Source organism: Ceratotherium simum, chromosome 23, assembly GCF_057802395.1.
Source record: "Ceratotherium simum simum isolate JZ-2026a chromosome 23, ASM5780239v1, whole genome shotgun sequence".
NCBI lineage: Eukaryota > Metazoa > Chordata > Mammalia > Perissodactyla > Rhinocerotidae > Ceratotherium > Ceratotherium simum.
In genome coordinates this window covers 31,111,797-31,233,692 of record NC_141922.1, presented here as the reverse complement: position 1 = coordinate 31,233,692, position 121,896 = coordinate 31,111,797, and the positions used below count along the sequence as shown (strand labels likewise).

Genomic DNA, 121,896 nt, shown 5'->3' with positions numbered 1-121,896 from the left:
AAATGTCTTTTTTTTCTTTATTTTTAAAGGAATGGAAAGTGGAATAAAAATAATCCATTGAAATCAATGGTCTCTAGTTCAATTCTGAGATGATTAAATAACTTAAGCACATTACCTATGACCATATAAGGTGATATAATACCTCTGCTGTGGGAAACCATATATAAAATTCTATTACATTACAATGTTTCTTTTTTCTTTATAAACTAAGATGGACTCTGTCTTTCTTTACTAGTTAAAAAGGGCACTGTTGGTGACAAGGTGGTTGCACAGAGTGACAGGATCAATGCAGTGGTTCACTGATGTCTGAGCGATATTGTTTCTAATTCTCTACCTCTTACCTTAGTGACAGTCTGAAAGAATACAAACATCATGAAAAGATTTACTGAGCTTAGGACACAGGCAATTTATTATTCATTTCCAGCATTGAGAGAAGGCAGTTTTGATTCAAGCCTGATTTCTCAGTCATTTGGAAATTTTAAGCACTGGAATGTATCTTTTGAGGGAGATTTTGAAAATTAGGCTTTTGAAGAGCAAGAAAAGCAGTAATTCATTCCTCTGGATAAGTTGTAACCTGCTCGGTTCTCTCTGCTTGTAGCAAGGTCACAGGTTCTAGGTCAGCGAGGTATGGCTTTGATTCTGGGCTCCACCATAGCTATATGGCTTTGAGTATGCTTCTTTTCCTTATCTGTAAAGTAAGATAGGATGATAGTGAAGATTAAATGAGAAGATACATAGAAAAAGTTTAGCACAGGGCCTGGAACACAGCAGCCTTTCAATAAATCGTAGCTTCTGTTGTTGTAAAGATCCTGCTGATGCTGCCGATGGTGATGAGTCTGCTAAGGCAAGAGGAGAAAGAGCTTCCTTCCTGTTTTTGTCATATTCACTCATAATTGATTCTGCAAATATTCATGAAGCATCTACCATGTGTCTGACTCTGGGCTAGATACTTGGTGTAAAGAAATAAACAAAATAGATGTGACTCCTGTGTTCATTGTGCTTACAGACTAGTCATGAGGCAGATATTAAACAGAGAATCAGAAACATAAATATAGAAATGCAAATAAAGATAAGCTTTCTAAAGGAAAATTCCCTGTGCTATGGGAGAATATGAAAGGGAATGAAGACTGAGGGGTGAAGAAGGACTTCTTTGAGGAAACATGGCTGAGACCTGAAGAAATAGAATGTGATAACAGGCAAATAGCTTGGTGACGAGCACTCCAGGTGGAGGGATGTCACGTGCAAAGGCCCTCAGGTAGGCAAGAAATACGTGCGCCTGAAGAACTGCAAGAAGACCAAGAGGCTGAAATTTCATTGGGGGTGGGGAGAAATGGTATGATGTGAAGAGGGAGAACTAGACAGGGGCTATGTTGCATTGCTAAAGACTAGAGATTTTCCTAAATGCAATGAAAACTCATTTTGAATAGAAGAGTGACGTGATCTAGTTTACATGTTGTAAAAAACACTTTGACCGCTTTGTGGATAATAGAGTAGAGAGATGCAGGGGTAGAACAGGATGATGACCAGCTAAAAGCTGTTCTATTATTCCAGAGAGGGTATAGTAGCAGCTTAAGGAAAGATCATGGCAGTGGAGAAGGAGATGAATGAATATTTTATATATAAATAGGCTGGCATATTATATTATCATTATCATAACTATTGTAAATTTAATATGCAGCTGAAAATGTATGTATATACATATATGAAGATGTATCTATACATCTTCAGCTGCATATTATATTTACAATAATTATGATGATGATAATATAATATGCCAGGCAATTTATTAAGCCCTTTCAGATGCATTATGCCACTTAATGCTTAGAACCTCTTTAAAAAATAGATATTACTTTATTAATCCTCCTGTTTTTAAATCGATAAAACTTTTAACAGAAAAGTTAAAATAACTTTCTCAAGACCACACAGGTAGAAAGTAGTCTTGCTGGGATCTTACCTTCTATCTGTCTTGATTCTAAAACCCTCATCCTTAAGCATTACCCTAGTCTGTGCTTGCCACCTGATGTAGAGAATATGTCTAGATTCCATCCCTCTGTGCTGGTACCAAGGATTCCTTTCAGCTTCCGAACCCTCAGGCTTTGGAGTGACTGCGGGACACTGGCAGCGCCAGAAGCATTTGTCTGAGGCACCTGCAGGCAATTTTAAATCTGCTCCAACCTCAGTACCACCAGTGGCTCTAGGAGCTCTCCTCCAGAGTGCTCTAGTGTTTCAGAAAAGTGGCTTCGATAGAAAGTGAGAAGCTTTACCCTGGTACATTAGGAAAAGTGGAATGGTAATTGCTTATACTGTGTGATGCTGCAGTTAATCAAGCAGAGGAATTGGAATAAGTGGTTTGAAAGGAATGTGGAAGATCACCAGACCAGGAGTGTTTTAATGAGAGGAGCAGGGTACAAAGTCTGAGCGGTATCAGGTGGTGAGCCAAGATTCAGAGCAGATTGCTAAGAGGGTATGCGTTTTGTGGGGGGGAAAGGGAGAGGAGAATAGACTAATAAATAAATAAAATATAAAGATCTTGACGTAATTGCAGAGAGGAAACATGGAAAAACGTCAGATATTAGAGAGTGGAAAGTACAACAACAATTGATACCACTATTACAAGGTTACTACATGCAATTAATTAATTAATTACTTAAGCTCATTTAATTCACTCTCACCATAATGCTTATTTACTCAAGTTCAAAGATATCAAGAAAACTGCCTTGCATTACACAGCTAATAAATGGTGGAGTCAGGATATTACATCTGTCTGCCTCCCATGTTGAACTTGAATACTATATTCTCCTGACACAAAGAGGAGGAGAGGGGCATGGATTTTGAATGAATCCTCTCTATGGTTCTTGTCTGTAATCCTAAAGGGGAAGAAAGCCCATAAAAGACAGTACAGAAGAAGAGAGGAAAATACATTACCTGTATAGGCTTTAGAATGACCTCTCTGTAGCAGACAACTACTCTGGCTGAGAGATTAAAGTGAAGGCTGCAAAGCTTGACAAACAGTGCAGGCAAATCCTCAAAGGCTGTATCTTTAGTGACAGAATGAGGTTTCTTGGGAGTTATTGCAGATACCATACAAACGATAGTGCATTCTGAATCATGCAAGGGGAATAATAAGAGTGATGAGATTTCTGTTCTTGCTGTCCCCTTTAGTTTGACATATTCTGTGGGGGGTGGGAGGGGATTTACACTAGAGCTTAGAAATATTAAAGTGTGCATGATGCCATCAGTCAGAATTTAACTGATTGCCATTTGGTCACGGGAGCCTATTTCTAGTGAGAGACTATATTATCCGGGACAGAGGGACTTTTAGATCAAAGGCCAATGCTGTTTAAGGAGGAAGATAGTGGGCTCCTGAGGTCTGTGACTTGCAATAGTCGCATAGTTAGTCGCTGGTTACAATGACAGCTGCCGTTTATTAAGCACTTCTTATGCTGGGCACTGTTCTAAGAGCCTCCCATACTTTAATATCATGTCATTCACTTCTCATAAAACACCATATACTAGGTGCTATAATCATAATAAGTCCCATTTTACAGATAAAACAGAAGCAGAGAAAGGTTAGGAAATTTGTTTAAGATTATACTGCTACTAGGTGTCACAGGTGGGATTGAGCCTAGGAGATTTGTCTCTCTTTCTTGTAAGTCCCACATCTGTTTTTCTACTTTTTCTTGGTGTCTGTTTGGTTTGGGGTATATACATCTCACTTGCTCTAACATTCTAGGATTCCTAAAGGGAGTATGTAGATTAGATCTTTTTTTGAGACCCTCCTCACTTTGCCTATATTAAAAAATCATTTTTAAGCAGCATTGAAAATTGGCTCCAAAAAAACTTCTTTACTATGGAGCATTCTACAAAAGTCTTGTTCTCTCATATATGTAAAACAGAACCCTAGATAGAAACTTAGGGATTGAAGTACTTATTGCAGAATTTAATACACAAAAACACGTATTAAACTTTGTTTGAAGAGAGTAGGTGGGAATTGCCATACTTGAACATGTCTAATTCTGTAAAAGTTTTTAACTTTTCCTTTTAAAAACTTTAGGCTTAACTTTCCCTCTATGAGTGGGTATGCTGGGGATTGGCTTGATTAAAAGTGTCTAAATGGACTGAGACTTAAAAGAGAGCCCCATCCCTCAAAGCCGTTGCCAATGATGACATGAGAAGATGAGACAGAGCCAAAGGTTAAGAGGGAGATTCATTCCACTAAGCCAGAGAAGGAAGGCCAAATGGGCCACTTTGGCTCTGCACTTTAGCCAGAGACCAAAAACTAGAATGGAAAGCTGGAGTCTAGAGTCACCATGATTAGGAAGAAACCAGAGTCAAGGTAAGGAAGAATTATTTGGACCGGTTGTTGTTGTCACCAGTGCTGTTACATGGAGGCTGCTGCTCAGAGTTGCTTGGGAGAGCTGACTCTATTTAAAGGCAACAATGGGTCAAGTTGAATGTGTCTGGCTCCATGTTGAAAATAAATAAATACAAGTGGAAGAAGAACATGGAGTAGAATGACAATACACTCTCCTTTAGTCAACTGTGACAGTTTTTCCTTCAAAAATTCACTTTCGTCACTGTACAATTTCTTGCTCTCTCTTCTCTCATCACAGTCACTCTCAGTCAAGTCATCTGAATCTTCCTCCCCTACACCACACATGGCAGAAATGAAATATCTGTCTTTCCACTCTCAGAGGCATTTCTATAGCACCCTGTAGAGCCAAGTGGGAGACGAGCTTTTCTAATTTCAGCCAAAAATATATTAAATCAAATGGGAGTCAAAAGAGGGTAGTCACTGTATTGGTTAAGAGCAAAGAATTGAGATCAGACAACCTGGGCTCCACCTATGCTCTACAACTTACTTGCTACATGCTCTGCTGCTCTGACCGTGTGCCCGTGGGCAAGGTTATCTGATCTGGAAAGTTATACTCATTCCAACTTCATAAAATTGATTGGATAATTGAGTTAGAGAATACAAGTGAGGTTTGAGCCTAGTAGGCACTTAATAGATGGTGGCTCTTATTTTTATTGATATTATTGTTATCATTAAAAATGGTCAACACTTGCAGGGTTCAGATGGTAGGAGAGAAAGAACTTATTTAAAGCACCTCGAGTCCCTTCTGGCACACAGCGAGCATCATTAAATGAGCATTATCAATATCTTATCATGATCAATAGATTATTATTGTTCTGAAATGCCGATATTTATAGGACAGCCTAAGAAGCAGCTTGGGATCTATTTAATAAGGTCACTTTCATCCTCACTGCACTGAAATTGTCTCTCACTCTTACATTTAACTACATTTCAAGCACAGACATTGACTGTCTCTACCTTGACGCAGGGCTATTTTCTAATTTAATGTGTTTGGTCCCTTAGTGGAGTAAAACAGAGAAAAAACATAATGTACAATGCTTGATTTAGGTATCATGCAACTCCGTTAATATTATTTCATCCCCCTCCTTTGGGATGTGAGGACTGGGTGCTGCATTCCTCCAGCCTCTGTTAAGGGGCATCTGGCTGATTTGAATTATGCACTATGCTTTGACAATGGAAAATATGAAGCTCATCTATCTCAGTGAGCTTAGAGAAACAGATTGATGAGCTTCAGGATTAGAACGGGGCAGTGGGAATATAAAGAAGAATGAATTTATGAGAAATAGTTTGGGAAATATAAAAATTATTATATTATAAAAATAGAACCAAGACTTTTATTAATCTAAATTTGAAAAATTCCAAATAGATGATTCAACCAATTTTCCCATTCAGTCATTTATTCATTCAACAGATATTTATTCAGTGAGTGCTTACTATGTCCTCGGTGCCTGAAATTTACCTCATCTTAATCTGCAGCAATGGATCATAGAATAGGGCTGAACAACAACAACAAAAGTCTAATGAAGTGAACAGTTTTACAGTTGCCTCGGGTTATACTCCATAAGTGATATTTTTATTTAGCAAGTTTATTTCTTCTTGCCTTGTACCCCAATCCCTGCCTCCTTGCCCCATTCAACTTCTGCCCAAGGTGATCAGTGGAGATTGGAGGGCAGGGGTAGAGAGGCCAAGGTGTTTCTACTCCCATCTTGCTTACCACTCTTCTTGCTCTCACCTGGCTGCAGGAGCACTATTTTCTCTTCTTGATCCTTCAGGCTTAGAGGTGGTAATGCCTTCCGCTTTTCGATAGTACATGAGTGCCTCTGCACCCTTAGCTAGTTTCCTTATCTCTGTCCACTCCTTTGTAGACCTTTCATTACGTTTTCTTACATTTCATTACATTTACTTCGAAATCCCATCTGTTTGAGCCTTCTCTTTCCTGCCTGGACTTTGATTGATAGATAAATAACTGCACCTATATAGCTGAGATAAGAATTTATTTGTTACCAACAATAAACAAAAAAAATCATCTAAAATAGTTTTAATATTTCAAAATAGATACCACTTTACCACTGAGTATCATGAGGTGAAACTACTTAGCTATTGTTGTAATTCACGTTAATATACACATATCTAGGGGTGTCTATAGGGCATTGGCCATCAGTGACTTCCAGACAATTTGTCTGCTCACTTTTATTGCCCTGAGATTTTTAATTAACCCACTCATTGCTTTGTATAGGTGAGCCCTACATGCCAAAATGTGTCCGGGCGAGTACATCAAGATTTTTCCATAAGAGATTGAGTTACTCCTACTCCTTGCCTCACAATTTCTCTTGATTGTAGAGAATAGTGACAATAAACCAGAAAGGAAACACCATGTTTTACAGTTTAGCAGGAAAATCAAAAGGAACAGACAGGCAATCTGCTGCTCCTCTCCCATATGGGTGACAACAATGCAATTGGAAGAATAAGTACTAATTAGCTAAATGAAAAGCTCAAACTGTGATTGTTGAAGAGTTTAATTTTAGGGCAAACTGAGATGCTTTCTCAAATCCTTGAGAGGTAGAAACAGAGAGAAACTCGAAATGTCTCGCCTACAAAATCTCGTCAATAAAACCCTGTATATCACAGAGGGAAGTTATTTAGAGGAAATTCTAAGAAAGATTCTGGTTGAGGACTGAGTAATTTGATTATTTATACATATCTTACTCTGAAAACCAAAGTAAAAATATTGTTCTGAAAATTATTCTTTAGTTATATTCATTAAGAGCAGGTTATCAAAGTATATATTAGAATTAGGTTTGTTGAGTAAATTATTTATTGAAAACTCTATAAAACCCACCGTACAAATATATTGTTATGAGTTGAACAGTGGGAGAGCTTATTTCTGCCTGGGTCAAATGGCCATATTGAAAACCAGTGGAAGAGTATCTACAGAATATTTATTGACATGTTCTGAATATTTATTCTCTCTCTGCCAGATTAGTAAACACAGCTAGAAGAAAAACAGTTATGTTTTCTCTTAGGATCATCATTTCTAATCTAATAATTTGTAGCCCATTCCTTTTCTGGAATTAGGTAAGTAAATCTCACACATGGTTCCCAGAATATTCTTTCAAGACATTCACATCACCTCCGGTCTCTTGATTTACTTTCATTCTTTGTTGTAACTCAAAGACTACCAGAAGAGAATAAATAATCTAATTTGCAGTTTTTCTTGGTACCCTAGGTTATAATTTGATTATGTCAGGAGACAAACTCAATTGAGACTATGTACTATCGCAAACAACTCACTTATCTTGGGATTCAATTCTCTTTTCGTCAGCATTAGATCCAGCTTTTTGTGATCTGAGGCTCTTTCTTACGGGCATTGAAAACACAATCAAGACAAAGAAAAACAAAAACAAAATCAGAGTTGAATAATTGAACGTTCCCTTTATCCTGGTGATTTTTATTCTCCTTGATTGTCTGCTTTAGGCTTCAATTAACTCCTATGAATACAAGAGACCTGACTTTTAGAAAATGAAATTTCAGCCTCCTTTCTTATTCTGCCTTCAAACAAAGTAATTTTGATAGGGACAATACTGGGCCAACCACATTTATCTTGGTAATTCCCAAATATCAGCTTTTGAGATAGTTTGTTCTTATACCAAAAACGTGTTACACCTGATATCAAGCTTACTGACTAGGCTGGCTGGTGTTTTTTAACACAGGCAATCCCTGATGCTAATGTGTGCACAGATCTGAACCAAATATAGTTTGTTAGTTGACATCACGATATTAGGAGATCCGCATGATAGAACTGGCAGTAATTCTGAAAAGGTTTATTACATTGAAAATCTCTTTTGAAAAAACTGCTTCCTACCGCTATTATAACAGGGATAACTACATTAATAAGAGATGGAAATTCTTGGTTACACTTTTGTATGATTATAATCTTCAAGTGCTAAATAGGCTTCTGGTTAAGCCTAAGTGGAATTTTACTTGCATTTCTGATTATGGAAGAAGTACACTTGATTATTTAATGATGAACACTTTTTTTTTCTCTTTCCCTAAAGAAGATATTTTGGATTCAGGTGAGAGTCATCATTTTCCACTTCACTTTACTCTGAACTTCAATATTGTACCTGATCTGGTAAAGCATATAACTGAAACAGTGAAAGCAAAATGAGACTCTAGAATTTCATAGTGACCTTAGGAAGTTAAAAAAGGCCCAATATTCTGCTCATGATTCTTCTGAAATTTTTCCCTCTAAATACTTAGCAATATATACAACCTACAGAATAGCCCAATATAGGCAACCAAGGGCTCAAAGGAGTAACAGAAAGAAAAGAAAAAAAAATACTAGTAAGTCTGTGAAATTAGACCTAAGAAATAATCTCAGATAAAATTAGAATTAATATCTTATTTAATACATGACTTCACTAGAAGTCAAAAGAAAATTTGTCTCCAATATAAAGATCAACACAAAATTAAGATTAGGCAATAGGGTTACCCCTGTATGACTTCTGTGAAAAAAACCGTAAAAGCACAAATCCCTTTTGATGACCACATAGGATATTTACCCAAATTTATTCTTCAATTCATAGATGGTTATGTTTTGTACATTAGGCACTAAGTAACTCTACTTATTTTTCAAGATAAAATCAGTTACCTAAAAGTTTAAAGGACCCACTAGTAGATTTATTATGTTAGGAATAGTTTGAAATTTATCCTTAGTGGTAGATGGAAATCCTTACTCTTTTTTGTGAGGAAGATCAGCCCTGAGCTAACATCCATGCTAATCCTCTTTTTTGCTGAGGAAGACCAGCTTTGAGCTAACATCTATTGCCAAGCCTCCTCCTTTTTTTCCCCAAAGCCCCAATAGATAGTTGTATGTCATAGTTGCACATCCTCCTAGTTGCCTTACTCTTTATCTTAATTAATACATTGAGCATAGTTCTATACAGACAGGTATGATGTCTACTCCATCTTTAATATATACTCAAGTTATAAATCTCTTAATCTACTCACCTTAACTCTAAAATTTAATACCATCTCCCAACACAACCTATGTTTGATTCTAGCAAAGACAAAATGAGTTGGTTTTATATATTGCCCCATTTTTTTAAATTAGGATATGAGGCCTGACGTTTAAGTAATTTTCTCAATGTCTTAACAAATTTTAAGACTTACTTTTAATTGTAATATTCCATGGAGACTAACTTCTTAGACTGTAAGCTTCATACAGGCAGAAGCTGTGTATGTTTGGTTCACTGGTAAATACACAGTACTAGCACTGTGCCTGTAGCTTGTAGGTATTTGTTGATTGTACATGTTAGTCACAGCTATCATGGAAGGACCCCTGTTTCATTTTCACCAAGAAAATAGCGTAGGATAACAAAAAAATTTTTTGCCGTATTCAATGACCTTTTCCAGCTCTTTGATTTCACAGAATAATAGAATTTTTTACCCTGAGAAAGCTTCAGATTATACACTTAGTTCCCTCATCACTGAATGTTTCCCATCTTATTTCCTACATATTTTGGTGTAGCTAATGGTTTTAGAGTTACACATCATCAGCTAGCAGGAGGAAAATCAAAGAAACTACCTTCATCAATGTCGATGACGTGAACTAGACATCTTTAACTAGTTATTGTCCCAAACCAGCTTAACGTTAATATAGTAACCACCAAGCAAGCACTTTCAATTGGTCAGAGTTTCTTGAAACACAACCAACCTTTCATACACACAATTTCTCAATTTTTACTGTCTGCCTAGCACCTGAACTATTTGTTTAAGGTGTTTATTAAATGGCCTCATTTTTAATTTCAAATATAAACTTTCTATTACTATTTATTTGGAAACCCGTATCATAGATTATAAAGAGAAAGCAATCATAAAATTAATATTCTGAAAACAAAACACTGTTATCAAATTTTAGCTACCTTCTGCTCTGGGCACTCCGGATAGGAATCCAGAGTCAAGTACTAACTATCTGGGTGGTATAAGACAAGTTCCTTAACTGATCTTTTCACCAGTTACCTCACTTATAAAATGAAGATAATAATCATTCCTGTCTCAGAGGATTTTAGTGAAAATTAAATGAGATAAAGGTGTCAGTTCTCCTCTAACTTATCTACAGATTCTACGTTTTTCTAGTCAAAATTTCTGCAGACTTTTTCTTTTGAGAAAATTGACAGCCTGATTTTAAAGTTTATATGAAATGCAAGGTAATTTATATGCCAAGGCAATTTTGAAGAAGCAGAACAAATTTGAAAGCTTTCCACCGATTATTATAGAGCTCTATTAGTCAAGACATTGGTGCACTGGAGAGTGATAGACAAACTGATCGATGGGACAAAGTACAGTGCCTGAAACAGACCTACGTAGATTCAGTGACCTGAAGTACAATGAAGATGGCAGTACAGTGAAGTGGGAAAGGGATGATTTTCTTATTAAATAGTGCTGCATCAGTTGTATATCTATGTGGAAAAATATGTATTGTGACCCCTACCTCCCACTATACAAAGAAAAATCAATTCCAGGTGAGTTGAAGAAGTAAATATAAAAGAGAAAACAAAGCTTATAGAAGGCCATCTTCATGACCTTGGCATAAGCAAAGATTTCTTAGGCAGAAAACAAAAAGCACTAACCATAATTTTAAAAAATTAAAATGGAATTATATTAAAATTAATAATTTTTGTCCATCAAAACACTGATAATAGTATCTAAAAGCAACCATGGATAGGAAGAAATATTTATAATTTTTTATCTGCCAAAGAACTTGAATCTGTAATGTATTAAAAAAAAACTCCCACAAATCAATAATCTCTTGCATATTTGACAAACCAATAGAAAACTGTACAAAAAGGCTTGAACTTTTCTCAAAACAGAATGTCCAAATGGCCAATAAACATGAAAAGATGTTGAACTTCATAAGCCATCAGGGAAACAAGAATTAAAATACCCACTATGGAAGATGATATATTTGTAATATAAATGCATGATGAAAGACTAGTATCCAGAATATATAAAATGTTCCTAAAAATCAAATCAATAAGACAGACCATCCAATAGAAAAATGGGCAAAAGATTTAAACAGGCCTTTCACAAAGGAGGAAATCCAAAAAGCCGATAAACTTGCAAATGTGTTTAAATTCTTCAATCACCAGAGATAGATCAGTTAAAAACCACAATGAGATATCACTACCTAATGACTACTTTGCATAAAGCCTAACAATAGCAAGTGTAGACAAGAATTTGGGACAACATCTACTCTTGTAAACTGCCAGTAGAAGTTTAAATTATTGCAACCACTTCTGAAAACATTTACGCGTTAGCTATTAAAGGTGAAGGTATGTGAACCCTATGACTATCTCCAGGTATGTATCATAAACCCATCCACATCTACAAAGAATGCATATGAATTCTTATAGCAGCATTGTTTAGGATGGGTAACAACTCGCAGCAACCCAAATGTCCTTTTATAGTAGAATGGATAATTTCTAGTATATTCACACAATGAGGTACCATAAAGCAGTGAAAATGAATGGACTACACTACATGCAACTTGTAAGAACCTCACAGAGAAGCATAAAAGAATAGATCAGCATGATTTTCTTCAAAAACAAAAAACTAACATGTTTACAAAGATGTGGTAGAGCTATTAAGAAAAACAAGGAAATTGTTACAGAACTATCATCACAAAAGTCAGAATAGCAATTACCTCTTGGATGTAGAAATTTGAGATCAGAAGGGACAGACAGGGTCTTCTAGGAGTTGAAGGCAATGTTTTCTTTCTTAACCTGAATGCTGCTGAATAATGTTCATTTTGTAGTTATTTATTAAACTGTTTACCTTTTCTATAAATATGTTAATTTTACACTTTTTAAACGTTTAAAAAAGAAAGAGAGAAAAGCTATCCATTCTGCTGGTATGGATCATAGCAAAGACACTGATCACTGGGCAATCCCTTTCTTCAGTACGGCTACATTCCTAGGAGCCAAGCCTAGCGTATGTTGTATGTTTCTCCAGCTCTTCTGGAATGGCTAAAATGAAAAAGCTGAAAAGTACCCAGTATTGAAGAGGAAATGGAATGCTCATAAACTCTGGGTGCAAAGGTAAATTGATATAACCACTTTGGAAAACTCTTCTAATGAAGCTGATTATATACATATCTATGACTCGACAATTCCACTCCTAAGCATATACACAATAGAAATGTGCTCATGTGTTTATCAAAACACATGTACTAGAATATTCATAGCAGCACTATTCTTAATAGCTCCAAATTGGAAACTGTACAAATGGACAACAATAGAGTGAATGATAATGGAATGGATAAATAAATGGTGTTATAGTTATATAATGGACTACTATTCAGCAATGAAAATGAATAATCTATAATTACACATAACAATATGGATGAATCTTGTAAACATAATGTTGAGCAAAAGAAGTACACACAGATGTGTCTATTTATATAGTGCCTTAATAGGCAAAATTAATGTGTGCTGTTAGAAGTCAGGCTATAATTATCCTTGAGCATGTAGAAATTGGAAGGGGTCACAGAGGGATGCTTGTAATATTCTGCTTCTTGATATGAGTGCTGGTTAAAAGCGTGGGTCAGTTTTTTAAAAATCATCACGGTAAACATGATTTATGGACTTTTCTGTATAGACCCATTAAACTTCTCTAAAATGTTTTTAAAATGAGATCACATATGTGAAGTTCTTAGAAGTGTACCTGGCATGTAGTAAACTCTAAAAATCATTGGCTATTATTATTGTGTTGTTATCATTGTTCTTGCCTACAAAAAGCAATAAGCCTAGGTCCTGCTCTTCATGTATTAAAGAAGGAAATTAGGAAATGTTAGAAAGACATGACAACAAGCACCAAACTGAGGCTATATCACTAACATAATTAGAAGAATTGAAAAATGCATAACTTTCTTCTGAAATGAGTCAATGTGTTGTAGTGCTGAGTCCATGGGCTACCTGTGGTACACATCCATCAATGTGGGAAACAGTTCAATTGACCAAATAATTTAGCTACTTTGAAGAGACTGTTGACATCTTACTTTCCCCGACATGCTCATCACAATGAGCTCCCCTCCTAACCAGTTGTTCTTTTATTTTCCCCAAGATTTATTTATGTCCACTTGATCTTAAAATTGGCCAAATAATGTTGACTTCTAGAATCTTCAATTCAATGGTTACCTGAGTACTTGAAGAGTTGCAAAGTTCAATTTTAGCTCACTCTATGACTTAATCCTATGTAGAAAGAGAATGACATTTTATCTGAAGAATATAAGGCATTCTCCTACATTTTCAGAGAAAATCGTCAGTTCTGCTGTCTGCATGCTTGGTATTTAGACAATAGAGTGTCCTTTTAAATCAACAATAGAAAATATCATTATCAATATCATATCAAAGAATATGATAAAGACATAGAATCATATCTGCTCCTTAACATTTATGGCAATATGGCTCTTCACCTAGAAACCAAAGAATTAGCTAGATCGAAAAGAAAGCTATGAAAAAATGCAATATGGCAGAGATTAGTACTAGTTTAGGACCCTATCCTCTATAAATGTGTGACTTTCCATTTGTTTAGCAACTTTTCTCAAACACTGATAGTTGCACAGGAGATGACCTCAACTACTTTGGGTTTAGTTTCAGTAATAATACAAATCAGTCTTTTTAAATAGCTTTCCAAGCTAAAAATGATGCATTTTTATGGACTCAGAAACTGAAGTTATCACACACAAATCACTGTGTATCAATTCTAAAGTGGATGAAGTGGAAATCTCTGGTCAATGAGTATTTACCTAATGGCTTTCAATTATCGAGATCAATCAATGTATTATTTTCCCTCTTCTTGGTTTCTGTGTTGTTAGAAAGTCACTGAAATCTAGTGGTTAGGAGAAAGCAAAAAACAAAGGATTTGGGGCTTGTAGCTCTGCTTTGAAGTGCGGCATTTCCAAACAGTTCCAGTCATTCTAGGACCTTCCTTCTTTGCTGCTCTGGACCAGACCCTTTGATAAATGCCAGGCGATACATAAAAATGAGCAAGACTAGATTACGGTATAAAGCCTCAGATATAACTGGGTTTGAAACCAAGCCTTTCAATGTAAGAGCAATATGCAACTTCTTAACCTCTCTAAACACCAGTTTCCTCAACTACGTAATGGGGATAATAGTGGAACCTATTTCATAAGAATGTTGTGAAGATCAAACAATATGTGTAAATGCTTTTCATAGTGTTTGGCATAGTATATGCTTATTAAATAATATCTATTATTATTTTCTCTGAAAATGAATACTCTGTCAAGAACTTAAGGTGAGGTACTGGCCTTATTCTCATGTATGTGTATATGTACTCGTGTGCTTGTGTCTGTATGTTTTGTTTTTCACCTGAAGGTAAAGATGTGTGAGGGAAATCTCACCAATTTACTCATTTGAGCTGGGTATTGCCGCAGCAATGAATGTTCACAGGTGTAACCTGACAGCATGATATAGCTGCCGTTTTTGACTTGCAGCAGCATGGAATGGATGTGAGCATTTATTAACACTCTAGGAGGCACATTTTGACTGATGGTGGAAGGAATCTGGTCCTTTCTCTCACTGAAATAGACATTCTGAGGCATATTCTCTATTCTGAGGCTTATTCAGGACACCTCAGAAGGTCTTGGCTGGATCGAGCTTCAGTTGCCCACTCCAGCGATCAACGTGGCATATTACCAAGGAACTGGCTCTCTCTCCCTTTCTGTTTCACTCTATCTGGTTCCTCATTCCTGTTCTCTCTTCTCATTTCCCTAATAAACTATCTGCATGAAAGCCCTTGTCTCAGTTTCTGCTTTCAAGAGGATTTTGGGCTAACACAAAAGTATAAATAGAAAAAAAATTAAAAGTTGGAAAAAAGAAAGGGTGTGAATAAGAGGAAAAAGGTATAGATATTTACCTTACCTTAAAATGTATCCAAAATAGGATTTGAGATAGTTTATGATAATGGAATAGCTGTAATAAACCAAAAACCATTAATACAATCAAAAAGGCAAAACTGCATTGTAAATGAGAAGACATATACATCAAGTCTCCAAGTTTGGATAAAATTGCAGCAATTGAATGAAATATTTATATCTAGGTTTTCTAGCAGCCAGGGCAAAAGTGGAAACATGTAGCTCTTAGTGCTTAGTGGTCGGGAGCAAACCAATTAGTCAGTAGATGTAAATGTGTTCCAGATGCTGGACTCCAGGAGAAATTGTATCAACATCTTTTTTTTATAGATGGGACATTGAATAATGTAATGAATGGTGTTCTTAATAGCAGAGTTATAATAAAAATTACAGAGGTATTCCACACTTCATATATCAGTTCTTCATCAATGCCAAAGATATAATATCTAAAATCCTAGAACTTTTCTAAAAAAGCAGTCCTGGGTTATTTAAAATGCACAAAAATGTGCTCAAATGCCAGCTGACTGGAGCAAGAAAGAAATAACCATTACTTGAAAAATAATTCAGAGATCAACACCCAAACTATATAGTAGAACCAGGATATAATCCCAGTAATGGTAAATTTTGAGCAAAACTGCAGCCTGATGAACTTTGAGCAAGATAAGATAGTTCAATACTACACTCTCAGATAACTAAATAAATTAACATGTTAAACAATATTTCTTAATCATGCAAATATAAGATTTCCTAGCTCAAAGTTTTCCAAACTACATTCTTTGGAGAATGGGCTCCTCAGATATGCCAGGGGTCTGCCCACACAGCTCCTCACCTCCACTTTGGCTACCCCAGTTATATTTTTTACTGCTTTATGTAGTGATATGACTTGTAAGGTTTCACTTGAAAAAAAGAATTCTGCTTCTCAAAATTGTCAGATTTTGGGTACAGTCACTGTACTCCCTCATTTTACCAATAATAATTGTAGAATTCCATGATATAAAGAGACTTCACCAAGAAGATGGCTGTTTTGGTAGTACAGCCAGATGCCAATGTCCTTTCTACTCAAGTGTGGCTCTTTTTCTCCACAAAATTTACAGAAACAGCTCCTGTTTGAAAATGTTTATAGTGTTTTTAAGTTTTAGAGCTAATAAAAGGGTGAAACTTCCAAGTTTAGGTCCAGTTTTTATGTAAGACTATTAGTTGTTTTAGAGAATAGAAATACTTGGCTATTTTGGTAAATTTGATAAGCCATCAAGTTTGAAAAGAAAAAAATGGCATAAAACAGAAAGTAAAAGAGAGAGAGAGTGATGAGGAGGAAGGGAGGAAAGGAAAGGAAGAAGAAAGGAAGGAAGCAAGAGAGAAGGAAATGAAAAAAAAGAAAAGAGAAAGCTAACTGTTTTGATCAATATGGCTATATTTGGGGCTGATGACCTCAAATCTATTTTTTACATCATTAAAATATGAAACTTATTTTACCTAACACTATATAAAAAATAAACATTTGATGACAACTTCTTTGAAATGGGCTCTGACTCTTTTACTTTTAAATTCTATGTACCTTTTCCTATGTGTGTAATGGCAAACTGAACTGCAAGTTGTCCTAAAAGAAAAAATATGAAAAGCTAATATAAACTCAAAGAAATACCCTAGATTGGACATTCTCAACAAAGAGAATGTATCTAAAGCAAAAGTAAAAAAAGAAAGTTGAAATAAAATTATCCAAGAATTTCAAGGACACTTGTTATATATTTATGACTTAAGATGTCCAGTTCCTTTGAATAGGAGAGAGGTGTTAACTTGTTCTGCAAATCAAATAACCTAATTTGTGCTTATTATAATGCGTTTTATGTTACATTGATGTAATTTCTTTACTTGTTCGTCTCTCCTCTAAAGCTGCAGGTTCTTTAAGGGCAAAGATTTTACCTCTTACTAATCTATTTTTGACACCTAATAACTCTCATAGGCACATGGTAGATGTGCTATTAATGTTTATTTAGTGAATGAATGCATGAATGAATAAATATGAATGACTTTACATACTGAGCTTCTGGGTTACTTGTACTTTCTGTTTTTTCTCTAAAAGTCTGCATTGTTTAGCATATTCTCAATTCAAAGTAACTAGTGGCAAAAGTAGAACTATAAATCCAGAGTTCTTCCTCACTGCTCTTCACAGCATGTTAGCGACTTCCAAACACTATTGAAAACCAAGTTCACATTTATTCTAAATCATCTCTAATGACACAGAAGGGTAGAATTCTAGCTCAGATGAGTATATTGGTGATTTCCCTTACACATCTTCACCTTTAGTTGAAAAAAAAAAAACATACAGATAAAAGCACACAAGTACACATACACCTCTTTAAGTTCTTGACAGATCACTCACTTTTAAAGGAAAGTTATAATAGATATTATTTAATAAGCATATACTATGCCAAACACTATGAAAAGCATTTATACATATTGCTTGATCACAACATTCTTATGAAATAGCTTCCACTATTATCCCCATTACGTAGTTGAGGAAACTGGTGTTTAGAGAGGTTAAGTTGCATATTGCTCTTACATTCAAAGGCTTGTTTTCAAACCCAGTTGTATTTGATGCATTATACCGGAATCTAGTCTTGCTCATTTTTATGTATCGCCTGGCGTTTATCAAAGGGTCTGGTCCAGAGCAGCAAAGAAGGAAGGTCCTAGAATGACTGGAACTGTTTGGAAATGCCTCACTTCAAAGCAGAGCTACAAGCCCCAAATCCTTTGTTTTTTGCTTTCTCCTAACTACTAGATTTCAGTGACTTTCTAACATATAGAAAAGAATATTTGTGTGCATTTTTAAAGTCCCCAATTGACATTTTAACCAAAGCCTGGATAAACTGGTGGTCTTCTTCCCACATATGCAGACTTTATATAGCAGCCTTCTTCTTTTTAGTAGGTAATTCAGTTTAGGTTCATTTGAAACAGAGTCATCTCTTTTGTTCGTTTACAAATTTAAAAGATCAGTGAAGTGTGAGAGCTAAATGGATATAAAAATACAAGAACATATGCAGAGGGTGTTGAAAAGAGTCAGACAATACAGTGTTTCTCAGCATGAGGGCTGCTCTGTCGCATTACTATTTGGGACATCTGTGCCTGCACCAAGCTGTCTCACAGAAAGGCTGCAAGCCAAACCATCGCACAGACCTCGTCCTCCACACAGAGTCGTGGCAATCCTGCTATTCAGAAGCACCTGCCCACAAATACAATTTGCTCACTGATGCTGCAAGGGGCATCAGAATTATGCACTGTCTCCATCTAATAACACCTTTGCAGTCTCTCCACAGCAGGGGCCCTACACGGCTCTTTTAATCTTCTTACCCTCTGTAGGAAATAAAAACTATGATTTCTCTTCCCCTCACAAATTAAATTGTATTACCAGGTAGCAATGGAGCAGTGCCAGCTGAATAAAATTGATGACAAAAGCAGGTAGAAGAATTCCAATGTCCTCAGCTGTGTTCAAGTGAGAGCGATTTTATTTCAAAAGCAATAACTCAATGAGGCATGAGCCCCAGTGCCATGCAAGCGCCCTGGTGTTGCTCACCAAATCTAAAGCCAGGAGTGGCACAGAGCAGACATCCCTTGCTAACAGCCGACTTATCTTAGTTGTGTCCATCAGCAACCAAGCCTTGCTTCCCTTGTCCCCTTGCGAATCTGTACCGTCACTATCCTCCTGCATCCTTAGATTTGCACCTATAGTTTAATAAATAACTGCCTAAAATCGAGTGTTGCATTTACCTATTTAAATATTCCTAAGCACAGCCAGTAGGGCTGGCTTTCAGGTTACTAAATTCAAGCACATCAGGCAGATACATAAATGACGTATAAACGAGGCATGTTGTGAGAAACGTTTTCAAACTGCAGGAATCCTGCTGCTTGTTTCTGACAATATGTAATAAAAGGTTGAATAATATCTTTGGGATTCATAAATTATGTGGTATGTATGTTGCTTACAGTCTTTCAATTGCCCATGACTAATGCACGTATTGCCAGCGTCATCACCACCATCTTAATTTACAATAGGCACTAAGATAGCTTTTCCCAAAGCGCATTCCTTGGAAGACTAATACTGCATAATAGGGTTCCATGGAGACACCCAACGGAGAAATATTCCTGCAAATCTGTAGGAACAAGATATTCCCTGTTGCATTTTTCAAAATTATTTGATTAGGAATCCCTCTTTCACAAAACATTTTGAAGGATAAATACCCCATTAGAATTGCCATTTGAGGGAAGAATAGACACAAATAGTAGCGTAGATTATCACCACCCAAATGTTCATGACGGGGTATGGGGGAGAAAGAAGCACAACTTTTTCCCTGTCTGAGCATCACCTTTCCCCCATGCTGGTTAAGACCCTGTACATTGATCTTCATCGTAGTTTCATTATATCATACATCAGGCATGTAGAAAAAATAGCTAAGGCTATATCTATGTTATCCACTCTTGTATTTCCAGTGTTAGGCACATAGTTGGTGCCCAGTAGGTAAATGATTGTTGAATGAATGAATGAATGGATGGATAGCTGAAAGAATGAATGAATCTGAATACGCTTCTTCATGAGTGTGGATACCTATAATAATGCACTGTCTATTTTTCAAAAGTAAGTAGGCAGAATTAAAACAGATGTTTCTAAGCCACCACACTGGCTCTGCTTTCCTCCCTATAACTTGTAAATAATGAAATCACATGTGCGTTTCAAAATGTCAGCCTCTGTTGCCGGCTGTGTTGTTGCCTTGGCAACATAGACTGTGACATTATAAGCTATGGTCTCTGCCATGGCAGCTATTTGAGAGTTACCCTGCAGAGTTCCACAAAGAGATATCATGACTATGGATCCCTAACCGCCCCCTGGTCTGAACCTTGATTGTGTGTGCCTCTGAGAATGAGGTTTACCTTATGCTAATTCCCCTTGTTATTCAGGGCCTAGTATTACAGCTGCTAAATAATCATTTTATCCTCCTCCTTCATTTGCTTCAATTATGGTCACAGTAGATGGCATATTGTTTAGAAAATATCCTCAAGAGCGCTGATGATCAGACTTTGACATTTTACAGACTAGAGGAACTCAAACATCAGAGAAACGAATATGTGCTTGCCCACTTTTATTATTGCCATGTAAAGACAAAAACTTAAAATAGTCACACATTTTCCTAGTTTTATTAAAGAATGGACATTTTGTCCCCCCAAAGTAGGAATGACAATTTTAAAATAAGGGACGTTCTTTAATTTGAAGAGCCCTATAAAATATCAATCGTGTTGTCTTTATTTTATTAGATTGTTGAACATTTCATCATGGACATACATTGTTCCATAAACACATATTTGAAAACCTCTTCTCAAGGGGACAGTAGGAAAATAAAAATGAGTATAAAATACAAGATTTATTCTAAAGGCCAATGGTCTATACAGCCTAAACTTCTATCCTGTCAATGGCACAAAGGAACTCAGAGCAAAACTTAGCTCGCCATGCCAATCTCCAGAGTGTATGTGTTGAACCTCACAGGCATTAACCTTCTCCACCCTCCTCCAGCTGCCACTCTCTGCACTCTCCCTCTTAGCATGCAGCCTCTCTTCCTCTCTCTTGAGAAAATTGAGGTCATAAGTCTCCTAATTCCATGTATACAAATTATTGAAATCCCCACCCATCTTCTCCAGGAGCTTAGGCCTTCTATTATGTCCACTTGTCTGAATTTTCAGACTCTACCCCTTCACTGCACCTTTGCTTTAGCCTGCATCTTCTCCTTGCTCACTCATCCCTGGTAGAGTACCAAATCTTATTTGTTTTGATCCATATTAACTGTGCATGTAATTACTGAGGCCCCAAAGAAGAAATCAATTCCATTGCATTTCTCACTGCAGTTCTCATGGATCTTTAAGGCCTGGGACTCTTCTCATTCCCTCTCTCATGGTGTAAGCAGATCAGGCAAGGTCTACCTCTGGTAGGCCCAGCCAGGTCTGCACCCTCACTGTGCCAGCTCCTCATTTACCACAGATAGAGTAAATCAGGCCAGACCAGTGCTTGTGGACCAGTGTTGTATGTGGAGGAGGTCAGAGACCCACTGTGTTTTCCAATCCAGCCATGTCCAGTGACCCCTGAATAAAGCTTCACTGTGATCTCCATCTTGCTGCCTGCTCTTTGTGTATGTACGGCACTGGCTAGCATCTTGGAGAGTCAGAGTTAAGTGGTAGGATTAGGACACCAGGCTCACTCCAAACTCCTAACAGTTTATACCCCTCAACTCCACCTCCTTATATATCACCCCCTGCAATCTGGTTTCCCCACCCACAGGACACCCTAACCAGTCTGGCAAAATTCACCAGTGTCTTTCTAATTGTCAAATTCAGTAACATATGTCAATCTTGAAATGTTTTTTACATCTTTAAAATCTTGAATGTTTTAAAAGTAAAATGTAAAGTTTTTTACATCTTGAAATCTTGAAGTATTTTAGCTCTTATTTTATTCTTCCTTGTTCTGATACTTCGGACCATTTTCTCTTTGAAATTTGACACTGAGTCTTGTCTTCCTTAGAAAACACTCTTTCTTAAGTTTACTTTTACTTCTCTAACCACTTCTTCCCAGATTCCTTCACTAAATCCCTTAAAGGTTAACATTCTTTTAGGTTCTGATCTTGACTCTCCTCTAACTCTGTTTCTCTTCTACTGTTACTTTTACCACTAGGTTGACTTTCAAATCTACATATCCCTCTTAGGTCTGTTCCTTGACTCCAGTTCCATATATCTTTCTGCCTGTTCAAAATCTCCATCTAGATAAATGATAAACATCCCAAACTCTACATATTAAAATTAAATCAATTGTTCCATCATGAAAGCATGAGGAGCTCCACTGATATGCTCCCAAATGAAACTGGTAAAAGTTATTCTTAAAAAGAAACCATTTAAAGCCTCTGGACTCCTGGTATATATCCAAAAGAAATTAAAACATACATCCACACACATACTTGTACACAAATGTTTGTAGCGGTTCATATTGTTATTCATATTATCCAAAAGGTGGAAACAACCCAATTGTCCATAGGTGAATAAACGGATAAACAAAATGTGGTATATCTATACAATGGACTATTATTCAAGCATAAAAAGGAATGAAGTACCAATATACACTACAACATGGATGAACCTTGAAAACATTATAAGTGAAAGAAGCTACTCATAAAAGACCATACACTATATGACTCCATTCATATGAAACTCTAGAGTCTATAGAGACAGAAAGTAGATTAGTTGTTGCTTAGCACCATAGAGGGAGGAAGAAGATATGGGGGATGATAGCTAAAGGATATGGGCTTTTAATTTTTGACAAAAATATCATAAAATTGACTGTAGTAATGGTTGCACACATCTTTGAATATACTAAAAACAGTTGAATTGTACACTTTAAATGGGTGAATTATATGGTATGTGAATTATATTTCAATAAAGCTGTTTTAAAAAATGAATCAATGATTTCCACTTGAGTCTGCTTATGCTTCTGTCTTTCCCCAAGACATCCTCTTAACCACCCAAGGCAGGAAGTTATTCTAGACTTCTCCCTTTACCTTTCCCCCAGTGTCCAATTCTTTATCAAGTCCTATCTAGTCTACTCCCTGACCAGTTCCATTCTCCCCATTCCACTGTCATCTCCTTAAATAAGGGTCTCATATGTATGATTTCTCTTGATATACATCCCTGTCTTAAAAGTTAAGTATGAAGGGCATAGTATTGGAATTGTGGGGTGGGGGGAGGATTAATTGAGGGATGCATTTACTTGTCTTCCAGTAAATTCTTTTTTTTTCTTTTGCTGTTTTACTTGAAATATTTTGTAACATGATAATAACGGCAGGGTCCTACTCCCACCTCTACACCTTTTCTCTGCTTTTGATCTCTCTCTCTCTTTGTATTTATGTTGGTTTTTTTTCATATTGATGCATTTTAAGCCAAATGGGGGAACCATAGAGATCATCTAGCCCAACTTGGTACTTTTGATCATATACCAGGGGATCATTTTATTTCCTCCTTTTCATTACTCACTTCCAAGCAACCAAAAATTCTTATTTATTTTACTTCTTTAATAGTGCAAGAATTAGCAAAATATGTATTTCTCTACACACATACATGTATAATTATTTGGAGTTACTATATATAATAGTTCTAATTACTTGCAGAAATTATAAATCATAAGACAGGGAAATCTTGGGAATAAATAAAGTAATTTGGGGAATGTGACTTATAATTAATTTTTGCTAAAGGGGAATATTGTGAAGGTAAAGAATTTTACTAATATACGGTAATATTGCCTATGGAAAAGGAATTGTGTTTGATGATCAGACCTAATGACAATGATTCATACATTAACTGTTAAAAGACAGCTATTTTATAATGAGTATTATTGTCGACTTGTTTGGAAAGAATGTACAATGTTCAGTAGGTTGGAAAAGATAATTTGGCAAAACAGAGAGTAGCTCCAGAAAGTTCAAAATCATTAAGTACTCATTAAACAGTTTTAGGAAGAATACTGGATTCACCACATCTGAGGAACTGGGGTCTTCAGTTTTGCAAATATAGTAACTAGATTTTTTTTTTCATTACCCAAACATTATACGCCACAAGAAAGACAGCTCATTCTAAATTGACAGGATTGTTCCTGTCTGCAAATATGTGCACCCTCACTGTCAATAAGCCATGTGGATAGGCAGGGTAAAATCAAAGTTTTGCCTGTTCAGTATAGAAACAGAAAAAAGGGATTTAGTGATCTTAAAAAGTCTCTCAGAGGTAAGATAACATGTTGCACTCCTTCCCACTATAGGGACAACTTGTCGAGGAGACACAGTGCCTCAGTTCATCAACCAAAGCTCTTTCCCTACATGGAGAATGGGTTTTGCTTCTTTTCAAGACTCTGTCTTCCCTATGTGGCAATATATAGCATCTATTCATATATAAAACAGCACGCAATTGAACTGATGTTGCTTCAACCTGAAAATAACAACTGATTGTGATTACTCTAGCATCATGTGTCCTGTGTCTGATTAGATTGCAGCTTGCTTTGGTTACAAAGCCAGACATGTGGGTCTGGTACCAAGAGACTTTCGTATTATCTATTTCCTCAACCTTTAACATGTCAAATCTCTTCCACTGTGCATATGCTTTACTGGTTAAACTTTCAGAGGACACATTTTTCTCTCAGTTTTGAAGGTGTTTCACTTTAGAGCCATTAATATTCCTTTACTGTTTTTCTCTCTTTATGCAAGAAAATGCACTTTACTATATATTCCAATATATAAGAAGCATAATTTGACCTGCACTCTTATCAAAACCTTAACACATTATTTTTCATAAAATAGGAAACTAATTTGTTTTATATAATAACTGTAGTTATGTATTTGCAAAGAAGATTTATATTTAAATCTATATTTAATTAATAGCCATCTCCATTAAAAAAAAACATTTTGTTAACGGCTTACCCAAGAATCTAATATCTCTGTATGATTTTTAATCATCTGTTCGTCCTTATCCATAATAGAACATTCTCAGTCTAAGGAAGCTATAACACCAATTGTCAGATCAATCAGTTATACCCAGGATGAACAATTCAGGCAATGAAAGCAATTGGCCAAACACTGCATGATTGAAATGGGTGGCTATTACAAGAGAAAGTACTCTCTAGTCCCTGCCCCCTCAAAAAAATTTTTTAGGCTAATATTGCAGGAGACAAGAAAGCTAGAGAAAACAAATCAATGTTTTGCCAAGATGTGACTGAATGTAACCAAAGGCAGCAAATGGACAAGATTGGAAGCAAAAAATACATTCAATCCAGTTAGAATTGATTTATCTTCAAAATAGAATCACAGCTAAAAGATAGAGACGCCACTTTTGTTATATTCCTCTGGCACTTAGGCAAGCCTGTATAACCCAGGATGCCTAGTTCAACAATACAAATGGAAAGAATTTGCTATTTTGTAACAAAAGATCTGTGGCCATGATCAGTATTGTGAGAAAGGCAAAGAGTATAAATTGATCCACTGTGTGTGCGCATGTGTGTGTGTATGTGTGTGTGTGTGTTTTACAGTAAGACATTGGCCCCAGATCTCTGTGTGGGATTTCTGGCCCTGGCATGTGTCTTGAGATCTCCTGTTGTCCTTTTAGTCTAACACCCAGACCAGAGTTTCCCAAACTTGGTGTCCCGTGGAATACTATTTAGCAAGAAAAAACATGAATAATAATGTTCTGTGCTCAAATAAGCTTGGGAAACTATTAAGCAAAGGTAAGGAGGCTTACTTGAGATTTTCCAAGGGCATTAAGGTGCTGTTGTACATTGTAAATACTCACAACTGATATGTTATGCTCTCCTTTATTTTAGACACCTTTAACTTGGGAATTTTCATTACTATGTAAGTAAAACATTCAGTGGAACACAGCTGGGAACATCTGACTTAGAGTAAACTGTGGGCTCTTAGAGCCTTTACCCAAATCTCACCCCCTGTCTTAGCCTTTGATATTGTGCCACTCAGGAGGCCAGAGGCACAGCATAACCAAATTCAGTTGCCCACCCTGAGGCTTTCCAGACCTACCAGGAAGAGGCAATCCCTGACCTATCTTACCATATGATGCATGGTAGGAAACCCTTCATAAGTGGAGCCAAGAGATCACGATCCCCAAATGAGAAAAGGGCTCTTCATATTGAATTTCTACCCCCCAAGTGTTGTGGTGCTTGACCTTGACCCATACTCCCATCCCCCACCCCCAATCCTCCACACCTCTACTGGGAGAGAGTATAGTCTGGTCTTTTTTACATCCCCTGTTGGTCATAAGACTGTTACTACAAATGTACTCCTTCAAAAATACTGGATTACAGCTATCCTTATGGTACTATTATAACCACAGTACAATGTAACCTTTGCAATTTACAGAGAGCTTTTAATGATACTTTATCTAATTAATATTTTCTTTTAAAAAGGGATCCAAAACTAAGGCGTGGAGAGGAGCTCAGGAAATGAGTGTAGTCTAGCTGGAACACAGAAGAATGTCCCACTGGCGTCAGGAATCATCTAAGGCCTCACATACAAAGAGCGCCTGCTGGCATGAGATGTTCAAACTTCCTACAGATTGGCAGAAAAAATAATTATTGTGACTCTGCTGTGCAAGATGTGCATGGAAGCAAGGGTTCTGGTCACAGAGAACTTCGTTTTCAATAAAGTCTCCTAAAGAGATAAAAGAGGGCAGCAACTGAACACTAAATTTTATTGTTTATTCAGCTTGGTGAGTCACAAGAAATGCTTCTTTCTGGATTACTTTTTCTTAGAAAATAATAAGACCCTCAATGTGAAGCAGACTGGAAGAGTAGGAAGTACACTCATTATGGAATCAAACAGACCAAGGATTGGATACTAGTTCTGCCACTTCCCAGCAGATTACCTTGAATAAGATTATTTATCTTTCTCAGCTTCAGCTTGCTCATCTATAACATGAGGATTAAAATATCTAACTCAAATGATTAATATGTGAATATTACCTTATAATGTTTCTGGCTCATAATCGGTATTCTATAAATTAGATGTCTTCCAGGCTAAAATGAAAACAAAGCAAATAAGCAAATACCAAAAGCAGAATAGCACTAACAAGAACTATCAATCTAGTGTCTATGACGGTTGTTACTCTACAGTAAAAGTCTTTTACCTAATTTGATCATGGGTCATATCATAACTCTCATCTGATGAAGTGTAGCATTTTTATGGTTTGAAATGAGCTATGTCTCTGACAGTCAGATCTAGCATTGGCAAGAGTAGAACTAACCACTGCAGTTGGCGGACAGGAGCCTTACTCAGGCCACCTTTAGGGAGCTTTTGTAAGACAAAGGATTCACCATCTGGGTAGTAAAGTTTGGATTTATTTTAGGTTTTATTTTAAAGCCAGTCTTGAAAACAAAGTCCTTTACTATTTGGCAAATAAGAAGAAACTGATGAGATGATATTGTAAAATATGATTGAAATGATACAATCAAACATCCAGTAGCTAGTTTAAATGCTAGCGTTAATTGTTCTTTGAAAACCTCCACTTGCAAGTTTAGGACAGAATCCACCCTAAGCTTGTTCTGGCCTAGACTGCACTTTTAGTGTGGCCCAACAGTCATTAACGTGGCACACCCAACACTCAACTTTTATGAAACATAATAGTGGAAACCTACATATTAAAAATGAAATACAACCAGGCTGCCCCAAAGCAGGTGTATTTCCATGGAGGTACTTGAAGAGAATTGGAATGTGGGTTACGGAGATCCTATGTCAAATAAGCATTTGTTAGAAAACATATTAGCCAGGAAGTATAACATTAGAGTAAATGCCGGGGTACTCTGCTATATCAGTCGGAGTTTGGGTAAAAGCATTGAACCGCTGTCAGTATCGCTGGAATAAGGACAATAATAGAGGAATTAAAGTTTACACAAATGTGGAGGGAGCTAGGGAGGTGATGGTTTGGCATACGGGAGGACTGGGAAACAGTCACTGATGACTTCAGCCTGAAGCGCTGGAGTAGGTGGAGATCTAGAGCTCACACAGGAGTCTGAGAAACCACTGCTTCTGGTCACCGTGACCCAGAAGAGGGCAGCACAGAGATATCTGTAGAAAGCCACCATGCCTCACTGACATGCTATTTGAGAATATGGCTTCCTCTTCATTTTTGTCTTCCAAGTCTCATCGTTCCTCTCGTTAGCGTCTCTAAGCTAAAATCACGCAGGAAAAGGGATTGGGGAAAAGTAGTTCCCAGCCTTGGAAGGGAGTGGGGATGGTGCTGAGTTGGTAAGAGACAACCTAGCTGACCTGGTTACGTTTTGTGCTGAGATGTCCTGGTTCTCCCTGGGGGCTGTGAGAGTTGCACAGAATGTTTGGAAAGATGTCAGTGCTTTGGTATCAATTTTAGCATTCTTCCCATGAGAACTTTCTACGAGAACTATGATAAAAAAATAGAAGCAAAATGAGTTAGTCAAAAGACTAAATCTAGAAAAAAGAGAAATCAGGCATTTATTGAGTACTTTTTGTGTGACAGGCATTGGGTGATTTACAGCTATTATTTCATTTACTCTGACAGCATAGATTGTTGCTTTATTTTTTAATTTTCCAGATAAGGCAACCTCATTCTAAAGATAAAATAAATGTCTCCTGAATCATTTAACTGGTAGATGATGAAGTAGATGGAACCTAGGTTTGGGTCTAAACACAGTGCTATTTCTACCACACCATAACACATCCCATGAAGAGGATAAAAAATGTTGACATTGCTTTCAGCAAAACACAAATATTTTTGATGTTAATAAAAACCTACATTGGCATTTATTTAACCCTCAATGCATATTTTGTGGCCTACCTGCATCAGAAACTAGGAGAATTTACATTTTAAACTAGTTCTGGTGGGTGATTCTTATTTACTCTATAGTTTGATAATCACTGAATTAGATATTTCCTCAATCATCTGGGTGAACACAGAATTAGTTAGGAGAAAGAGCCAATTTTGCTACAACTGATATAGTAGGATATATTAAAATACAGAATTATGCAAAGTTTCTGTAAAATACAGAATGAGAGGCAGTTCAAATTCCTACCCTCTTTGTCAACATCGTTGCTTTACATAATTGCTTTCCTAGAATTCAATAACATGTTCTGGCTATTTTCAAATAAAAGGAATCTCAAGCAAAAAAGCATAAATGTTTACTTCTTTCTAGGAAACATCAGTACAGTTATCTAAGGGTATAACATTTTCAAATATGTATTAAAGTTGTCCATGATTATTTTCATGCCCAGCTAATTGTCACATGTTTAGCAAATAGCCACATAGTGTAGTCAAGTAGGAAGGCACTTGAATTCATTTTGATTTCCTACACAATGGCCTAGTACACTCAGCCCTCCAGTGACCCAGGAGACACTCCAGTATTTCATAGTACTTGCAGTCATCACTCAGGAACTCAGTACATCCTGTGCCTCTGGTCTCAATTTCTAAGTAGAATGTAATGATCTTAATTGGAGAGATATCTCTTTTTGATGGGGAGATCTTTGCCAGATTGCAGTTTATGTTCTAAATGAATGCAAGAACACATGGAAAATTATATTAGGGTAACAACCATAAAACTTCAAATGTATCACCTAGAGGATTTGAACAAGGAGGAAATTCCTAATCATGCTGTTCTCTGTGGAGCTAAGCAATTGTGCTACAGATTTTCTTGTTTGGAAACCAACACATTTTAAAAACCAGTTCTTAGGCCCAGGATGTCTGCACAAAACGAAAACAAAATATTTAGACACGATAACCTAAGGGGAATATCGGTAATTTTTAGCCAATTAACTAAGCTTTATAATTGAGAAACATAGTGGATATGATTTATTTCAGGGCTTCATGAAGCAAATACAAACTAAAAGAAATTCTTATAATTATAGACCTTTCAAATTGGAAAAAAATTGGTTTATCAACGCTGTTAATATTCCTCTTCCCAGAAGCCCCATCGCTGACTCATCTGTTCCCAGTTGCCTGATTTCTTCCTGCAGGATAAGTTTCTACTGCCTGGAGACTATGAAAAACCAGAACCGTGTTCCAGAACTACGTTACTGAGAAAGTCTTCTTAGGGGTGATTTGCTTTATGCTCATTGTGACCCTGTTTTCTCACTTCCTACAGGATCTGTCTTTTTGATCATTTAATCTGGATTTCAGAGTGTGCACATCTGCTGCCTTTTTGTCTTTTGTTTTGCTGCACCCACCTCACCTGCCTCTTGATATTCTTGATCTTTCCTGCCACTCTTCCGCATGCCCCAGATGCAGACACCGGGCAGTCTGTTCTACCTGGAGGCCCCGTGGTTTCTCTAACCCATTCAATCACCTTCCCTATTGCGGTCACATGGAAGTTTACACTTGATTCTAATAGACATTGGACTCACAATTCACTGGACTGAAGAATCAACTGAGAAAGACTGGTTAACCAGTCTTACCCCAAACCTCTATTTCCCGATGTAATGTGGGAGTTTTCATGTCTTTCTCCTAAGGTGGCTTTGAGAATTAGATGCAATGGCACATGGAAAGCATCCAGTGCCCATACATGTATGGCACCTCTCGTTTAGAGAGAACTAGGCACTGAAGCTAATTTTTTCCATTTTGTTGCTCCTATAGTGCTTTGACACGTAAATTTTTTAAAATTTTCTGTTTCATGTAATATTTCATCTGCTCTTCCCAAAATAAATATGGCATTAAATAAATTTTTTAAATCTCCAGTGTAGGAATTCTATGCTGTCTTCATTTGAAAGCCTCATTGCCTAGCACCAGGCTGGGCATGATAGTAGGTGTATAATAAATAATTACTGAAGTGAATTAAAGTGAATGGGGAGCTGGAAGGGTTTCAATGGTAGTTGCCAGGCTGCTTGTTACATGTTATTCCTGACAGAATGTCTTCCATGAATTAATGATTCAGAACACCAGGTGGTCAGCCACAAGCTTCCTAAAAAGGGAAAGGAGCGGGAGGAGAGGAGGCTTTTAGCACGAAAGCTTTACGTATCACCACAGTGCATTCAAAATCCGCCTTTCTCACTTCCCAAACTAGGCAGCTGGTGTCACAGCTCCATTCCAACTGTTAGGGATGGTGGCTGCGATGTTCTGGGTTGTGAGGCAGAATGTTACTGGACTCCATCTCACTCCCACACTGCTGCCAGGTTCTAATGATCCCAAAAATTTGTTTACACCTAGATTAACCTTGATAGGTAGAATATTTGTACAGCTCCAGTTTTTTCAAAATCAAAGTTAATGAAAAGCTACGAATGATTTTAAAACTCCCTAGGAATCAAACTTGGCAAGAATACAGCAAGTTGAAAGAAAAATTTTACTGGTATCAAGAGTCTCTTTTATTTTATAGCCATACTCATTCAGAGTCCTGAGAGTCATATAAGGGCTGAGAGACCAGTTTGGCTTAAGAATTTTGGAAAACTTTATTGAACTCATGCCTGCCCTGATAATAACAAAGTCATGGCTCTCTCAAGCCTAGCTTCAAAGAATACATTTTTTGACCAAGGCTTATTTAAACATGTACATGTGCACACAAACACAAACACTTTTCTCATTGAGATATTGAATATTATTCTTACATATAAGCATCCCCTCTCATCATCATAGCAACCCATGGCCCAAGAAAATGAGCTTAAAGGGACTGCTAGTGCAACCTTTCACCCCAATTTAACTAATTTGAACTTGTAGATCTCCAGCTTTTGGAGAGCTCTTGGTATCCTATGATGTATAGCATCTGTCCATAAACATGAACATATTTTCAAATAGATTATACTCTACTCGACATCTCAACTTATATCCTCTTCTATGTCTATCAGAAGTAGATGAAACAAACATAATGATTACACAAACTCTACACATTAACCTGATAAAGAGAGAAGATAAAATGCTATCATATTATAGGATAAGAGAATGCACAGATTATCACTAGTCAGTCCTATTTAATAAATAAGAAATTATAGATGGAGTACAATGGGGAAAAATGCACTGACCTTATATTTGAACACAGACCCCGACCACCTAAGTGGAAGGTCCAAAGAGTTCCCCAATTCTGATATAATCATCCATTCAGTGGAAATTATCCCTGCAGCTGTGTCAGGATTTCTGCAAGTTCCTTTGTATATCTCTGTTCTGTACTGATACTGTGGTGGCATATCTTGGTAAGTGCTCTTAATGGAATGTAAGGAATAAGGTGACTCTAGTCTAAAACCTTGGTACTTGTATTTCTTGAGTGGTCTTTTTACTACAAGTCTGTTTGAAATATTGATATTTCATTTTAATTCAACAGTGAGGACACCAGATAACAGCAAGGTATAATCAAGTTGGTCTTTCCCCAGAAAGTTGATGAGGATGTAGAGCAACTGGAACTCTCAAACACTGATAGTAAAAATACAAAATGGTACAGCCACTTAGGAAACAGTTTTGTAAATTTTTATGTGGTTAAATACACACTTGCCACACAACAAGAAATCATACTCCTATGTATTTACCCAGGAGGAATAAAAACATACTGTATTTTGATACAAAGACCAATGATCATAGTCCAGTGATCATAGCAACATTATTTATAATGGTAAAAAGTTAGTAATTTATATAACGGTAAAAAAATAGTTAGAAACAATACTAATATCCATTAACTGGTGAATCAATAAACAAATTGTGGCACATCCATAAGATGGAATAATACCCAGGAATAAAAACAAACTGTTGATATGTGCAATAAGCTTAGATAAATCTGAAAAGCATTAAGCAAAGGAATGAAACCACATACAAAAGACTATATGCTGTATGATTCCATTTATATGAAGTTTAGAAAAGGCACAAACTACGGTGACAGAAAGCAGATCACTGGTTTATCCAGCAGACAGGATAGTGGAAAAGAGATTGACTTTAAGGAGGCACAAGGGCACTTTTGAGGATAATGGAAATGCTCTACAATCATGATTGTAAGTGGCGGCTATATGACTATAAATATTTGTGAAAACTCATCAAATTGAGCACTTAAAACCAGTCAATTTGTTATTTATACATTATACCTTAATAAAGCCGATTTTAAAAATATATATGAAGTAGTGATTTGCAAGAAAAGGCCTGGGTTTCAAAAGTTCCATTATTGTTAAGTCTTTAAGACAGACCTCATCTTCTTATCATGTGGCACAGGGAGGATTGCTCTGGAAGTTCTTCCCAAATTCTGTCTCAATTCAGAATCTCTGACTAAAATTACAAATGGATCCGGTGTGGGTGGTAAGTATCTATATAATCCTGGGAATATGTAGAAATAAGCATAGAGATAAGGAAAAAGTACACCAAATCCATGTTACTAATAATTTTCTGTTAGGTTTCTGAAGAAAATTTTGAGATCATTATTGTCATTTTGTTATTTGTTACCTACGGCATGTGAAATATTTAAGAAGCTATGTTGCATTAGAGAATCTGGAAAGAATTTAAAAGAATTTTGTTGTTATTAGACTTGTGATTTATTTTAAAATGAGTAAAAAGGTTGAATATTATTAGATTTTTTATTTTAATTTTTTATTTTAACAAAAAAATACATATCAATTATAAAATATAACACAGGTCTTTGGGTAAAGTCTTTAAATTTCTTTGACTAAAAATATTCTTACAATTTGGCAATATGCATTAAAGAGGGTATCAATATCAGTCTATGAGCTTAGGGTTCAAGATACATACATTTACTTTTTATTGTTCAGTGTATCTCTATGCCAAGTCATCATTCTGATAAAGTGGTAGGATGCCCCTCTGTCTTCTTCTTCCCCATTGCCAAAAGTCATTTCAGTCCTCCCAAGGCTTCAGGCAATTAAAAACCGAAGCCAGCAATCCATTTTTCCCTCTGTTTTCAGATGCAAACACATTATTTCTCTGGGTACCATAGCCAAGTTGTTTGAATGAGGTGTATAGCAGTCATGCAAGGAGGGCAAATAAATGGATTATGAGTTAAAGAATCGATCTACATTTTAAAAATATTATCCTGCTATAGCACCAAAAGCTATAAAATTTTGCTTGCTCTTGTTATTTAGTCATTCCACTTCTAGAAAGCACTTTTCAGGAATTAGTTGTGAATGGAGACTGTCTTAGCTGAAGGCTGTCCATTGCAGATTATCCTTGATGATGAAAACTGTTAGCAATCTAAATGTCCAACAAAGGATACTTACTTAAATAACTATAGTATAATCTCTCAATGGAACATTGTTTGATCATAAAAAATAATGTAAAAAATATTACAGGACATGGAAAGATATTCAGGATCTCAGATATTCGACTACTAAGTCGGAAAAAATCAGGTCACGCATAATTATATGTTGAAATATGTATATATTTCATATATACATATATATGTGTGTGTGTGAATGTGTATATATATATTGAGCCCAAGTCTGGAATATATATATTTTTAGAGATATGTATCTCCAGTTTAGATTCTCTCCTAAACTCCAGATCTATGTATCCAGTTGTCAAGTAGATATTTCTACTATGAAATATCACAGCCCCTCAAAATCAGCATGTCCAAAACTGAGCACATCTTGTTTCTCTCCAAACCTGTTCCTTTGTGGAGTTCCTTATCTCAGTTAATGGCACCACTATCCACCCAGGTATCCAAGCCAGACATCTGGGCGTCCTTGAGTCCTCCATCTGCCTCCCATATTCATGTCAACAAATATTTATTCGGCACCTGCTATATGCCAGAAACTTGCCAGGCCCTGGGTACTCCATACGGATGGAAAATAGAAATGGTACCTGCATTCATGGAGCTTCTTGTCTAGTGGGAAAAGACATTAATTATGTCATTATGAATAAATAAAATCATTACATATTTTGATAGCTCTATGAACGAATAAAATGGGTGCTCTAACGGAGTAATAATGGGAGCCATTTTAAATAGGAAATTCCTCTCTGAGAAGGTAACACTAAGCTGAGACCTGAAGTTTTCACTCACGAGAAAGGCAGTGTGCGTGGAGGAATTATTGGTAAAAGAAAGAGAAACAAAAGGCCTCCGGGAAGAAATACAGAATGAAATTGATTTTACCTTCCAAATATTTATTGAATCTGTCCTCTTCTCTCCATCCTCACAGCCTCGACTACTTTCTAGACCACCATTATCTCTTTGCTTGAGTTATTCAGACATCTCTAAAGCGGCATCTCTGTCCCTCTGGATTTCTCCTCATCCCATCTATCCTCCACATTGTGGCCAAAATGATTCTTTTGAAACAAATCAGATCATGTCACTCTTGTGCTTAAAATCCTTCAAGAGTGTACCTTCACTCTTGGAACTAAGACCAAACGCTACCCTGGGTTTATAAGGCTCTGCAAGATCTCACTCCAGCACTCTTCACTAGCCCAACATTTTTCCACTAACCACCCTCCATATTATACTCCAACCATATTGAACTTTTTTTTATCTATTCACACACACTATTCTCTTTCACCTTACAGCCTTTGCCAATGCTATACCCTCTGCCTGAAACCATCTACCCACCTCCCTTTTATCTGCTTAAATCTTTTACATCCTTGAGGTCTTACTTAAGACATATTTCATTGGGGAAGCCTTCCTTGAACCCCCAAATTTGAGTAGGTGCCCTTCTTAGGCGGTCTTATGACACACTCCTCTTCCTTTTTCACTTACTGCCCTTTATTGTAATCTCCTGTTTATTGTATGGATCTCTAGACTATAAATTTCACAGGGCAGGAACTTTCCCTTCCCTGCTATATCTTGACGATCTAGAATAGGTCCTAACATACAGTGAGTGCTCAATACAATCATATTGAACTAATGAATATATGAATGAATAAATAAATGAATGAATGAACCAAAAATGTTTATGATTGGGTGATAAAAATATGGATGGCTTTTGCTTCTTTTTGAAATTCTTTATATTCTAAATTTTCTACAGAGAACTCCTATTACTATTCTACTAAGGAAAGAATACATGCTTTAGATGGCCCATCAATTCCTAATGTGGAGATGGCTAAGACTTCCCATGCTTTCCCTGGTCTTTCGGCTGAGTTGAGTCTAGGAACAGGCTCAAAATTCAAACTCTTGAGAATGGGCAGGATCTGGTACAGGGTGTTGCATCACCTGTGTCAGTGCTGAAATGGATGAGGCTGAGATGGCAGAGTCCAAGAGGAGAGGAGTAGCCTTTAGGGAGAGGCCTTGTGCAAAGCCAGGGCAGGCCATCCAACTGAGCCATTCTCCCACAGGCACTGGGCAGATACACTATATCCAGTTGTCAGGCAAACAGACCAATTCCTGGAAATCCACGGAAGGGAATGTGATATGAAGGGATAAGTGGGAGAAGAAACCCAGCAAACATTTCTGAAGCAAAGAAAAGATCACAGCAATTTCCTTTTTATGGGGAATTTACATCCTCAGTGTGGAAGGAGAGTAAACTTTTAAGGCTATTGACAGCAAGAGGATCATTTTACGGCTCAAAGACCACTGGAGTGGTTGTCATGAGACCAGTATGTAGGCTACTTTCTTTTTGTTTGAGCTCCCAAGAGAGAAATTTATCTTCTAGGTCTTGGTTTCCTCCTTTTTAAAACTAAAGGATGAACCTAGCCGATCTCTTTAGGGTTTTTTTTTTCTTTCAATTAAGACATTCTGTGTTCTCTCATTCTGGGCTGAATGCCCAAGACATTCAACAAAATAAATTTATTTTGAAGAGATATAGGAGGGAAGTGATTCACTTGTATTTATTTCAGAAGCACAGAGTGAATTTTCTGACTTTCAGATAATACCTTGACACATGCTTGATAGTTTCTGAGTAAACTTGCTTTATATGTGATGAAACATACTAAATTTAAATTGACTCTAGTTTAATCTAAAAGCCATAGGCATCTGACACATTCCCACCCAAAGAAAATATTAGAAAGATTTCATTTACTGTTAATGCTTGGTGATAAAATACTTGAAAATCAAACACAAGTCATTTATTTTATGAGTCATTTTTAACAACTTGGGAAAAAATTCATTTAGTGACTCTGTGTCAGTGCTATGAAAAGAGGAAAAGTAATGTAGAAAATATTGAAATTCTCTCTATAAAGCATTAGAGAAAACCATATCTAAAAGAATATTCTGGATGTATTTTACCTTAGCTCTTTACTCCCAAAGTCCATTTGTCCCTGAAACAATCCCATTATGAGGTTCCCTAACCCTATCTTACTTGGGGGCAGGGGAGAGAGGTTAGGTCTTTAGTTCCACCTTAAGACCATCTTGCTGTAAGACTTGCTTTGATGTTGATGATCTAGAGACACATCCTCTAACACCTGACATTTTAAAATCTGCTTTAACCTTGGTTTATAATATTCAAGGCTTCCTCACTGGAATTTCCCTGACTGATAGCCCTATCCTGGATATTCTTTCTTAACTGTAATTTTCAGGATCCTTAGAGTCACAAAGACAAATTATGTACAGATTACCTTCAGTGGTGATGGTTTATGGTAGGAATTTTCCGTATAGGGTTGCACAGACAACAGTGTTACATTGCATCCGGGGTGTGCATGACTGAGATGTACCACAGCCATCGTGAGTCCCAGAACAATAACTCAGCATTGTTTAGGAAAACAACTACTCTTTTTTCTCCTCCTCCTATTTCTATTAACTTTACACTAACAAGAAGAGAAGATATGATTATACCAGGTTGTTACCAACTAACTTATGTCTCAGAGGCACCCGATCTGTCTAATATTCAGACAGGAAGATACCTTCAGATCATGTACCAAAATCTGGCCAAATCAGCTAGAGCCTGGGTACTAAGGTTGGTTTCATTTGACCTACAGGCACAGTCATATCATGTGAACCAAAAGAGAGTTTGGGATCTCATACTTCAAAATGGAGCAATGTAAATGAGCAGGTACTTTGAGACTTTATAGACTTACTAATTGATTAGATTGCAGATGAATAGGAAGCACGGTTCATAAAGAAAGGAACCATGAAGACATTAAGGATCCCTGCACACTCATCCATCTGCTACAGGAGCCACTTGTAGCAGATGTAGATCCTCAGGGGATGTGAAAATCTTGCATGCTGACTCCACTCTGATATATTTAGAACGACTATCTGTAAGATCAGGTCAATTATATCTGCTTTGCAAAGAGGTCTAACTAAGGATAAGCAATTATGAAAATATGCCCGTATGTTTTAGAGTATGATTCACTCTATAAGAAATTATAGGAAATTGATATAATCCCATTTAAATCTAAACTATAAGCAAAAAATATGCATTTCACTCTTTGCCAATGAAGTATGAAAGCCTTTTAACCAGAGGCATATCCATGCCTTCCTAAATATACTCTCCAAAAAGTGAAATGCCAGCTCCGCAAAGTTGAGCCTGGCTTTCCACCAAAACCACCCGTTCCAACAATAAATCTATCATGTGAGTTGAGGTGGAAGTGTTGGAGAAATAGTGAGAGAAGATTTTTAATGATCTGTATATCATCTTCTATTTATATATTTAAATTTATTTTTTGTCTTGTAATATGTTTCCTGTTTACTAAGAATTTTTTGTCTTCTTTTCTACTTTTTGTTGGATTTGTCAAGGTTTATTTTCCCTCCTCTTGCCTTAAAACCATATGAGAAATTATCCATGTTATTTCTATTATTTTAGGGGTGATCTGTAAATTTTTAACCTATAAACTTCACTTAACTATGTCTTAATTTTGTCTACACTTCTACCTTCCTCCTTTAAAAAAGGACTTTGAAATGCTGTAAACATGATTACTCCTTCTGTCTTAAACAATATTATTGTCTATTATCTTTGTTTTTAAATTGAAAAATATCACTTATTTTTTATGTTATTTAGATTTACACATATCTTTCTCAATTTCTTTACTTATCCTTGCTTTTTGCATCCAACTCCTTCATTCTTGGCTCATTCTTTCTTCCTGAAATGTATATTCCTTCGTGTTTCTTTCAGTAAGTGCATGTGAGTAGTAAAATCTCTCAATCATAGTATATCTGAAAATATCTTTAGTTTACACTCATTCTGAAATAAGAGTTCAGCATCTCATAGACTTCTACATTAATAACTATTGTTTAGCAGTTTAAAAACATTCCGTTATCTTCACACTTTTATGTTGCTGATGTGAAATCTGTTGTGAAGTCTAATCATTGTTCTTTTTTTCCTCTAGTTTTCCTCAAGTTCTTTAGGTTAAATCCTCTCTGTCTACACTATAGTGTGTCTACATCTACATACAGTTTTATTGTTATATCTAGGGAGACAAGAGGTCTGTCTGAATAAAATATAATATTGGGGGTTAATTTTCTTTAATTGACAAGGATTACATCAACATCCTCCTCAATGTTTTCACTAGGTCTATATTTAACCTCTTCCCTTCATTGCTTTACAGTGTGGGGTCTACACTAAGCTAGGGTAACCATTTAAAATATAAATCTGATTATGTCACTTTCCTGCTTACAACATTAAAGACTTTCCTATCTTCCTAGAATAAAGACCAATATCCTAAACAAGATCTAAAAGACCCTAAATGATCTCTCCAGAATTATCCTGGACTTTTTCCCCTTTGCTCTCTGATATTCCATACGATTGGCATCCTTTTAGTTCTTCACCGCTTTGGCCTAGTTAACTTCTAGTCATCCTTGAGATCTCATTTCAATATTACTCCTAAAATGAAGTCTTCTCTGACCCCTTGGAACATATCAGATCTTTCTAAGACATACTCTCATAAGTGTCTGCACTTTGTTTCAAAGGGTGATAGGACAATAAATATATGACTGTCTGATTGTCTATCTTGTCCGTTTGAGGGCAGGAATGTTTTTCTATTTTGCTTAACAGTGTTATCGTAGCACACAGCATAATTCCTGTTACTTAGTGGTTTTTTAACAGGCTAATAATGAAGCAATACTTTTTTAACTACCGGTAAATTCTTATTTATTTCTCTTACATGCGTGGAAGGTATCTGTCGTCTATTAACCTAAGAAATTGTTTATTAAGACTTAGCAGACCCGATATATCATTTCTACCAACCTTTAAGCCCTGCTAAATTTGCAAATTGTATTACGTGGAACTATGTTTTTAATGTAGCTAATCATCACTTCTCATCCTAAAAACGAGTGAAGGTCAACAACATGATATTTTGCTTTGGAAAATGCTTCCCAAAGGAGATCACTGATGCCTTTTCCTTTTTTATGTATAATTTATTAATGTTTTACTTTGTTTTTGCCGAGAAGTCATATAATTAAAAATTAATTATACACATATACATGAAAGTAAATATGCTTCAGAAAGAAAAAGAGAAACTACTACGGGGAGCATAAGCTCAGCTAAGCAGGAAGCTGCCATCTGGAGAAATGATTTTCACACTCTGATGACTAAAGTGGCCTTATATCACCAAGTGTGACATGCCTCCTTCACTTCTTTTCTAATTAAATGCAATTTTCTTTGAAGGAGCTTTTTATTAAAGATATAAGTGTAGTGATATAATCCCAGTAAAAAACAACCTGACAGATGGACAAAGAGTGGAAGGTAGTTTTAACACCACCCTTACAAAATAAAGCGTGACCAGCCAAAGACTTGGGTCATCACTAGCCCTTATTTAAATGCTGATTTTTTCCTTAGGTGACACTTGTATCAAAATTATAATTTGAAATCTCTAGCCCATATATTTAAAAAAAGAAAGAAAAGAATAGCAATCTTCAGTTTTCCACTGAACAAATGTTAGTGATTCCCCACCTTCACCAACCCCCCCACAACCCGCCCAACGCTACACACATGACAAATAAAATGGCTTTCTTTTTTTCTTCTTCTCCTCCTCCTCTGCCTCCTCTCCCTCCTCCTCCTCCTCCTCCTCGTTCTGTGAGCCTTGCTGGTGGCATCACCAGCAACTTGGGCTAGCTCTTGTCAAATCAGCACAGTAAATATCCCACAGCAGTTATATTACAGTAACTAAGTCAAGTTTGTCCATGGTAACAACTTCAAGAGACATATAACATTGGATATGTGTCTGTGTGCATGTAAGACATATGTGCTGAATATACACACACTGTATGTACATATACACTTACATATATGTACATGCACATACACACATGTATGCACACACATGTGTATATGAGGTGTATACTGTACACATATATGCACACTATATACGTATACATATGTGCATATATGACATTTGCCTCCAAGTATCCTTTTTTTAATAATATGTTTGTTTGTGTCAGTTAGGATATGCATTCAGCTGCGACATCAGAAATTCAAAACAACAGTGGCATACACATGGTAGAAGTTCATTTTTCTCTTGTGTAAAAGAAGTCCAGAGGTAGGTGGTCTGGGGCTTACATGGCAGCTCCAGAGTCACCAGGGCCCCATATTTCATCTTTCTGCTCTGGCAATCTTAGCATGTGTTTCCATTTTCAGTTCTCCTCATTGACTTAGATTTCTGCTTGAGTTCCAGCAATCTCATCCGAGCTCCAGACTAGAAGCAGTTGAAAGAGGGAGGGCAATGTGAGCTTCTGGTAAGCCTCACCTTACCAGAATGACTTAATGACTTAATGACCACCTTTATGACTTTCATTTAATTTTCATCTATGCAAGGAGGCTGGGAAATGTAGTTTATCTGCAGGACACTTTCCCCAGAGTTCTGTAAGGAAGGAAAAAATGACTAGTGGGTGGGCATCTAGCAGTCTTTGCCACATGTGCATGTGCTCAGCTCTTCTCCAGAACTGAGGAGGGCATGTGTTTATATGCTAGCTGAACCAACTTGATTCCGTTATTGGTCTAGAAGGCAGGTTTACTGAAGGCCCATTAAATTATTTTTTTTTACCCTGAACCAGAGTACCATATATTTTATTCATTAACTGTGGTCTCTGTTTTAAATACATTTTCTTGGCTAACTAAATCATATTTTAAATATGTGAGGAAAACTAAAAAATAAAACATATGAGAGATTCTTTTGAAAAATCCAATTCATATGCTAAATTTATTTTTAATATAAATCTTTTTTATTTTATTTTTTTCTTCATTTCAGTAAAAGTAAGGAACATCAGCTCAGCTACACCAAATCAATAGGTCATATTAGTTAAATCGTTTAAAAGTCACTTTCTGCAGCTGTAAAATGTGGTTAATGATACTTAACTTATGGGGTTAATATGAGGATTTTGAGCTCATATCTACAACATGTGCAGCCCAGTAAGGGGCTAATGCCAGAAACTTAGCAAATATCTATTTCACATTTCCCACATATACCCCAATAAATAAAACAAATAAAATAAAATAGGAAAAATATTAATATAATATTAAAATTCTGATTCAATATTTAGAATTTGCCAGTCTGAAAAAAGGAGACTTTCCACATCTTTGCCATGATAAAAAGCTATGTTCACATTTCTCTCCTTTTCACCAATGAATATCTATCTCCATTGATAAACAGAGTCATGACAGATCATTAGTACTAAGATAATCACTTAGATAACTGAATAAGATATAAAATACTATGTAAAATATAGGGTATAATATCAAAATGAAAATCAATAGTTCTTCTACCACCAACATAATGTACTAGAAGATGTATTAGAAGAAGATATCAACTAAAGCTATAAAAACTTCGTAATCAATTGATCGAGAAATTTGCAATACCTTTATGGGAAAAACTATAAGACTTTACTGAAGGTCAATTAAGAGGTACTAATAGAAATGATACCTGTTCAAGGATAGGTGGCATGAATATTCTAGTGATGTCAGTTCACTCTCAGATTAATATATAATCATAATTAAAATTCTGCCAGGATTTTTTATGGACCATGGCAAGTTAATTCTAAAATTTACGTGGAATATTAAATATACAACAACAGCCATACCAACTTATAAAAAAGAGTTCAAAGAGACTTAAATTGCCCCACCTGTTCAGAAAATATTCTAAAGCTTTGGTAATTAAAAACACAGTATAATATGGGAATAGGTGAATAGTTCAATGGAGCAGACAAGAAAGTCCAGAAACAGAACCATGGTTCTCCTCTTGCAATTTTGGCTAATTCTGACGCCAAGAAAACATAGTAATCCCCTTTGTGCCTTAATTCATTTTATAGGAAACTAAGAGTGGGGGTATTCTCCTCGCCCTCACTGAAGTGACTCTGGCATCTTTCTGCTCTCAAGTATACCACCTCCCCCCAAAAGAGGAAATATGCCTTTATCCCATACTCTCCAAACCTTTCCACTCTCTCTCTCTACTGAAGCTGCCTTCATGTCCTCCTGTTGCAAGAGTAAAGAAGCAATTCTGCTCCATCGTTTACTTCTTAAGTCAATTTAAGTAAGTTATTTAACTTCTCTATGAGTCTGATTCCTCTGCTGTTAAGTGAGGTTAATAATAGGACCTCTCCCTATAAGATTATTTTTAGGATTAAATGAGTTCCAGCCCTTACATTTAATAGCATCACTTGTGGAATGTAATCATACAGCTATGCTATTTGTTTCTCCTACTATCCCATTATTTCCATTCTCTGGGTCTAGTTTCCCTCTGTCTCTGGATGTAAACTGGAGCAGGCACCACGATTTTTCTAGTAACTTTTAGATAACAGAAACAGTCTCTAACCATAAAATACTGTCTCAGGTTAAGGTTCAACATGTTCAGTCCATGTGATAGTCAAAACTTCAATCTTGCTTTAAAGTTAAAATATGTCCCCCTCTTCCCTTTCGGTATTTCTATGGTAGGAAGGAAGGCTGTGGTTGAGGAAGTAAGAGTTTGGTCAGTTTTTTATTACTCTCATCAATTGACCTTCTACTTTGATCCTGCCTTGCAAACAGCAATGAGGAAAAGAGAAAACGTGCAAGGAGCAGAGAAGTTCCTATGTGGACAGCACTGTCATGGCAGTCCAGTGTCAGCGCATGCTGGACTTGGCAGACATTTAAAGCTGAATCTTTCTCTTGTTGGTACTTATGTGTGCTCTCTGGAGAATATCCTTGCTGGCAATCTCCTAAAAGAGTTCCCCTTGATGAGGACAAAAGCATCCCTATTTTTGCTGGTTGCTTACTCTTTTTTTCAGCCCAGAGACATTGCTTGCTTCTTTCTGTGAGGTCTGTTTTTCCTGATAGGAACTAAGCTAATGACTTCAGAACAGCTCTCTCTTACATGTGACACATATCGGGTCCTTGGGAAACACATATTTCTTACCCCAGCAAATTCTGGGAGTCTCATCTGGTCCCAACGCAACCATCTCTTTTCCATACATTGTCAAAGCAGCTAGACAGCATTGCCATTGGGTTTTCCGGGTGTGACTCAGACTCCTGTCCAGTATGGTCTCTGCACTGTATGTGGCACATATTGAGCCTCTCAAACTCCTTTTCTTGGGCTGCAGTTGACAGTGTCTTTCGGCCCTCTTCCTTAGGACTCAATATGTATTCTCCGAAGAAACTTCTCTATTCCAATTTCTACCTCTTGATACTTTTATACCATTGCTTCGAGTGAAGGGATGAGTCATGTAACTTGTTTCTTGATACCTGTTTATAAATTTTGCATTTGGTCCAGCACCTCCTTTGCCTTGTGGTACCTTTTGTCTTATGGTGTCTCAGCCAAATTTCCATTTAAAAACAAACATATATTAGCTATTATTATTGCCCAAGGAAAGGGAGTATAAGTCCCTATAAGACACTGAGGATATTGGTCAAAGGAAATTTTAGTTCTATCTGTTATCTTTTTTAGAGGAATCATTAAGTCATACGTTGTGTGTAAGATTAAAAATATTTTTTAAAGTATCCTTTTCATGGATAATAAGTTTTTCCAGTATTATTTATTAAGTAGGTCCTCTCTTTCTCAGAGTCTGCAATGCTACCTCTGCATATATCAAGTTTCCACAGATGTTGGTCTCTTCCTAAGCTCTCTATTCTACTACTTTAGTCAATTTGCTTATTTCTTTGCCAATATTGCACTCTCCTAGTTATCACAGCTTATCACAAACTCATTATCTAATAGAGAAAATCCCTCTCCACTATAGCCCTTTTCCTCAAGAGGGCCTTGGCATTTCTTGGACTTTTATCCTTCATAAAAATTTTAGAACCATAATGAATGATTTGAGGATCATCTCTCACTCTCAACCCCCAAAGTCTAGGATACAAGAAGAAAGACGTTTGCTGTAATTAAACATATGGATCCAACCTGTTCTCTCTTGAGGTGACTACCTCCCTCTTTATTCCCAGATAACTGATGGCAATGTTAGCTAATCACAGACTTTCTCATGGGAGACACTGAGCATAGGTTTCTCTCTAATCTGTAATAGAGATTAGTATTAAGTAGCATACATGTAAGAATGTCTCATGACTTAATGCAAGATAGATATAAAGGCTAGAGAAGGTTCCATGTTCTGTTTCATTCCCCTTGTTATATTATACATGAATTACCATATGGAAATAGAATGGCCTATATCTTACTGTATCATGCTCTTTCAGCAACAGTTTAGCAAGCCCATATCTTCACAAATGAAGAAAACGTTGTAATGTGTCAAAAGGCCAACAAAGCTCCTAATCCATTTTTAAAGAATTTGGCAATGGTTCTTGATACACTCTATCTCTCGCTTTTCTCATTTAAAATCATAGGCATATTTCCAGGTCAACATATGAAGATTCAACTCATATATTTGCATAATACTCACTACTGGGAATACTGCAATGAACAAAATAGAAAAGATCTGTGAATAGAATTTTGCATATCTTATTCTCTGTGTGGCATTACCAGAATGTCTCCTGCTTTCCCTAGGTGAAGCTGATTGCCACTTCCTTTTTGCCGTCATCTTTTCTCTGAATTTAGCTCTACCCTGGTACATTTGTCTTAACACAATTACTTATTTCCATCCCTCAATGATCATTTTATTCGTTACCTCTCTGAAGCTTCCTCCTTTCTTCGTCTTCCATTGAGCTTTGAACATTAATTTCTTCATTGTGCCATACTTTTTTCCAAGTCTTTTTCTACAGCTTGTTGGGTTTATAGGGGCTTTCCTCAGGAGAGTGTAAATTTAATCATTCTTCTTTGCATCCCCAGTTTCTGGCCTAATGCGAGGGACATTGAAACCCATAAGTAAGGGTTAGATGAATGAGTTCTCTCAAGTTTTCACCAATCACCTCCCTGGAGAGGACTCTACAATATTTTAAGTAGTTATTTAGATATTTCTATCTGGGTGTCATTTCATCGGCAGATATCCAACATTTTGAAAACTGAATTCATCATCTTTTCTCACCACTGCTCTTGCCTCTTCCAGATCCCTTTTCTGACTTCTTACAATGTTTAACCATCATTGTTTTGAGTCAATCCTGTTTGACTCTGTTTTCTCTCATCTTATATCTTGTCAGTCATCAAGTTCTGGGGAGATTTTTCCTAATATTTTCTACAACCATCCTTTCCTTTCTTTTCTCAAATTAACAGCCAAATTGAAGGTATGCATCTTCTCACACCTAGCCTATTGCTATAGACACTTAACATGGCGCCTCATCGACACTCAAAGGATACTTATTAATAGGTGACCATATGTCCACCTGTGAACAGTAAATTATATATTCACCATAATTTTTGAAAGGATGGTAAGTTGTCATGAAGGAGTGCATGAAGAGATCCGTGGTCCACACACTTCTGTTGTCACATCTGTCAAGAGCTGGAGAACTAAAGCAAGTTGGATTCACTGGTGATGTTTTTGCCACCAGGCTGGTCTTAGAGGGAATTATAAAAGTTTATTGACAGGGGCATCGTTAGTACAGCTGGATATTGTAGTAATCCTTCAGACCTCATTTATTTACCCATATATCCTTTTTTGTTTTTTCTTTTTTTTCTTGCTGCGGAAGATTCTCCCTGAGCTGACATCTGTTGCCGGTCTTTCTTTTCTTTTTTTTATGTGAGCTGCCACCACAGCATGGCCACTCACAGAGGAGTAGTGTGTTTCCATTCCCAGGAACCTAACCCAGGCTGCCAAAGTGGACCACGCCGAACTTTAACCACTAGGCCATTGGGGCTGGCCCCCATTTATCCTTTTTAAGAGCCTCCCCCATCCTCTCCATGCCCACTGAGCCATCCCTCTTCTAACATACCTCCCTTTAGTTCTTACTATCCTGGAGTATTGTTCAAAACTCAAGACTTCCCATTCTTCCACTGAATCCCATCCTCTTAGGTTAGTGATCTTATAAGGCAATAGCTAATCAGATTCACTCATCCATTAATTCTATAAATATTTAATGAGCACTTACTATTTCCGGGATTGTTTTAGGCACTGAAAATAAAAACTAGCCCTTACAAAGACACAGCTGGCTACTTTGCTAAGTACTCCCCCTGACCACATCAATATGTCAGATCCTTAGAAAGGCAGTATATCATGGTTACGAGCATGATCAGAAGACATTGTCTGAGTTCAGATCTTAGCTACACCCCTCTCAGTTTGTGAGGTAGTACAATTCTTAAACTCTCTGTGTTCAGTCACATCATCCATAATAATAATAGTACTTTCCTCAGATTGTGTAGTAAGCATTATATGAGAAAATGCCTCAAACTCTTAAAATAATCCTGGCACACATTAAGCATTCAAGAAATATTGGCTATTAAGAGGAGGCCCTCAATGCTCTGGGCATTTCAGGTCTTGAGACTCATCAGGGTGGAGATAAGGAAGTCTCACCAATGTGTGCTGTGCCATTACAACTTCTTCGCTGCCTATGCATTATGTGAGGTTGATTGATATTAATTATTTGATTGATAGGTTGATGGCTTTGGGAAGTGAGTGGGTTTTAGTCATTAACTGATACAGAAATTAAGCACAGCTGACCTTTGAAGTCAGACACCAGGTTCAAATCTCTGCCACTTATGTGCCATATGATCTTGTAAGAAATGGGATTAATGATGCTATGATCATTCTTCATTTAATCAATGTTTACTGGGCACTTACTGCATGTCAGATGCTATTCGGGGCCCTGGGGATACAGCAGTGAACCAGAGAGATGTGATCTTGGCACTAGTGGTGCCTACGGTTTGGTGAGGAGAGGAGGAGAAAACATGCAAACAAATAGACAAAGAGGTCATTTTAGCCACCTCCTAGGGTGACTGTGAAGATTTGTAAGTTCTCCAGAAATGGAAGTTGCCAGGATGAGAGGAGCTCATAGTCTATTGTGGGAACTAACCACACAATAGATATTTGTCGTACTATACAGAAAAGCAATGATAACAGTAAGCAGCACTACTACGGGGACTGGGAGAAAGTGAGATCCAGAGAGTGGTAGATTCTGAGCCATTGGCGGGAGTAGTGGAATGGTGATTGGCTCAGGGAGGAACAGCGGTAAGCTTCTTGAGACCAGCTTTGCCCTCCAAGGCCATCCATTCTGTCATTTAGGCCAAATGCTGCTCCTTGAGTTATTTTCCCAGTCAGTTTGTTTCATCACATTAGACATCTCCTAAAATATTTCATTTTCCTAGGTCTCTCTTTCCCAAATGCCTAGTGCAATATTTTTCCAGATGCTCTTTTCAACCTCTCAGAAATGGTTATTAGATTTGAGAGCCCAACCCCAAAGAGGTGGGAACTACTCATCTGCAAAATTTCCTTTTAGTTCTTGTAGTCTCAACAGGGTAAATCTTTTTTTAGGTATGCTGTCTCCTCTTCCACATCTTTCTCTGTACCTCTTCCATTTCCTGGTATCAAATTCACCTTTGGGAAATTCTACCTGGCGGGAAATTATAGCAATTCCCGACTTAAACACTTTTGGCAAAAGTCCAGCTTACTAGTGATTGACTGATCACTCTGGCCTCCAAGCTGGACAATGCAGAGCCACCTCAAAGAGCTCTTCCAGGAACCCTGGTGGAAGTAAACAAAATGAGATCATTGAAAAGAGTGTGCTGCAAACACCAAAACTCATATCTGGACTTTTAAAAATGCACCATTAAGTTTTGTTCAAAGTCTCTAGGCCCCTATAAAAATCTAAAATGATTTACAGGAAAATCTTTTTTAAAAGCCTAGGAAATCTATATGGATAAACACTTGTGACTTTAAGGATCTTCTTTCTTCTTTAGGATGGATTGCAGCATAAAAGTCTATTTTGTAGAGAATTGTAACAATTTGTAATTTGACAAATATCAAACAGCAAAAAAAGGATTTCTTCCGGATATAGATGCCACAGAAACTTCTCTCATTTTGGCCCTCTCACGTTGATTTCAAGGCCTGCATGAATTTGTGGGATGGTTTTTCGCTTTTTAACTCCACCCCCACCATCAGATGTTAAATTGAGCACTGCAGCCAAAGAGGAAGATAAAATTTAGACTGGAATATCTCTAGCTTGAGAAAAAGTTAGTAGTCCATATGATTGCTTGCATTTTCCATGTGACTGCAGGTATGAAAATTGTGCAGAGTGCTCCTTGAAGTTGAAATTATTGTAGACATCTGGGCTGGAAAAATGATGCCAGCTAACTCTCATTTGGTTGAGTTTTGCGATCATGTGCTCATGACATTGATGAGAGAAACAGGTAGATTTAAAGGGCTTCTCTCTGTTGTCTTCTCTTCTCTCTGCCCTCACTTGCCCTGAGAAACCCACCTACACTCCTGGCTGATGACTCCCAAATCTACAACATCTGTATCACCTGACAGATCTCTTGAGCTCCAGGCCACAACCATAACTGCTGCCATAGATCCCTGAAACTCACCACATCCAAAACTTAAATTCGTCATTTGCCTTACCAAATCATACCCAGCCCCTCATGTCTCGGATTAATGCTCTACTATTCAGACAGTTGCACAAAACTGAAATCTCTCATTGCTTCCCAGGAATTCTTGAATATATGACAGTCTCCATATTCCAACACTCATACAAATGGACAATAGCAGAGGAGTAAGATTGTAGTAGAGAAGATCTAAATAACAATTTTAAGAAGTCCTTTAATTGGAGCAATACTGTCATGATTCTCTGCAGGATTTTGATAGTTTGGTAAAGAGTGTGAATAATCTAGTATAACCTATCACAATTGAAATATCCACCCCAAGCATTTTGTCCATTTTTGGGAATTGAGGGATGCATTTTTTTGTTTTTTTTTTACTATTAACTAAATTCCAGATTTATTTGAATTTCACCAGTTTTCCCATTAATGTCCTCTTTCTGTTCCAGGATCCAATCCAGGTTACCGCATTACATTTGGGATGTCATGTCTCTGTAATCTCTTCTGTTCTGTGACCTTTCTCAACCTTTCCTTGCCTTTCACAACCTCGACGGTTTTGAGGGACACTGGTCAGGCATCTGTATGATGTCCCTCAATTTAGGTTTATCTGATATTTTCTCATGATTACACTGGGGCTTTTGGCTTTTGGAAAGAACGCCACAGAGGTGAAATACCTTTCTCATGTAACATGAGGGGATACCTGATATCCACATGACATTGCTGTTAATGTTCACCTTCATCAATTGGTTAAGGTGGTGTCCGCCAGGATTCTACACTGGAAGGTTACCATTTTCCCTTCCCATACTCTTTCATGAAAGCATTTTTATCTTAAAAAGACTCAGGTTTTCTAACAAACTTTATTTATTTACTTTTCTCTTTTATAATTCTCTAACACATAGTACCTTCTTCCAGGAAAAAGGGAAAAGCAAACTTATTTAAATTTCTTCCTGGAATCTAACATAATCTAAAGTATCTTTTCAACAAATATTTTTAAAATATTAAAATATAACTCAACCCAGTACTGACTGTTTCGTATAGAACATTTACATCAATATCGTGACTCATAGTTGTAATGCATTTGAGCTACACTTGTCATTGATTGACTAGCTTTCCTAGAACTTATAAAATCTCACTTATATGGACGGTTTTTATGACACTGATCAATCAAGAAAGCACTCAGAAGTAGCCCCCTTTTTATACAGAAAAGCACGTGTAATGCATTTATGTGAAGTTTTTGAAAAGTTCTAGCAAAAAGAAATATATCTGAAATATATATGATGAATTCTGATTTACTTCAGTCAGAGGAAAATATTAATATAAAAGCACAATTTCATTTAAAATTATATATAACCCCCAAAACTTCCTCCTGTCAGTGAAAAATACATATGCAATGAAACAATGACTGTAACATATTTTCTAAAGTTAAAGTGTTCATATCTATTCCCTTCTCCCTAACAGTCGTCTAGCTCAAGGTTTGTTAACCATGTTCACCCGAGCTATATCTGTGTACTTCCCGGACCTCTAAAGCTGAATAGAATGTTTGCAGACAAGGCTCACACGTGACAGAAACAAGGTAAAATAATTGGAACGTTAAATTTATACTCATAATATTAGACTTGTGGCTGACCTTACATTTTGATAAGCTCCTCAGGAAAACATAGAACCATGTCTTCTTGTATCTGTAGAATATTTGTGTAATTGCTACAACAGCAAATGATTAATTTTTGAAACCTAGAATACATGTTAAGAATGTGAAAGAGACACTGGCTTACAAGTAAGTGGTATTTACTGCTGGAATTCAGGCATGTCTGGTGACAGACTTTCAAGAGCTTGTTTCATTCAAAGTTAGTTGTTGGGGTGCAGGGCAGCACTTTGGTTATGAGACAGAGGAATGCATTAAAAAGGGGAAGGATATCCTTCAAGCTTTTGTGGGTAATAAAGCATAGCTTCTATTGGATTTGTAGTTGAAGAATCCGTTAGCACTAAGAAGGCTTCAAGGCATTAGCTGTAGTTATGGAGGCATTGATAGTGCCCAGGTGTGGGAGGGTCAGCTAGCAGCCGAGATGGCCTGTATATGCTGCTTTGGAATAAGTGCTCAACTGTCGCTAGAAGTGATCTCAGCTGTACAGTTGGTAGAGGCTAAAGAAAGTGGATGGACCCAGGTTCATCTAATTCTAAAGTCAGTTTTTCCTAATCGCCATGCTATAATGCTGGTTAGCTTGCTCAAAAGGGATCATACAAACCACTTAGCTCACTGTCAAGGATCTGAAAAGTGATTACACTTTCCTAAACACACATGCCAACACCAGCAACAAAACTGGAAATAAACGTCTACAGTATAGACATGAAAAACTTAATAATCACCCACTAGTATCTCTAACCATAATCTCTAGTTCTTAGTTAAATGGCAACAAAAGAAATAATGCACCTCACAATATGCATTTCTTTTGAGTTTTTTTCCCCTCCTGATAGGGCAATTAGGCTTCCAAAATGTTAAGAGCAGTACATAAAGTGGCCACAGGGTGTCAGGAGCTACATACTGTTCTTATAAAGGAATCAGAGTTTCAGTCTGGAGAAGAAACAGAAATAATATTTTTAAATGACTTGCCATCCTAATTTTCTCCAACTTTGATACTTTGCCTAGTCAACATTTTAATACAATTCCCAACAATTTGGCTCAAGATGTTCATAATTAGAGCTGTTCTGAGTTTACTAACGTTAAGATTTATTATCTATGCTACACATTAATTGAAATTTTGTGTTGATCTGTTTGTGGAGTCTAGCTGTGATAAGGAACCACTCTAGAGATACTTGAGCATATGTCCTCCTGTACACCATGACAGGGTCAGTCTAGAAAGAGTAGGGCATAGTAGAAAGAGAAGGAGCTTTAGAGTCAAGCAACCCTCGCCTAATAGCCCAGCCAATTTTCACCTTCAAGAAAAATAACTTGAATTGAATTTTCTAGGATTTTTCTTCAGTCTTAAATCCTATTCAATGAGGAATCAAAATGTATCAATATCTAATGCTAATTTCATTGCGTTATTATTTCAGGTTTCAAAATTACTTTGAAATGTTAGGAATAAATTAATTGAATCATCTTTCATGCCCTATCATCAAGGCAATATAATACATTACTATTAGAGGTTATTGAGAGATTTTTGACCCTTTTCTCCTCTTGTATGTCATACCATCAAACTTATATATCTCAGTCTTTTTAAAATTTTACTTTGTCCTCAAATTTTTAAGGTTTTTATTTTTTCACTATCCGAGAAATTGAGAAAGATTTCCCAAAATGGAAAAAAAGAAATATATGTCATATTGGAAATTCTGAAGATAGAGAAATAAGGGAGCGTATGTAAGTACAGTGTATAAGTCCTGACAATTGTTTGTTTTGTAATGCAAGTGACTGATTTAAGCTTTGATTGCCAAGGCATTCACTTCCAAGAGGCATCGACTTCAATGATGGCTGTCTTGAATAAACATGTTGGTGTCTAGTTACACCACTAGACAGAGTCAGGCCGCCTCCCCACACTGAGGCTCCTTTGTTTTAGAGATCTTGGTTGATTTCAATAACTAACCATTTGGGCCACTTGTTTTTTCTCTCCCCAAGCTTTGAATTCCTGCTCTTATATTTTAAATTCACCGGTAAAGAGCCTGTGAAACTCTAGGCGCCCACCCTCAACCCCAATAAAAGCAGAACCCCAGGCTCATGCGCTCTCTCTCCCCACAACCTCACTGTGTGGCCCCAGGTGTGCTGTGTAATTTCCAGGTCTCATAAGTAATAAACCTTTATTTTTTCAAAGTTTCCTTATGGTTATTGCTGAAGGGTGTCTTGCAATCATAATAAGAACCACAAGGGCTCGTCCAGCCACAAGATTGGTTATTGACAGTCTGAGACCAACACAAAACAGTAAGTTAGGCTTTCACCACTGTCACTTCACTCTGAAAGACAAGGATATACAGGCTCAGGCAGCAAAACTGTAAACTGGGAGAGAACCCAAGAGGCCTTGCAGGAAGAATTCTGTGTGCGGACTCAAAGCCAATTAAACTGGTGTTTCTTCCCTGATGGTCTGCCTAAGGTCCTAGAGTATGAATATGGGAGGATTTGCAGGAACTGGAATTTATAGAATGACTCATGTAACAGCTCATTAAGATGGATTATGCTAAGCATGCCCTTTGATTTCTGACTGGGAGAATCACCTCAATGTTCTGTCCACCAGGCAGCTGTGTAAAGAGGCTTGAAGGCAAAGAAACATCTAAGTAAATTTCTTGAGGAGTTGTATGGTTCAAGGGAACAATCCAAATTCTTGTTGTTTGTAAATATAATCAGGACTAAGGAAAATAGGAAGCAGTATCCAGTGATGGAAAAAAAAAAAATCTGTGTGTGGAGGTGCAGAAATACCTAATGAAACTTACGATCTTGAGAGGTAGGAGTTAACTTCACAAGATGGCAATATTTTGGCAAGAAAAGTAGTCAGGCTTCACAATCCTGATCTGGACACATTTCAGGGCCAACTCAGGGTTTGGGTAGGAGACTGCAGTAGAAACAGGAAATGTGATATGGTCATAATAAGTGGCTGGGTGTTTCACAGGCCCCAGGGTAAGTGATATAAATACCAAGATGGTAGAGATTGAAGACAGTCTCAGTATTTCTTAGGTTGTGATAACAATGACCACCTGGTGGCTCTAGACCCCCAGACGTTTTTTTCCTGCATCCCAGAAGGTACAGATTTGGAAGAAAAGGAGTTTAAACTAGGGTTATCGGATTTAGTTAATGCCCAGTTAAATTTGAATTTCAGATAAACAATGAATTTTTTTTTAGGATAAGTGTGTCTCAATATTGCGTGGGATATACTTATAATGAAACATTTGTTGTTGTTTATCTGAAAGTCAAATTTAGCTAGGTGTATTGTATTTTATCTGACAACCATACCTAAGTACTTAGATTAATGTGTTTGTTTGTTTGTAAAGAATGACTGTGGTGGGTTCTGTCTGGCTCTACCCAGCATCTCCTCTAGAGTACCTAAGAGGAGGTATACCCATTTCCAACAAAAGAAGATAGAGGAGATGTTCTGGGTCAATAGAAAAAGTGTATGGGCAAAGCATACTATTAAATATTAAAAACCTCTTTTATGGGCTTTGACAACAATGTGGAGGCAAAGTGTCATAAGACAAAGATAAAAATTTAGAGGACTTCTCTCACTGCTTATGACTAACAGAGAGAATGTCAGAACTACCAAAGGAGTTTAGTAATAGAATTACAAGGATTGGCTGCTGTCACTAATTTAATGAAGAATGGGGAAATAGAAGAAAAGTTTGGAATGATTCATAGGTTTCTGGTTTGGTTGGACAAATGGTATCATGAACAAGAAGAGAAAGGGAACTATTGAATACTTGAGGGAAATATTGAATTCCAATTGTGAAATGCTGATTTTGAGATGCCCTTTGGTAGATATGTCTGCCATGCAGTTGAATATATGCATTTGGAACCTAAAAGAGAATCTGCATTAGAAATATGATTGGTAGGTGAAGCCATAGAAGTGGAAATAATCATGGAGGTAGGATGTACAGATAATGAATAGCATAGGGTCAATAATGGAGCCCTGGGGAACACATACATTTAAGGGGAAGATGAAAGAAAAAGAACATACAAAGTAAACTACTAGGAAAATGTAGAAAGAAAACTAGGAGAAGTGGTGTCGCGGGGGAAAGAGGTGAGAGCTTTACAAAGGAAGTGTTCAAGAGTGCCAAATGCTGATGAGGTCAAGTAAGACGTAGTGTAAAAAAGGTCACTGAATTTGACAAACGGGGTGCCACTGGGGATGTGTTGCAAAGTATATTTACTGAAGCAGTGGGAGCCAAAGCCAGGTTGCTGTGAATTGGCAAGTCACAGATGTAAGGAAGTGGAAATAGTGAATGCAGATCAATCTGTCACGGAGGTTGGCTGTGGATTAGAGGAAGCGTGGCAACATTTAAAGGGGTCATAGGATTGAAGGAGGGCTCCCTGCTCCTTTTTAAGGGGAACATGGGATTGAGGCCTTTTTTTTTTTTTGCTGGGAAAGATTCGCTCTGAGCTAACATCTGTTACCCATCCTCCTCTCTCTCTCTCTCTTTTTTCTTTCCTCCCCAAAGCCCCAGTACATAGTTATATATTCTAGTTGTAAGTCCTTCTAGTTCTTCTATGTGAGCTGCCACCATACCATGGCTACTGACTGACGAGTGGTGTGGTTCTGCGCCCAGGAACTGAACCTGGGCCACCAAAGCAGAGCATGCCGAACTTGAACCACTAGGCCATCAGGACTGGTTCGAGGCCTTTTTCTTAAAATGATGGAAACTTGATCATATTTATGAGTTGGTGAAGTTGAGAGTGAAACTGCAGAAGAGAGAATAGACAACTGAGAATGGTCCAAGTCCTGAAAATAAAAGGGGTGAGAAATAAAGGGACAGATGGAGGTTTGAGTCTTAAAGTAGAGGTAGCATGTTTTCTATGTTGTTTCCCGTACTGTGACTGAAAAGAAGCAGATGAAAGTCAGTGTATTATATAGGTAAAGGGGAGGTAGGAAGAGACAAATAACTTGGAGAAACAAATCAGGTTGCCCTTCCAGACTTAATCATAAATGAACATATCTACTAGGGTAGAAATACTCAGTCATGTTAGCAAGTTTCAGTGAAGTCTAAAGAAAGAAGATGTCAACCAGAAGGACTCAAATCAGACAGCATAGCAACTATAAAAAAGGGTGAGAGATGCAGAAACTGGCCATGCCCATTCATAAATCAAGGGAGGGGTTCTCAGTCAGATCTACCTGGAAGGTGTATCACTAGTGAAATGTAACATATAAGATCCTAGTGCCTTTAAGCAATCAAATATTTTAGCTAACTTCTCTTGTTCTTATTTTATTCTTACTATGAACCTTTTATGAACACTGCTTGCGGATGTTTATCCCACCATCAATTAACATTCTCATTTCAAATGAGTCAATTGGCATTCTGATTTTGATAATTTAGTCTCTTATGAATTAGTGTGAGTCAATTCCCTAAGCTAAATTAACAACAAAATAATCAGATCTAAATTTTCGACTTGCATATCTGATAGCTAGATGCGGGATTCTGGTGAATATAGTCATCACGTGAGGCTTTCTAGCAACAGTTGGTCCAGCTTTCCTGGAGACATCTCAGTTTAGACGCATATTTTTCATTTCTCCAATTCTGATTGGAAAAGGACTTTTAAGTCTCCAGTATATGTATCTCTAGCTCCTGTGTCTTGCCTTAGCTGAGGGAGGTAGTGTAAAGCAGTGACTCTATATGAGCTCTGAAACCAGACCAACTGAATTAGAATCCAGTCTCTTCTACTTGAACTGTGTAACCTCAGGCAAGTAACTACTTGTTACCTCAATTTCCGTATCTTAAAAAATGGATATAATGCAAATATCTACCTGCTAATATTTTATTTTGTTTTATTTTTGAATATTGAGTTAATATATGTAAAGCTCTTCATACAAGTTTTGGCACATAGTAAGTACTTAAATAATATTAACTATTAGTATTAGCTCCAAACTTGCCATTCCTACAGACATCTTAAACTGTGTCCCAAACTACAGTTATTATCTTCTTTCAATTTTTTTCTTTACTTAACAAATATTTATTGAGTATCCTTTTTATGCTGAACATTACAGTGCTAGATGTAAGGAAACAAGGACGAATAACACAGAAAAAGGCCCATCCCCAGAGAATTTACTATCTGGTAAGGAAAGAGGGTGATGAGGAAACAGTTAATCACAACACAGTACAATATAGTGCCTGTGTTTTAATGCCATAATGAGCAACTCAGTCATCCAAACAAGAAAACCACATTTTTGTTACCTCTGTCCTCTCCCTCATCCCCGATATTCAAATAACCAAATTGTTTTAATTGTGAATGTGGAAGAATGCAACTTAGCATTTTGTTTAGATTTTACTCCCTTAAAGGTATTCTTTATTTACCTGCAGTGTCTTCAGGCACCCAAGATCTTTTCATCTTTCTGTTCTGTGATCCTGTGTGTGTAGACCTTTTCCCGTATACTTTATTGCCTCATGGTCACAAGATGGGTGTTGTAGCTTCAGGCCATATGTCCACAGTCCAGTCAAAAAGAAGGGGGAAGGGAAAAGGGATGGGCTTTTCTAAGTGGGCTTTGTCTTTGTGAACAGAAAGAGAAGCCTTCCAGAGGGACTCCATCTACATCTCATTGGCCAGAATACCACCATTTGGCTGCCCATAGTTGTGTCAACCTACAAAAACAGAAACCAGTTTAAGAGGCAAAGCATTTATTTGGGATCAAAGAATTGCAATTTGGGGAGCACAGATTCAGGTAGAAACTCAAATAGTGTCCTGATTACAGGAGAGGGGCTTAGGGTTTTTATAGGAAAAAGGATGAGATGAGCTGTATTAAAGAGTTCACTGGTGCTAGATAAGGTAAGGCTAGGTTTGTACTTCATAGATTGGCCTGAGGTTCAATCATCAGGCAAAAGGCTCTTGTACTTCACTGATTAGTTAGTGATCCAGTCATCAGCAAAGTCCGTTTCATCAGTCCTTACAGACAAGATATTCTTGTCCTTACTGACTTCTTGGTATGTTGGTGGTTTGGTCCAGTTTGGAAGATAAAGAAAACAAGATGTGCAAGGTAATCCCCCTGAAATGGCTGCTTCGGCTCTATTTTAATATGGCTCCACTCATGTCATCTTTTATAGTTGCAAAGGAGACTGATATATTAACCATGTAATTAATAGTCATGTTGCTGCCTTAAACAAACAAAGCTTCTATTAGGAAGAGAAAAGTGTGGAAAAAATGTCATGGGGTTACTAGCAGTGCTTATCACAAAAAAAATAAGAATTAAAAAGAGTATTTGTGGTTTAATCCTAAAGGAACTTTTCTCAACCTGGTCTTTAATTTCAGCACTTCTATGTTCACTGTAACCTAAATACTCTATAATTTTCCTTTGTCTATCATTACTGAGAATGTAATGCCTAGCTCGACATTTTCCCTCACATTTTGTAACAAAAGTCAATTTAAGAACTAAAAGCCTAAATTTTTTTTATTTCTACTTTCACATTGTACTACCTTTTCTGGTACCATTTTGCTTAAATGCACCCTAGTGCATTGTAAACCTTTCTGTATTTCTTGGTGGTACAGATTAAGTAGATTTTAAAAACTGTTAGAAGATCATTATTTTAAGTATTGTCTTGATACCTTGAACAATTAAAATTGTTGGGTTTGATTACCTGGATGGTATTTTCAGTATTCTTTGTCTATGAGAGCACTTTGTGTAGCCTTTATTGGCTAGAAAAAAATTAAAATTATGTAAATTTGTAAAACTGATAGTGAACCTCTTAATCTCAAGTTAGTGTGCCCAATGCACAGTAAGCCAATCACTGAGACACTGGTGCTTGGAGGTAGAGAAAGGTTTATTCAAATTGGCCAAGACAAGAAGGCAGAAGGATAGGTTCTCTCAAATCTGCCTTAACAAAAGAAGAAAGCAGAGACTTTTTATAGAGCTAAGGGGCTGGAGGAGTAGAGTTTCAGAGAAACAAAGGGGAAGTCTGTGTTCCTTTCACTCCAGATAAGCCCTTGGCAACCAGACTTCTGGGCATCAGTGGCAACTGGGGGCTGGTTATCTGGTGGTCATAAAGGCATTCCTTTTCTTCTGCAAAACAAGCTCATAAATCCTTGTGACCCTTGAGTCACCCCTCAGGTTAAACAAGAAAACACCAGATTAACAAGATTAACTTCTTTTCAATTGTGTCTGTGTTGGGAACAAGGTTGAAAGGTATCATGTTCTTATTGAATATTTACAATAACCCTCAGGTACCCAGCTTCAAAACTATCATTCTAATAATCATCATTTCTATTGGAATTTGATCTAAGATGTTGGCTATATTTTTAAACCAAATTGTAGAGGGTATCAGTAATTTTTTTTTGAAGAAGGAAGTTTGGTTAATACCTTTTTCAATAGAGCTAGAGTGGTTTCTTTCCAGAGTTTTCCAGTTGTCACACATGTCATCCCCTTAAAAATAATGGCTGAAGGGGCTGCCTCTTTGAAAATGAATTTAAGCACAGATCCAGCATGTTGGGATATTTAAATGTTTAGCACAATGGTGAGCCATTGGGATAATAACAGTAATAAGAAAAAAGCTCTCTATATTGAAAATGTCCAACCTTACTCATCTGTTGTAGCCACATCGTTTGTTATGAATTCCTACAGCTTTTTGTCTTAGAAGTTAAAGCCAATTATCATCTCAAATTATCCAAGAGGAATAATGTTGTGAAAGAGGGACAACCAAGGTGATTGTTGGCTAACAGCACAGCTTCAGTGACTGTGAATTGGGAAGCTTCTTTTTGAACCAAAGAGCAGTTACTCTTCTCTTAAGTTTTTTGTTTGGTTTGTTTTGGCAAAGGAGAGGTTACCACTGCAAGCAGTCTGACTTTTAAAGTTGTAACCTTCTAACAGAGTAAGATTGATCAGCACTCTGCAGAGCTAATTGTGGGGTTGTCAAAAACACTCACAAGTAAGAATGCCCATAGCAGCATTATTCATAATAGCCCAATGGGAACTAACCCTAATGCCCACCAATGACAAAAAGCATAAACAAACTGTAGATTATTTGTAAAATGCATACTATACAGCAATGAAAATAAACTACAGCTACATGCAAATATATGAATGACTCTCATAAACATTATGTTGAAGCAAGGAAGACAGACTTAAAGAAATGCTTGTTATTGTGATTCCCTATATATAAAGTTAAGAAAGGGATATTACAAGTTAAAACAGTGAGGACTTGGGGGATGTCGGTGTCAGGGATCAGAATTGGCCACCCTGAAATGTGTCTCTTTGGCTTGATTATTTTTAAGGACAAAAGACTCAGTAAAAAACTTTGACCTTCCCCCTAACTGTCTAAAAGAATTTAAGACAAGAGGCCTGTCCCAGGATAAGCCTTCAGCATAGATAACTCTGGGTATGGTAGCCTGGGAGGATCCTTGCTAAGCCCATTTTTATCAAAGTTCTCGCTCGGGTCACATTGTCTATAGATGGCCCAGCAAATATTTGTTTACCAAACATTTGCTTTTCCATCTCCATGTAAATTGCTTTCCTCTCCTTTGAAGTCCCAAACTACTACCCCCAACAGCCTCCTTTCTCTTTAGCTGAAGATGGTATTTAAGGTGTTGGTTTCATCCATTTTTGCAAATACTCAGATTTCCTGGGTTTCTCCCGTGTATACATGTTATTAAAATTTGTTTGATTTTCTCATGTCAATTTAATTCTTAGACCAGCCAGAAGGACCTAGAGGGTAAAGGAATAGTTCTTCCTCCTCTACATTGGCAATGTTCTGTTTTGGTTTGTTTTTTCTATTATCTTAATCCGGATGCTGATTATATAGGTGTTTCTACTTTGTGAAAATTCATAGAGTTGCACACATGATTTATACGCTTTTCTCTATGTATGTTATACTTCAATATTCTTTAATGGCAAAACCATCATCTATAGCATTAGGAATGAGGGTGATGGTCATCTTTGTGTAGGAGAGAGAGGATTGTGATTGGGATGGGGCACCAGTGGGTTTTGGGAGAAGCTGATGATAATCTACTTCTTGACCTAGGAGGTGATGAAATGGTGAGTTCACTTTGTGAACACTTTGTGTGCATTCATAATTTGCACACTTTTCTATATGTAAGTTATACTAAAGCTAAAATACTAAAAACAAAATGAAACACTGAAACTGCTTGCTGTTATATTGTCACACTGTCTGGATAAATGACTCCGTATAATAGGACATATGAATCCAGGCCTAGACCCTGACATTGCAGCGGTAGTGGGAGTAGCTATCATCCCTTCTGTTGTCCCTTCCTGTGAAATGGAAGGGCCATCTTTCTCCGATGAACTTTGTTGAGGATTCAGTATTCAGGCTGTAAACCATGGCGTAGCTTATTTGGTTAGAACCTCTCCTATGTGTGCATGGAATGCTTTTGCTTACTTCCTTAATGTTTTGTCATAATTTATCAAATTAATTGCTAATATATCTTTGATTTATAAGTAGGAAACACTGGATTTTAGCAGAAAGTCTCAGATATTTTTGGAACTAGAGTGCCATATTTCTTTGGATGTTTTTTCTCCTACTTAGGAAAATTATAACAAAATATCTGGGCATTTGAGTCTAGTTTGTTTTTCAGAAATATTAAGCTGTTTAATATTTTTTAAAATCCCTTAATCCCTTAAGTAATGTCCTACTTCCCTCTGCTAATTCTCACTGATATGGGCAGTCAAATTTATAAAATTTGTAAAGTTTCATAGACTTTGTTTCAAAGAGCATGCCTACCTGTGTCATTTTGAAACCGAGCATGAAGAGGTTAAAAAAATCTTCCCTGGGCTAGAAGAAGAGAGCAAAAACTTGGAGATAAGCTTCGCTAACTGCAGCTGTGCATATTCAGCATAATCAACGGTTGTTTAAAACTAACCAGGTCTGGGGGCTGGCCCGTGGCTTAGTAGTTAAGTGCTCGAGCTCCGCCACTGGCTGCCCGGGTTCAGATCCCCGGCGTGCACCGACTCACCGCTTCTCCGGCCATGTTGAGGCCGTGTCCCACATACAGCAACTAGAAGGATGTGCAACTATGACATACAACTATCTACTGGGGCTTTGGGGAAATAAAAGGAGGATTGACAAAAGATGTTAGCTTAGGGCCGGTCTTCCTCAGGAAAAAGAGAGGAAGATTGGCATGGATGTTAGCTCAGGGCTGATCTTCCTCACAAAAAAAAAAAGGGGGGGCTGGCCCGGTGGCGCAGTGGTTAAGTGCACGCGCTCTGCTGCTGCAGCCTGGGGTTCGCAGGTTCGGATCTGGGCACAGACCGATGCACTGTTTGTCAAGCCATGCTGTGGCGTCATCCCATACAAAGTAGAGGAAGGTGGGCATGGATGTAAGCCCAGGGCCAATCTTCCTTGGCAAAAAGAGGAGGATTGGCATTGGATGTTAGCTCAGGGCTGATCTTCCTCACCAAAAAAAAAAAACAAAACAAAAACTAACCAGGTCTTTCTGTCCCTCCTTAGTATATGAGTGAGCTGTCTTTCCCAGGAAATCAAGGTCCAGACATCAAGATTCAGCCTCACAAGGATAAACACAGGCTGAAGACGAAAACTAACCAGAAAAGTCCAGACAGTCAAGGGAAAGAAATTCAGTCTTCAAGGTCAAATGCAAGGTGGTGGGAAGGTGCCAGCCAGCACGTCCACGTGCTCCCCCTCCCTTACCTAAAACCCCAACACATGCTCTCCCTCACAACCTTTAAAACCACATGCCTTCCATCTTCCGGGGAGACAGGACAAATTTGAGAGCTCTCCTCTCTTGGCTGGTATCACCCGAAATAAAAACTCTTTCCTTGCCATAAGCCTGGCTCTCTAGTTTTATTTGGCCCCTCTTGTGTGGCAGGTAAAGAACCTGGGTATGTATCCAGTGACAATTTGGAAAAGGATATTTTAAATTTGGGGAAGAACTTCTTTGAAATCCTTATTAATAGTAGCGTACTATGTCAGCACTGATAGGCTTGTATCCATCAGAAAAATAAAACACCCTAATAAATATATTCTGTTTTCATCTAAGTACACTCAAGCTAAAGATAATATTGGCTACTTGAAGAGAATAAGAAATTCTGCCATTTCATTTGTTGAATATCATGATAAATTCATGTCTTCTATAGACTTACCTTGCTCTCAGTAGCTGTAATATTTACTCTTTTTCTGGTAACCAAATTGTCACAACTTGGCTAGTAAGAATCCATTTAATCTGATTCTACTGTCTATATAACAGAGTCCCAGAAATTTAGACAACATCCTTGTTTTCTTAACAACCAGATATTCAAGAACCATCTTGAATTTTTTATGTCTCAAAATATTGAATCATCTACTCTCTGTAGAGTCCTGATTTTAGTGGAAAATAATATTAGAGATGAAAGTCTGGGTATCAGGAATTCAGAGCCTGCTAATAAGTACTGTACTTATTACAGTAAAACAGTTTTTAGGCCACACTAATAAAAGAGCTAGAAAAATATTTGAAAATCCTGTATCCAAGGGACTCTCATGCATTGCAAATTGGATTGTTCATGGAGGAGAGTGGGTACTATCTATCAACATTACAAATATATATAGTTTTGGACCAGCAATCCCACTTTGGGGAGTTATCATACAGATATATTTGCACAAGTATAAAATAATATATTTTTTGTAATAAGAAAAATTTGAAGACACCCAAGTGTCTTATCAAAAGAGGATTGGTATATTCATAGAATAGACTATTTTACAATTGTTAAAAAAAAAAAAGTGGTGACATCCTTGGCACAGCTGCAGGGGGGAGGCCACTGTGGGGAAAAGAGCAGCTGGGGAGTTGGGAGAGGAGAGCCAGAGACATAACACTGAGGTGGAGCTTCCAAAGTAATGGAGAGGAATGTTCCAGTTACAGAGCTGAGAAGCAATCGGCTCAAGAAAAAGCTGCAGACCTCCCAACAAAGCTTATAAAGATCTCCAAGTTTGGGCTTGCATAGTCAGACAACAAAGAATCCATCAAACTTGAATCAAGCAAGCCTAAAGACATTGTTCCAACTCTTGTTCCAAAAGCCCTTTCAGTAGCAGCAGCTATTAATGAAGATGAAGATGGTGAACCAGAGGAAACACCTCCAAAAACAAAGATGAGGATAGAGAATGTTGGAAGGGGTACACCAACATCAGCAAGACTGAACTCCCTCAATAAAGGAAAACATGGGTTTTCTGATAACCATAAGCTATGGGAACAAAATATAAAACCCTATCTTGGAGATGTTCATGACCAATACAATGAAATGATGTGTTCTGAAATTGGAGGGTCAGGTGGGTATAAAATTAAAAGGAACAGTTTCCTTTTTTAAAAAAATGTATAAAGACTATCTGGAAAGTATAAGACTATCTTTGGAGCCAGAGCCAGGCTTTTTTATTTGCTTTTGTTTTTTAAGAATGAGTAGTACACTAATAAATGAGAGGTTGAAATAAGAGGTAATTTCTTTTTTATACAAATTTCAAGACATTGCTAATTTTGTAATTTCATGAGATTAGTTTCCAAAAGTTACAAATAAAGAAATCAGAAATAGTATCTTTTTAAAGAATTGCATATTTTTTAGATGCAACTATTAGCACATTAAGAGAAAAGCAAAAGTTATTGTCCATTTAAACTGCAAGTAATTTCTTTCTTAGTCCCTCATTACCTAAACTGGCTCCAAGGAACAGCCTTATAGAGAGGGAATATTGTGTTGGGGGGAAAATATTACTGGACTAATGACAAAGAACACTTAGACAAAATTAAAATACAGCTCTTTTTCCTTAGGAGCATTTGTTTTGTTTCAAGTCATAAACTGGGCATTGCATTGCTATCAGTGGATACAGACACTTCTTTCTTTAAAAATAACCATTTTTTGAAACTTTATGTAAACTGTTCAGTATTTGAAATAGCCCTTCACCTTAATGGGTCTTGTCTACCTTTGTTGGTCTTTAAAGAACAACCATTTGTCATCAAAGTAAACCAGTATTTTGAATATGCTTCTCTTGATTTTTGTTATTAACTAGTTCCTGTAAGCATTTCAAAAACAAGAATGAGGAAGTTCTCTTCGTGCTGATATAAAAAAATCTCCAAGATATATTGTCCAATGAAAACAAACAAACAAGGTGCACAATAGAACACTTATGCAAAATCATATGTAAGAAAAGGGTGAAAACTTAACCATATTTGCTTACATTTGCAAAGGGAATCTCTGGAAAGATTGACAAGAAACTAAAAAAATAGTGTTTATTTGTTGGGGTCAGAGTTTGGAATAGGGTGATGAGGAGTATTATCAAGACTTTTCATTATAAGCCATTTTCTTTAATTTTTTAAAAATGTGTTTTGAACCAGGTGTATTACCTATTCAAAAATTAAATACATTACAAATAAAATATGTACACACACTAAAAAATAACTAAATAAAATGTAAAAACTAAAAGATATGCATATGTATTGATCTTCTTAACATTTCTCTGCAACATAACCACTTAATTTTTTTAACCACTCAAAGTATAATTGTGCTCTCTTTTCTTTTATAATTTAATGAGGCATATAATTTTCCATCTAAATGAAAACTGGATGGAAACTAATATTATTACTTATTTATTTTCTATACTAGCAGAAAACAATCCAATATAACAATACTTAAAATAAATTATGGAATGAATAATATTAATATTATAGTTTATTTTGGCAACCATCTTTTGAATACGTTCCATGAATGTTGCACTATCAAATTACTTTAGTCTTGAATCAACAGTAGTAATTCCTCATTCTGTTGAAGTTATGTCAAATTTCCCATTAAATATTGTGTTCCAATATTTTAGGTTCATTTTTATTTTAAAACTGCTATTGTTCCTATAATTGAAAGTTTCTACTTGATAGCAGCTTTCACCTGCTGGCCCTTACATACAGAGTTGTGGAAGCTAGTTCTACCCCTCCAAATATTTATATCCCAAGTCAATATTAAAGTATCTTTTAGCCACTGGGGCAAACAATTCCAATGATCACCAATGATTTTTTTTTTTCTTCCTCTTTCTAGAAAAAAAAGCCAAATAACCTTTTTTAACCTTTCTTGCTGTGAAGTATAACCATTTGACTGAATTCTGGCCAATAAAATGAGAAGCCAATGATGCTGCTACTTCTAGATCTGGCTCATAAAAACTTCCCACCTACAACGTTCGTTCTTTTTCCTACCCATGGACCAAGTGAAGAGGATTTCCTGAACTTAGAAGAAGGGGATGAACAAAATGGATAAAGACTAGATCCCTGAGTATTTATTATTTATGGCATTAAGCTATCGACAATTTGTAATTGTTATAGCAATTAGTCTACCTGACTAATAGAGACAAACTTCTGGTACATCTGAAATTATTTCAAGGGATTGTTAAATATATAAGGTTTATGTTTACAAATTAATGCAATTTTGTCTTCAAATAGACATAAAAGTAGAAATTCAGGAGATTTTATTGTAATCTATATTTTAAATCAGCATTTAAAGTGAATTTTAAAATTTGAGGTATGATTAAAATTAGAAAAATGTTATAGGTCAAAGAGGAACATAGTATGTTTGATTAAAGACTCAATTTTGCATGTACGATTAGAATTTAACTTCAGTAAAAATCTTGTCCTGTAAGCATAGGTTTTAATTTATCTTTTATTTCTTTTCTGAGTAATTAGCATTTTTCTCTACCTCATATTTATTTTCTCACTAACTCTACTGTATGATACTATATATTGACATAACAAACAAAATGTTTAATTAAATATATCTGACCATTTCCAAATCTTAATTTTAACATGATTTAATCTTACTCTATGTGTTAATTATCTTATTATTTAAGTTTTGGCTTTAGGATGAGTATATAGATAAGGATACAAAATGGAGCTCATATGCAAATTGTATAGTAAACTGCTCTTTTGCTTTTATTACCCTTATTAACATTATCTAGTGTTTAACAAATATTAGGTCTCTAAAAAGAAGTATCCTCTGAGGGACGTAAAGGAAGAGGAACATCAGTAAAAATTAGAATATTACAATATTTGTTAGAAAAGTCTGCATTTAATAAATTAAAAAATAATATAAAATACACATTTTAATGATTTTATGTAAAATTCTCTTTTAACTCTTCATTTTTATGAACTAACCCTGTATGTGTGTGTGCATGTGTGTGTGTGTGTGTAGGTATGTGTGTGTGTGTGTGTGTGTGTGTATTTACTACTTCCATTGAAGGCTTTCCATTATAAATTTAAAATGTTACCAGATTGAAAAATATTTTTATCAAATGATTTATTTCAAAGAGTGCTAAATATAGATGATAAAATAAAAATTACTTTTAAGTTGGAAATTTCTGTACTTTATTATTGTAATTTGAAAATTTTACATTACCTTTTAAATTATTTTTTTTGGTAAATATTGAATCTCTAAACATAATTAAAACCTCTGTGTTAAAACATCAATTTCCACAAAAATCAACATATGGGAAACAGAGGATACTTTAATCTCCCAGAGGAGAGGAGAGGGAGAAAGGGATGGAAAATATATTTAAAGAAATAATGGCTGAAAAGTCCCCAAACTTGATACAACGTATCCAAGAAGCTCAACACATTCCAAATAGGATAAACTCAACGAGATCCACACTGAGATACATTATAAACAAACTGTCAAAAGCCGAAGACAATCTTGAAGGCAGCAAGAAGTAATGACTTTTCACGTACAAGGGATCCTCAATAAGATAAATAGCTGAATTTTCATCAGAGACCATGGAGGTTAGAAGGCAGTGGGATAATATATTTAAAGTGCTGAAAGAAAAATAAAACTATCTACCAAGAGTTATATATCCAACAAAGTATCCTTAATAAAAGAAAGAGAAATAAAAACATTCCCAGGTAAACAAAAGCTGAGAGAGTTCATCACTAGTAGACCTGCCCTACAAGAAATGATAAAGGGAGTGAAACAACAGTGGGTGGTAACTCAAAGCCATAAGAAGAAATAAAGAATACCAGTAAGAGGGATAAATATGAAAGCCAATATTGCTGTATTTTTTTGGTTTGTAACTCGTCTTTCTGTTTCCTAAATGATTTAAAAAACAAATGCTTAAAGCAATAACTATAAATCCATGTTAATGGGCACACAATGTATACAGAGTTACTTTGTGACAACATCAACATACAGGACTGCGTACAGCGCTACATAGGAGCAGAGTTTTTGAAGCTATTAAAGCTAAGTTGTTAATTTAAACTAGACTGTTATAAGTTTAAGATGTTAATTGAAATCTCCACAGTAATCACTAAGAAAATAATTAAAATATATACAGAAAAGGAAATGAAGAGGGATTCAAAATAGTACACTACAAAATATCAATTAAACACAAAAGAAGGCAGTAATGGAGGAATTACAGAACAAAAAAATATGACATATAGAAAACAAACAGCAAAATTTGACAGACGTAAGTCGTTTGTTATCAGTAATTACTTTAAATGTAAACTGATTAAAGTCATCATTTAAAAGGCAGAGATTGGCAGAATGTACAAAAATCATGATCCAACTCTATGTTGTATATGAGAGACTCACTTTAGATTCAAAAACACAAATAGGTTGCGAGTAAAGGATGGAAAAAGATATCCCATGCAAATAACAGAGAGCAAATCTATTTGACATGCAAATCAAAAGAGAGCTGAGGTGTCTATACAGATATCAGAACAAATAGACTTCAAGTAAAAAATTGCAACAAGAGACAATGAGGGACATTATATATTGATAAAAGAGTCAATCCTCCAAGAAGATATAAAAATTATAAATATACATGCACCTAAAAACAGAGCTGCAAAATTTGACAAAAAAGGGAGAAATAAAAAGTTCTACAGTAAGAATTGGCTACTTCAACTCTTCACTTTCAAAAATGGATAGAACAACTAGATCAAATATCAATAAGGAAATCAAGGATTTGAACAACACAATAAACCAACTAGATCTAACAAACATATACAAAACTAGCCACCCACTAATAGATGAATACGCGTCTCCTCAAGTGTAACATTCTCCAGGATGGATCATATGTTAGGCCACAAAACCAGTCTCAAAGAATTCAAAAATAATGAAATTATACAAAGTATTTTCTCAGACCACAGTGGAATGAAATAAGAAATCAATAACAGAAGGAAAACTGGAAAATTCACAAATAGGCGGAAATTAAACACCACACTCTTAGGAGACCAAAATGTCAAAGAAGAAATGACAAGAGAAATTAGAAAATACTTAGAGATAAATGAAAATGAAAATAAAACATACCAAAATTTATGGAATGCAACAAAAACAGTGCTCAGAAGGAAATTTATAGCTGTAAATGCATACATTGAAAAAGAAAGATTTCCAATCAAAACCTAACTTTATGTCTTAAGGAACTAGAAAAAAGATATATTTGGGGGATAAAGCACATGGAAGGTAAAATACCCACTAGGGTGCAGATCCACTTCCAAACATCAGTGGTTTACATAGATTCTTTGGCAAGATGTTTGGCCTAATATTTCCTCTCAGTGAGCTGTACTTAGGTATTTAGATTCTTTAGTATAGGTTTTTAGAATTTACAAATATTTTTTAGCTGACCTCAACAGAAGGAAACTGATCTCAATATAACTCTTTTTTAAATTTTCATAGCTTGGAAGTGAAGAAACAATGAATCAAAATCAAACAGATGGCTAATTAACTTCTGTTTCCATGGGGAATGAAGTGAAAAGACTGCTTTGCAGAAAACAGACCACTTAATAAACCAGCCCTCTGAGTGCACTATTGTGCTTTACAGTTAATGCTAATATTTTATATGATCCGTCAAGATATTCTGTATGATATTACTTCAAAATATCTCCAGAAACCAATTGCTTCTCACCACCTTTACTGCTACCAAGCCACTATCGTCTCTTACCTGGATTGCTGTAATAGCCTCCCGTTCTCCTATTCTCTGCTCCCATTCTTTTCTCTCTCATAGTCTCTTCTTAACACAAGTGTGAGAAGAGTGAGTCTAAATATAAGCCAGATGATGTCACTTATCAAACTCTGTAATGGTTCCCATTTCACTCACAGACTAAAAGCTAAAGTGCTAACAATGACTAACTTGGTTTGGGCTCTCTAAAAGCAGAGCCTGAGATGAGGATTCTTGTAAAAGTGATATAGGCAAGGTGTAATCCCAGATGCAACCTGTAAGGGAGAGTGTGACGCAGGATAGAGAAGGGGAAAGAGCTGAGGACGGATGTAATCTCAGAGAAAGTGTGCTTTGGCCTGATCCACAGCAATGAGTCTCTGCTGCACGAATGGATCACAGAGCTATTCCCACTTGGGGCGAAGAGACCAGCTTTTTAAACACTCGTATCTGTCAACACATTGCACATTGGCTGGGTGCAAGTGGGCAACTTCCCAGGTCATGTGGCTTCTGTCTGCTGAGCACTCATAACTGTTGGGGAGCAGTGCATGTTCCTGATAAGGGGGACCTGGGCAGGCCTTCTTCTACTACAGGGACCTATAGGGCCTCACGGGTTGTGGCACCCAGTACCTCTCTGGCCTCATCATCTGTCACTGTCCATCTCTCCCACTCCACTCCAGCCACACCAGCTCCAGTGCTGGCTCTCAACTCACAGCTATGTTTGTCGCAGCTTACTCCGTCACCTCCTTCAAGTCAATGCTCGAATGTCTCCTCAATGAGGTCAATCCTGACCCTCTTTAAAAACCCGTGCCTCCACAACCATCTCCCTTATTCTGCACTGTAATTATTTTTTCATAGTTCTTACTACCTTCTAACAAGTATATGTTTTAATTGTTTTATATTTATGGTTTTATATTATTTGTGTAACAGTTATCGTTTATAGTTTATGGTCTGCCTCCTTCCCAAAGCACATACACACTGCAGTATAAACTCCACAAAAGCAGCAATCTTTTACTGCTTTGCCTCACTGGCATATTTCAGGGCCCCAGAGAAGTGCCACAGTGCCTGGCACCCTGCAGGTGCTCAATGCATATTTTTTATATAAATAAATAAAATTCCAGAAAAGCTGATAGGATTTTATAGCACTACAATTTCTACTTTTCTCTATAGGAAAAGCACTTTCCAACCAAATATATGACTTTCAGTCTAAGCCAACTAGCTGCTTAGGAGACAATATACAAAATTAAATTCTTGGCTCATAAAGGAATGTTCTAGAATGGTATGTAATTGAATAAGGTAGATTATATCAAACTGACTCATAATTTTCTGACATGACAACAATTTGACTATCTTCAGAAAGAAAGAACGATTTGAAATTATGAATAGTCTTTCAGCTTTCACTTATGATTCAGAGGCTAATTTTCAAAATGAGATAAATTCTGTCTTTTATTCTTGAGTTGTTGAAAGTGTGCTTGCATTTTACAAATATTTTTAATGAATATGTCTTGCAAATCATGTTGAAAAGTTATGTTCTTAAAGTCAGATTAAAGATTTTATTTATTTTTTTTTCCCCCCAAAGCCCCAGTCCATAGTTGTGTGTCATAGCTGCACATCCTTCTAGTTGCTGTATGTGGGACGCGGCCTCAGCATGGCCGGAGAAGCAGTGCGTCGGTGCGAGCCCGGGATCCGAACCCGGGTCGCCAGCAGTGGAGCGCGCTCACTTAACCACCAAGCCACGGGGCCGGCCTTTAAAGTCAGATTAAAACTGAAATTTCACTCAAACAAAAAGCCTTGCATTCCTTCATTCAATAGATATTTATTGCATATAATATAAAAGGCACTGCTCTAGGTCACTGCGGATTCAGTAGAACAAGACAGATTAAGATCCTTAAAGTCATGGAGCTTACATTCTAACAAAAGAGACAAACAATATCTCAAATAATAGGCAAGCATGAAAAATATCACACAGTGGTCCATGCTAGGGAGAGATGTGATAGTTACCGAGTGGTTAGACTGGATGTTAAAGAAGGACTTTTTCCTGGAATGTTATTTAACCTTAAGTCATAAAAATTAGAAAGAGTCAGCCAGGATAAAAGCATTCCATGAGAAGGAAGAGACAACATAAAGGATCTTAAAAAATTATTCTAGAAGGGGGAAGTCAAGATGGCGGCGTAGGCAGACTCTGAACTCACCTCCTCCCGTGGACACAGCCAATTTACAAGTACTCGTGGAAAAATTTCCCCGGAGACAGAACTGAAAACTGGATAAGAGGAACTCCTGCAACAACGGACAACCCTAACTGAGGAGGAAGAGGCAGAGACTCCCTTCTGGAGAGAAAAACCGCCGCCTTCACAAGCCGCCAGCTTCACGGCCGCCGGGAGCAGCGCACAGGTACGCAGCCTCCCTGGAGGCGCGGGGCCCTGAGCCGGGAGCACCCCCACTGTGGGCATTTTGTGGACCCAGCACAGTCGAGACCAGCAACATAATATCTGACTGTGCCTGCTACTAAAACATTGGGGAGCACCCCCGGAAAAGCTGGTTCACAAAGAAACTAAAACCGGCTCTTAAAGGGCCCGCGTGCAAACTCACCCGTTTCAGAAAGCATCCTAAAATCACCAGAAAGAAAGGTGCACAGTGCTTTGGTGACAAGAGACTCACCTGATAGGCCCTGAGTGCATCTCGGTGAGAGGTGAGACCTCTCTGGTGACTGGGACACTGGCGGCGGCCATTGTTGAGGCCTGGTGTGGGCATGCTGACACAGACGCCGTTGGAGTTCTCCCTGAGGCCTGCTAGCCCAGAGTCTGCCCCACCCGCTAGAACACCGATTTAATCCAGCTCAGCCAGGGCAGGCAGCCCACCACAGAGACTGGCCCCACCCAACAACAAGCCCTCAGGCAACTTGTGGGCCTGCATAGATTGGTGACTGGATTCTCTGCAGCCTGGCAACTGAGCCGACTTGAGCGGGGCAGGGTGTGCACAAGGAGCAGGTGGAGAGTGTGGGGCGGTGGCGGAGTGTGTGGGGCTCCCACCGTGGAGAGACTGGGTCTGCTTGGGGAGGTCGGGGCGCACACACAGGGCAGGACTGTGTTGACTGTGTGTGTAGACCTGTGGGCAGCAGGGCTTGTCAGCTGCAGAAGACTTGTGCTTCTCAAAGACCCACATAGGGGGTTTGCCCCACCTTCCAAAGCCTGAAACAATTGGGTGCTCCTGTGCCTGAGGCCAGCCCCACCCAGCTGCAATCCTCAGAGAGCTGACAAGAGACCTAATAGGCTAGAGGCTTACAGCAAATGTAAGGCCCTGAGCCTAACAACCTGCCACGCTGGGGGCCTACTCACTTAAAAGAAATACTGCAACACAAATGTGGTATTAGAACTTACAGCCAACTGTGCTGGGGCTCCCCACACCTGATAAAGAGACTGAAGGGCCCACAACAACTACAAGCAGCTGAGCATTACAACAGCTGGCTGGGAGCATAACTCGGCCTCCCTGGGTGCCTACAGGGAGAGCAAACAGGCCACGACAGAAGGACACACGTAGCCCACATAGGGGTCACCCCTGGAACATTGAGAACTGAGGGAAGCACACTGGAAGCCTCCTAAGGCATCACTTACATAAGGTCAGCTATCCAAGAGCAGGAGACGTAGCTGACCTACCTAATACATAGACACAAGCACAGGGAAAGAGGCAAAATGAGGAGGCAAAGGAATACATTCCAAGTAAGGGAACAGGACAAAACCCCAGAAAAGGAACTAAGTGAAACAGAAATGAGCAACCTACCTGACAGAGAGTTCAAACTAAGAGTGTTAAGGGTGCCCACTGATCTGAGGAGAAGAATAGATGAACTCAGTGAGAATGTCAACAAAGAAATGGAAGATATAAAAAAGAACCAATCAGAAATGAAGAATACAATACTGGAAATGAAAAATTCATTAGAGGGACTCAAAAGCAGAGTAGAGGATACAGAAGAATGGATCTGTGAGCTGGATGAAAGACTAGAAGAAATTACCCAAGCTGAATAGGTAAAAGAGAAAAGAATTAAAAAGAGTGAGGACAGTCTAAGGGACCTCTGGGACAACATCAAGCGCACTAACATCCGTGTTATAGGTGTCCCAGAAGGAGTAGAGTGAGACAAGGGGGCAGAGAATCTATTTCAAGAAATAATAGATGAAAACTTCCCTAACCTAAGGAAGGAAACAGACATCCAGGTACAGGAAGCACAGAGAGCCCCAAACAAGATAAACCCAAAGAGGCCCACACCAAGACACATCATAATCAAAATGTCCAGAATTAAAGATAAAGAGAGAATCCTAAAAGCCGCAAGAGAATGTCAAGTTACGTACAAAGGAAACCCCATAAGGCTATCAGCTGACTTCTCAGCAGAAACCTTACAGGCTAGAAGAGAATGGCATGATATATTTAAAGTGCTGAAAGGAAAAAACTTCCAGCCAAGAATACTCTACCCAGCAAGGTTATCATTCAAAATGGAAGGAGAGATCAAAAATTTCCCAGACAAGCAAAAATTAAAGGAGTTTGTCACCAAGAAAGCAGTGCTACAAGAAATGTTAAAGGGACTGATTTAAGGGGAAAAGAGAAGACCACAAATAGGAAAAATTATCTATTTCCATGATAAGAATGTAATGGATACAAATGCACAAAAAGGAGGTTAGATATGATATCAAAAACATAAAAGGAGGGAGGAGGGGAGTTAAAGAGTAGAGCTTTCAGACAGAGGTCAAACTAAAGTGACCATCAATTCTGTATAGAAGAAGAAAGGAACAGAGAAGGACTACTAAAACACTGAGGAAAAAAAAAAAAGTTAAAAAATGGCAGTAAGTACATACTTATCAATAGCTACTTTAAATGTCAATGGACTAAATGCTCCAATTAAAAGGCATAGGGTGGCTGACTGGATAAAAAAACAAGACCCATATATATGCTGCATACAAGAGACACACTTCAGACCTAAAGACACTCACAAACTGAAAGTGAAGGGATGGAAAAAGATACTCCACGCAAATGGCAAGGAAAAGAAAGCTGGGGTGGCAGTACTCATATCAGACAAAATAGACTTTAAAACAAAAACTGTAAAAAGAGACAAAGAAGGGCATTACATAATGATCAAGGGAACAATCCAACAAGAGGATATAACACTTGCAAATATCTACGCACCTAATGTAGGTGCACCTAAATATATAAAGCAATTATCAACTGACATAAAAACAGAAATAGACAGTAACACAATAATAGTAGGGGACTTTAACACTCCACTTACACCAATGGATAGATCATCCAAACAGAAGATCAATAAGGAAACATTGGCCTTAAACAACACACTAGAACAGATGGACCTAGTAGATATATACAGAGCATTCCATCCAAAAACCGAAGAATACACGTTCTTTTCAAATGCACATGGAACGTTCTCCAGGATTGATCACATATTAGGCCACAAAACAAGTCTCCATAAATTTAAGAAGATTGAAATAATACCAAGCATCTTTTCTGACCACAACGGTATGAAGCTAGAAATCAACTATAGAAAGAAAATCAGAAAAGCCACAAATACGTGGAGATTAAACAAAATGCTACTGAACAACAACTGGGTTAATGAAGAAATCAAGGAAGAAATCAAAAAATACCTGGAGACAAATGAAAATGAAAATACGACATGCCAGAATTTATGGGATACAGCAAAAGCAGTTCTAAGAGGGAAGTTTATAGCGATACAGGCCTATCTCAACAAACAAGAAAAATCTCAAATAAACAATCTAACAAATGCACCTAAAGGAACTGGAAAAAGAAGAACAAACACAGCCCAAAATCAGTAGAAGAAGGGACATAATAAAAATCAGAGCAGAAATAAATGAAATAGAGACCAAAAAAACCATAGAAAAAATTAATAAAACCAAGAGCTGGTTCTTTGAAAAGATCAACAAAATTGACAAACCTTTAGCTAGACTCACCAAGAAAAAAAGAGAGAAGGCACAAATAAGTAAAATCAGAAACAAAAGAGGAGAGGTTACAAAAGACACCTCAGAAACACAAAAGATTATAAGAGAATACTATGAAAAGCTATATGCCAACCAATTCGACAATCTGGAAGAAATGGATAAATTCTTAGAATCATACAACCTTCCAAAACTGGATCAAGAAGAAGTAGAGAATTTGAATAGACCAATCACCACTAAGAAGATAGAAACAGTAATCAAAAACCTCCCCAAAAATAAAAGTCCAGGACCAGACAGCTTCCGTGGTGAATTCTACCAAACATTCAAGGAAGACTTAGTACCTATCCTTCTCAAACTCTTCCAAAAAATTGAGGAGAGGGGGAAGCTCCCTAACTCATTCTACGATGCTGACATTACCTTGATACCAAAACCAACAAGGACAACACAAAAAAAGAAAATTACAGGCCAATATCACTGATGAACATCGATGCAAAAATCCTCAACAAAATACTAGCAAATCGCATACAACAATACGTTAAAAAGATTATACACCATGATCAAGTGGGATTTATTCCAGATATGCAGGGATGGTTTAACATTCGCAAATCAATCAACGTAGTACACCACATTAATAAAATGAAGAATAAAAATCACATGATCATCTCAATAGATGCAGAGAAAGCATTTGACAAGATACAGCATCCATTTATGGTAAAAACTCTGAATAAAATGGGTATAGAAGGAAAGTACCTCAACATAATAAAGACCATATATGAGAAACGCACAGCTAATATCATCCTCAATGGTGAAAAACTGAAAGCTATCCCTCTAAGAATAGGAACCAGACAAGGATGCCCACTGTCACCACTCTTATTTAACATAGTACTGGAAGTCCTAGCCAGAGCAATCAGGCAAGAGAAAGAAATAAAAGGGATCCAAATTGGAAAGGAAGAAGTGAAACTGTCACTATTTGCAGATGACATGATTTTATATATAGAAAACCCTAAAGAATCCACCAGATAACTTTTAGAAGTAATAAATGAATATGGTAAAGTTTCAGGATACAAAATCAACATACAAAAATCAGTTGCATTTCTGTACACTAACAACGAAGTAGCAGAAAGAGAAATTAAGAATACCATCCCATTTACAACTGCAACAAAAAGAATAAAATACCTAGGAATAAACTTAACCAAAGAGGTGAAAGATCTGTACACCGAAAACTATAAAACATTGCTGAAAGAAATTGAAGAAGACACAAAGAAATGGAAAGATATTCCGTGCACTTGGATTGGAAGAATTAACATAGTTAAGATGTCCATACTTCCTAAAGCCATCTATAGATTCAATGCAATCCCTATCAAAGTTCCAACAACATTTTTCACAGAAATAGAACAAAGAATCCTAAAATTTATATGGAACAACAAAAGACCCCGAATAGCTAAAGGAATCCTGAGAAAAAAGAACAAAGCTGGAGGTATCACACTCCCTGATTTCAAAATATACTACAAAGCTATAGTAACCAAAACAGCATGGTACTGGCACAAAAACACACACACAGATCAATGGAATAGAATCGAAAGCCCAGAAGTAAACCCACACATCTATGGACAGCTAATCTTTGACAAAGGAGCCAAGAACATAAAATGGAGAAAAGAAAGTCTCTTCAACAAATGGTGTTGGGAAAACTGGATAGCCACATGCAAAAAAATGAAAGTAGAGCCTTACCTTACACCATACACAAAAATTAACTCCAAATGGATTAAAGGCTTGAATGTAAGACCTGAAACTGTGAAACTTCTAGAAGAAAACATAGGCAGTACGCTCTTCGACAGCAGTCTTAGCAACATCTTTTCAAACACCATGTCTGACCGGGCAAGAGAAACAATAGAAAAAATAAACAAATGGGACTACATCAAACTAAAAAGCTTCTGTACAGCAAAGGACACCATCAACAAAACGAAAAGACAACCTAACAATTGGGAGAAGATATTTGCAAACCATACTTCTGATAAGGGCTTAATCTCCAAAATATATAAAGAACTCATGCATCTCAACAACAAAAAAACTACCAACCCAATAAAAAAATGGGCAAAAGACCTGAACAGACATTTCTCCAAAGAAGATATACAGATGGCCAACAGACACATGAAAAGATGTTCAAAATCACTAACTATCAGGGAAATGCAAATCAAAACTACAATGAGATATCACCTCATGCCCGTCGGAATGGCTATAATTAGCAAGACAGGAAACAACATGTGTTGGAGAGGATGTGGAGAGAAGGGAACTCTCATACACTGCTGGTGGGAGTGCAAACTGGTGCAGCCACTATGGAAAACAGTATGGAGATTCCTCAAAAAATCAAGCATAGAACTACCATATGATCCAGCTATTCTACTGCTGGGTATTTATCCAAAGAACTTGAAAACACCAATTTGTAAAGGTACATGCACCCATGTGTTCATTGCAGCGTTAGTCACAATAGCCAAGACTTGGAAGCAACCTAAGCGCCCATCAAGGGACGAATGGATAAAGAAGATGTGGTATATATACACAATGGAATACTACTCAGCCATAAGAAACGATGAAATCCAGCCATTTGTGACAACATGGATGGACATTGAGGGTATAATGCAAAGTGAAATAAGTCAGAGGGAGAGGGTCAAATACCGTATGATTTCCTTCACTAAGTAGTAGATAATAACAACAATAAACAAACACATAGGGACAGAGATTGGATTGGTGGTTACCAGAGGGGAAGGGGGAAGGGAGGAGGGTGAAAGGGATAATTCGGTACATGTGTGTGGTGATGGGTTGTAATTAGTATTTTGGTGGTGAACATGATGTAATCTATGCAGAAATAGAAGTATAATGATGTACACCTGAAATTTTTACAATGTTATAAACCAATGTTACTGCAATAAAAAAAAATTATTCTAAAACTACAGCAACAACAATACCAAAAGGTCAGTGTTTCTAGAAAATGGAGGAAAAGGAGATGATAGTATTAGGTAAGAACAGAAGTGTAAAGAGGGACTACCTATAATTTTAAGAGTTTTGCTGTAAAGGAAAGTCAAGAAAAGAGTTGGTTGCTGGAGGAGAACTGGTTAGCTTTCCATACCCGCTGTACGATGTTGTCTGTAAGTGAATATGACAATACTTCCTTCAGTGGATTGCTGTGAAGGTTAGTACAACAGCACACGCGAAGTACCCATCACAGTGTCAGCTTGGAGTTGGCGTTCAATACATGTCAGGTGCTTTTTATTTTTCCCTATTTACCCCATTCTTACTGATTGAACTTCTTCTGATTTACCTCTGATTTGTTTTTTGTTTCTTTTTGTTTTTGATATTTCTCCTCAGCTTAGATAATACTCTTCAGATGAGGATTTATTCAAGTAAAGTAGGAGGTCAGGGGCTTTACTATGTTTGCCTATTTCATCTCTCTACCTAAAAATAAATTTCCATTAACTACACATACAGACATTGTATATTTAATTGCATTCTGTATTTGGTTGATGTACAGAATTTTATGATTTGCTTGTTATTAGAATTCAACATAATGACTCTTACTATAACCACACTTCTTAAAGTATCTAAAATTGAATTTCATTTTCGTTAATCTTTACGAATAGGGAGAATAATTACATTGCAATTGCACAATTGTTAAAAGATATCATTAAATGCATTTACACATTTTCGGTTTACATTAAATTATACATTAAACTTACTAGTTAAAAAGATACTTGTCTTTTCAGCTAGACATATTTTTCCTTCTAAGAAAGGCTTACAAAATAGATGGCACAAAGACAGCTTGTTATCTTGAAAAGATTATACATGTTGTGCACAGACCAAATATTGTCTTTCTAGAATTTTATTTTAAAGGGGAGCATTTATTTAACACAACTGATTTGCAAAAGTGTTTCATTAGCTTTCTGGTTCCGAAATGAATTACATTCTTTCTTTGATATCAGATTCTAAAAATACCTCCCTTTTACAACCAGAAATATATGCCAGGAATATAGCAAAACTCACTTTATCAATTTAAAAATATACTTTATATAGCAAGTAAGAGACTCTTTAAAAATTGATTTGAAAATATAGATCACAATACAAAAGAATAAAACAATATTTATTATCAAGTGTTCAAAAAAAATCCATTTTCCTTGAAAAAAGAACTCCAGAACACGACTCTAATTCTACCTGGTTTGTCTTGCTCTACAATTTTAGGAGACAACCTTGGCTTATTTATGTACCTCACTGTAGCTATGCACACATTCAGGGCAGATGTAGAAACAAAAAAAGGAAGACGACTCCTCAACAGATAGTGGTATAATGATATCTCTCTTGTGCACACTTAATCGAGAGGCATATGTATGCACATGCACGCACCACACACTCCAACACAATTTTCCCAGGTTAGAAAAATTAAATATGCCACCCTTCCCTTTTCTGACCTTTTTCCACTTCCTTCCAGTTTCCACATTTTCTTCATTTTCCCCTTATTCTGTTATTTATCATTTTATTGTCATCTTCAAGTTCCCCCCTCCTATGACCCCCAGGAAGATGCTTTGTAAGAAGGCATCTTCAGGTCCATCTTTCTCCAAGAAGACTTGAGGATTCCCTTGCTCTATTCATTCATTGATTTGGCAGGTCTGGGTACATTCTCAATGGCAGATACCAGAGAAGCAAAGATGAACAAACTTAGATTAGCCTCAACCGGCTCTAGTCAAACTAATTATGTATCCACATTGGTCATGTTTTATATATACTCTGTCTCACTTACTTTTCATAAAAGCAAAGGTATTATTTCCCCCATTTGAGGGATAAGGAAACCACTTCACAGAAGTGAAACAATTTTCCCAATGTCACCCAGCTAGTAAGTTGAAGAGCTGAATTAACCAAGTTTCTAACCCCAAAACCAAAGGTCTTTCTGCTGCACTGCTGATTGCCCTGATCAACTGACCTATCCCAATGAGCCCTGATGGCACAGTGTGGCTCCTTGGGTGACAGGTCATTAGGTCTGTGTCCTAACACACCCCACTTTATCCACGGGGTATAGGGGTTGTCGAAATTCTTCCTTCCATCAGAGACAGAAAACAGCACTAATTTCCTCGATGACCAAATCTTAGGTGCAGATCTTTTCCTCATACCTTCTGCTTCCTCCTGCTATTCAGAAGTTTTACCCACTTGACTTTTTGTCATCCCATCCTACCCCACTCATCACAGAGCAAAGATGATCCTCATGCACTTTTCATAAGGTGAGGAAAGTTCAACAGTGATTCTTTATAAATGTAACACAATATCAACTTCTAGTTCTAATTTTAGATTCTCAAAATTTTGTTTTATTACAGAGATAAAGAAAAGCAAACAAGAGATAAACTTGCAAACAGAGACATACGTTGGTCTCCAGTGATTTTTAAGGAGGAGACATCCTTTGTTTTTATTAAATTTAGTCCTTTCTTATGCTTATTAGGAGTAGTGGGTAGAAATATAGATCTTCTTTATGAAATCTCCCCATCTGACACCCTACAGAAACCTCTAAAAGAATCCCCAGAGTCTCTACTGTATGAGTGGACTCCTTCAGGCCCCTAGCAACTGCCCTCGATATGACATGTTTTGCTATCACTTTTGAGTTACTTTGGAAACCTCAGTTTTCAAGAAAGTTTGGTTTGGTTTGGTTTTAATCAGAAGCAACCATTGTGCTTCCTGACAGCCTGCTAAGTACTTTGGCTGAAGTCCATTTTTATCTTTTATTTGTTACCTAGATCTTAATAGGTATGCAACTTGGCATATGAGCAGAAGTTTGGAAAGAAAATGAAAGACAGCCCAGCTGAAGAGTCTCATGATATATTCTTTATTGCTAACTTGATGCTTATGGCTAGAAATATATAAAGACTTATTGTAAAAGTTAAAAAGAAGCTGAAAATACAGAAACATATAAAGAGAAAAGAGTCCCTTTATATCATATCACTGACACAACCTACTTCAAAACTTGTGTAAATGTCCTTTTAGACCTCTCTGTATTTCATTGAAATGGGAGAAAATGAACAGAAGGGATAAAAGTCATTAAAACACGTTGTCTAGTGGTACATATCTGCCTTGGCAAGGTAAGGCTATAATTAGAAATTCCTGTCCTAGCTTCTATTTAGACAAAAACTAGAAGTCTGATTTAATTAAACTAATGAGCACGCTAGGGGAATGCCAAGTTTGCCTAGATTTGGAGATGCTAGCAGAAGGAAGACAGTTATTTATTCCATGCCTAAGAATTCTTGACTCTGATTCCTCACCTAATTCTCAAATGTTGTATCTCAAAATGCCAGCTTGGATTGCTTTGCTCTCCAAAACCCTCAGCGTGAATGAGCTTATCAATCTCCATGGCTTCCCATGTATAAGATGACCCTCAAGGAAACTTACTAACTGTAAACTTACTAACTGTAGTGGAAGAGAATGAAAAATATACGATAAACATACTACAAAGTGAAAGTCAGCGAGTACTATAAGAGAGGTAAAACAAAGGTAATTGTATGTTCCAAGGAGGGAGAGAACACATTCAGTATTTTCTAAGAGACTAGAGAAAGAGTATAGGGATCGTTGATACAAGAAGTGCCTTTGTTGCTAGGCCTTGAAACATGAGCAGGATTGAGCCACGTGGTAATGGAGGAAAGTATTCTAGGTATAGAATTAAACAAGAGAAAGATATAAAGGGGAAAAAACTGCAAAGAACGTTCAGGGAAATTTTTTTTCTTTTCCTGGAACATAGGTCACATTTAAGAAACTATTAAGTGGGGCCGGCCTGGTGGTGCAAGCGATTAAGTGTGTGTGCTCTGCTTCAGTGGCCCCGGATTTGCAGGTTCAGATCCCAGGAGTGCACCAACGCACTGCTTGTTAAGCCATGCTGTGGCGGCGTCTCATATAAAGTAGAGGAAGGTGGGCACTGATGTTACCTCAGGGCCAATCTTCCTCAAGAAAAAAAGGGGAGGATTGGCACTGGATGTTAGCTCAGGGCTAGTCCTCCTCACAAAAAAAAAAAAAAAATAGAAACTATTAAGAGATAAGAATAGAAGTATAGAGATAATATTGTAAAGTGTCTTGAATTCCAAACTAAAAAATCTCTATTTTTGTTTGGTAGGAAAAATATAGAGCCTTCGAATATTCCTAAAGAAGGTGTAACAAGATCAGGACCATACTTTAGGAAATTTAAACAGCAACATCTTCAAGGAGTCTGAATAGGAATATCAGGAGGGTTGTATTCTAGGGATGTAGCCCTAGGATTTGGAAACTATCGGTTAAATATGAAGGTGTAGGTTATGGAATGGGAAAATCTAAGCTTTTAAGACTTTGTAACTGAACAGTTGATAGTATGCTAATACTAGAATTGAAAAAGTGATGGGGAACCCACTTTCTTGAGTACAATGAGAGATTCTGAGTTATATTGAGCGTATGATGCCCACAAACATTCCAAATAGAGATATATAATATTTCAAATCATCAATATAGCTAATTCCTCTGGAAAAAATGAGATCTCTGAAGCAGGGAATGCATAAACAGAAAAAGACAATAAGGGCAGAATCTTGAACAAAACAGATGACAGATTAAGCTTCATCAAGTCTGTAGAACTACCCAATCCAGTTCAGGAGCCATTAGTCAAGGTGGTATTTGAACACTTAAAATGTGACTAGTCCAATATAAAATACAAATTAAGTTTCCAAGAGTTAGTATGAAAAGAAAATGGCTCTAAGGGGAAGGAGTTTGTCTCCCCTCCAGTGTTACATAGCATGTAAAGAAACTATCCATAGCTGAATAGACTTCAAAAAAGAAAAAGACAAAACTTTTTAACCACCCGTATTTGTTTACCTGGATGGTAAAATGTTGGTGAAGGGGAGATAATCCTATCTAAAGAGAAGGGATAAATCAGCTTTCAACATTTTCCGTTGTTCTGAGAGTCATTCCTCTCCGCAAAAATCACCTACAACACACATATAATTGGAGTTCAATAAATATTTGTTAGGTGGATGAATGAATGAACATCACTGAATAATTCGGGTTCCTGGCATAAAATAGATGCCACACTCAGAGAACTGAAGAGAGTTTGATAAAAGAACTATTTATAAAGATGTGGGTGGGGTAAAAAATCAAACAAACAAGAATGACAATATTGGGACGCTAGTGCCACTCACAGGGCTGAAGAGGAAAGGAAAAGCAGTTACTCACATTTGGAACATACATAGTGGATTCCCGTGTGGGAGCTGTGACCCACGTTGGAAAGATGCAGCTGAGTAAAGATGACCTGAAAGGTAGGAGCCAGTGGAATAATGACCCTGATCTCTCTCTCTGCCACACTGTTGATCTTCTGCCAGTGCCTCACATTGGCTGAAACTAACCTGAAACCAGATGGCAAGGGAGCCTTCTTGATGCAGGCCAACCTCCAAGGGTCGAGCGGAGAGTGGATCTGGAGGACCAATTACAAATTATCCAGCACAAATTCTTAGAGCTTTCATTATTATTATTTTCAATCAACCTAGAGATACTTTTCTTTTCCGAGGAATGCTCATAATCTGGTCCACATCATCATTCAAATGGTGAAAAAAAAATTTTTTTTTAAGCACCTAGACAGTGTCCTAGGCACTGGGAATACAACCATAAGCAAAAAAGACTAGGTTCCCATCCTGAGTGAGCAGACAGTTTAGTGGGAGAAGAGAAACATCCCAGAGCTCCATAGATCTCCTTGTGTAGAGAGAACCATAGAGTTTTGAATCAAACCAGAACATTGTTTGGTGACTAACCTATTTTTACTGAGCCTCAGCCTCATCTATTAAAAGAAAATTGTGACACATTTCTTAGAGTTCATGGGTAATTTAAAGACCCATGTATGCAGCACACAATATAGTTACCGGCACACAGGAACTAATTATAACTTTAGAAATGGCAGGATGTACCTAGACCTTATAAAGATCTCACCAATAGGTTTATATTTCCTCCCATCCCTTCTTCTAATGCAGCTCCTGCCCGTGTCCTCCCCACTTTAGTTCTCTGCTTGCAAAGGACTGTATTAGAGTTCTCCAGAGAAACAGAGCCAATGAGATATACATAGAAAGAAATGTATTATAGGAATGGGGGTCCCATAATTATGGAGGCTGAGAAGTCCCACGATCTGCTCTCTGTAAGCTAGAGGCCCAGGGAAGCTGATGGTGTAGTTTTAGTTTAAACCTGAAGGCCTGAGAACCAGGGGAGCCAATGGTGTAAGTCCAAATCCGAAGACCCGAGAACCAGGAGCACCAATGTTGGAGAGCAGGAGAAAATGAATGTCCCAGCTTAAGCAGAGAACAAATTCACCTTTCCTCTGCCTTTTTGTTCTAGTCAGGCCCTCAATGGATTGGATGATGCCCACCCACATTGGTGTGAGGATAGTCTTCTTTATTCAGTTTACCAATTCATATGCTAATCTCTTGTGGAAACACCATTACAGACACACCCAGAAATAATGTTTTACCAGCTATCTGGGCATCCCTTAGCCCAGTCAAGTTGACATATAAAATTAACCATCATAGACTGCAAAGCACTCAACAAAAACACATTTGGCATTTGTGAAAGACCATAGCTGCAGCTCTCTCTTCCCTTCAAAGCACACAATTTCTTTTCCATTTTACCTAACATGGGAGCAGGTGGTGGGTAGTGAGGGTAGCTTCTTGTTTCCAGGGGACCTGGGAAGTGGAGATTTCCTGTTCTGAGGGTTTGGGTTGTTCCAAGTCACTGCATAATCTGCACAGGGAGGGCCTGGATTGTGTCCATGTGGAGTGTGGTCATGGAGGCAGCTGGCTCTTCCTCCGTTCACTGGACACAGCTCCCACTGGCTTCTGAACTTTTCTACTTTTGGGTTGCTTATTAAATGAACTGCACGCAGAATCACAGCCTAAGGCGTTCTGAGTAATAAGCAAATAATCTTTTTTATATTTTATTAGTGGTGTGTGACCTTGTTTATGAGACTTCATGCTAGACCCCTCAAGAAAATGTTAGTTGAAGAATCAGTACAACTATGGTAAAAAAGGAAAAACTTCAAATTGTGAGGCAGAAAAAGAAAAAAAAAACAACCTCAGCAACAACACATAATAAAAGTTATTTTAATGACTCGAACACCAGGTTGTTGTTTTTTTTAACTCACTGGAGAATAAGCAGAAGCTTTATTTTATTATAATAATTATAAAATAGAAATTTTCCTACACTAATATTTTTGTAAAGAAACTTAAGCCTGCTTTATATACCTTCTTTAAAATACTTTCTTAGGTGTTAGGGCCATTTATAAGATGCCAGGCCTGCAATTCTCTTGGTTTTCATTTTTCATATGGTTTTCATATAAATGGTCTTCCATTTATACACAGAGGGCTCCTCCCCACTAAATTTAACCCTAATAAAATTTCTGACAAAAGAAGCCAGATTTTCCAAAAAATTTCAGAAATGCCTGTTAGGAATTACCTACTGATTTGCAATACCCAGCAAACCCGATTCCTGCACATCTCTTTTGCATTAAAGCATGCCGGCCTCCTCTGTATAAAGTGGGTTTTGTGTTTTTACCTCCTCTAGGCCTCTATGAAACGGGTGACAAGTATAGCAGGTGTTTGCACTAGCTGTGAACTGATGGCTAACAAGGCTCAGGCTAATTTTGCTGAATATCTAGAAGCGGGCCAGCACACCTAAAGAAAATAAAATTGCAGCTTTCATCATTTGGCAACACTCTTCATTTATTTGTTAATTCACCATTCATTCATTCAACGCTAATGTTTTTCAGTTAACCTGTGCAAAGTAGTAAGTTAGATACAGTAAAAGGAAGAGTTCTATGGCGCGGTACCTGCTTTTAAGAAGCTCATGTTTCTGCTTAGGTGACTGTGCATGACCAAACCTTCAATTGGGTGATAGTTCAAGAGCTATTACAGAGATCGTACTGTTTCTAAATTTTTTTAAAAGGTTTATATATGTGGTAATGTCACCCGCAACGTGCAGTCAACCTCAGAGATTGAGAAAATGAGGCTCAAAATTGTCAAGTTTATTAAGTATCCTTGAATATCAGCACATCCATCTTCCCTTGCAAATCATTTCTAAAATTGTTTGCATTACATATGCAGAAAAGAATGATCAGGAAGCTATCTACAGTCACAAATACTTTTTTTCTTGTTCACATGTATCGCGTAGTGTGACCCTACCATATGTTATTGCATTATATTGTCAATATTTTATTTTGCTCTGAGGTTATGGGCATGTGAATTAGGTATTCTTTTTCATTTCCTCCATATCTAATATTCAATATCTTTTACACAAATAACACCATATAACCTTTCCCTTGTTAGAAATGTGTGAGAACAGACTGCTTCGTTCTCTTATGCTATAGTGTTGACTGTTCAACAGCAATGCTATTTTTATAGAGGACAGCAAACATGGGGGTAATTTAGCAGGATATTTTCCTCTTATTAATCTCACAGGGGACCAGTCAAGGTCTCTGTCCACACTGCAGCCAGACTGACATCTGTAAAAGGCAAAATTCACCTTGCTACTTTCCTGCTTAGTATCAGTCAATAGTGTCCAATTGCCATTGGGGTAAAAACTAAATTCTTGAATACGGTCACAAGGCCCAGCAGGATCTGGCCCCTTCCTACCTCTCCAACTTCAGGTTCCTCACTCTGCCTCCTTCTCCAAAGTCCAGCCACTCTGACCTTCTTCTATGCTTTATGCTTCCAGATTCTGGAGCTGAACTGCCCGGGTTTCAGTCCTCAGTTGGCCACTTACTGGCTCTGTGATCTTAGACAAGGTACTTAATACACCTGTGCCTCAGTTTCTTCATCTGTAAAATGGATGTAATAATAGTACCCACTTGATAGTTTTGTTATTATGAGGATCAAATAATCCATGTGAAAGTGGCAGATTGTGCCTGGCACACAGATAGGGCTATAGGAGGATTTCTATTATTTGCTCTTCTTGCCTTCGTGCCTTACTACATGCTTTTGTTTCTGTTTGTAATACTTCCTCCCAATCCTTTACTTTAGCTAAAGAACATTTACTCTTTAGATATCTGCTTAAATGTTCTGTGTCTGGAAAACATTTTCTTCCTCTCAGATCATGACTCCCTGTCATATATTCTCTTAGCACCAAGTATGTCTTTAGTAGCACTTACCACAACTAGGATTAAAAATTGTCAATTCTTTTAATTCTTTTGCTTGAGTGCACCTCTGCTGCTCTCTGAGGGGAGAAACCCAGTCTGTCTTGCTTACCACTTTGTAACCCTTCTGCTTTCTCACCCCCAACATACGCACAACTCTCAATATAGCGTAATAGACTGATTGATTTCACCTGTTTGCTCTGTTTTTTTTCCTGTCTTCCTTTCAGGATGGATAGTAGCAAGGAACGAACAACGTGGCTAGCAGGCAGCATCCAGGGCACTCAGGAAACATCTGTGCTCTGAAATGCGCTCTGCTCTACACCATCATGCAAGGAAAAATGAGATAGTTTGGAGAGATGGAGAACAATAAACCGGGAACAAGTTAGAAGGTCAGAAAGGATGTGAACAGCACATTTCTCATAAAAGAATGAATAATTATCCCACGGTGTTCCTGAAATTGGGGCATGGCGAGCCAATCATAAATGGCAAGGTGCAAATGGACACTCCTACCAAGACCTCTCATATCAACCATAGCTTTGCCTCTGGACCACAGCAAAAACAATAGTCTGATTGTCGAAGTATCCCAGAACCTCTTTCATAGTTTTCCCACGTCTCTTATAAGAACTCCAGAGCATTAGTCTTGCATCAAGAACATTTTCGATTAGTGTATTTCCTTGTGCTCACTTCCTGAACAGTCTCTTCATTTGTTTTATCTTTCTCTCACTTTCTTCCTCAAGGCTAAAATCAATTCTGGTGAACTCCACAAAATATATGGTAGGCTACATGCTCACTCTCTCTATAAAAAACAATGCATGTGTCTGAAAATAGCTTTCTGTTATTTCCATATATATTTATTTTTTTATTTCCTTTCCAATGTTTAACAGACAAACCCTGAATGACTTATTTCCCTTTCTCATGCTTCAACCTTTCTGCACTATCCAGGTTAGCCAGAAGATGTCAGCCTTACAACTGAAATGGATGCTTTTTCCCGCTCCTCAATAGCCTAAAAATAAGTCAACTTAAGATACAAAGGCAAAGAACTTTGAAATCCTCTAAAACTCCAAACAATAGGCATACAATTCCATGCACTAAGATGTTCTTTATGGTACTTAAAGACATCTTGTCTATTTGGGGTTTACAGAGATGTAACTGGTAGGCAGTTACTATTCACAGCCTTTTCTAAATAGGTGAAACCAAACCGGTGTTGAGACCAGGGAATCACAGAACTGTGGAGTTAGAAGGGCCTTAAAGTTCCTTAGCTTAACCCTCTACCCTCTCCACGTGAATTTCTTTTATACAAGAATGGAATGTGATTTCTTAGTACAAACTCATTCCCCTATTCATATATTCATTTATTCATCAATTTTTTATTTTATTTTTTATTTTTTTATTGATGTTTTAATAGTTTTTAACATTGTGAAATTTTGGGTTGTACATTTTTGTTTGTCCCTCACCATATATATGTCTCCCTTCACCCCTTGTGACCAACCCCCACCCCCATTGCCTCTGGTAACCACAATACAGTTTTCTCTGTCCATGTGTTGTTTTCTATTTCACATATGAGTGCGATCATACAGTGTTTGTCTTTCTCTTTCTGGTTTACTTCACTTAACATAATACCCTCCAGGCCCATCCATGTTGTTGCAAATGGGACAATTTTGTCTGTTTTTATGGCTGAGCAGTATTCCATTGTATGTATATACCACATTTTCTTGATCTAATTGTCAGTCGAGGGACACTTAGGTTGCTTCCACTTCTTGGCTATAGTGAATAAAGCTGCAATGAACATGGGGGTGCATAAGCCTCTTTGGATTGTTAATTTCAGGTTCCTTGGATAGATTCCCAGTAGTGGGATAGCTGGATCATAGGGTATTTCTATTTTTAATTTTTTGAGGAATCTCCATACCGTTTTCCATAGAGGCTGCACCAGTTTGCATTCCCACCAGCTGTGTATGAGGGTTCCTGTTTCTCCACATCCTCTCCAACATTTGTTGTTTTTTGTCTTGGTGATTATAGCCATTCTAACGGGCGTGAGGTGATATCTTAGTGTTGTTTTGATTTGCATTTCCCTGATGATTAGTGATGTTGAACATATTTTCATGTGCCTATTGGCCATCTGTATATCTTCTTTGGAGAAGTGTCTGTTCGTTTCCTCTGCCCATTTTTTGATCAGGTTATTTGTTTTCTTGTTGTTCAGTTGTGTGAGTTCTTTATATATTGTGGAGATCAACCCCTTGTCAGATATTCATCAGTTTTTTTATTGAACATGTTCTATGTGCTTGGCACATAGATAATTGCTAAGGATCCAAAAGTAAAAAAGGTGAAATAGACACAATCCTTGTCCACTGTTACGGGTTGAATTGTGCCCCCTCTCCAAAAAAAGAGAAAAAAGATATATTGAAGTCCCAGTATCTCAGAATGTGAGATATTATTTGAAAATAGAGTCATTGCAGATGTAACTAGTTAAGAAGAGGTTCTGCTGGAGTAAGGCAGACCCTTAATTGATCATGACCAGTGTCCTTATAAGAGAGAGACACACAGGGAAAAGATCATCATGTCATGGCAAAGGAAGAGATTGGAGTGATGCATCTCCAAGCCAAGGAATGCCAATGATTTCTGGCAAACACCAGAAGCTAGAAGTGACAAGGAAAGATTCTTCCCTCTAGCTTTCAGGGAGAGCATGGCCCTGCTGACATCTTAATTTTAGACTTCTAGCCTCCAGAACTGTGAGATAATAAATTTCTGCTTTTTTAAGCTACCTGGTCTATGACAATTTGTTGTAACAACCCTAGGAAACTAATACACCCACAAAAAGATTACACAATACAAACAGGTAAATCTAATACAGCATGATAAATGCTGTTATAATTGAAGTACCGGGTGTGATGGGAAAATTTGAGAGAAATGCCTACCAGAGTAGATCAGAGGAAGGATTTCTGGAGGTAGTCCTCCATTCCAAAAACCAACAAACAAAAAAGATGTCAGAGAAATGCCCAAGTAAATTATTGTGAAGCAATTGGGCCATTTTATAAATGGAGAATAGTACCTAGTTCTCTCACCTGCCTACAGTCCTTCTTGGCCCAGCTTAAATTGTTAACAATCAAATTGTTAATAATCAAATTATTAGATGTGAATCTCAACTCAGATGTTTTGAGACTGATTGTACCGGACTTTGTAATCATTTTTATTCTCCTATAATATGTCACTAAGAGAAAAATAAACCTCTTTCATACCTTTAGTGACTGGAGCAACCAATTTGCACTAGAACACTCACAATTCCACTGAGCCTTGATCTTAACTCCCTCCCCTCTTCCTTCCAAACCTTGCCCTCTGCCCTTGCCCCTGCCCCATCAGTACTCTGGGTTCCTTCTGTTCTCTCTGCTTTTGCTCTGTATCTGATTTGACTGAATTTCTGCTGATTGACCTCCATTATTTTCTCATTGCACATGCATTTTCTAGAACCTCTCATGCGCCCACCAGAGTTTTGTTTACCCTATTCTTGCTCCAAGATTACCATCTTCCCTCTAAGCCTCTGTATTAGTCATTAGTGTTTCTCAGTTGCTGTCTGCAACCTGGAGGCCCAGGAAAGGTGGTGGTGAAATTCAGTCTGAGATCAAACGCCTGAGAACAAGGGAAGCCAATGGTGTAAATCCCAGTCAGAGAGCAGAAGAAGATAAAATGAGTTGTTCCAGCTTGAGCAGTGAGGCGGGAAAAAAAAAAGGGGTGAAATCTTCCTTTCTTCACGTTTTGTTCTATTCAGGCCTTCAAAGTGTTGAATGTTGCCCATGAACATGGGGGAGGGCAATTGACTGAGTTCACCAGTTCAAATGCTAATCTCCTCAAGAAACACTCACACAGGCACACCCAGAACAGTGTTTAATCTAGGTACCCCACGCAAGTGGACATATAAAATTAACCATTACAGCCTCTAAGTCTTTCTGGGGCTTCTCATCATACATGTCACTCCAACTGTCCTTGTTAAATTCTTCAGGAGGCTGAGCTGAGGGAGGTTCCCAGTGTAGGGTTGCCCACTGTGGGATTACCCAATGCACCTCTCAGAGCCCTTCTCTTCAGCACCTCTCTCAGGCATTGAGGGAGGAAATGAGTCCACCAGCTCGCCCTTGGAGTGGGCCACTTGATTCTTTAGGTCATTAATTTCAATGGTTATTATGGGGCCTCTATTGCCCCCAATTGGAGAAATCTTGACCCAAATGTGATTTGGGTTGGGAAGATGATCTAAGTACATAATATCTTCTTTTGCAGAGCTTTTCATATCACTCAGTGATCTGCACGGAAATTGGGAAGGTGCAAACCACACATGGCTTCCTGGGCATTGTATCAATGTGGCCCATACTTAACTATACACTTGCTGCTTCTCCTTTCCCCCATCCCAGAAATGGAAAGCTACTGATAATGGATTATAATTAGATAATGATCTGATTATAACACTGAAAAAAGAGAATAATGGTTAGGTAAGTGATGAGGGAACTTAAAGTGATATTATATAACCACTTGTAAAAAAATTAAAAAGACTTTGTAGCAACCTAGAAAATATTTTTGATATACAACTAAGAGAAAAAAGTAGAATACAAAATTCATAAACAGTTAAGATTTTAAAAAAGTGAAATATTTTGCTCCCACAGATGATGTAAACCATAACTTTCACTTAAAAAAAAAACCACAGGGAAATTGCTTATAATCCCATCATCTTAAAAAACCAAATATTTTCCCTTTTTCTTTGTCATTTTTGGCTCATCACACACTAACCAGATTCTCTCTTGCTTCTTTGCCTTTGGACATGTTATTCCATCCCCTTGGAATACCTTTTATCACATTCTCTAAATAGAAAATTAATTCATTCAATCATTTGCCATGTATTTATTAAGGGCCCTATCATATACACTAGGAAGATAGTAATGCAATCTCTAAGGAAGTGTCTGCTCCTTCAAGGTACTCTAATTAAGACAAACTTCAAGCGGAATTCCCTTTGTGATGCCTTCTTATCTTACCCTCAGATCAATTGGGCGTTTTCTCCTCTGTATATACTACTATAGGAGTATTTATCAAATTAAATTGTAATGATTATTTATTGTATTTCTCTTTAACTAGACTCTGAGCATATTGAAAACAAAGACTGTCCTATTTCTTGTTCTAAGCTCAGGGTCTAAACATGTACCCAGTTTATAATAGAGAAGAAGTGATAGAGAAAAGGAAGAGAAAAATGGAGAGGCAGGAAGAGGATAAGGAGAATGGGAAAGATTAGTGCTGGGAGAAAATGAGTTTGATATATGCAGATGTGGTTTGACTATAGTGCAGGGAACAGCAGCTTCAAACTATCAAAAAAGCAATTCTGCTGGCTTGCTAGGGGATGATATCCATGCCCTTGGTTTCATTAACTTTGAGCTTGTTAAACTGAACAGTCAACCCTATTATCCTACATTGTAAATTATATTTATTTTATGATCCATCGTTAGCCAGCACAATACAACTAGTGGAGTATCATTATAGGAATTTAATTACCTCTCATGATTAGTTAGATAGATGTTTTGAAGATAATGTTTGCCTCTTAGAATAATAAAACTATAAATGTTTTTTTCTTATTAGTTTGGAGCAAATAGAAAGTATGGTTTGTTTCTTTTTGTTTGTTTGTTTAAGATTTATCCACAGACTTGGGTTTTAATAATTATTGATTTATCAGGATTACATGTGCAAGAAGATACATATGCATAGTCTCTCTCGCTGTCTCTCTTTCCTTTTCCACCCCCTGCACTCACCCCTCTCTCACACACACACCCTAGCTCAGTGCCAGAGAGAAAGCAACTTGACTTGCCTTGTCAGCCTTCCCAGGAAATCCATAATAAGGATTCAAAATCCCTTTCATAGCATAATTTATAGATCACTAAATGTTTTCTCATAAATTTACTCTAGAGGAAGGAAGGTTTAAATTGTTTATTCCTTTCTTAAAAGCAAGATTGTTTTGTCCTTGCCTATGATGATGATATGATTTTAGTAATAAATACAGTCTTTTGAGACCCTTCCTCACTAAATATTAAATATTTAAAGATCCCTATGATTTTACAGTCTTTGCACTTGTGTGGAGTCAAATATTCATTTATTTGTTTGTCCATTCATTGAATTCTTTATAAAGCAAACACTTGTTGGATGCCTATGTACATGACTGGGACTAAGATAGGTCCCAGAGATACAAATACTAACAAAATAAGATCACTTGTTCTTAAGGATCTCATAGTTTATTTATTTGTTTATTTATTTCTTTTTGGTGAGGAAGATTGGCCCTGCACTAATATCTGCTGCCCATCTTCCTCTTTTTGCCCAAGGAAGATTGTCGCTGAGCTAACATCTTTGCCAATCTTCCTCCATTTTATACGTGGGATGCTGCCACAGCATGGCTGGATGACCTGTGTGTAGGTCCACACCCACATACCCTGAGCCAAAGCAGAGTGTGTGAACTTAATCACTACACCACCAGGACAGCCCGAAGGATCTCACAATTTAGAAGAAAAGAAAAAATAAGTAAAGTCAACTGATAATTATAATAGAGAAGTATATACAACATGGTACAGAAACGAGAAGAATGGAGGGTCTACTTCTGCCTGTAAGGATCAGGGAGGGCATTAGTAAAGCTTTTCTGTTAAATCTAGACCTTAAAAATTTATTGTGAGTTTCAGCAGGTAGATCATGAATCACCTACCTTAAGAGAGTTAAAAGAACAAAATTCACTTCATGTGTGAGATTAGTATAATGACAAATGTGAAAAGTGGGCTCAGATTGCCAGAAAAGACACCAGACATGAAAAAATAAACAAGATTTACTCGTCTAGATGATACAGAAAGAAATCAGTGCAATAAGGGAGTATAAAAGGAAAAACAGGTAAAGGAATATGCTTGCAGATCCTACATTTAGAATAGTTGTAGATGACCATATGTAAGGAAGGATCAATCAGACTCTGAACTAGTTTTCTGCAAACCCATACTTATATATGTGTAGTTGGAGTGGCCCAGGGTACAGCCTGACCTGGAAAAATGCTGGAGATCACCATTCCAGGGCCTGATGCAGTTATTCAAGTTTAAAGTAACACTATGCACATAATGAATGCCAGTGTCCCATACATAGAACACTGATGCTGGAACAAGCTCCTCATCCATCATTCTCAATCTCCCCATTCGAGACATCTTCAGACAAGTGCATTCATGAATTCATTACCGTAGAACTAGAAGAGCATCAGTTACCCAGACATCTTTGAGATTCATGCTAAAAGGTACTTAGACATTCTTGGCAACTATCCTATAGTGTATTAATTAGATTTGGAGGAGGGGGAAGAGCTAGCAAAGGAAACACTCTAGAACTGGCTGAAGCAAAAAGTGGAGGGGGTATTAAAAGAGTGCAGAGAAATCTAACAGAACACAAAGGCAGACATGTTGCTCAGCCTCATGAAAAGACTAGAAGCACCAGGAGATCCCATCATTTCTTATCTTTGCCCCCTCTCTTGATCTTTTTCTTTCTTCATTCTCAGTCCAGAAACCAACTTTTTCTTCCTCCCAATCCACTTGACATATCTTGTTTTCAAGAGATTTGCCAGATTGAAGCTATAATCTCTCATGATCCTTTAAAAATTCCTGGAAACAGATAAATTTGTTCCGGGTAAATTCAGATGTCTAAACCTGGTATGAGCTACTACTAATGTGGATTAGGAGGTACAATTTTTAAAAAAGGAGATTGAATGTAGAGATGTCATGGCCCCTTCATTTTCCCCCAAATTTTCCATATTCTCTTAAACATATAGAATAAGTATGAAAAAGGAAATTCGAAAATGATAGTTATATTTTTCATCAAAAAGAAATTTTCTGTTTGTTGAATCAGAAAAGTGAAATGATTTGGAAAGCAACCACAGCTTGAACAAATTTAGTGTCAATTTTACTATAGAACTTGGGAACAAATCAAACTCAAAACTGAAAATTTTTAAAATGTACGTTTAAAACCACAATCCATGTGAGAAAATGTGATTGAACAAGATGATGCCCACTGCTATGATACTGCATATTGCTACAAATATTGGTATCCTTAATCATGTATTCATTCATTCGCTTATTTTTTTTCCAGGTTTGTTGAGGTATAATTGACAAATAAAATGTGTATATTTAAAGTACACAATGTTGTGATTTAATATATGTTGATTAGATCATATGGTTTTTATCCTTCATTCTGTTATTGTGGTGTATCACATGTATTTATTTGTGTATGTTAAACCATCCTTGAGTGCATGGGGTATGATCCTTTTAGTGTGTTGTTGAATTTGGTTTTCTAGTATTTTGTTGAGGGTTTTTGCATCTATGTTAACCAGGCGTATTGGCCTATAATTTTCTTTTCTTGTAGTGCCCTTGTCTGGCTTTGGTGTCAAGGTAATCCTTTGGTCAAAGTAATCCTCGGTGTCAAGTAATAAGTTTGGAAGTGTTTCCTCCTCTTCAATTTTTTGGAAGCGTTTGAGAAGGATTAGAGTTAATTCTTCTTTAAATGTGTGGTAGAATTCACCAGTGAGGTCATCTAGTCCTGGGCTTTTTTGTTGGGAGATTTTTGATTACTTATTCAATCTCCTTACTTGCTATAGGTCTAGTCAGATTTTCGATATCTGCATGATTCAGTCTTGGTATGTATGTTTCCAGGAATTTATCTACTTCTTCTGGGTTATCCAATTTATTGGCATATAAGTGTTCATAGTATTCTCTTATGATCCTTTGTATTTCTGCATTATCAGTTGTAATGCCTCCATTTTTATTTCTGATTTTATTTACTTGAGTCTTCTCTCTTTTTTTAGTTAGTTTAGCTAAGGTTTATCAATCTTGTTTATCTTTTCAAGAAACTAACTTTTAGTTTCATTGATCTTTTCTATCGTTTTTCTAGTCTCTATTTCATTTATCTGTGCTCTGATCTTTGTTATTGCCTTCCTTCTGCTGACTTTGGCCTTAGTTGGTTCTTCTTTTTCTAGTTCCTTGAGGTGTAAAGTTAGGTTATTTATTTGAGATCTTTCTTTTCCCTTTGTTTTTGCTGAGGAAGATTCGCCCTGAGCTAACATCCGTTGCCAATCTTCCTCTTTTTGTATGTGAGCCACCACCACAGCACGGCCACTAGCAGACGAGTGGTGTAGGTCTATGCCTGGGAACCGAACCAGGGCTGCCAAAGTGGAGTGTGCCATACTTAATGACTATGCCACCAGGGCTAGCCCTCTTTTCTCTTCAGTTAGGCATTTGTTGCTATAAACTTCCCTCTTAGAACTGTTTTCGTTGCATCCCATAAGTTTTAATATGTTGTGTTTCCATTTTCATTTGTCTCAAAATATTTTTTGATTTCCCTTTTGATTTCTTCTTTGATCCATTGGTTGTCCAGGAGTGTGTTGTTTAATTTCTAGGTATTTGTGAATTCTTCAGCTTTTCTCTGATTTCTAGTTTCATGCCATTGTGCTCAGAAAAGATACTTGATATGATTTTAATTTTCTTAAATTTGTTAAGACTTGCTTTATGATGTAACATATGATCTATGAGCTATTCTGGAGAATGTTGTGTGTGAAGAATTCTTGAGAAGAATGTGTAGTTTGCTGCTGTTGGATAGGATGTTCTATATATGTCTGTTAGGTCCATTTGATCTAACGTGTAGTTCAAATCCAATATTTCCTTATGATTTTCTGTCTAGATGATCTATCCATTGTTGAAAGTGGGACATTGAAGTCCTCTGCTATTATTGCATTGTTGTCTATTTCTGTCATCAAATCTGTTAATATTTGCTTAATATATTTAGATGTTCCAATATTGGGTGCATATATGTTTACAATCATTATGTTCACTTGATGAATTGACCCCTGTATAATGGCCTTCTTTGTCTCTTGTTACAGTCTTTGGCTTAAAGTTTATTTTGTCTGATATAAGTATAGCTATTCCTGCTATCTCTTGGTTTCTACTTGCATGGAATATTTTTTTCCATCCCTTCACTTTTAGCCTATGCATGTACTCAAAGCTGAAGTGAGTCTCTTGTAGGCAACATATAGTTGGGTCTTGTCTTTTTTTTTTAACCTACTCAGTCACTCTATGTCTTTTGATTGGAGAATTTAGTTCATTACACTTAAAGTAATTATTGATAGGTATGGATTTATTATGGCCATCTTGTTAACTGTTTGCTGGCTATTGTGTATTTCCTTTGTTCCTTTATTCCTCTGGTGCTATCTTCCTTTGTGATTTGATGATTTTCCACAGTAGTATGCTTTGATTCCTTTCTCTCTATCTTTTTTGTATCTCCTATAGGTTTTTGTGGTTACCACGAGGCTTACGTAAAATATCTTGTAGCTATAACAGTATATTTTAAGCTGAAAATAACTTCAATTGCATACAAACTCTACCCTTTTACTGTCCCTTCATACATTTTATGGTTTTGATGTCACAATTTACATATTTTTATATTGTGTATCCATTAACAAGTTATTGTAGCTATAGTTATTTTTAATACTTTTGACTTTTAACCTTTATACTGGAGTTAAGTGATTTATACACCATTACAATATTAAAGTATTCTGAATTTGACTATATACTTTACAGTGAGTTTTATACTTTCATGTGTTTTTATATTACAAATTAGTGTCCTTGCACTTCAGCTTGAAGAACTCCCTTTGTCATTTCTTGTAAGGCAGGTTTAGTGGTGATGAACTCCCTTAGCTTTTACTTGTCTGGGAATGTATTTATTTCTCCTCGATTTATGTTTAAAGATTTTATTTATTTATTTTTTCCCCCCAAAGCCCCAGTAGATAGTTGTATGTCATAGCTGCACATCCTTCTAGTTGCTGTACGTGGGACTTGGCCTCAGCATGGCCAGAGAAGTGGTGCGTCGGTGCGTGCCCAGAATCCGAACCCTGGGCCACCAGCATCAGAGCACGTGCACTTAACCGCTAAGCCACGGGGCCGGCCCTCTCCTCGATTTATGAAGGACAACTTTTCTTGATAAAGTATTCTTGGTTGGCAATTTTTTTCTCTCAGCACTTTGAATATATCATCCCACTGCTTCCTGGCCTGCAAAGTTTCTGTTGAGAAATTCACTGATAACCTTATGGGAGTTCTCTTGTAAGAGATGAGTTTCTCTTCTCTTTCTGCTTTTAAAATGTTCTCTTTATATTTAATTTTTACAGATTTATTATAATGTGTCTTGGTGAAGTCATCTTTGGTTGAAGCTGTATGCAGACTTATGAATTTCATGTACCTGGTTGTCCATATCTTTCCCCAGATTTGGGAAATTTTCAACCATTATTTCTTTAAATAAGCCTTCTCCCCCTTTCTTTCTCTCTTCTCCTTCTGGAACTCCCATAGTGTGAATCATTGTTCCACTTGATGGTGTCCCATAATTTATGTAGGCTTTCTTCACTTTTTAATTTTTTTTCTTTTTTCTTCTCCGACTTGATAAATCCAAATGACCTATTTTCGAGCTCGCAGATTCTGTCTTCTGCCTAATCAAGTCTAATATTAATGTCCTCTACTGCATTTTTTATTTCATTCATTGTATTCTTCAGTTCCAGAATTTCTATTTGGTTCTTTCTTAAGAATCTCTCTGCTGAACTTCTCATTTTGTTCGTGTATCCTTTCCTGATTTTGTTGACTTGTCTGTTTGTGTTCTCTTGTAGCTCACTGAGCTTCCTTAAATAAATTATTTTTAATTTTTTGTCAGACAATTCATAGATCTCCATTTCTTTGGGGTCAGTTACTGCAAAATTGTGTTCGTTTGGTAGTATTGTGTTTCTTTAGTTTTTCATATTTCTTGTATCCTTGTGTTGATGTCTGTGCATTTGATGGAGCAGTCACCTCTTTCAGACTTTATAGATTGGCTTTGGTGAGGGAAGACCTTCATCTGTGGTTGAGTGCAAGGGTGCTGGCTGGGTGGCGTATGGTAGTTCTGGCTCTGGGGCGGTGCTCAATGGTGTAATCTCCATGTAACTCCATCAGCTGAGGTCAGAGTCAGTGAACATTGCAGGAGTCCTCAGCAGCCAAGGCTGTGGGTGTCCACTGTGGCAGTGAGGTCTTCAGTGATGAAGGCTGCTGGGAGCCTCTTGATTATTTTTCTCCCACAGGGAGATGTCATAGCCAAGGGGATCCCTCTTGGAATCAGATCTAGCTTGCCAGCACCCTCACAATGGTGGGTACCTATGAATCATCCACGGAGCTGGAGACTGGAGTCGAGGTGCTCAAAGAGCAACAGAGGCTCTGGGATCCATGTCACTAGCTAACCCACAGTGGTAGTGGCTTTAGTGACTGAGATGCGGGCACTTGCAGACCAGAAATATAGCCAGGGTCAAGAGCACAGGCAGGCACCTGCCATATGGCTAATACTGATAGCCATCGCCCTTTTTCTATGTTCCTAGCCATCCCCATATGTCTCTGCTCAGCCAATACCCTCAGCAATCTTTTCTGTGTCATTATTCTTCATTTTGGTCTCTACTTCATTGCTGTAGGTTCTTAATTGGACTCTTGAGCCCTCCCAGGGCCATTTTCGTTCTTAGATAGCTGTCAAATTGTTTTTGTGGGGAGACAAAGGCTGATATCTCCTACTCTGCCATCTTGCTAATGTCACTCCTCTCACTCACTTATTTTTATCTATTGAGAGTCTATTATTACATGTCATACCCTCTGCTAGGTGCTAGAAATACAATGAGGAACAAGTTAAAAACCTTGGTCTTACGTGGAGATAAAAGGAAATATAATTTGCCAGATAATTTTTCTCTGAAAGCATTCAGGTTTTTCTATTTATCCTTGGTATTATTTTTAATTTTAGCCATTCAAGTGACTGGTAGTGGTATTTCATTGTAGTTTATTTGGCATTTCCCTGATGACTAATGACATTGAACACCTTTTCATGAGCTCTTTGCCCATTAGTATATCTTCTTTTGTGAATTGCCTGTTATGTTCTCATTATTGACTCGTAAAGGTTTTTGAAGTGTTCTGATACAGGTTTATTTGGTCAGATATATTGCAAATATGTTTTCCTCTTTATGGCTGGCAGTTTCATTTTATTAAAAGTATCTTTTGAAAATTAGAAATTTTTAAGTTTTATACAGTCCAGTTTACCAATTTTTGATGGTTTGTCAATTTTATGCCCCACGTATGAAATATTTACCTACTTTTGACATAATTATTTTCTCCAATGTTTTCTTCCAGAACTTTTATAATTTTAGCTTTTGTGTTTAGGTCTGTGATTAATTTAGTGTTAATTTTTACGAGTGGTGTGAAGTTTATTTTTTCCATATGTATATCCATAGGTTCCAGGATCATTTGTTAAAAACTCTATCCTATCTCTATTAAATTCGCTTATGAGCTCTATCAAAAATAGCTTGACTATATTTTGAGTGTATATCTGTATTCTGGATTCTATTTTTTTGATTTATATGTGCATCCATTATTTCTTAAAGAAATTTTGTCTGTAATTAAAAACCTTCCCACAAGGAAATCTCCTATCCCAAATGGCTTTCACTGATGAATTCTTCCAAACATTTAATGATGAAATAATATTAATTTTATACAAATTATTTCAGAAAATAGGAAAAGAGGATATACTTCTCACCTAATTTTGTGAGGCTAGCATAACATTGATACCAAAATCTAACAAAACATTACAAGAATGGGAAATTAGAGGCAAATAATTCTCATGAGCATCGTTAAAACAAAACATTAGCATTTATCATGACTAAGTGGGATTTATTCCAGAATTGTAATATTGGATTCATATTTTTAAAAAATCAATGTTCTATTTCACATTAGCTGATTGAAAGAGAAAATATGATCATAACAATAGATGCAGAAAATATACTTCATAGAATTCAATTTTGAAACATGATAAAAATCCTCAGAAAAATGGGAGCAGACAGGAAATCCTTATTCTGACAAAGTATATCTCTAAGAAATCTACAACTAACATAATACTTAATTATGAAATGTTGAACAATTTTGATCTGAATATGGGAAAAGACAATAGTGTCTAATATAACACTTCCACTCAACATTGTACTGAAGGTTTTAGTCAGTGCAAGCAAAAGAAATAAAGACAAGAGAAAAACATGTTAAGACTGGAAAATAAGAAATTACTGTAATTATTTTTCAGGATCGCTGTATACAAAATCGATATTAAAGAATCCTTTTTTTTAATACCTAGCAGTAAATGAGTGGAAAAGTAAAATTCTAAATTGCCATTTACAATAGCACCAAATAATATTGAATATCTAAGAATGCATCTAATTAAAGACTTCTACATTGAAAACTATAAAATATTTCTGTGAGAAATATAAAAAGATACAAATAAATGGAGTGGTATACTATGCTCATGGATTGGAATATTCAATATGTTTTAAGATGTCTATTTGTTCCAAATTGACCTAGAGTCATTGCTACTTTGATCATAATCCAAACTGGGTTTTTTTGTGAAAATTAACAAATTCTAAAATGCATAAGGAAATGTGAGACTCAAAAGTAGCCAAGATAATCTCAAAGAAGAAGAAAATTTGTATTTTCTCTGTATTATAATGAGGCTATTTTTAAGCTAAAGTAATTTATTCAATGAGGTTGATACAAGGATTAATTAAGTCCAATTGGTGCAAGAATAGACAAAGAGACTAATGGAAGAGAATAGTATCCTGAAACAAAATTTCCACATGCTTTGTTACTTGACTTAAAACAAAGGCTCCATTACCAATCGTAGGAGAAAGGGCAGTCTTTTCAAAAAATTAAGCTGAGTCCACTGGATATTTATATAGAAAATAAGAAACTTGACCCCTCCCTGACACCACACACAAAAATTAATTCAAAATTGGTTATAGGTCATAAGGTAAAAGGTAAAAGAATTAACATTCTTGAAAAAACATAGGAGAATATCTTCATAACATTGGAATAGGCAAATGTTTTTTTTAATGGGACATAAAAATCACTACAAAAGAAAATATTTTCATTCATTGAGTCATATCACTTAATATACTAAAGAGGAAAGATTGGCAGCAGAAATTTATAACACGTATATTTGTCAAAAGACTTGTATTCAGGGTATATAAATAATGCATACAAAACAATGTGAAAAGGAAAGATGCACAACTTTTTTTAAATAGGCAAAAGACTTGAACAGATACTGTACAAAAGAAGATATTAAAATCACTGGTAAAGCCAGACAAAGAAACTACAAGAAAAGAAAACTACAGGTAAATATCCTTTATGCATATTGATGAAAAATCCTCAACAAAATAGCAAACCAAATTCAACAGCATACTAAAAGGATTATACACCAGGACCAAGTGGAATTTATTCCTGTGATACATGATAGTTCAACATATGAAAATTGATCAATATAATACACCACATTAACAAAATGAAGAAAAAAACAATAATCTCAGTTGACTGTAGAAAAAGCATTTCACAAAATTCAACACCCTTTCATAATAAAAAAACACTCAACAAACTACGGATAGAAGAAAACAAAACTCAACATAATAAAGTCGTGTATGGAAAACTCTCAGTAAACATCCTACTCAGTGGTGAAAGACTGAAAGCTTTTCCTCTGAGATCACGAACAAGACAAGGATGCCTGCTTCCACCACTTCTATTTAACATACTATTGGAAGTTCCAGCCAGAGCAATTAGGCAAGAAAAGAAAATAAATGGTATCCAAATTGGAAAGGAAGAAATTAAATTATCTCTGTTTGCAGATGATGGGATAATACGTGTAGAAAATGCTAAAGATTCCACAAAAACTTGTTTGAACAATTTTTGAATAGATGAATTCAGAAAAGTAGCAGGATACAAAGTCAACGCACAAAAATCAGTTACATATCTATATACTAACAATGAACAACGTGAAAAGAAAATTAAGAAAACAGTGCCATTTTCAATATCATTGAAAAGAATAAAATTCTTAGGAATTAACCAAGGAGGTGAAAGACTTGCATAATTAAAACCACAAAACATTACTGAAAGAAACTAAAGAAGACATAAATAAATGGAAACACATCCCATGTTCATGATTTGGAAAACTTAGGATGTCAATACTACCCAAAGTGATCTATAGGTTCAATGCAATCCCTATCAAAATCCCAATGATGTTGTTTGCAAAAATAAAAAAACTCATCCTAAAATTCATATGAAATCTCAAGGGACCCAAGATAGCCAAAGAACTCTTAAGAAAGAACAAAGCTAGAGGCATCCTATTTCCTGATTTCAAAACTATTGCAAATCCACATAATAGAAACAGTTTGGTATTGGCATAAAGACAAATATATAGACCAATGGAATAGAATAGAGAGTCCAGAAATAAATCCTTGCATATACCATCAAATGATTTTTGAAAAGAATGCCAAGACCATTTACTGGGGAAAGGACAGTCTTCTCAACAAATGGTACTGGGAAAACTGGATATCCACATGCAAAAGAATGAAGTTGGACCATCATCTAACAGTGTATACAAAAATTAACTCAAAATGGACAAAAGACCTAAATGTAAGGCCTAAAACTCTTAGAAGAAAACATAGAGCAAAAACTTCAGAATATTGGATTTGCCAATGATTTCTTCAAAATGACACCAAAGGCACAGGGAACAAAAGAAAAAATAGATAAATTGGACTTAATGAAAATTTAAAAATTTTGTGCATTAGAATACTCTATCAACAGAGTAAAAACGAAATCCACAGAATGGGAGAAAATATTTGCAAATATATCTGATAAGGAATTAATATCTATAACACAGAGAGAACTAAAACTCAGTAACAACAAAAAACAAACAACCCAATTAAAAAATGGGCAAAGGACTTGAATAGTCATTTCTCCAAAAAAAAATACAAAAATAGCTAATAAGCGCATGAAAAGATACTCAACATCACTAATCATTAGGGAAATTCAGATCAAAACTACAATGAGATACCACCTCACACCTGTCAGGATGGCTACTCTCAAAAAAGAAAATAACAAGTATTGGCAAGGAAGTAAAGAAATGGGAACCCTTGTGCACTGTTGGTGGGAATGTAAAATGATACAGCCACTGTGGAAAACAGTGTGGCAGTTCCTCAAAAAATTAAAAAATAGAATTACCATATGATCCAGAAGTTTCACTTCTGGGTGTATACTCAAAAGAATTGAAAGCAGGGTCTCAAAAAGATATATTTGTACACCCATGTTCCTAGCTGCATTATTCATAATAGCTGAAGTGTGAAAGCAACCTAAGTGTCCACGAGGGATGAGTGGATAAACAAAATGTGGTGTGTGTATATATATATATATATATATATACACATTGTGTATATATATATATATACACAATGAACTATTAGTCAGCCTTAAAAGGAAGGACATTCTTACATATGCTTATATATTTTTGAGAATATTACATTAAGTGAAATAAGCCAGTCACAAAACGACAAATGCTGTATGATTCCTCTTGTTTTTTTCCCTTTTCTTTTTTACTGAGATATAATTGACATGTAACATTGTGTAAGTTTAATGTGTACAACATGTTGATTTGAATCATTTATATATTGCAATATGATTACCACTATAGCGTTAGCTAACACCTCTATCACATCATGTAATTATCACTTCTTTTTTGTAGTGAGAACAATTAAGATCTAGTCTCTTAGCAACAATGAATTTTATAATACAGTATTGTTGACTATGATCACTGTGTTGTGCGCTGGTGTTGGCTCAGAACCTCAGGTGAAACTGGCACACAGAGGGCAAGGAGAGACTGAAGAGAGAGGCAGACCACTCCAGATTGGTAGGTGGCAGGTTTAATAAGCAAGGGAACTTATATACAAGGCTTGTCTCGGGCGGCTGCAAGATGAGTAGATCTCCGCGCCCACCCACCAGAATCTTAAAAGTTTATATAGAGGCCTTAATTGGGTTCAGTCAAATATTCAGTCCAGATGGTCTAAACAACACCTTACTCTCTCAAGGCTACATCCTTGAAATGCTGCTAGTATGGAAATAGTAGGAGGAACATACATTCCAAGGAGAGGAGCCTTCTATTGTTCAGGTCCAACTCGAGGGTCAACCCACAGTCACATCCTCTCAGTGACCTCCAACAATTAAATCTCCAGGACCTTTTTAATCTATTAGTTGCAAGTTTGTACCCTGCCCCCTCAGCCCCCAGCCCCTGGTAACCACCATTCTACTCCTTGTTTTTACTAGTTTGGCTTATTTAGATTCCACATATAAGTGATACCACGTGGTATTTGTCTTTCTCTGTCTGATTTATCTCACTTAGCATAATGCCCTCAGGGTCCATCCATGTTGTCACAAATGGCAGGATTCCTTTCATATGAAGTACTTTGAGTTGTCAAAATTACACAGACGGAAAGTAGAAAGGTGGTTGCCAGGAGCTTGTGGGAAGGGGACAATGAGGAATTATTGTTTATTTACAAGATGTGAAGAGTTCTGGAGATGGATGGTGGTGATGGTAGCACATTATGAATGTATTTCACACATTCACTGAACTGCACACTTAAAACTGGTTACCATGATAAACTTTTTGCTTGTGTATTTTACCACAATAAAAAAATGGGGGAAAAAAGTCACTGCAACTCAAATCAATACAAAGAAAAAATCCAATAGAAATATGGGCAAATGTTATAACCAAAGCAATTCACAGCAGAGAAAAACCAAATGTCAATTATCATATTCAAAAATGCTTAATCTCATTAGTAATCAAAGAAATGGAAATTAAATAAAAAATAGAATGTCATTTCCCTGCTTCCCACTTATACCACCACCCCCAGTATGGCAAATAATTAGTCGGTTGATGCAAATATTATCACAGACATGGAGCAATAGAAACTGTCCCATAAAGATACTGGAATTTGGAACAGGTACAGATTTTGTGGCGAACGATTTGACAATATGTAGTTAATTTAAAGATGTACCTGTCAACCCAGAAATTCTGATAGGTATGAATCCTAGAGAAATTCTCACATTTACGCACAAGGAGATAGGTACAAAACTAATATTGTACAGCATTGTTTGTAATACTGAAGATTTAGGCAGCAACCTAAATGTTCATTAAAAGGATAGATAAACATTTTTATATACTTATACAATGGAATACTATAGAGAAATTAAAATGCATGAACTATGTACTATGGATAAATCAGAGAAAAATAATGTTAAGGGGGGGAAAATATATATATATATATATATATATATATATATATATATTCTGGAACTATATATATATATATATATAGTGTGAAAACATATACATAAAATGGCATGTAAAACTATATTATGTATAGTTTATAGACACATAATTATGCAAGAATAGTACAAAAGTATATATAAGGTTGTTAAATACTAACTTTCAGGAAAACAGTTACCTCTGGGGAAGAGAAAACAAAAAGAAATCAGAGAGACTTTTGTTTTATCTAAGATGTTACCTAAAAGAATGCTTTAAAGCATGTATGATAAAATATTAAGTTGTGATAAGATTGGGTAATAATAAATGTGTTTTCATTACTATGACTGCCTCAATGTTTGAATAATTCATGCTTTAAATATCTTAAAATGAGCACTGGTCAGCCCCTTGGCCATTTGTAAATGTCCAATATAACTGGAAAATATCTTAAGGACTTCTCACTGATTTTTGCTAGGACTTGTTACTTTAAGAGTATTATTTCCATAGAATAAACTCATTTATGTTATTTATAGTGTCTTCTTAGTTTCTTATTGAAAGTTAAGAAATATTTCATTGCTATGAAGTAAAATCAAATAAAAATGGCAGTATTGCTCAAATTCATGAAATCCATAACAAAGTTGAAACTAAATCCTCTGTATTCTCAGGTCAGTTCTCTTTCCACTGAATCACATTGTCTCTCTTTTTTTAACTTTACTTTTGAAATGTAGGAGGGGAACAAAAAAAAATCACAATAATATCACCCTTTGTGATACTAATCACGAATTATGATAATATAAGACATTTACTGAGTGCTATGGTTTTTTCAAAGCCCTGGCACAAGTTATTTCATTTAATCATGAGACATCACTAAACATTAAAAGTATGGATAATTTAGGTCCCTTACTTCTCTTCAGTTTCTCTCCTGCTGCTTCTTTTTTCACTGATGACTGGATAATAAGAAAATAATAATAATAAAACCAAAATTGGTGAACTAGATTTATGGACAATGTTGGCTTGACAAGGGAAGAGTTTGTCTGAAAATGAACATTTTAATGATATGTGCCAAATCTCTCTCTTATTACCAAGGTTTTTGTGGTTTCCAGTAGAGACTTCAAAATATGAGAGACTATGCATGAACATGAAACAATGTGAAGTTCATTAATTTCAATTTTCACTTTAAATAAAAGAGAAAATATGTTCTGCCAGGCTGTCTGAACATCTTCATTCAATCGCAGAAATATCTCCAGGGATTCTGTCTGAACCTAGTGTAGAGAAAAGTCTATTTAGTTCTTCTTTGGGTTCTTACCTTGGACATAAAAAATTTCTCACTATACAGGGAAGGAAGTGAGCACCCCCTCTGTTGAAACTGATTCACAGGTAGTCAAGAAATTGGGTGGCTTGATAACAAAGCTTTCTTTCTCTCTCTCCCTTTTTTTTCCCCTTTATTATGTTCATGAAAGGGCTTTATTTTGTGTCCTTTTGGCAGAAATCCCTGAATCACAGATCATCTGTTCTTTGTCATAGTTATAGTTTCCACACCACAGCATGACTCAGGACATTAAAGATACTAGAGACGACTTCTCAATGTGTATAAATCATAAAGACTAAATGTGGTGTTGTGGAGAGAATGTACACAGTAGCAGGAGCCTACGGGACACTGGGAGAAGACAGGAAAATGCAAAAATGAAATGAAATGAAATAAAATCTAATTGGATACCTGAAATCAGTAATGAAATTTCTGTTGTAATCTTAGGACTAACTTTCCTAACTAATCTCCAGGGTAACTCAATCCTGAATTGGGGGAATACTTTTCTGAATCAATCGGTCCTGAGGAGTGAATCGAAGGCCCACTGTCTAAACACTGGTTCCCTGCATTACAGCTTTGCTCATTGCCTCCTCCTCCAAACTCTATGAGACTCTTGGCTTAGGCATCCAGGAGAAAATACTTCAGACATTTGTATGTCCCAGCATTATACTGTTTGAAATATCGCTTTCCACAGAAAAACCTTGGAAAGCAATCGGATTTAACCAGATAGGTACTGGATTAGTAACATAACATCTAGTAATTCCTTTAATGAAGAAGAAATGGTTCAGGTGTTAATAATATACATCTAGAGCCAAACTGCGTAGGTTTATATTCTGGCTCAGTCACTTTCTGGCTTTTAGGAGACTGTACTTAGTAATATGTATAGAGTAACATGTGCATAGTATAGTGACCAGTTACTTAACATCTTTATAAGAAATGCTTATTGGAAGCTGTCACATGCTTTCACTACACAAAGTACATGTTACTATGTGACAGCCTCCAATAAACATTTCCCATCTGAAAGTCCTCTGAACTTTGGCTCCCAGTCATGGGCCGCTAGTCTAGCTGGATAGTTTCCAGAGTTTCTATATCTTCAGAAAAAAAAGAATAAAATATCAGGGCAGGACAGGATATTTTTTAAATAAATAGGCATTTTACATCCCCCTCACTTTGCCTTTTTATTTTTCTTGACCAATGAAGATTGATATCTGTTTGCTGGAACATAGGCTTAAATTATTCTTATTCTCTGCTTTGCGGGAAAATTTCTTTTAGTGGACCTTCCTGCAGAATTTCATGCTTTTGATGATTTCTTTTTCTTGAAGTTTTCTCCACCTTTATATCCTTGACTTTCTTAATATCCTTATGTTCTTGTTCTTCTCTTATAATTATCATTATTGCAAGTCTCCATCATGATTTCTCTTTGTCCTTCAACTCATAAAAAAGTTAGTTTTCCTTGGGATTTATCATTGGCTGTTTTCCACTCTCATTCCACTTAATTCCTCTCAATTTTTTTGAGTCATAAACCTCTTTCAAAAATCTGTTGAAAAGTAGGAACTCTTTCAGAGGAGTGAGGGTTGGGGAGGGGGTATGAGAAGAGACATTCACAAATTTTGCATTTAGTTTCCAGGGATTTGTGAATCCCCCTCCTTATAATTCCTGCTGGGAAAACTCACCCTACTCCCAATATCCAATCTGTGTTGATTGCCTTAAATATGCATTTTTATTCCCAGTCTCTTTCTAGTGCTCCAGACCTGTATGTACCCAACTAGTGAATGGATCCATTTGGAAATTGCATAAGCACCTCAAACTCAACCTGCCTAAACTAAACACATTTTCCCATCTAAATCTACTATTCTCTGCCTTGTTGTCTGATACAGTGAATGATGCCCCCATCCACCCAGGCATCCAAGGTTAAAATCTTGGTCACCCCAGATGTTTCCTTCTCCCTCATTTCCTACAATTAATTATTTATCAAGTTCTGTCATTTTTACTTCCTACAAATCTCAAGGACGTGTTTTGTTTTCTCACTGTCATTGTCTTATTTCAGATCCTCATAACTTCTTGCCTATATTAGTAACACAGACTCCTTAAAGTAGTTTTACCTACATAATTAAAAGATCTGTTGTAAAAGATCCAAGCAATATAAAAGTGTGAAAGGTAAACTGTCTCTTTCCATACCACCTCATTGCACCCCATCTCTCTCCTGCCACGAGAGATCCACTATTGAGCATTTCGTGCATATCCCTTTGGTTCCTGTTCCTTTACATTTGCACACATATGCATGTACAAATGCAAAATATAGGATTTGCTTTATTTTTTTACATAAATGGAAATGTGCTTTACATAACAGTCTCTCACTTGATTTTTTTTGTCACTTAATAAAAGATTTGGAGATATTTCCATTTCAGTACATATGGATGCATGTGATATTTTTAATGGCTGCTTAATATTCCATTATAAAAGATGTAGAATATGAGAATGTAGCTTGTTTTCACTTTTCACTATTATAAATCACTATCATCCTTGTGCATACCTCTTGTGCGTGTGTGAGGATACTTTCAAAGGTGCGATTCCTAAAGTGGATGTCAGAGGCCACTATCTGCCCTCCTACTTCTAGTCTCAATCCTTGACAAACCATTTTCATTTATTTACTATCACTTAACAACAAGAAAAAAAACATCTCAGCATCTATTCTTTAGGCACTATGCTGGGCATTTGGTAATAGAACTAGTTGACATAGTTCCTGTTTTCAGGAAGTTCAAAATGAAACAGAAGAGACAGACAAGCAAACAGATGACTAAAGTGCAGTATGATGAGGACAAAACAGACATGTGCAAAGGTGCTGTCTCAGAGAACGTTAAAAAAAATCAGCTCATTCTGCAGGCAATGAGGAAGTAGGAGATACTAATGGAAAGGAAATTCCTAGATACCACTTGAAGGGGAAGTTGATATTGGCTTGATGTAGAAATGAGAGGACCTTCCAGCAGAAAAAAAAACCCCTGTGATTTATTTATTAAGTGCCAGTGTGTGCCATGCACTGTTCTATGTACCGGAATTACAGGCATGAACGAGACAGGAAAGGTTTTTACTTTCATGAAACTTTCCTTATAATGGGGGGGAGGGGATGGAGAGGAGAATTAATACCAAGATAAACAAGAAAGTGTATGATACAAATTCAAATTGTGACAAGTGTTACAAGAAAGAAAGCAGAGCAATGGGATGTGAGAGTTGTTAGGGGTAATCTATTAAGAGATAGAGCCATCAGTAAAGGCTTTTTTCAGGAGGTTACATTTGCCTTGAGACCTGAATGGTAAGAAGGAGCCAGCCACAACAAAATCTAAGAGAAAAGGCACATGAGAACCCGAAGCTCAAACAAATAAAAAAGCTGAGTTACAATGTGAACCCAGGTCAGTCTGACTGCCTCCCTTAATAAAATAACAAGGAGCTATGTCGAAAGTCAGAAAGTCTCTTCATTTTATAAAAAAAACTTAGTGAGTATAAAATGACATTAACACAAATATTAAAACAATCTTGATATAAAGATTTCTAAGATAAAATCACTGAAAAACTAAGGAAACTTGGAAAATAATATAATCGTCATATAAAGACAAGTTATTATTCCTGTCTGAGACTATTACCATGAGTACAAACCAGAGATAAATGCCAAACTGAGGAAGAAACCATTAAAAACCAAAAGAATATTTTTCTTTTTCCACAATTCACAATAAAAAGTAAAAATGACTGTAAATATTATTCACAATGATGAGTGTTTAAGTGTTCTGTATTATACATGGAAGGAGTAGTCATCTTGATAAATGTCTAGAGTTAGACTGTATTTGAGACGTACTTCGTATTCCAGAAAAAAAAGTCTTCAATTGTCATCAGTCTTTGATCCTAAGTAACACTATAAAGGTAACATCTTACAGTTTGTTCCATTCAGACCTCTCTTTAATTACATATGTCAGCTATCCAAGAAATTCAACATTATGTATATGTTTCGTGGAGGATTTTTCTGATGAAAAATCTTTTTGAAGTACCTAATAAATATGAGCAGCCGTCCTGTATGGCTCAAAAACAAGATTGAGCAAGGCATGGCCTCTGCCCTCAAGAAACTTAAAGGCTAATGAGAGATGCTTACAAATGGACCTGTATGTGATTTGAATATTCTATACACAGTCTGGTCACCTATTTAGTGTAAGTGAGGGTTCTTTATAGGGTCATTCTCTGAGGTTTTTGAGGTGCAACATTCAGCACTTATGGAATAAGATTAACTTGCTATAAGGACAACATCCCAAGACTATTTGGATGTTTAATGTCAACTATTATCACATTACTTTTCTTCTCACAGGCTAAAGGAATGTAATGCATTGTATAATCTTAAATACACACAATCGCACATAGAAAAATCATGGAGGAAACACTCCAAAGTACTACCAAAGTTATTTCTGGGTATTACTACAGATTTAAAAATATATATTTTCTGTATTTATAATTTTATAAACAGATTTAAAAAATATTTTCCATGTTTCTAATTTTATAATCAGATAATAGCAAACATGATTTAAGCAGTAAGATAAGTATCTATCCTCAAAAATATGGCATAATAATTAAGAGCTTGGACTTCAGAGACAGGAAAACCAAAGTTTTAAATCTGTCCTTGCAAATTCACAGCTGTGTGATCTGTAGCAATTTCCCTTTCTAAGGGAATCTTATTTTTCCTGAATTTTAAATGGAGAAAATGTCTAGAGCATAGATTTTGTGAGGATTAGATGAGATTGTGTGTGATGTGATCAGACATGTTTAATGGAAATTACTAGAATTCCCTTGTTCTTTTTTTTTTTTTTAATTTTTTGTTTATTGCAGTAACATTGGTTTATAACATTGTAAAAATTTCAGGCGTACATCGTTGTACTTCTATTTCTGCATAGATTACATCATGTTCACCACCAAAATACTAATTACAACCCATCACCACACACATGTACCAAATTATCCCTTTCACCCTCCTCCCTCCTCCCTTCCCCTCTGGTAACCACCAATCCAATCTCTGTCCCTATGTGTTTGTTTATTGTTGTTATTATCTACTACTTAATGAAGGAAATCATACGGTATTTGACCTTCTCCCTCTGACTTATTTCACTTTGCATTATACCCTCAATGTCCATCCATGATGTCACAAATGGCTGGATTTCATCGTTTCTTATGGCTGAGTAGTATTCCATTGTGTACATATACCACAGCTTCTTTATCCATTCGTCCCTTGATGGGCACTTAGGTTGCTTCCAAGTCTTGGCTATTGTGAATAATGCTGCAATGAACACATGGGTGCATGTACCTTTACAAATTGGTGTTTTCAAGTTCTTTGGGTAAATACCCAGCAGTGGGATGGCTGGATCATATGGTAGTTCTATCCTTGATTTTTTGAGGAATCTCCATACTGTTTTCCATAGTGGCTGGACCAGTTTGCACTCCCACCAGCAGTGTATGAGAGTTCCCTTCTCTCCACATCCTCTCCAACACATGTTGTTTCCTGTCTTGTTAATTATAGCCATTCTGACGGGCGTCAGGTGATATCTCATTGTAGTTTTGATTTGCATTTCCCTGATAGTTAATGATTTTGAACATCTTTTCATGTGTCTGTTGGCCATCTGTATATCTTCTTTGGAGAAATGTCTGTTCAGGTCTTTTGCCCATTTTTTAATTGGGTTGGTAGTTTTTTTGTTGGTAAGATGCATGAGTTCTTTATATATTTTGGAGATTAAGCCCTTATCAGAAGTATGGTTTGCAAATATCTTCTCCCAATTGTTAGGTTGTCTTTTTGTTTTGTTGATGGTTTCCTTTGCTGTGCAGAAGCTTTTTAGTTTGATGTAGTCCCATTTGTTTATTTTTTCTATTGTTTCTCTTGCCCGGTCAGACGTGATGTTTGAGAAGATGTTGCTAAGACTGATGTCGAAGAGCGTACTGCCTATGTTTTCTTCTAGAAGTTTCATAGTTTCAGGTCTTACATTCAAGTCTTTAATCCATTTGGAGTTAATTTTTGTATATGGTGTAAGGTAAGGGTCTACTTTCATTTTTTTTGCATATGGCTATCCAGTTTTCCCAACACCATTTGTTGAAGAGACTTTCTTTTCGCCATTGTATGTGTTTGGCTCCTTTGTCAAAGATTAGCTGTCCATAGATATGTGGGTTTATTTCTGGGCTTTCGATTCTATTCCATTGATCTGTGTGTCTGTTTTTGTGCCAGGACCATGCTGTTTTGGTTACTACAGCTTTGTAGTATATTTTGAAATCAGGGAGTGTGATACCTCCAGCTTTGTTCTTTTTTCTTAGGATTCCTTTAGCTATTCGAGGTCTTTTGTTGTTCCATATAAATTTTAGGATTCTTTGTTCTATTTCTGTGAAAAATGTTGTTGGAACTTTGATAGGGATTGCATTGAATCTATAGATGGCTTTAGGAAGTATGGACATCTTAACTATGTTAATTCTTCCAATCCAAGTGCACGGAATATCTTTCCATTTCTTTGTGTCTTCTTCAATTTCTTTCAGAAATGTTTTATAGTTTTCGTGTACAGATCTTTCACCTCTTTGGTTAAGTTTATTCCTAGGTATTTTATTCTTTTTGTTGCAATTGTAAATGGGATGGTATTCTTAATTTCTCTTTCTGCTACTTCGTTGTTAGTGTACAGAAATGCAACTGATTTTTGTATGTTGATTTTGTATCCTGCAACTTTACCATACTCGTTTATTACTTCTAAAAGTTTTCTGGTGGATTCTTTGGGGTTTTCTATATATAAAATCATGTCATCTGCAAATAGTGACAGTTTCACTTCTTCCTTTCCAATTTGGATCCCTTTTATTTCTTTCTCTTGCCTGATTGCTCTGGCTAGGACTTCCAGTACTATGTTAAATAGGAGTGGTGACAGTGGGCATCCTTGTCTGGTTCCTGTTCTTAGAGGGATGGCTTTCAGTTTTTCACCATTGAGGATGATATTAGCTGTGGGTTTCTCATATATGGTCTTTATTATGTTGAGGTACTTTCCTTCTATACCCATTTTATTCAGAGTTTTTATCATAAATGGATGCTGTATCTTGTCAAATGCTTTCTCTGCATCTATTGAGATGATCACGTGATTTTTATTCTTCATTTTATTAATGTGGTGTATTACGTTGATTGATTTGCGAATGTTAAACCATCCCTGCATCCCTGGAATAAATCCCACTTGATCATGGTGTATAATCTTTTTAACGTATTGTTGTATGCGATTTGCTAGTATTTTATTGAGGATTTTTGCATCAATGTTCATCAGTGATATTGGCCTGTAATTTTCTTTTTTTGTGTTGTCCTTGTCTGGTTTTGGTATCAAGGTAATGTCAGCTTCGTAGAATGAGTTAGGGAGCTTCCCCCCTCCTCAATTTTTTGGAAGAGTTTGAGAAGGATAGGTATTAAGTCTTCTTTGAATGTTTGGTAGAATTCACCAGGGAAGCCGTCTGGTCCTGGACTTTTATTTTTGGGGAGGTTTGTGATTACTGTTTCGATCTCCTTACTGGTGATTGGTCTACTCAATTTCTCTACTTCTTCTTGATCCAGTTTTGGAAGGTTGTATGATTCTAAGAATTTATCCATTTCTTCCAGATTGTCCAATTGGTTGGCATATAGCTTTTCATAGTATTCTCTTATAATCTTTTGTATTTCTGAGGTGTCTGTTGTAATTTCTCCTCTTTCATTTCTGATTTTACTTATTTGTGCCTTCTCTCTTTTTTTCTTGGTGAGTCTAGCTAAAGGTTTGTCAATTTTGTTGATCTTTTCAAAGAACCAGCTCTTGGTTTTATTAATTTTTTCTATTGTTTTTTTGGTCTCTATTTCATTTATTTCTGCTCTGATTTTTATGATTTCCCTTCTTCTACTGATTTTTAGAATTCCCTTGTTCTTAAACAAAGCAAGCCTCAATAAATTTAAGAAGATTGAAATCATATCAAGCATCTTTTCTGACCACAATGGTACAAAACGAAAAATCAACTACAAGAAAAAAGCTGGGAAAGTCACAAATATGTGGAGACTAAACAACATGCTACTGAACAACCATTGAATCAATGAGGAAATCAAAGGTGAAATCAAAAAATATACCCAGAGTCAAATTAAAATGAAAATACAATATACCAAAACTTATAGGATGCAGCAAAAGTGGTTCAAAGAGGGAAATTTATAGTAATACAGGCCTACCTCAGCGAACAAGAAAAATCTCAAATAAACAAACATAAACTACACATAAAAAAACTAGAAAAAGAGGAACAAACAAAGCCCAAAATCAGTAGAAGGAAGGAAATAATAAAAATCAGAGCAGAAATAAATGAATAGGGACTAAAAAAACAATAGAAAGGATCAATGAAACTAAGAGCTGGTTCTTTGAGAAGATAAACAAAATTGACAAACCCTTAGCCAGACTCACTAAGAAAAAAAGAGAGAAGACTCAAATAAATAAAATCAGAAATGAAAGAGGAGAAATTACAATGGACCCCACAGAAATACAAAGAATTATAAGAGAATACTATGAAAAGCTATACACCGGGGCCAGCCAAGTAACGTAGTGGTTAAGTTTGTGTGCTCTGCTTTGGCAGCCCAGAGTTCGCAGGTTTGGATCCTGGGAGCGGACCTGCATACTGCACATCAAGCCATGCTGAGGCGGCATCCCACATACAAAAAAATAGAGGAAGATAGGCACAGATGTTAGCTCAGGGCCAATATTCCTCACCAAAAACAAAACCACAACACAACAAGAACAAAAAAACAAAAAGAAAAGCTATACACCAACAAATTGGATAACCTAGAAGAAATGGATAAAGTCTTAGAATCATACAACCTCCCAAAACTGAACCAAGAAGAAATAGATAATCTGAATAGACCAATCATAAGCAAAGAGATTGAAACAGTAATCAAAAAACCTCCCAAAAAACAAAAGTTCAGGACTAGACGGCTTTTCTGGTGAATTCTACCAAACATTCAAAGATGATTTAATATCTATCCTTCTCAAACTATTCAAAAAATTGAAGAGGACAAGACACTTCCTAACTCATTTTATGAGGCCAGCATTACCCTGATACCAAAACCAGACAAGGACAACACAAAAAGGAAAATTACAGGCCAATATCACTGACGAACACAGATGCAAAAATCTTCAACAAAATATTAAGAAATAAAAAACGATAATACATTAAAAGGATCATTCACCAGGATCAAGTGGGATTTATTCCAGGGATGCAGGGATGGTTAAACATCCACAAATCAATCAATGTGATATAGCACATTAACAAAATGAAGAATAAAAATCACATGATCATCTAAATAGATGCAACAAGATCCAACATCCATTTATGATAAAATCTCTCAATATATCAGTATAGAAGGAAAGTACCTCAACATAATAAAGGCCATATATGACAAACCCACAGCCAACATCACACTCAATGGTGAAAAATTGAAAGCTATTCCTCTGAGAACAGGAACAAGACAAAGATGCCCACTCTCGCCGCTCTTATTTAACATAGCACTGGAAGTTTTAGCCAGAGTAATTAGGCAAGAAAAGGATATAAAAGGGATCCAGATTGGAAAGGAAGAAGTAAAACTATCTCTACTTGCAGATGACATGATTCTATGTATAGAAAACCCTAAAGAATCCATCAGAAAACTCTTAGAAATAATCAACTGCTACAGCAAAGTTACTGGTAAAAAATCAACATACGAAAATCAGTTGCATTTGTATTACACTAATAATGAACTAGGAGAAAGAGGAATCAAGAATATAATCCCATTTATAATCACAAAAAAAGAATAAAATACCTAGGAATAAATTTAACCCAGGAGGTGAAAGACCTATACACTAAGAACTATAAGACATTATTGAAAGAAATTGAGGAAGACATAAAGAAATGGAAAGATAGTCTATGCTTGTGGATTGGAAGAATAAACAGTTAAAATGTCCATATTACCTAAAGCAATCTACAAATTCAATGCAATCCCAATCAGAATCCCAAAGACATTCTTCATGAAAATAGAACAAAGAATCCTAAAATTTATATCAAACAACAAAAGACCCCAAATAGCCAAAGCAACCCTGAGAAAAAAGAACAAAGCTGGAGGCATCACAATCTCTGACTTCAAAATAAACTACAAAGCTATAATGTCATGGTACTAGCACAAAATGTCATGGTACTAGCACAAAAACAGACACACAGATCAGTGGAACAGAATTGAAAGCCCAGAAATAAAACCATACATCTATGGAGAGCTAATCTTTGACAAATGAGCTAAGAACATACAATGGAGAAAGGAAAGTCTTTTCAATACATGGTATTGGGAAAATGAGACAGCCACGTGGAAAAGAATGAAAGACCATTACCTTACACCATACACAAAAAGTAACTCAATGGATTAAAGACTTGAATGTAAGATGTGAAACCATAAAACTCCTAGAAGAAAATATAGGCAGTACACTCTGACATCAGTCTTAGCAGCATCTTTTCAAATACCATCTCTACTCGGGCAAGGCAAACAAAAGAAAAAGTAAACAAATGGGACTACATAAGTCAAAAGCTTCTGCCCAGCAAAGGAAACCATCAACAAAATGAAAAGACAACACACCAACTGGGAGAAAATATTTGCAAATCGTATATCTGACAAGGGGTTAATCTTCAAAATATGTAAAGAATTCATACAGCTCAACAACAAAAAAATGAACAACCCAATCAAAAAATGGGCAGAAGACATGAACAGACACTTTTCCAAAGAATATATACAGATGGCCAACAGGCACATGCAAAGATGTTCAACATCTCTAATTATTAGGGAAATACAAATCAAAACTATAATGAGATACAACCTTACACCCATCAGAATGGCAATAAGGAGCAAGACAAGAAATAAGTATTAGAGAGGATGTGGAGAAAAGGGAACTCTCACACACCACTGGTGGGAATGCAAACTGGGCAGCCACTATGGAAAACAGTATGGAGATTTCTCAAAAAATTAAAAATAGAAATACCATATGATCCAACTATTCCACTACTGGGTGTTTATCCAAAGAACACGAAATCAATAATTTGAAAAGACATATGCACCACTATGTTTATCACAGCATTATTCACAATAGCCGAGATGCAGAAGCAACCCAAGTGCCCATCAACAGATGAATGGATAAAGAAGATGCGGTATATATATACAATGGAATACTACTTTGCTATAAAAAAGACAAAATTGTGCCATTTGCGACAACATGGACAGACCTTGAGGGCATTATGCTAAGCAAAGTAAGTCACACAGAGAAAGACAAATTCCATACGATTTCACTCATATGTGGAAGATAAACAGACACATAGACAAGGAGAACAGATTAGTGGTTACCAGAGAACAAGGGGGTGGGGGAGGGTGAAAGGGGTAAAGGGACACATATGTATGGTGACACATAAACTAGACTATTGGTCGTGAACGCGATGCAGTCCATAGAGAAACTGAAATATAATAAAGTACACCTGAAATTTACACAATGCTATAAGCCAATCTGACCTCAATAAAAAAAAAAAAGAATTCTCCCATTCTTTGTCATCAAAAGAGCATGAGTTCTGAAAAAGATCCTTTGGTTTTGTTGACCAGCATCACAAAGTCACAAATAATTTATATTCCAAACTATAATTTTGAGAATAAAAAGGGACACTAAAATCAATTAAAATTATGTAGTTTTAAGTCAATATATAATTTTAATTATGTCAATATATATATTGACTAATAGGTTTATTATTCTAACTGGCGTATAAAATAGTTCTATTCAAAACTATTTTCAAAAGTAAACTTCTTTCTAAAATATACTATGTAAAATAAATCAAAATTAAAAAAACTTTTTACAGTGATTATCTTACCAATAGAATATAAGTAAAATAATTGTGTACATATTCATCCACTTTAATCAATTTCTTAACTGTGTCCATTTTTAATACTCTTACTGGTATTTTTCTGAAGATTATATTTTTTTCATATGGTATAATTACCTTTATTTTTTAATTACCTGTAGTCGTTTTCAAATTTCCATTTTAGGATTAATAAATTTGATGCTCTTGTCTCTTGTCTGTAAAACGTGAAGTTTCAGTTGAGGAAAAACTCTCCCTATTTAGTGCTCTGCTATCTGATAAGCTCAGAAAAAATTCTGCAGAGTGGAGAAAATTCTCTGTTATATTTTTTTAGTGTGTAGGTATTTTAGCCCAAATATTTTCTTAGATACTTTTTCTCTCCATTTAGAGTATCTTTCTTCAAGAAATATTCTTACAGGGGCCAGCCCGGTGGCACAGTGGTGAAGTTCAGCACACTCGGCTTCTGCAGCCTGGGGTGTGCAGGTTCGGATCCCGGGCGTGGACCTGTACCACTCATCAAGCCATGCTGTGGCAGCATCCCACATACAAAATAGAGGAAGATGGGCACAGATGTTAGCTCAGGGCCACTCTTCCTCAAGAAAAAAGAGAAAGATTGGCAATAGGTGTTAGCACAGGGCCAGTCTTCCTCACCAAAAAAAAATATATTCTTACAAGATAAAACCTGTCAAGTAAATTGTCACTATTTAAGATTCTCTTGAATGTTTCACAAAATTTTGATGGTATAAAATCATATGCCTTCTGAATTTCATTCCATTTTGATGCAAAATGTACATATACCAATTAAAACTAGGAGCTCCATCAGAAGATTCTTTCTACAAGTTGAGATGCTCAAAAAGTGCAATTTTTGAGTTTCAAAATTAAATCTTACACATTGAGCTCTAAAAATTTAGTTTATTCTGTTTCTTTCTCGCTCTTACAACCTTAAATTTCAATGTCTTCCTGCTTGCAAACTTTGTTTTCAATAATTGTAATGTGTTAAAAGCTTCAGAGACTGGACTCTGGCACTCCATATGTGAACATGTTAATTTAAATTTTTTTTAAATGTTTAATACCATTGTAGGACACTTAATATGCAAAATAGTTGTTCAGATGTTCAAACACATAAAATATGATTAATATGGGGTACAAAGAGAAAATATTCTAAGCCATGCTATTATACTTTTTGCATTAGACATCTACATTGCCAATGTAGACATTGGCAAACTACAGCCCTCTGGCCAAATCTGGAACTCTGCCTGTTTTTGTAAATATAGTTTTATTGGAACATAGCCACGCTCTTTTGTTTATGGATTTTCTATGGCTGCTTTTGCACTAAATGGCAGAGTTGAGTAGTTGTGTCAAAAACCATATAGCCTACGAAGCCTAAAATGTCTACTATCTGGCAATTCACAAGACACAAAT

General features: G+C 36.6%; 1 long non-coding RNA gene across 1 annotated transcript; it reads right to left on the bottom strand.

The window, feature by feature from the left end:
• Positions 1-284: 284 nt before the first annotated feature.
• Positions 285-72,763, bottom strand: LOC147913996 (uncharacterized). The gene is made up of 3 exons (XR_015555929.1): positions 72,657-72,763; positions 57,480-57,764; positions 285-688 (listed from the first exon to the last, which is right to left on the bottom strand). It is a non-coding gene; the product is annotated as an uncharacterized LOC147913996 (long non-coding RNA).
• Between the last annotated feature and the right edge of the window lie 49,133 nt (positions 72,764-121,896).